The sequence below is a fragment of the Henckelia pumila genome, chromosome 4, assembly GCF_033568475.1.
Source record: "Henckelia pumila isolate YLH828 chromosome 4, ASM3356847v2, whole genome shotgun sequence".
Lineage (NCBI taxonomy): Eukaryota > Viridiplantae > Streptophyta > Magnoliopsida > Lamiales > Gesneriaceae > Henckelia > Henckelia pumila.
This window is the reverse complement of record NC_133123.1, coordinates 29,158,079-29,300,745: the sequence shown is the minus strand read 5'-3', so window position 1 is coordinate 29,300,745 and position 142,667 is coordinate 29,158,079. Positions and strand designations below refer to the sequence as shown.

The 142,667-nt window shown below is 35.2% G+C and overlaps 13 protein-coding genes and 1 pseudogene across 19 annotated transcripts; 7 read left to right on the top strand and 7 right to left on the bottom strand.

Moving 5' to 3' along the window:
• Positions 1-3,475: 3,475 nt before the first annotated feature.
• LOC140866104 (DEAD-box ATP-dependent RNA helicase 35-like) lies at positions 3,476-7,010 on the bottom strand (annotated as a pseudogene).
• A 32,212-nt stretch (positions 7,011-39,222) lies between these two features.
• On the top strand, positions 39,223-42,771 carry LOC140864818 (uncharacterized). The gene is made up of 7 exons (XM_073269205.1): positions 39,223-39,557; positions 39,784-39,878; positions 40,616-40,727; positions 40,833-40,951; positions 41,660-41,846; positions 41,927-42,061; positions 42,204-42,771. Exons 1-7 carry the CDS (start codon positions 39,237-39,239, stop codon positions 42,492-42,494), a joined length of 1,260 nt encoding a protein of 419 aa, XP_073125306.1. The 5' UTR covers positions 39,223-39,236; the 3' UTR covers positions 42,495-42,771.
• A 1,702-nt stretch (positions 42,772-44,473) lies between these two features.
• LOC140863253 (SNF1-related protein kinase catalytic subunit alpha KIN10-like) lies at positions 44,474-48,810 on the top strand. Its single transcript, XM_073266549.1, has 11 exons — positions 44,474-44,614; positions 45,203-45,393; positions 45,615-45,799; positions 45,903-46,085; positions 46,204-46,335; positions 46,487-46,672; positions 46,986-47,075; positions 47,143-47,226; positions 47,465-47,602; positions 47,951-48,166; positions 48,393-48,810. The coding sequence occupies exons 2-11, from the start codon at positions 45,207-45,209 to the stop codon at positions 48,504-48,506; spliced, it is 1,515 nt and encodes a 504-aa protein (XP_073122650.1). The 5' UTR covers positions 44,474-44,614; positions 45,203-45,206; the 3' UTR covers positions 48,507-48,810.
• Positions 48,811-49,084: 274 nt separating this feature from the next.
• LOC140860748 (uncharacterized) lies at positions 49,085-50,245 on the bottom strand. Its single transcript, XM_073263752.1, has one exon. The coding sequence runs from the start codon at positions 50,243-50,245 to the stop codon at positions 49,085-49,087; it is 1,161 nt and encodes a 386-aa protein (XP_073119853.1).
• Positions 50,246-58,907: 8,662 nt separating this feature from the next.
• LOC140861711 (CSC1-like protein HYP1) lies at positions 58,908-66,866 on the bottom strand. 4 transcript variants are annotated; one of them, XM_073264730.1, is made up of 12 exons: positions 66,524-66,760; positions 66,317-66,424; positions 65,857-66,213; positions 65,180-65,332; positions 63,898-63,961; positions 63,574-63,783; positions 63,076-63,261; positions 61,595-61,893; positions 61,086-61,362; positions 60,012-60,290; positions 59,646-59,879; positions 58,908-59,261 (listed from the first exon to the last, which is right to left on the bottom strand). In XM_073264730.1, the coding sequence occupies exons 3-12, from the start codon at positions 66,135-66,137 to the stop codon at positions 59,100-59,102; spliced, it is 2,145 nt and encodes a 714-aa protein (XP_073120831.1). In that variant the 5' UTR covers positions 66,138-66,213; positions 66,317-66,424; positions 66,524-66,760; the 3' UTR covers positions 58,908-59,099. The 4 variants fall into 4 exon arrangements, with proteins under 4 accessions (XP_073120831.1, XP_073120829.1, XP_073120830.1 ...); XM_073264728.1 differs by lacking the exon at positions 66,524-66,760 and adding an exon at positions 66,767-66,866 and having other exon boundaries at positions 59,646-60,290; XM_073264729.1 differs by having other exon boundaries at positions 59,646-60,290; positions 65,857-66,223.
• Positions 66,867-69,453: 2,587 nt separating this feature from the next.
• On the top strand, positions 69,454-75,375 carry LOC140863251 (ARF guanine-nucleotide exchange factor GNOM-like). Of its 2 annotated transcripts, none has more exons than XM_073266547.1 (3): positions 69,454-69,567; positions 70,043-70,903; positions 71,500-75,375. In XM_073266547.1, the coding sequence occupies exons 2-3, from the start codon at positions 70,178-70,180 to the stop codon at positions 75,109-75,111; spliced, it is 4,338 nt and encodes a 1,445-aa protein (XP_073122648.1). In that variant the 5' UTR covers positions 69,454-69,567; positions 70,043-70,177; the 3' UTR covers positions 75,112-75,375. The 2 variants fall into 2 exon arrangements, with proteins under 2 accessions (XP_073122648.1, XP_073122647.1); XM_073266546.1 differs by having other exon boundaries at positions 71,467-75,375.
• Positions 75,376-75,780: 405 nt separating this feature from the next.
• LOC140864607 (vesicle transport v-SNARE 11-like) lies at positions 75,781-77,850 on the top strand. Its single transcript, XM_073268890.1, has 5 exons — positions 75,781-76,015; positions 76,305-76,363; positions 76,447-76,635; positions 77,035-77,205; positions 77,524-77,850. Exons 1-5 carry the CDS (start codon positions 75,922-75,924, stop codon positions 77,674-77,676), a joined length of 666 nt encoding a protein of 221 aa, XP_073124991.1. The 5' UTR covers positions 75,781-75,921; the 3' UTR covers positions 77,677-77,850.
• Positions 77,851-78,286: 436 nt separating this feature from the next.
• On the bottom strand, positions 78,287-80,912 carry LOC140865229 (pectinesterase 31). Its single transcript, XM_073269795.1, has 5 exons — positions 80,402-80,912; positions 79,893-79,970; positions 79,162-79,349; positions 78,911-79,084; positions 78,287-78,609 (listed from the first exon to the last, which is right to left on the bottom strand). Exons 1-5 carry the CDS (start codon positions 80,747-80,749, stop codon positions 78,447-78,449), a joined length of 951 nt encoding a protein of 316 aa, XP_073125896.1. The 5' UTR covers positions 80,750-80,912; the 3' UTR covers positions 78,287-78,446.
• Positions 80,913-81,379: 467 nt separating this feature from the next.
• Positions 81,380-82,923, top strand: LOC140866519 (uncharacterized). The gene is made up of 2 exons (XM_073271518.1): positions 81,380-82,135; positions 82,647-82,923. The coding sequence occupies exons 1-2, from the start codon at positions 81,473-81,475 to the stop codon at positions 82,719-82,721; spliced, it is 738 nt and encodes a 245-aa protein (XP_073127619.1). The 5' UTR covers positions 81,380-81,472; the 3' UTR covers positions 82,722-82,923.
• Positions 82,924-84,039: 1,116 nt separating this feature from the next.
• On the top strand, positions 84,040-88,558 carry LOC140862884 (phosphate transporter PHO1 homolog 9-like). Its single transcript, XM_073265919.1, has 13 exons — positions 84,040-84,703; positions 85,568-85,877; positions 85,966-86,014; positions 86,112-86,183; positions 86,273-86,402; positions 86,526-86,646; positions 86,723-86,981; positions 87,098-87,202; positions 87,275-87,319; positions 87,418-87,567; positions 87,640-87,918; positions 87,997-88,136; positions 88,211-88,558. Exons 1-13 carry the CDS (start codon positions 84,142-84,144, stop codon positions 88,302-88,304), a joined length of 2,316 nt encoding a protein of 771 aa, XP_073122020.1. The 5' UTR covers positions 84,040-84,141; the 3' UTR covers positions 88,305-88,558.
• A 1,527-nt stretch (positions 88,559-90,085) lies between these two features.
• LOC140859923 (phosphate transporter PHO1 homolog 3-like) lies at positions 90,086-93,944 on the top strand. 2 transcript variants are annotated; one of them, XM_073262549.1, is made up of 13 exons: positions 90,088-90,833; positions 90,999-91,293; positions 91,381-91,429; positions 91,516-91,587; positions 91,672-91,801; positions 91,923-92,043; positions 92,120-92,378; positions 92,492-92,596; positions 92,700-92,744; positions 92,824-92,973; positions 93,063-93,341; positions 93,425-93,564; positions 93,662-93,944. In XM_073262549.1, exons 1-13 carry the CDS (start codon positions 90,245-90,247, stop codon positions 93,753-93,755), a joined length of 2,328 nt encoding a protein of 775 aa, XP_073118650.1. In that variant the 5' UTR covers positions 90,088-90,244; the 3' UTR covers positions 93,756-93,944. The 2 variants fall into 2 exon arrangements, with proteins under 2 accessions (XP_073118649.1, XP_073118650.1); XM_073262548.1 differs by having other exon boundaries at positions 90,086-90,833; positions 91,516-91,801.
• Positions 93,945-94,432: 488 nt separating this feature from the next.
• LOC140859925 (SPX domain-containing protein 4) lies at positions 94,433-97,873 on the bottom strand. Its single transcript, XM_073262552.1, has 4 exons — positions 97,827-97,873; positions 96,726-97,086; positions 95,247-95,412; positions 94,433-95,136 (listed from the first exon to the last, which is right to left on the bottom strand). Exons 2-4 carry the CDS (start codon positions 96,987-96,989, stop codon positions 94,661-94,663), a joined length of 906 nt encoding a protein of 301 aa, XP_073118653.1. The 5' UTR covers positions 96,990-97,086; positions 97,827-97,873; the 3' UTR covers positions 94,433-94,660.
• Positions 97,874-98,366: 493 nt separating this feature from the next.
• On the bottom strand, positions 98,367-102,876 carry LOC140859924 (cystathionine gamma-synthase 1, chloroplastic). Of its 2 annotated transcripts, XM_073262551.1 has the most exons (12): positions 102,429-102,876; positions 102,174-102,374; positions 101,737-101,840; positions 101,207-101,280; positions 100,934-101,102; positions 100,520-100,579; positions 100,220-100,423; positions 100,022-100,108; positions 99,707-99,814; positions 99,159-99,254; positions 98,935-99,053; positions 98,367-98,739 (listed from the first exon to the last, which is right to left on the bottom strand). In XM_073262551.1, exons 1-12 carry the CDS (start codon positions 102,769-102,771, stop codon positions 98,616-98,618), a joined length of 1,689 nt encoding a protein of 562 aa, XP_073118652.1. In that variant the 5' UTR covers positions 102,772-102,876; the 3' UTR covers positions 98,367-98,615. The 2 variants fall into 2 exon arrangements, with proteins under 2 accessions (XP_073118652.1, XP_073118651.1); XM_073262550.1 differs by having other exon boundaries at positions 102,174-102,876.
• Positions 102,877-117,813: 14,937 nt separating this feature from the next.
• On the bottom strand, positions 117,814-120,134 carry LOC140859895 (transcription factor MYB16). Its single transcript, XM_073262508.1, has 4 exons — positions 119,868-120,134; positions 119,644-119,773; positions 118,915-119,182; positions 117,814-118,463 (listed from the first exon to the last, which is right to left on the bottom strand). The coding sequence occupies exons 1-4, from the start codon at positions 119,998-120,000 to the stop codon at positions 117,879-117,881; spliced, it is 1,116 nt and encodes a 371-aa protein (XP_073118609.1). The 5' UTR covers positions 120,001-120,134; the 3' UTR covers positions 117,814-117,878.
• Between the last annotated feature and the right edge of the window lie 22,533 nt (positions 120,135-142,667).

Below are 142,667 nucleotides of genomic sequence, written 5' to 3'. Positions count from 1 at the left end.
TTTTGCATTTGAGATGTTCATGTGAACTCTAAAATGCAAAAAAAAAAAAAAAAAAAAAGGCGGGGTTGGGGGCGTTACATGCCCGAATGGGGCAACATAGACAAAACCGACTTCTACATATAAAATTAAAGATAGATAAAAATATGTCATAAACAAATACTAAAATAAAGCCAAGATCATCCCAACAAAATAAGTGCCCGAAATGGGGCAACATAGACAAAAACCAACTTCTACATATAAAATTAAAGATAGATAAAAATATGTCATAAACAAATACTAAAATAAAATCAAGATCAGGGGCGGAGCTAGAAATGTTTAATCTGCTAGGCAAAAAAATTGTTTCAAAATATAAGTATATATGTATGTATATATATATATAGAAATTTTCAGCTGCCCAACCAATGATGCACAACTCGTCCCCGACAACTAATATCCGATACCGTGTTTTAGTTATGCGAAAAAATAAAAACAAAAACCACTAAAACTTGTTGAGATAATTCCCAATTCGATTTCTCATTTTAGAATTCCTGATTTGGTCATCCGTTCTTACATCGACCCAATTTAGTCCCTCGATTTTCGTCGTTTTTTCGCAATTGGTCCATCCGTTTAATTAAACGTCAAAACTAACGGAATGACCTTCTAAGCTCATTCTAGCATTATTTTTGACTTCATCAACCGGTCTTCATCAATTTATATTTTTCCTAAATGCTATAAATAAAAATGTTTTATAAAAATTCAACGCATACCATATTAATATTATTTTTTAAAATTTAAACACATAATAAAAAGTCTCGTTTATATGTAATTAAAATGCGAAAGTTTAATTGTAAAAATTTAAAGTATACTTAGTAAAAATAAATAAATATTTGTTAACAAAAAACAAAATTTTACAAAATAAATATTAATGATGACAATATGTTTTAAATATACACTTTTTTCAAACATAAAATATTTTTCGAATGAACTTATCTAGGTTTGTTAATTAATTAATTAATTACACACATGAAATATTGAAATCATGCTCATTTCAATGCACAGTATCCTATGTTATTTCTATCTCCACAGTAGAGAATTTTTTCCAAGAGAAACCGGTACAAGAAGCAAGATAATTTTGTTATATAATCACGAGGTTGGCTAATATTTTTTAACGGATCAACTAAATTAAAAATTGTGAAAACAAAGCTAATATTTATTTATATATATATAGATATATATAATATATGTATATATATAACCATTGGGAAAAGGTAACATAATTTATTTAACAAATAATTTATTAAATTTGATCATATATGATAATCAAATTGTAAGTGTTAGATATATAATAACAATTGTGATTGAAACTAAATATTCACATTAATAGCCAAAATTCATGTCGAATTAAAAGAAAATAAATAATAGTAAAATATACCTGAATCAATGGATTGATTTAACTTCAGAGTTATGATTTTTCCAAGATAATAGCGAATCGACCACCTTATTCTTGTCTGAGATAAAAACCAGGATAAAAATATAAAATATGTGTGTGTGTGTGTGTGTGTATATATATATATATATAATCTAAGCAGTACTCTTCCAGTCATCATAAAAGACGTAATTGGGCTGAGTTTCTATACATAAGGTGGATCATACCAATTTATTTTAATACTTTAGAAATTAATAATTAATCATCACTTTATTGGGTTATTTATTAGATATCACTCCATGTACAATTAATTAATTTATGTAAGCCGACAAAAATAATTTCAACAGTAAGATCATAAATAAATACAATAAATTCAATAAATCGTGTCTAATATAAAATATGTCACCAAATTGCATAATCAAATAAACACAATAATACATGCATGTCATGTAATAATTATGTTACATAATTTATCATAACTGATCAAGCATAGCGTTTTAAATCATCAAGTGCTAAATCAACTATTATTTTGTCCTACAAAATAATTAAGCGGGACTTCAGCACCGAGATTATTTATTTATTTTAAATCATTGTGATGTGTGTGTGTCTCGATCGCTAGTAAATTATTAAATTTGAACAAAAGCCCAATGTAATTTAATTAATTGTCACCAAATGAGCTGGGCTTAATATGTTTCGTATGTACTATTGGACTCAAGAAATATTTATAAAAAATATTTATATAATAAATAGCCTGGGCTTCTTTAATGGTTTTTATTATTACCACATAAGGTGGATCATATCAATTTATTTTAATATTTTGAAAACTAATAATTAATTCATCACTTTATTGGGTTATTTATTAGAAAGCAGTTCATGTACAATCAATTAATTTAGGTAAGCCGACAAAAATAATTCCAACTGTTGGATCATAAATAAATACAAAAAATTCAAAAAATCGTGTCTAATATAAAATATGTCACCAAATTGCATAATCAAATAAACACAATAATACATGCATGTGATCATGTAATAATTATGTCACATAATTTATCATAACTGATCATGTTCATGCATAGCGTTTTAAATCGTCAAGTGCTAAATCAAATATTATTTGTCCTACAAAATAATTAAGCGGAACTCTAAGCACTGAGATTATTTATTTATTTTAAATCATCACATTAATCAATTTACATAAGTATATTCAACTTGATTAATGAGAGTAAAATATTAAAAGATAATCAATCCAGTAAAAAAAAATTAAATAATTTTTATATTTTTCTTTCGAAAAATTAAGTGTATCGGCCCTTTTGTATTAGACACTAATCAGAATGCACATCGTTAGTTTGGTGAGCGTCTTTCTCCCAAAAACAATCGTCCAAATGCCCGAAATCGTCCCAAACCACATATATACTTTTATATGAAAAAACGCATTAGAAACTATATTTGAAATTGAACCGTACATAGCAATTCGATTTGAATTTTACGAAAATACCATCCAAATCGCACCGTAATCACCCATAGATCTTGCAATGCGTAGATAATCAATATCAAAGAATATATTGATGCCCATTGTATCGGTTACACTGTCATATTCATTATTCCAGAACTTGTTTAATATTTTTTTCTAATTGATTTGAATCAAACATCAATGCTGAAGTGGAATGGATTTCTTGAAAGAATTTGATCCGGTCCAGTTGAATCCGATCTAATAATATTATATTTATGCTTTTTGTTACTTCGTTTCATTAAATAACTTATTTAGTTATATAACTGTAGGAAAAAAAAAAAAATTTTAAAAAAATTGATTCCAGTTATTTTCAATTCTGGCTTATTTAAATTTCGATTTCAGATTGCATTACAGATATCTTATAGGACATGTTTAGTCTGGCTTGAAATTGATATAGCGCAATGGACATCCTAGTTCCTACCACACACTACGACACCATGCAATCTGCAAATAAGCAAGAAAAACACAACCAAACGGGAAATGAAAGAGGCCACATAAGACGTGAATTAAACTAAACAAATCATATTTGATGAATTACTAATGATCATGATTGTGATAATATTTAAAGCAGTCAAGGACAAACTAATTACAAGTTTACAACAATTATGATGTCTCCTAAAATGCAACTGGAAATAGAAATAGAAGTAGATAGATATATGTACTGATACACACCATTCAATGAATCATGCATACCATCAAGTCAAACACACAGTTTCACAAATTTTAAATACATCCATAAGAGTAAATCAGATCTCTCCTAGATAACCGCTTGATCCGGAATAATAACTTCTTAAACTAGCAATTTGCATGCTTCTTTGATTCTCCAGCTTGGGGCAATCACCGATCCGGTGACCCAGCCCACCACAGTAAACACATCCCTTCGCTCCACTCGCCTCCACATCTTCTGTTGGATCCTTGAGCTCGGAAAGAACCGGAGGCACTCTTTGCTTCGCTTCTTCCAATAGAAGCTTCAAATCGAGAAGAGTGGTCTCGCTCTGGCTCTTGTTGATAAAAGTCGTTGCAATTCCTGTTTTGCCACGTCTTCCGGTCCTTCCGATTCGATGTACATAGTTTTCTATTTCTGCAGGCATATCGTAGTTGATGACATGCTGAACGTCCGGAAAATCGAGACCTTTGGAAATCACATCTGTAGCTACTAAAACGTCTTTTTTTCCAGTTTTAAGGCCGTGATGGCGTATTCTCTCTCTTCTTGATCCATCCCTCCATGAACTGCTACTGCATCTACTCCCTTCAGAAGAAGATACTCTTGAATGTCACCTACATCCGCTTTATTCTCACTGAACACCAAAACAGGTGGTGCGGTCTTCTGCAAGCATTCGAGAAGATAAACCATCTTCGCTTCTTGCTTCACGTACTCCACTTCTTGGATCACATCAAGATTAGCTGCTCCGGCCCTTCCAACATTCACGGTTACCGGCTTTACAAGAGCGCTACGAGCAAAATTTTGGATCTTCACGGGCATTGTGGCTGAAAACAGTAGTGTCTGTCTTTGCGTTTTGAAGTGATCGAAAATTTCTCTAATGTCATCTTCAAAGCCCATGTCAACTAGGCGATCTGCCTCATCCAAAGTTAGGTATCTGCAAAATACCGAGCGGCCAGTTCAGATAAAATTCCAATGTTTGTATGATAAACGTAAGGCATTTATAGAAAATAAAATATGTACTTGAAAGCATTCAGACATGGCTACAAGAGTTAAAGAAGCAAAGTAAACACATTATTACACTATCAGTACTCAAATCGGTCTACTTCAAAGATGAAACGCAATTTTCATTCTTGTTGTCACTCGAACAGGTAATGTAATCTAACTTCTTCTCCCTTTTTAAATGTACAACCACAAAGCTATGGCAACCACGTTATATAGTTCTGAAAATAAAAATATCGCTACGAAAACATTTCTTGAAAATGTAGCAAAGTAAGATCCTGATCTCGCTCGTGACAGACCAAAGTGAACGCAACTACGACCAACCGTGTACAACTTAAATGACCAAAATACTCGTGAATTAGACTAATGCTCATAGACTGAAAAGTAATTTCACAAACACACAGATCCCAGAATATCGGCACCCAACCATGATTTAACGTAAATCACAATCAGAATTAACTCCCAAAAATAGAAACTAAAACTACATTCGTAGACTTATGGTTAAAGAAAAAACCAAACAAGAAACGCGTGGATTCGTCTCACATGTTAAGATTTCATCGTCAGAAATCCAAAAGATAACTTTTGGTCCAAATCACTCAAACAATAAACAAATCAAACTGGACAATATTTAAATGGTTCTACTTCAAAACTTGCTCGGGTCCAATTGCCAAGATCAAGGTACACAATTGGATTTGGTACCTGAGGCTGAACATCATAGCATAGGATCAAATTCATGAAAGGGCGCGTTGAATGTATTTTACAATAGGAAAACAGCATAACCAAGGGTTGAACGATTTTATATACTAGAATCAGTCAAGAGATTTAAAAGAATCACAAGATGAATTCGGGAGAAGAAAATATACCTGCACGCGTCAAGTTTCATTTTCTTCTTTGCCAACATATCTTTAAGCCTTCCTGGTGTAGCAACTACAATGTGAACTCCCTCTTTTACTACGTCAAGTTGGGATTTCATATCAACCCCACCAATGCAAAGCAAAGTTCGCAATTTGGGGTAACCAGCCTCTCTCATCGGTTCAAGAAACTGTTCCACAACTTCATAAGTTTGTCTGGCAAGATCTCTGGAAGGACAGATAATCAATCCAAACGGCCCTTCTCCGGAAGCAATTGGCATCATCACTTCCTCTTGCAAAGCCGTCATAACAAGTGGCAACACAAAGACTAACTTCTTCCCAGATCCAGTAGAAGCGATCCCTATCATATCCCTCCCAGACAAAAACAACCGGAAGCCCCTGAACTTGGATAGGAGTTGGTTGCACAATTCCCTTGGACTTTAACTTCTGTAATATTGGTCCTGGAAACCTCATATCTTTGAAATTCTTAATGGTCGGTGGAAGATAATCTCCATCAACAAGAATGTGCCACTGCTTCCTAATGGCATCACAAGCCTTCTTAGGCATCCTCCGAAACCGTAAGGGTGGCTTCCAGCCAGTCAACAAGGGCTCCGTATAAACAATGCCTTTCGCCAGCTCCCAAACAGACATCAAAGTTTTCCTGTCCGGTAGATGTTCGATTATCTCCTTTTCCTGCAGTATAGTTTGTTCCTTTTGTTTAATCTTCAGTGGTTGTTTCTTGCGTAGAGAAGAAACTGTGGCCAGTAAACTTGGTTTGGTAAGTTTCGGCTTCGACTTTCCCACGCATTTGGGAATGGTTAGAGCCACCATTGCACGGCGCTTGGCGACGGGTATGTAGTCGACATAATTGTCATCTCTGCCGCTCTGTCTGAGGCTTCTATTGTAGCTGAGCGGATAGGATTTGAATTGCATGTTTATCAATTACTGGAGTCCTAAAAGTGAAGAAACCCGTCATAACATGAAAAGGCAAATAACTATAACACGTAAGAGGAAGAGACGAATAAAGGCAACTTACAAAAGCACCACTGCAATTGTCAAAGACGCAATGCTTTGGGGTATTGAGGTACTTCAAGTGCTTTTTACAATCCAGTAGAGCCTGCAATTCAATCAAGTAGGGGTGAGGAATGGCTCGCAAAAACCGAACAGACTGATTTTTTTAAGACCGATCGAAACCAAACTTTCTAGGGCATAATTCGATCAACCATAATAATCTAGTACATGTAACTTTCCCAATGTTAATAGAATTTCCAAAAACCGAACAGACTGATTTTTTTCAGACCAATCGAAACCAAAATTTCTAGGGCATAATTCGATCAACAATAATAATCTAGTACATGTAACTTTCCCAATGATTTTAGTAGAAAATTTCCAAATAATTAGCAGAATTATAAATCCATTTTCGCAAATAAACAGAAGAGAAAAACGAGAAACTAAATAATTTTTTTTTTTTACCTGAATCGAATTCTCGCCCGTTTGTGTGAAAAGTTACGCGGCAAGGGAAATCAGAACGATGACAGACGCAAGACAAGACGATAAGATGATGTTGGAGGTTTTTTTATTGGTTTAGGATTTAATTAAGATAAGATTAAGATTGGTAACACGGGCCGTTGTTTTAATAGCACAAATTTGAAATTGAAAATAGGCCCAATAAAATTATATATATATATATATTTTTTAAAAATATTATTATTATTATTGATTTATAAAAATATATGCAGTCTTGACGAATAGTAAAACAAGGATAAATATTCATTATTATCGCATTGAAAAGTTTTATGAATTGATAGATTTACAACTTTAAGAGTTTTAAAAAAATCACTTTTACCTGATTTTTTATCCATCAAATTCATTTTTTTTAACCTATGTTAAGAAAAATTGCTTCAATTTTCTCATTTTTTTATCATCTGATTTTTTTTTTTAATAGAGTTAATGTATCTTGAACACCAACTTCATAAAATTATTTTTGACATATGAATTAGCAAGCAATAAATTCTGTGAGACTGCAGAAATTAGCAACCAATTATATTTGTCTTTTTTTAAAATTTTATTATTATTATTATTATTATTGATTTATAAAAATATACGCACTCTTTACGAATACTAAAACAAGGATAAATATTCACTATTATCGCATTGAAAAGTTTTATGAATTGATAGATTTACAACTTTAAGAGTTAAAAGAAAATCACTTTTACCTGAATCGAGTTCTAGTCTGTTTGTAAATCTAGTGCATGTAGCTTTCCCAATGTGTTGAATCCGATATTTTGGTGATAACAAACAACAACTCATTGTATAGGAATGTGCTGCCAACCATTGTATTTCAGGAATCTACTACAACTTCTACCGGAAGCTTGTCAACCGCCTTTGCTCTCGACCGGCTGAAGTCACAAGCCTATCGACTGGCTATCAAAACCAGCAGAGGATAAATCTATCTACCGGAAGCTTGTCAACCGCCTTTATCTCTCGACCGGTTGAAGTCACAAGCTTATCGACTGGTTATTCAAACCAGCAGAGGACAAATATCTCTACCGGTAGAATGCCAACTGCCTATCTAGATATCTCGAGACAAGTACCTGTGACAAGATGTTCTTTGCAGGATCTTTTATTAAAAGCAGAACCGGCGTTTCAGAAGATTTGTTGACTCCTGCAAATCAAGACAACAGGTTGTACCAAAATGGCAAAAACACAGAATGACTGCAGATAAAGCATTCGACCGTTTATTCCAGTTTTGGACCCTGGAAGTTGTCTGCAGTGTACGATCCTCATGCAGAATCATCAATGCATTTATGAGCATTAAATGTGCATTCAATGCAGCATCAGAACGTTCAAAATAAAGACGTTGATGATTGACCTATATAAAGGGAAGATTGCTCAAAAAGAGAAAAACAACAAGAACAACAACAAGTGATACGAGACAACGAAGAGAGACAAGCAACTCAGAAAAATTTCAATCACTTGACTAATATCAGAAGTCCTCATCTGATATACTTGAGCACACTTACAAGATCATTCATCTGCTGCTCAAATAAACCCTCGCCTACAGCTCACATATCTGATCGTCAAGGATCATCCTAGGGTTTTCAAGCCTCTCGACCGCTCTGCAGTTTGAGAAGCTCAACTCAACTATACTCAGTGTTGAAGAGACTTGAAGCTGCTCTGAAAGCTTCCACCAGTCTGATAAGAACTGAGAATCTTATCTGTGTAAATCTAGGAGTTTCGGATTAGGCATTGGATAAGTCCTAAGTCTGAAGTGGGTGTATTACAAGACGTTGTAATAACCAAAGTCTTCTAGTGAATTCCTTCCTAAGTGGAAGAAGGGGAGACGTAGAAGGATTAAGCCTTCGAACTTCCATAAAATCGTGCTTTAGCATTTACTGCCATTTATCTTACATCCTGCTCATACATTGCATTATAAACTTTGCATCACTAAAACCTCTGAACTATTTCCGCACTATTTAAGTTGTTCAAAACGTTTTAGAAGTTGAGAAAACTGATTAAGTGAACTAAACCTCACTTGATCATTTTAAAGAAGAAGAAGAAAAGTTTCAGAGTGTATTCACCCCCCTCTACCCTCTGAACCGATCCCAACAAGTGGTATCAAAGCGGGTTCTTTTCTCAACTGCTGATCTGAAGTTTTCAAATCATGACTTCTTTCAACAGAATTCCTATGTTTTCTAAAGAAGAGTATGATGATTGGAAAATTCGCATGCAGGCACATCTTGCAGCACAGGATGATGACATGCTATATGTCATAACAGACGGTCCTATCAAAATTATGAAGGTCAACCCAGCTCTAGCCGATGGTGCAGGACAAATGATTGAGAAACCAAGAGCTGAGTGGACCACTGAGGACAAAAAGAAGGCCAATCTTGACAATGTGGCCCGGGACATCCTATACAAAACACTGGACAAGAATATGTTCAGCAAAATCAAGTCATGTTCCACAGCAAAGGAGATTTGGGAGAAGCTCACTCAGCTGTGTGAAGGGAATGACCAGACAAAGGAAAACAAGCTCACTCTGGCCATTCAAAAATATGACAACGCCAAAATGAAGCCAGGGGAAACCATGGCTGAATTTGATGAACGGTTCAGTAGTATCATCTGTGATCTTATTGCTTTAGGTAAAACTTATACTAACCGTGAAATTGCTGTGAAGGTTATGAGAGCTCTGCCCAAAGAATGGGAGATCAAGACAGTGGCCATGAGAGAGTCAAAAGACTTGAGCAAGGTTGAACTGCATGATCTCTTTGCAGATCTCAAAGCCTATGAGTTCGAGCTCAACATGAGAACAGAAGATGAACCATCTACTTCTCAACCAACCAAGGCCTTAACCTCAACCGTGATATGTCCACCGGTCGAGGAAGCTCCAAAGAGATCAGCTGAGCAAATCAGCAATGAAGCCATGACACTCTTTGTCAAAAAATTTGGCCACTTCATTGCAGACTGCACCAAGCCTAAGAACAATGATCAGAAGCAATTCTCCGAAAGAAGAAGGGGTAAGGAGGATAAAAAGACGTTTAGAAAAGGAAGAGACCAAAGGGTTCTAGTAGCAGACGAAAGCAAAAACAAGTGGGCTGAGTCTGACTCTGACAACTCCAATACCGGAAGCTCTTCAGATGACAGCGATGATGAAAAAGTGGAATGCCTTATGGCCGACATCGAAGAAGAAGCTGAGGAGGTATTTGACTTTGGCTCACCTGAATTTACTCACAGTGATTTAGTTACTGCTTTACACGAAATGGCTAATGAATACAAAGCATTATCCAAGGAGTTCGAGGAAGTAAAGGCAGAAAGAGCTGACCTAAAAGATAAGTCAAGCAAATCAAGCTGCATGCAGCAAAAAGAGCTTGATGGTCTTAAGGTCAAGCTAAGTCTGCTGGCTACTGAGAACGACACCTTGAAAAGAGTATTCCAAGCTACCTTGATTGAGAATAAAAAACTACTTGAAACCATTAAGGCTTGGAATAAATCTTCGGTAACCATTGACAAGATTCAAGAAATCCAAAGACCGGTACATGATAAAACCGGTCTAGGGTTTGGAACAAATGAACAGTCTATGGAATCCTGTATTCAGTCAAGCCTGGACAAAGGCAATCTTAACAAAATAAGATTTGTCAGGTCCAGCACGATATATGAACACGATAAGTGCAGCTTTGACAAAAATCAGAAAGTATCGAACGAACGAAGCTCTAAGCATAGAGGGCTGGGATATGTGGATCCCCAGACCTCTAATCAAAGAGGAACTTGGATCAAACCAAAACCTAATGAAAGAAGAAAGGGAAACCAATCTAATTTCAAAAGGCCATGGAATGAGTCTAACTACTCTAAGAAAAGATGGTCAAAGGAGAAGCCTTACCAGTACTTTAATTGCAGGCCAGTTCAAAAGAGGTACAGGCTAACTGATGAAAATAAAAAAGGCAAGCAGCACACAGCAACCTCACAAGCACACACATTTACTGCCTATCGACCGCACAGATTTCTGGACACACACACGGGCAAACCTGTAAGGGTGTTCCAGGTGTGGGTCCCGAAAGGGCTAATCCGACCTGGACCCTACTAGATATGGGTACCAAAAGTTCTTCACTCTTTGCAGGTACTAAAAGTCCAAACGGGTGAGAAAACCACTTCTATCAAGGACACTACCTGGTATTTAGATAGCGGTTGCTCACGACACATGACAGGGAATCCAGAACTTCTAACAGAAGTGGTGTTGTGCAAAGGACCAAAGATCAGCTTTGGAGACAACTCCAAAGGTAAAACCGTGGGTAAGGGTAAGATCATCCATGGTAACATCATTATTAAAGATGTGTTACTTGTTGACAAACTATGCTATAATTTGATAAGTATTAGTCAACTATGTGACAATGATCATTCGGTCGAGTTTCACAAACACACTTGCCTCATAAAAAATGACAAAGGTGAGACTCTTATGACCGGTGTACGAGACCTAAACACCTACAAGGTAAACTGGTCTTGCTCACATATTTCTTCACCTACTTGTCTTACTGCTCATCATGATAAACATTGGTTGTGGCATAAGCGGTTAAATCATCTAAATTTTAAGTCCATTTTTAACTTGAGGAAGCATGATTTGGTTTCTGGTCTGCCCGAAGGAGATTTTATAAAAGACAAAGTTTGTCCTGCTTGTCAACTAGGAAAGCAGGTGAGAGCAACTTTTAAAAATAAAGGGTGTATGTCTTCTTCCAAATGTTTAGACTTACTTCACATGGACCTATTTGGTCCTATACCAGTAAGAAGCATAGGGGGAATGAGATATGCTCTTGTTGTTATAGATGACTTTTCTCGATTTACTTGGGTCATCTTTCTCTCTTCAAAAGATCAAACTGCACCTCACCTGATTAAGCTTTTTAAACGCTTGCAAAATGAACAATCTACTGTGATAGATAGAATCAGGAGTGATAGAGGGACTGAATTTTTAAACACCACTCTTATGACTTATCTAGATGATCAGGGAATCAAGCATGAGTTGTCAGCTGCTAGATCCCCACAGCAAAATAGGGTGGCTGAAAGAAGGAACCGTACTTTAAAAGAAGCAGCCAGAACTATGATTGCTGATTCAAATGTTTCTCAAAGACTTTGGGCAGAAGCAGTTAACACAGCTTGCTATACTCAAAACAGATCTATGATTAATAAACGATTTAACAAAACTCCATATGAGATCTGGAATGGCACAAAACCTGATATTTCTTATTTCAAAATTTTTGGGTGCAAATGCTTTATCCACAACAATGGCAAAAACCATTTGACAGCCTTCGATGCCAAAGCAGACGAAGGAACTTTTATTGGTTACTCAGCCGTTAGCAGAGCTTATCGAGTGTTCAATCAAAGATCACTAACGGTCGAGGAAACCATTCATGTTGTTTTTGATGAATCTACTCTATGTACAGAACAAACTCAAGGGAGCATAAATGATCTGAGTCACAGACTGGAAAACACAAATCTACAGGAAGAGAGTGATAGTGATCTATATCCTCCAAAGAAGGATGATCCAGTTCCCTCTACCGGGTGTGATCAAACAAGGCCAGAAGTGGATCCACCGGTTGATAACAATCCTCCAGCCAATGATGATCCAGTAAACGAGGACGTTCATCAACCAATTGATGACAACCCTTTAGGGAATTATTTTAGGTGGAACAAAGATCATCCACCTGGGTTGGTCATAGGTGACCCTTCTGCTCCTCGAAAAACACGTGGTCAAATGATTAATGAATTCTTGCATGCCGCTTTCATATCTCAGGTAGAGCCCAAGAAAATAGATGAAGCTCTATCAGATGCCAGCTGGATTGAAGCTATGCAAGAAGAGTTGAATCAATTCACCCGCAACAATGTTTGGCATCTAGTTCCTCGACCGAAAAATCAAAATGTGATTGGAACTAGATGGGTGTTTCGTAACAAGCTCGATGAACATGGCACTGTTGTGCGTAACAAAGCTCGACTTGTTGCTCAAGGATTCAGACAAGAAGAAGGCATAGACTTTGAGGAATCTTTCGCGCCAGTTGCAAGACTAGAAGCAATCCGCATCTTTCTTGCTTATGCAGCCTTCAAGAATTTTAAAGTTTATCAAATGGATGTGAAGTCTGCATTCCTCAATGGTCTACTTCAAGAAGAGGTGTACGTTGAACAACCACCAGGTTTTGTCAATCCTACTCATCCTCAATATATCTATAAACTTGACAAAGCTCTCTATGGATTAAAACAAGCACCACGTGCTTGGTATGACACTTTGCTAAAATTTTTACTGGAACATGATTTCCAAATTGGAACGGTCGATAAGACCCTGTTTAAATTTGTAAAAGGTGATCATGTGTTACTAGTACAAATTTATGTTGATGACATTATATTTGGGTCAACTAACCCCAAGTTGTGCTCAAAGTTCTCTAAACTGATGAAGGAGAAGTTTGAAATGAGCATGATGGGCGAGCTAAACTTCTTTCTTGGACTTCAAGTAAAGCAACTTGAAACTGGAATATTCATCAATCAGTCCAAGTATGCCAAGGAATTGGTAAAGAAGTTTGGAATGGAACAATGCTCAACTGTATCTACCCCCATGAGTACATCAATTAAGCTTGATAAAGATGAAGGGGGAATTCCGGTCGAGGTAACCATGTATCGAGGCCTTATTGGTTCACTGCTCTATTTGACTGCCAGTCGACCGGATATCATGTATTCAGTTTGTTTATGTGCTAGATTTCAAGCCGCACCTAAGCAATCTCATTTCATTGCTACCAAACGAATACTTAAATATATTAAAGGAACTACTAATGTGGGTCTTTGGTATCCCAAAGATTCAAATCTTAATCTTATTGGCTATTCAGATGCAGATTATGCAGGTTGTAGAATTGATCGCAAAAGTACAAGTGGCACATGTCAATTCCTTGGAGATAGACTAATTTCGTGGTCAAGTAAGAAGCAGACATCAATTGCTACATCGACCGCCGAAGCAGAATACCTTGCTGCTGGCAGCTGTTGTGCTCAAATACTCTGGATTCAACAGCAGCTTAATGATTATGGGATTCGGTCGAGTGAAGCTCCAATCTACTGTGACAATACAAGTGCCATAGCCATCACTCACAATCCAGTGATGCACTCTCGGACAAAGCACATTGATGTCAGGCATCACTTTATCCGAGATCATGTCTTAAAGAAGGAAATCAGGCTGGAATACATCTCTACCGATCAGCAAGCAGCAGACATATTCACCAAGCCTCTACCGGACGCTAAGTTTTCATATTTTCGAAATATTCTTGGCTTAGTAGATTTAAGTTAGTATGCATGTGTTTAGGGGGAATGATTGTCAATATGACATTAATAGATTAGCTGTTACGTTGCCATTAATATTGGCATATCATCCGCCTTTAACTAGTCTCTGACAGGCTTCGTACTAGCAGCTTGGTGCTTTGAACCAAATGACATTAATTGGGCGCCGTGATTATGCTCTTCAAAACTTTTTGAATTTCAAAAATACTTTTCATGACATCACCCTATGGCCCATAGGTTCCTATATATACTTCTTTACACTCGTATATCAATCTTTCACCTTTGCTAAAAACTTTCATATTGTATTAAACGCTCCATCGAATTACTCTCAAGCTTTTGCTTACTCTTTGCTCGAGTTCTTATCTACAGATATCATGTCGATCCAGAAGACTTGCCTCGCCATCAACTTTGATTCCGTTGTTAAGGCAAACAACGCAGGAATAACTGAGGTCTTCACCATGCTTGAAGCCTCTGGACTGAAGAAATTTCTGGAATGCAGCGCCATCTGCGATTTGCCTGTTTTGAAGGAGTTCTTCGCAACCGCTCAAATCGAGCATGGGACTATCAAATGCTTGATCAAGACAGAGGTCTACTCCTTCAATCAGAAGTTCTTCGCCAGCACATTTGATCTACCCTCCAGGGGTTTGACAAAATGCACGGATCTTCCAGATGGTAACTGCTCTTATTGGTTGAAGGAGTTCTCAACTACTGATGCTCCGATCAAACTGCCGGCCCAGAAGACATCTCTCAAAGCTCCATTCAGGCTACTGACTAATATCGTGGCCAAGAATCTTCTGGCCAAGGCTGGATCTTACGACAAAGTGACGCTGGAGAAATTTCAATACATGGCTTGTATTGCCTCCAAGATCAACATAAACTGGTCAGACATTCTGTTCAATATTCTATGTGAAATGATCAGGGGCAAAGGGCAATCCGAGGGATTTGCTTTGCAAATCTGCCACATCTTGGGCGTCCTTGGAGTGGACTTTTCCAAGACTGAGCCTCTGCATCCCACCAAATGGCTCAACAAGTCTACGATTCTCAAATTTCTGAACAAGAAAGAGACTGCGGTCGACACCTTGCCCTCAACCGCAAAGGTTATTGCTATCCCTCAACCGCTTTCAACGGTTTCGGTCGTGGCCAAACCAGTCCATACCAAAAAGTCTGCCAAGTGTCAACTGATCATCGAATCTGACTCTGAAGATGAATCACGTGAGAATGTTCCACTGATTCAAGCTTTCAGCAGGTCATCCCCTTCGGTCTCCAAAGCAGCTGTGTCATCCACGCCTGCAGGCGAGAAGAAGAGGCAGCACAAGAAGCTAAAGTCTCTTTCTGGACTTGCTCCTACCCTGCCAACGGTCGAGACTACTACCGTTGTTGCTTCTACTGCTCCTCGTCCTACAAAAGGTGTGATAATCCGGGAAGGTGCCTCATCAGCTCCTGAGGTCACTCTAGCTGATCCCAAAGACAAAGGAAAAGGTGTGATGATCTACACACCCAAGGCTCAACCAGCAGCTACGATAGAACTCAATATGATCATCTCTCACGTGCTCCGTACTGTCAAGCGTCATCTACAACGTTTTGACAGATGGCATCACTCCCGCACTCACTTGACACTCGCTCAAATATTTCCTAAATGGAAATCTCTAAACGTCATTGAGCAGAAGATGCTTCTATTTGCTGATACTGAAGACATCGTGGAGGCTCTGGGAAGAAGACATCTCATAGACTTGAAGCTTCGAGGAAGCCTGCTATCACTGCTAATTAATGAGCGTGTCAAGAATTTCAAATCCAAGAGTCCTACCGCTGCCGATGACTTTGTGATTTTGACTGGACTACAGGATAGTCTACGTCAAATCACTCAACTACTTCAGCACTTCCAAGCTCTCAACAATGTCAAAACACCAGCTTCAGCAGCCTGTTTGCAAGCTTATGTGCTGGAAGCACAAGTGATGATGAAAACCTTTCTCACCCAAGATCAGGGTGAAGAAGACGTCTATGCTCTCCCTTCTTCAGATGGGATTCTGACCGATCTCATCACTGCTGACCTCTTTCAATCATATGCTCTAAGATCGAATGTAGCAGCATCTTCATCGGTCGACCCCTCCTCAACCGCAGTCCAAGCAGTTACTCAACCGGAAGCAGTTGTGATTGCTCACTCCTCTCCCGTGACGACCGCTCACACTTCTCCCGGTCATTCACAAGATGTTTTAGAAGTGGTTGCACAAGAGATACCTGTCACCTCTGTGACAGAGGCTCCTTGCAGTAGTGAAGCAACAGTGCCCCCAACGGAGATATCAAGCACTATTGTATCACCTGCATCTCCAGAACAGCAAGTGACTGATGCTGATCCAGCACTTCAACCGTCTCCATCTACTGAAAAGTTTATGGAAGATCTCATTATGGATGAACCAAGTGCTGATCCTGGTACTCCACCAACCATATTGGCTGCAGTCGAAACTATTACATCTCCAACTGTACCATTATTGGAAGGTCCATCGGGTAGCTCTCCAGCAAGTTCACCCGCACCACATCATCGTGAGTCTAGCCCGGTTTCACCAAGAAATGACTCAGAAGGGCAAATGATTCAGACTGATGATTCTTTAATTGAAGCCATGGCCGCAGCTCTAGATCATACCTTGATAAATCGGCTTCATGAGCTCATGCAAACGGTTAGGTCCTTCTCTCAAGACATAACAAACTCATCCTTATCGGTCGATAATTCACGCCAGACGATGATTCGGCATTTCGAGACCGTGTCTCGAGACCTTGCTCGTCTGTCCACAGAGATCACTAATCATCATCGCACTCAAATCAACACGCTCTCTACCGTCTCCGAACAAGTTATCCGATCCGAAAATCGCCTTCATAAGCAGTTGAATGATCGGATGGACACTATGCAAGCCACTCTACTTGCTCAAATCGATGCAAAAATAGACACTATGCAAGCCTGCCTTGGCACTCAACTCACTGAGGTCATCCTTCGGCTCAACCAAGGTGATGCCAAAAAGGGGGAAGAAGAGCAACGTAGAGCAGCAGAGGCAAGAAGACGTGAAGAAGAGTCCAGAAGAAAAGAAGAAGCCGACAGAAGAAGAAGAGAAGGCGATAGGTCAGGAGGAGCCAGTTGGTTCAAAAGATGAACAACTTATCTCTTCTTTACTTATCGCAGCCGCATCTTATTTTTTTCTGTAGGTGTAATAAAAATGCTTATTGTACTTAATGAAATTCATTCTCTCAATGAAGTTCATTTTAATGCTTTCATATTGTTCTTGGAGCACTTAAGTTTTGTCATCACCAAAAAGGGGGAAATTGTTGAATCCGATATTTTGGTGATAACAAACAACAACTCATTGTATAGGAATGTGCTGCCAACCATTGTATTTCAGGAATCTACTACAACTTCTACCGGAAGCTTGTCAACCGCCTTTGCTCTCGACCGGCTGAAGTCACAAGCCTATCGACTGGCTATCAAAACCAGCAGAGGATAAATCTATCTACCGGAAGCTTGTCAACCGCCTTTATCTCTCGACCGGTTGAAGTCACAAGCTTATCGACTGGTTATTCAAACCAGCAGAGGACAAATATCTCTACCGGTAGAATGCCAACTGCCTATCTAGATATCTCGAGACAAGTACCTGTGACAAGATGTTCTTTGCAGGATCTTTTATTAAAAGCAGAACCGGCGTTTCAGAAGATTTGTTGACTCCTGCAAATCAAGACAACAGGTTGTACCAAAATGGCAAAAACACAGAATGACTGCAGATAAAGCATTCGACCGTTTATTCCAGTTTTGGACCCTGGAAGTTGTCTGCAGTGTACGATCCTCATGCAGAATCATCAATGCATTTATGAGCATTAAATGTGCATTCAATGCAGCATCAGAACGTTCAAAATAAAGACGTTGATGATTGACCTATATAAAGGGAAGATTGCTCAAAAAGAGAAAAACAACAAGAACAACAACAAGTGATACGAGACAACGAAGAGAGACAAGCAACTCAGAAAAATTTCAATCACTTGACTAATATCAGAAGTCCTCATCTGATATACTTGAGCACACTTACAAGATCATTCATCTGCTGCTCAAATAAACCCTCGCCTACAGCTCACATATCTGATCGTCAAGGATCATCCTAGGGTTTTCAAGCCTCTCGACCGCTCTGCAGTCTGAGAAGCTCAACTCAACTATACTCAGTGTTGAAGAGACTTGAAGCTGCTCTGAAAGCTTCCACCAGTCTGATAAGAACTGAGAATCTTATCTGTGTAAATCTAGGAGTTTCGGATTAGGCATTGGATAAGTCCTAAGTCTGAAGTGGGTGTATTACAAGACGTTGTAATAACCAAAGTCTTCTAGTGAATTCCTTCCTAAGTGGAAGAAGGGGAGACGTAGAAGGATTAAGCCTTCGAACTTCCATAAAATCGTGCTTTAGCATTTACTGCCATTTATCTTACATCCTGCTCATACATTGCATTATAAACTTTGCATCACTAAAACCTCTGAACTATTTCCGCACTATTTAAGTTGTTCAAAACGTTTTAGAAGTTGAGAAAACTGATTAAGTGAACTAAACCTCACTTGATCATTTTAAAGAAGAAGAAGAAAAGTTTCAGAGTGTATTCACCCCCCCTCTACCCTCTGAACCGATCCCAACACAATGATTTTAGTAGAAACTAAAAACTTAATAAAATTTCCAAATAGCAGAAAACTCGACCAGTTTGTAAATCCATTTTCGCAAATAAACAAAATATAAAGAAACGAGAAACAAAATAAAAAAAATATTTACCTGAATCGAGTTCTAGTCCGTTTGTGCGAAAGTTAAGCGACAAAAAAAATCAGAACGACGACAGACGCAATCACGAAAGAAGATAAGATGATGCATTTATTTGTTTTTAAATAATTATTAAATATTTATTTATTATTTTAATAATTAAATATCAAAACAATTTTTTTATTATTATAATCAATTAATGTAAGCAATAAATGGAATTAGAAATACACAGTTAATCCATTCTACATTAGTTCCTGAATTAACAGTTTCACGAGCAAGAAGTTGAGCTGCCTTATTAGCCGATCTTTTCATATGTCGTAGTGAGATTAAATCCAGAGATTTACCTGAATCGAGTTATAGTCCGTTTGTAAATCTAGTGCATGTAGCTTTCCAAATGATTTTAGTAGAAACTCAAAACTTAATAAAAAAAAGGAAAATTGCATATATCACCCTTGTGAAATTTCGTATTCGCTGATAACCCCCTGTGAAATTTTTTTGAGCTAAAAACCCCCGGTGTTTCCGGATCTGTAGCACGCGCACCCCTCCTGCTGTGTTTTATGGCTCACGCGCCAATAGATGCGAAAATGCAAGGATTTTTTTATAAATTTGGTCCAAAATACCCTTAAATCATACCCATTCAGTTCGGACATTGAACTCATCACCTTCATCTTCTCCGATCACGACTCCGGCCAGCCGTATTTCCGGCATTCCTTGCTTGCTTTAGACTCCTCTTTACCTCCCCTACAAGCCTCGACATTTTTCTCTTCCTTTTTTCCTCTCAATATGTCGAGCTACAACTCCAATCTTACGTTGGCACTCACAACGAAGCCGACTAGTTTTTCTTAATTTCCGACCAACTCCGACCACCAATCTTCCAAAGAAACCCCGATCTGTCACCCTCTTTTTCATACGAACAAAACCCATACATCAATTTCTCCGATTTCATACTTCCTTTGGGAAGATAAGCTATGGGCAATTTCGTCATTTTTATGGTAAAATTCTGAATGGTATGAGTGTGCTATAGATCCGAAAACACAGAGGGTTTTTAGCTCAAAAATATTACACAAGGGATTATAAGCGAATCCGAGATATCACAGGGGTGATATATGCAATTTCCCCTAAAAAAAATCACTTTTACGATGTGAACTCAAATTTGTTGTTATGTATGGAAATTTTTTAGGAAAAATAAGTTTTTTGGTTTATTAACTTTTTAATGTGAGTTTTGATACACTAACTTTGCATTTTTAGTGTTTTTTTGGTCTAACTGCATACGTGTCAGCTTTTGATTGGTCCACGTAATCATTTTGGACCAATCATAAGTTGACAAGTATGCAGTTGGACTAAAAAACACTGAAAATGCAAAGTTAGTTGAAAAATTTAATGGACCAAAACCAAAACATAGATAAGTTAATGGACCAAAAAACTTATTTTTCCAATTTTTTATCCATCAAATTCATTTTTTTTTACCTATGTTAAGAAAAATTGCTTCAATTTTCTCATTTTCATCATCTGATTTTTCTTTAATAGAGTTAATGCATCTTGAACACCAACTTCATAAAATTATTTTTGACATATGAAGTAGGAATGACAACGGGACGGGTCAGGGGAGGGTTTGGCTAAACCCGAGACCCGCCCCGCCTCCCTTTGGACCCGCCCCGCCCCGCCCCGCCCCGCGAACCCAGCGGGTTTAATCCAGGTTAGACACATTGGATCCGCCAGAAATTTAATAATTTTAAAATTATTAAATTTAAAAGTTTAAAAATTAATAAAAACCATTAAATTTAAATATATATTGATAATATTTAAGACAAAAAATATTCTCACAAGTTACAATTTTTTATCAATATGTAATTGATTAATAATTATTAGTCAAAAAAATTATAATAAAAAAAATCTATCATAATAAAATTGATTCATTTCAATCCAATAATATTATACACTTAAATTATGGATAATATATTAATTATTTAGACTTTAGTATAAAAATATAATTTTATATTACTAATATTATATATATATATATATTGTATATATATATACTGTGGCAGGGCGGGTTTGACCAAACCCGAGACCGCCCCGTCGAGGATGGTTTGATGCGAAACCCGACCCATTGTCATCCCTAATATGAAGTGACAATAAATTCGGTGAAACTGCAGAAATTAGCGAGATTACTAAAAACATCAATGATTTCATTTGATGTATTACTTTTGAAGATATATAACATTGTTATTATTCGTTGTAACTGCAACTCTAGAGAGCGTTTTTTGAGTAATAAAAATTATCAAAACATCACTCAGTAATCAATTGGGAGATGATATGTAAATAAATGTTTGGTACCGTATATTGAGTGAGTTGTATTTGATATAGTTTATATTGAAATATTATTCAGTATTTTTCAAAACATGGAATTCGGAGAGTTTTATTATTGTAAAAACATATAAAGTTAATACCTAGCATTTATGGTACATTTTGTGTTGTACTAATTTCTTAAATCTATTGAATTCGCCATCTGATCGAAAATTCTTGGTACGCCACTGCTTCCAAGCATCTAGATCTAACTTGCTAAGTCGCACCATTTTGTGCGAGAACATGTCAGATTTTGAGTTCCAATTTCAGCATATTTCCAACATCGGAAGGGTATAAAACACGAATCTCGATTATATTTTCAATATTTGTTGTATTTAAAAAAAAACCTTTCCAATTTATTTTAATAATCAAATGAATAATCAAACTGATAATTTTTTAAAAAAGATTCAATTGGTCTAAAAAATACAATCGGATTATCGGAACTAAATACTCTTATATTGTTTAAAACATTTTAAGATGAAAATAATGTTTATAAATCAAAAGGAAAGAACATTTAGAAGTGTCTTTTGAAATTCAAGCAAAAGTAAATATATAATATGACAATTGGCACTACTTTGAGAACTCTTGGTATTTTAATTATATTTGGACTCTATAGAATGTAGTATTTTAGTTATATAACAATGAAGATGATGTTGGGATTGGTTTTTTTTTTTTTTTTTTTTGGTAATCCGGGTGTTGTTAAAAGCCCATATTCGAAGTATTTTAGTTATAATTATCAATCTCTAAAATAAGTGATTATGAATTTTTTGTTCACAAATTTGTTTAGCATAAATTCATAATCACTTATTTTTAGAGCTTGCAAACACTTGTACTTGTTTGAAATTAGAGATATGATTAATAATCTAATCTCATGTTTAGTTTCAAATTTATTATTTATCTTACATAAATCAAACAATTAATTATTTATCTCACATCAAACATATCATTATTATAAAATAATAATATTACCCCTCAAATATTCTTTTATTTATATTTATTAATTAAATATTTTTATCAACTTATAATTTTTTTTTATTTTATTGTATTCTTTTTTTTTTTGAGGGTATATTTTATTGTATTCGTAACTCATTTTTTGTTTTACTTGGTGATCATTAATTCTTCTTTTTTAACAAAATCGTCAAACACTCAAACTGCTCGAAATTGTCCCAAACCGCATATCTACTATTATATGAAAAACCGCAATTGAAAACTATGTTTGAAACCGAACCGTGCATAACAATTCGGTTTAAACTTTACGAAAATACCATTTAAACCGCACCGATCACTCGTACGCCTTTCACTTCATAGATAATCAATATCAAAGAATATATTGATGCCCACTGTATCGGTTACACTGTCATATTCAATCTTCCAGAACTTGTTTAATATCTTTTCTAATTGATTTGAATCTGACATCAATGTTGAACTGATTGGATTTCTTGAAAGAATTTGATTCGGTCCAGTTGAATTAATCGATCTAAATAATCTTTTCTACTTCTTTTTTATTTTATTAAGAATGAGCTCTTGGTATGTTTGGTATGACCATAAAATGCTTTTGACTGGATCTAAATGTGTTTTTTTTTTTAACTACAGGGTCTAAACGTGTTAATAAAATAATTTTTTTTTTTTTAAAAAAAATCTTTTTCTTTTTAAATTCTTCCCACTCTACTACATCATTCTAGTTTATAAATCCATTTTTCGCAAATAAATAGAAGAAAAAAACGAGAAACCAAATAAAAAAAAGATTTACCTGAATCGAGTTCTCGTCCGTTTGTGCGAAAGTTACGAGGCATGGAAAATCAGAACGATGACAGACGCAGTCACGCAAGACGATAAGATGATGTATTTATTTGTTTTTTAAATAATAAATAAATATATTTATTTTATTATTTTAATAATTAATATCATAAACAAATTTTTTTATTATAATCAGTTAATGTAATCAATAAAAGGAATTGGAAATACACAGTTAATCCATTCTACATTAGTTCCTGAATTAACAGCTTCACAAGCAAGAAAGTGAGCTGTCTTATTAGCCGATCTTTCCATATGTCGTAGTGAGATTAAATCCGGAGATTCCATACAAGATCGAATTTCAATAACACGGGGCGTTGTTTAATAGCCCAAATTTGAAATTGAAAATAGGCCCAATAATATTTGTTTTAATTTTTTTATCATTGATTAATAAAAATATACACAGTTTTTTACGAATATTAAAACAAAGATAAATATTCACTATTATCACATTGAAAAAGTTTTATGAATTGATAGATTTACAACTTCAAGAGTTTAAAAAAATCACTTTTACGATGTGAACTCAAATTTGTTGTTACGTATGGAAATTTTTTATCCATCAAATTCCCTTTTTTTTTTTACCTATGTTACGAAAAATTTCTTCAATCTTCTCATTTTTATCATCTGATTTTTCTTTAATAGAGATAATGCATCTTGAGCACCAACTTTATAAAATTATTTTTGACATATGAATTAGCAATAAATTTTATGAAACTGCAGAAATTAGCGAGATTACTAAAAACATCAATTATTTCATTTGATGTATTACTTTTGAAGATATATAACATTGTTATTAATATTCGTTGTAACTGCAATTCTAGAGAGCTTTTTTTGAGTAATGAAAATAATCAAAACATCACTTAGTAATCAGTTGGGAGATGATATGTAAATAATTGTTTGGTGACTATTATTGAGTGAGATGTCTTTGATATAGTTCATATTGAAAATATTATTCAGTATTTTTCAAAAAATGAAATTTGGAGATTTTTATTGTAAAAACATATAAAGTTAATATCCGACATTTATGGTGCACTTGATATTGTATTAATTTATTAAATCTATTGAATTTGCCATCTCTAATCTAAAATTTTGGGTCCGCTACTGCTTCCAGGCATCTAGATGACTAGATCTAACTTGCTAAGTCACACCATTTGTGCGAGAACATGTCAAATTTTGATTTTCAATTTCAGCATATTCCCCAACCTCGGAAGGGTATGAAACTCAAACCTCGATTACATTGTCAATATTTGTTGTATTAGAGTAGTTTGCATCACTAAATTGTACAAATTTTTTCAGTGCTTTTTAATTGATTTTTTGGGTGTAGATTCTTATAACTATCATAGGATCATTGTAAAACGAAGCCTTACTATATTAATTATTAGAGTGTTTTGTATTCAAACTGTAACACCCAGTATTTCTAAATACGTAAATCCGCATGCATAATTAGGATATTTAATTATTTAAATTTTTGATTTATGGGTTAAATAATTATGTGAATTATTGGTGCATGATTTAATTTATTTTAAGCCATTTAACCCATAATTAGTGATTTTTATGATTTTTAGTATTTTAATTATTTGATCGCGTAGACGGGACCGTGGACGGACGAGATGACAACTTTCCACCCAAATTATTTTATGAGCCTTTTTAGAGCCCTAAAATATTATTTTGAGTTTTATTATCTCAAAATTTTAAGTATTTAATTTTATATAATTTTAGGAGTCCATTTTATTCAAAATTAGTCAAAATAATGACTTTTAATTATCTTTAAAATTCCCCTAATTTCTAATTTCGGGATTTTATAAATTATAATTTAAGTTTCTGATTTGAACTTTTATTTAGAATGTTTAAATTTTATATTATTTTTTTTAAAACTTTTAATTATTATTAATTAACCTAAAAACCTATTTTCTTAAATATTAAAACCTAATCTACCCAACCCCACACACACCCACACGTCACTTTCCCATCAGCCGCCATCCCACCCCTCCACTCTCCTTCCTCGACCCAGCAGCTCAAGAAGACACCATAGCCAAGATCTTTGAAGCTCCAAAGTTCATTTTTTTGTCGCCCCGTCGTCCCGGAATTGTCCCACGCCCGTGTTTCTCGTCGTTTACGGTGAAAGGCATGAATTCTTCACTACTTTTTGTACATATCAGATGTTATAATATGTATATTGTTATGCATCGAGATTTCAAGTTTTTTTTTTAGAAACGGGTTGGCTTCCTGGGTTGTATGCGCACGGGTTGGATTGTTGTTTTTTTTTTTTCTGAAGCATACTCACGTGGTTCTTAACCATGGTGCATACTACTGCTGGTCTAGGTCCGTAGGGCAAGCCTTGGCCAGGTCTTGGAATGGAGTGGGCTCGGTCGATCGGGAATCCTCAACATGGGGCAGTAGGGGGCGCAGATTAGGTTGGATGGAAGAGGCTGGTTCGGCGTGGGCTCGGGCTGCATGGGGATGGGCCCTTGCTCAGGTCAGTACCGCCCAGACGTGGGTCACGTCTGGGCGGCAGCACTCCGGCCAGAGGCGGCCGGAGCTGGCCGGCAGCAGGCCCCGAGGGCCTGCTGCTCACGGCCGAGAGAGAGGCTGAGAGAGGGCGGGTCGGTTTTAGGGTTGCAAGGTGGTTCCGGGTCGGGTCATGTGGTCCGGGTCGGGTCTAAAATAATATGGGTTAAGTTAGTTGGGTCCGGGTCCGGGTTATTTTAATTGGGCTCGGGTATTTTTATTTTTAAGTTTTTAAGTTAATTAGGAGTTAAATGTGCTAATTAAATTCCCAAAAATTTAATTAGTACCATTTAATCTATTTGGGCTCCATTAAATTATTTTGGGTTAATTTAATTATTTTTGGGCTTTTATTAATTTTTATTTAAATTTTTAAGTTGGCCAGAAATTTTTATGGGCTTGGGAGCCCATGAAAGTTATTGGGCCTGTTATTGGGCTTTTGGGCCCATTGGGCCAGGGACAGTGTTATTGGGCCTAAGTTAGTCTTAATGGGCTTTGGTTGATTTATTGGGCCTAGAAAAGTTGTTAATGGGCTTAAGTACACTAATGGGCCAAGTCTTAAGTTAATGGGCTTGTATGTCTAGGGCCAGCAGTTGAATCAAACCATGAGAAAATTCATGTGTCCTGAGTTTATATTTAATTATTTTATGCATGAAAAGTTATTTGAATATTTATATGATATTAGAAAATAAATTAAATATAAATGAAGGACACACAAGTTATTTAAAGTACATGCATTCATGAAATCAATTTTTTTATGCTATGATTGAAGTTCTATTGTTGAGCAAATAAAATATTTTAGGTGGAAGTTGAAGTAGTGTGGCCATTTATGTATGGGCAGTTTCTGCCATTTATGTATGGGTGGTTCGCCACCAGCCTCGTACGATGGTTTCTTAGACTGATCAGTCGCAATATAAGTATGGGTCACACTTACGGATAGGACCATTCGATGTTAAGAAAATAAGTGCTCAACAACTCAAGTATGTATGATATTATGTATGTTATGTATAATTCAGTGATTTCTTTAAGCAACATTTATGTTATTATTTTTGAAGCATGCTCATGCATTTATAGGTTAAGTATTATGCATGAAAGTGTTTTAAATTATTTTAAACCCTTGTTATGTTAGCATGTTGGGCCTCTAGGCTCACTACACTGGTATGGTGCAGGTGAGTACGTTGAGGATGATGTTGTCCCCACCGGAGGCGAGGATGTATGAGCGGACATGCAGTGACCCCGTGACCGTGATAGATGTCTGAGTCACAGTGCATGTTTTGAGTATTTTTAACATGATACATTATTATTATTTTTCAGTATTTGTGGTTTGAATATTTCATGGGAATATTTTCAGTGCATACAGTTTTAATCATTTTATTTATGCAGTATTTTTAATTAAATATTTGACTCAGATGTTTATTTTATTTTAAAGAAAGCATTTTATTTAAGTTATTTATTTAATTATTTATTTTAAAACTTTTTATTCTGTGCATATATGTATGGGCATATATGTACATATTTTATTTAGTAAGTAAATATAAAAAAAAAAAAAAAAATTTCCGCATATTTATTTATTAATTATAGAGTTAGGGTCGTTTCAGTTGGTATCAGAGCACGGTCCTTGGAGGGGTCATTACTGCTATGCGAGCTCAGAAATCCACGCTACCGGTCTGTAAGTTTTAAGTGTTTATAGCATGATTTAATTTTTAGAATTTAAGTTAGCATTAATTTGAAACAACTTAGTTATGCATGGCGATTTACGTAAATAAATATGTGGTGGTGCAGAATGCCTCTGAGACCAGTTAACAGACGTGGGGGACCTCCACCTCCACCTCCACCTCCGCAGAACCCTATTGCAGCATTGGAGCAGGCCAATGCAAATATGATGGTAGGGATTACTGCTCTGTTAGAGCAGCAGGCTACTCGTCCCAGGTTGTCCCACGAGGAGGACGTTGCTGAGAGGTTCCAGAAGAAGGGACCCAAGGAGTTTGTGGGGACCACCGATCCTTTGGTGGCGGAGGGATGGATTCGCTCTCTGGAGTCCATCTTTGCTTATATGGGGATCACAGACACCGACAGGGTAAACTGTGCGACGTACATGCTGCGGGGTGATGCAGCGCTCTGGTGGGAGGGTGCAGCCAGGGGAGTTCACCTTCCTACACTGACCTGGGCAGAGTTTAGGCGTATCTTCTACGCCAAGTACTTTACTGAGGATGTGCGCAGTCGCATGATCCGTGAGTTTATGAGTCTCCGTTAGGGGGACAAGGCCGTGGTTGAGTATGTGAGGCTGTTCGAGAGGGGCTGTCACTTTGTGCCCTTGATTGCTGATAGTCCGCAGGAGAAGATGAGACAGTTTGTGGAGGGCCTGAAGGCTGATATCAGGCATGATGTTCGTATGGCAGAAATCCTTACTTATGAGTCTGCAGTCAGTAGAGCCTTGCGTTCCGAGGAGGGTCAGAGAGAGATCCAGAGAGAGCAGCAGGGGAAGAGGCAGTTTCAGACGGGGTATCAGCGACCATCTTCGCAGCCTCCTGCGAAGAAACAGTTTACAGGGCCATCTAAGGGCCCGAATCAGCAGAGGCCTCAGGGGAAGCCACAGCAGCAGACTAGGGGCGGGGCCCCTACTCCAGGGAGATATCCAGTATGTCCGAAGTGTCAGAAGATGCATTCCGGGCAGTGTCTTATGGGAGCAGGAGTCTGCTATCGTTGCAAAGAGCCGGGGCATCAGATTGCCAACTGCCCGCAGAGGCAGAATGTCAGTGGGCGAGTATATGTGATGCAGGCAGAGGAGGCTGACCCAGATACCTCCTTGATCACCGGTATACCTAACCCCTAGACCTTTTTCAATTCTTTGCTTTTGTTTATTGCGATTATATTTGAATGCCTGTTACTTGAGTTTAACTATCAGCATGCTAGAATAAGAATTTTGTTTCTTTGTGATTAGAATTAAGGGTTGTAGTGTTTTAACCTTGGGAGCGTAGTGGTATGAATTGTTGGGAATCTTCTGCGTGCAGGGAGAATTCTAGTTGGAGGCAACTCCACGTTTGCGTTGCTAGATTCAGGAGCCACGCATTCGTTTATCTCCCGAGATTTTATCAGACGGATAGGCATTACACCGGAGGTTGTCGACTGTGGTTATGATGTTACCATGCCATCCGGACAGACTATCACTACCACTAGTGTCATCAGGGATCTGGAATTGGAGTTGCAGGGACACTCCATTCGAGCAGATCTAGTGCTTCTTCCATTGACCGGGTTTGACTTGATTTTGGGTATGGACTGGCTATCAGTTAATGGAGCTTCGATTGATTTCCGACGTAGGACAGTGTCAGTAAAGCCAGCGGGAGGTGAGATATTTACTTTCTTTGCATCTCAGTCTAGCAGTATTCCTCAGATGATATCACTTGTTCGTGCGAGGAAATTATTGCGCCATGGATGTCAGGGCTTTCTTGCTAGTGTGGCCACTACCTCAGACGTTTCTAGCAGATCTTTATCAGATATAGAGGTGGTACGTGATTATCCAGATGTTTTTCCTGACGATGTTGCAGGAGTTCCACCAGTGAGAGATGTGGAGTTCAGTATTGAGTTGTTGCCGGATACTGTGCCTATCTCTAAGGCACCGTATCGACTTGCTCCTACAGAGATGAGAGAGTTGAAGGAGCAGATTCAGGAGCTGTTGGAGAAGGGCTTTGTTCGTCCTAGCTTTTCTCCATGGGGAGCTCCAGTGTTGTTTGTGAAGAAGAAGGACGGCAGCATGAGATTGTGCATCGACTACCGAGGGCTCAACAGAGTCACAGTGAAGAATAAGTATCCACTACCGAGGATAGAGGATTTATTCGATCAGTTGCAGGGAGCTTCGGTATTCTCCAAGATCGATTTGCGATCTGGTTACCATCAGCTGAGAGTCAGAGATTCAGACGTGTCTAAGACTGCCTTTAGGACACGATATGGGCACTATGAGTTCTTGGTGATGCCCTTTGGGTTGACCAATGCTCCAGCAGTTTTTATGGATCTCATGCATCGTGTCTTCCAGCCGTATCTAGATCAGTTTGTCATTGTATTCATTGATGACATATTGATCTACTCGAGGAGCATTGAGGAGCATATACAACATTTGCATACAGCCTTGCAGACTTTGAGGGAGCATCGACTGTTTGCAAAGTTCAGTAAGTGTGAGTTTTGGTTGGAGCAGGTGGCGTTTCTAGGCCACATTATTTCTAGGGATGGGATTGCAGTGGATCAGTCCAAGGTGCAGGCAGTGAGGGATTGGGGGATTCCAAAGAATGCTTCGGAGATTCGCAGCTTCTTGGGTTTAGCAGGATACTATAGGAAATTCATCAAGGGTTTTTCCTCTATTGCAGTACCCTTGACTTCCTTAACCAAGAAGAACGCGAAGTATATTTGGAGTCCAGATTGTCAGAGGAGCTTTGATCAACTGAAGGATGCACTTACTTCAGCACCTGTTAGCTATGACAGTGCCACATGAGGAGTTAGTGGTGTACACCGACGCGTCCAAGCTTGGTTTGGGCGCAGTACTTATGCAGAGTGGCAGAGTTATCGCATATGCGTCGCGACAGTTGAAGATTCATGAGCAGAACTATCCGACGCATGATTTGGAGCTTGCAGCAGTGGTATTTGCGTTGAAAATCTGGAGGCACTATCTGTATGGCGAGAAGTGCAAGATTTTCACAGACCACAAGAGTCTCAAGTACTTCTTCACACAGAAGGAGTTGAACATGAGACAGCGCAGATGGTTGGAGTTGGTGAAGGACTATGACTGTGACATTAGCTACCATCCGGGTAAAGCTAATGTAGTGGCCGATGCTTTGAGTCGGAAGTCGTCAGTGGTATCATGTTTGACCGTACAGTTATCACTACAGAGCGAGATTCGGAGTTTTGGCTTGGAGTGTTATCCGAGTGGCCAGGCACCGAGCTTGTCAGTGTTGACGGTGCAGCCAGTTCTGCGAGATCGGATTAGAGAGGGACAGTCTACTGATGAGGAGTTACAGCGATGGAGACAGAGAGATGAGGCTAGAGGGAATCTCTTGTATACAGTGGAGGATGGTATCGTTCAGTACCGTGGTAGGATGTGGGTACCGAACGTCGATCAGTTGAGAGCTGAGATTTTAGCAGAGGCTCATACATCTCCGTACTCCATTCACCCCGGAAGTACGAAGATGTACAAAGACTTGCAGCTATTGTATTGGTGGCCCGGGATGAAGAGTGACATCGGAAGAGTGGTGTCAGAGTGCTTGACTTGTCAGCAAGTCAAGGCAGAGTATCAGCGTCTAGCAGGACTTCTTAGACCTCTTCCTATTCCGGAATGGAAATGGGAGAATATTACGATGGATTTTGTAGTTGGCTTACCGAGGAGTGCCAGAGGTTGTATAGCGATTTGGGTGATTGTGGATAGACTCACCAAGTCAGCTCATTTCTTGCCGGTGTGGACTACTTATACCTTGACACAGTATGCAGAGCTTTACATCAGAGAGATTGTTAGACTGCATGGCATACCAGTGTCTATTGTGTCAGACAGAGATCCGAGATTCACATCTGCGTTTTGGAAGAGTCTGCACACGGCCATGGGGACTAGGCTTCTGTTCAGTACAGCATTTCATCCCCAGACAGATGGTCAGTCTGAGAGAGTGATCCAGGTTCTCGAGGATCTTCTGAGAGCTTGTGTCATTGATTTTCGGGGCTCTTGGGAGACTAGACTTCCATTAGTGGAGTTCACCTATAACAACAGTTTTCAGTCGTCTATAGGTATGGCTCCTTATGCAGCATTGTATGGGAGGAGATGCAGATCCCCTGTGCATTGGGATGAGGTTGGTGAGCGCATTTTACTGGGTCCAGAGATTGTGCAGCAGACAGCTGACATAGTGACTCAGATTCGAGATCGGATGAGGACAGCTCAGAGTCGGCAGAAGAGTTATGCAGATGCCAGACGACGAGATTTGGAGTTCGCTGTAGGTGATCACGTATTCCTGAAGGTATCACCTATGAAGGGAGTAGTGCGTTTTGGCCGGAGAGGCAAGCTTAATCCGAGGTATATAGGGCCATTTGAGATCTTGGAGAGGGTTGGCACGTTGGCCTACCGTTTAGCTCTACCTCCAGGGCTAGCGGCAGTGCACAACGTTTTCCATGTATCTATGCTTCGGAGATATGTCTCCAACCCGTCGCATGTGTTGGATTTCGAGCCCTTGCAGTTGCCACCAGATCTAGTGTATGAGGAGAGGCCAGTGCGGATCTTGGCAAGAGAGGAGCGGAGGCTTAGGACGCGGGTCATACCGATGGTCAGAGTCCAATGGCTGAATCACTCAGAGGAGGAAGCTACTTGGGAGACCGAGGCAGACATGAGGACTCGCTACCCGGAGTTGTTCGGGTAAGTACTTTAATTTCGAGGACGAAATTCAATTTAAGGGGGGGAGAATTGTAACACCCGGTATTTCTAAATACGTAAATCCGCATGCATAATTAGGATATTTAATTATTTAAATTTTTGATTTATGGGTTAAATAATTATGTGAATTATTGGTGCATGATTTAATTTATTTTAAGCCATTTAACCCATAATTAGTGATTTTTATGATTTTTAGTATTTTAATTATTTGATCGCGTGGACGGACGAGATGACAACTTTCCACCCAAATTATTTTATGAGCCTTTTTAGAGCCCTAAAATATTATTTTGAGTTTTATTATCTCAAAATTTTAAGTATTTAATTTTATATAATTTTAGGAGTCCATTTTATTCAAAATTAGTCAAAATAATGACTTTTAATTATCTTTAAAATTCCCCTAATTTCTAATTTCGGGATTTTATAAATTATAATTTAAGTTTCTGATTTGAACTTTTATTTAGAATGTTTAAATTTTATATTATTTTTTTTAAAACTTTTAATTATTATTAATTAACCTAAAAACCTATTTTCTTAAATATTAAAACCTAATCTACCCAACCCCACACACACCCACACGTCACTTTCCCATCAGCCGCCATCCCACCCCTCCACTCTCCTTCCTCGACCCAGCAGCTCAAGAAGACACCATAGCCAAGATCTTTGAAGCTCCAAAGTTCATTTTTTTGTCGCCCCGTCGTCCCGGAATTGTCCCACGCCCGTGTTTCTCGTCGTTTACGGTGAAAGGCATGAATTCTTCACTACTTTTTGTACATATCAGATGTTATAATATGTATATTGTTATGCATCGAGATTTCAAGTTTTTTTTTTAGAAACGGGTTGGCTTCCTGGGTTGTATGCGCACGGGTTGGATTGTTGTTTTTTTTTTTTCTGAAGCATACTCACGTGGTTCTTAACCATGGTGCATACTACTGCTGGTCTAGGTCCGTAGGGCAAGCCTTGGCCAGGTCTTGGAATGGAGTGGGCTCGGTCGATCGGGAATCCTCAACATGGGGCAGTAGGGGGCGCAGATTAGGTTGGATGGAAGAGGCTGGTTCGGCGTGGGCTCGGGCTGCATGGGGATGGGCCCTTGCTCAGGTCAGTACCGCCCAGACGTGGGTCACGTCTGGGCGGCAGCACTCCGGCCAGAGGCGGCCGGAGCTGGCCGGCAGCAGGCCCCGAGGGCCTGCTGCTCACGGCCGAGAGAGAGGCTGAGAGAGGGCGGGTCGGTTTTAGGGTTGCAAGGTGGTTCCGGGTCGGGTCATGTGGTCCGGGTCGGGTCTAAAATAATATGGGTTAAGTTAGTTGGGTCCGGGTCCGGGTTATTTTAATTGGGCTCGGGTATTTTTATTTTTAAGTTTTTAAGTTAATTAGGAGTTAAATGTGCTAATTAAATTCCCAAAAATTTAATTAGTACCATTTAATCTATTTGGGCTCCATTAAATTATTTTGGGTTAATTTAATTATTTTTGGGCTTTTATTAATTTTTATTTAAATTTTTAAGTTGGCCAGAAATTTTTATGGGCTTGGGAGCCCATGAAAGTTATTGGGCCTGTTATTGGGCTTTTGGGCCCATTGGGCCAGGGACAGTGTTATTGGGCCTAAGTTAGTCTTAATGGGCTTTGGTTGATTTATTGGGCCTAGAAAAGTTGTTAATGGGCTTAAGTACACTAATGGGCCAAGTCTTAAGTTAATGGGCTTGTATGTCTAGGGCCAGCAGTTGAATCAAACCATGAGAAAATTCATGTGTCCTGAGTTTATATTTAATTATTTTATGCATGAAAAGTTATTTGAATATTTATATGATATTAGAAAATAAATTAAATATAAATGAAGGACACACAAGTTATTTAAAGTACATGCATTCATGAAATCAATTTTTTTATGCTATGATTGAAGTTCTATGGTTGAGCAAATAAAATATTTTAGGTGAAAATTGAAGTAGTGTGGCCATTTATGTATGGGCAGTTTCTGCCATTTATGTATGGGTGGTTCGCCACCAGCCTCGTACGATGGTTTCTTAGACTGATCAGTCGCAATATAAGTATGGGTCACACTTACGGATAGGACCATTCGATGTTAAGAAAATAAGTGCTCAACAACTCAAGTATGTATGATATTATGTATGTTATGTATAATTCAGTGATTTCTTTAAGCAACATTTATGTTATTATTTTTGAAGCATGCTCATGCATTTATAGGTTAAGTATTATGCATGAAAGTGTTTTAAATTATTTTAAACCCTTGTTATGTTAGCATGTTGGGCCTCTAGGCTCACTACACTGGTATGGTGCAGGTGAGTACGTTGAGGATGATGTTGTCCCCACCGGAGGCAAGGATGTATGAGCGGACATGCAGTGACCCCGTGACCGTGATAGATGTCTGAGTCACAGTGCATGTTTTGAGTATTTTTAACATGATACATTATTATTATTTTTCAGTATTTGTGGTTTGAATATTTCATGGGAATATTTTCAGTGCATACAGTTTTAATAATTTTATTTATGCAGTATTTTTAATTAAATATTTGACTCAGATGTTTATTTTATTTTAAAGAAAGCATTTTATTTAAGTTATTTATTTAATTATTTATTTTAAAACTTTTTATTCTGTGCATATATGTATGGGCATATATGTACATATTTTATTTAGTAAGTAAATATAAAAAAAAAATAAAAAAAAAATTTTCCGCATATTTATTTATTAATTATAGAGTTAGGGTCGTTTCACAAACCCCTGTGAAATATAAAAAATACACCCTTCACCTTTGTGAAAATTAAATAGGCATGATCTTAGCTCTTTTATCTCTTACTATATCTCTTACTATATTATTAAAAGAGAGATGCTCATAAAAACCAACTTGATATGTTTGGTATGACCTTTTTCAAAATACCAAAAATAACCTTCGTATTTTAATTGATAAATAATAGATCAAAAGAGGATAATATTGGTCAATTTCAAAAAATATCTTCTCATCCATTTTTTCTGTGTGCCTTTATTTTATTCTCTCTCCTATATCCCATTTCTTACGCTTCTTATGCTCCCATTCTCACGCTCGTGTTATCTTTCTCTGTGTCCAGGAGAAAAAAAAATGTAGAAAAATATCATGTAGATGGTTAAAAACGTCATATTCAATGTCCTTGGGAAAAATAAGGAGTTTATTGTGTAAGACCCTTGTCCCACATGAGAAAAATGAAAGTTTTAAAATGATTTTAAAATGGGCTACAATTGGCTTTTATATCAACTTGGATTAATCATTTTTGTAAAGCAAGGACGAATACGAAGTAGTTGCTATAGGGGCTCATTGTGCAGTCGCTCTTACGCGGGCCTGGGCCCGGGGCGTGACATAATGGTATCAGAGACGGTCACCAGCCGACAGACCCCGAAAAATAAGTGCTATGCGGGACAAAGTGCTACGTGCGTGGGAGCCACCTCTTGAACCTGCGGGGCAAAGTGCTACATGACGGGAGCCACCTCTTGAACCCGTTGGAGCCACCTCTAGATTTTCGGTGCTGGTGGATCGAGAGTTTAGGTCGCGACGAGGACGTTGCGTTCTGAAGGAGGGGTGATTGTAAGACCCTTGTCCCACATGGGAAAAATGAAAGCTTTAAAATGAGTTTAAAATGGGCTACAATGGACTTCTATAGCAACTTGGATTAATCATTTTCGTAAAGCGAAGACGAATACGAAGTAGTTGCTATAGGGGCCCATTGTGCAGTCGCGCTTGCGCGGGCCTGGGCCCAGGGCGTGACATATTGCACCAAACCCCCATGTGAAATATTAAAAATACACACTTTTCCTCTATGAAATTTTAATATGCACCATAGACCTTAATCTTTTGTAATAGTTGCACGTTTAACCCTTGCCTCAATGTGTTATTGAGCACACATTTGTCTCTCGTGTTGGCAACATCAACCACAACACAATAGTTTTTCAAAAAACATGATTTTTTCACACTTAATTAGCCTTAAGCAGTTCCAAGTATTTCCAGAAGTGGTAGTCTGCACACTAAAAGAACAGTCTTCATTGTATTCAATTAGGTAGCTTTTTCCATTTTTTTCCGGTTCTTTATCAAGTTTTTCAATTATGACATTGGTCATCAAACTTTTCAAAAGAATTAACACTGAATTTGTGAAACCATTTTTCACATGGGACGAGAACATGGTTTAAATCAGTTTTACAAACTAATATTAGTGATTTTTACGAAAAACAGTAAAGTATAAATTCATCAACAAGTTGAGAAACCAAATTGCATCTTAAACACTTATAATAATAAACAAATCAGATGCAACTCATGTATGCCGAAACTGGAGAAACATAAAAGATCTTCGAACAACACTATGTACTAAGTGTTGTCTCCGATGTCTCCCAACACGCACGGAAACACGGGGAAAGCAACGAAGACTACAAAAATTCTTTAGAAATCTTCAAATTCTTTTGCTTGATTTTTTTCTAAGCGTTCTCTTAATTCTATTATGAAGTATTTTATAATTTGTGCACATGAATTCTTTTATAGATACGAGTCCAAGCTTAGAAAAAATTCCTTAGATAGTTCCTGCATAAATAGGGAAATAAGAGTTTATTAGGAACATTACTCTATTAAGCATAATCACTTATATCTTGATAATACTATATTAAGCATAATCACTTACTCTATTAATCATACTTTATTAGAAACATTACTCTATTAAACATAAATAGATGATATTATGAATGATAAAATATTTAATATAAAAATTGACAATATAGATAAAAATACGATTGAATTTAAACAAAATTAAAAGATTATTTTGTGATAAAAAAAATTAATTTTTAATTTTAATAGGATGGTTGTTTTGTGTATTTTCATGTATACATATACGCAACAAATATTTAAGAAGAAGAAGAAGAAGAAGAAAATGATATTAAGAGTGATAGAATCTTTTATCTAAAAATTTTAAAATAAATATAAAAATAATATTGAATTTAAAAAAAGTTTTCGTGATGCAACAAAATTTAATTGTTGATTTTAATAAGCTGGTTGTTTTCATATGTGCATATGTACATATGCGGAGTAAATATTGAAAAAAAATTATATGATGAGTGATAAGTATTTAATTAAGGGAGTTGATATTTACACTTCATTTTTTGTTATTTACACTCCACTTGTGAGTAAATTATACACATATTTTATACATGAAATGGAGTGTAGATAACACAAGGTGGAGTATAAATATCAACTCTCTTTAATTAAATATAGATAAAAATATGATTGATTTTACACAAAATTTAAAAGTCGCTCTTTTTTTTTTTTTTGAAGAATCGGTTTGGCGGTTTACTTAGTGATATCAGTTTGATGCAGCTTCGGTTTGGTTCTTATGCAAAGTATCAGTTTAGCTCGTGAATATGTAAATACTAAAACTTAATTCTCAAAGATTGCATTTGGATTGAGTCATTGGAAATTTATAGATTTCAAATTTATTTTCATTGTTAAATTATTTAAACAGTTGAAACTCAAATCAATATCCTGCTTACTATGTACGGTTTGTGATTAAGCTTATTAAAAACAGTTTATAAGTTTTAAAAGTTTATATAAGTTTTTTATGAGTTTTTAAGCTGTCAAATCTTATTTTAAAAATAAACTGTTAAATTGTTTGAATATACTTATTTCAAACAACTTAAAGATATTAATTAAGCTTCAAAAAAAATGTTAATTAAATATGTTAATGTATTTGGTATTAATAAGATATTTTGTTATCAAAATTACCCAAAATAGTTTTAGAATTTGTACAAAAATATTTTTAGAGTTTTATCATAAATTTACACCTATATTTAAAAAAAATATTTTTTTTAAAAAAATAAAATTACTTTATATTTTATGTTAATTGAAAAATAGGTGGCTGCTATATTTGTAGGTTAATTTGATCAATGAGTGGGGACATGGTGGATATTTCAAAATATACAAAGATAATACGAGTAAGTAAAATATTAAAATACGACATTTTCTAAAAAAATCTGGGTAAACCAACTTTTTTAAATACAATTTATAAGTTGTCAAACCATTTATTTTGACGATTTATAAATTGTTTTTTTTATTTACCAAACAAATTTAAAAAGATTATAAACTCTTCAAAAAAACACTATAACCACGATTAATTTCAAATGATTCCTACTGAAATATATTGTGAGTAGCTCAATTATAAAGAGAGTTGATATTTATACTTTATTTTTGTTTTCTATATCTCAGTTCATGCGTAAAATTAAGTGCAAATTTACAATAGAATACAAATAAGAGGAAATTGAACGCCTTAAATAAATATAAATATGAATTTGAGTTTTTGTGTAAATATCTAAACAAAATAAATTTGATCCATGAATTTCATATACTTTCATCCAAAGGCAACCATAATTTATTTATATTTTAATTATCTATTCAATTACTTATATTTCTTAATTTTTTTACCATTAATTACATATATATATAAAAAAACACACACACACACCCTATGCGAACATAATACAGATAGAATACTAGTTTTACTTAGGGATGTAAATGAGCCGAGCCGAGCCGAGCCGAGCCGAGCCGAGCTTTTGAATGTTCAAGCTCGGTTCATTTATAACCGAGTCGAGCCCGAACTTATTTAACGAATATATTCATGGCTCACGAGCTTATTTGAGCTTTTATCGAGTCTAAACGAGCTTAATATATTTAAAATATAAATTTAAATATTCATTAAATTAATTAAAAACTAAATTATATATTTGAAAAAAAATATAATATTATTATTAAAATTTGTAATTTTATTCTAATAAATTAATTTTTATAGATTTTTTAATATTTTTCATAAGTAAAATGTAAATTTATAAATTAAATATCAATACTATTATTTTTTCGTTTAAGAGATGACTTACGAGCTTGTTAACGAGCCTGTTCACAAGCCTGTTTACGAGCTAACGAGCCAAATATTGTAAAGCTCGAGTTTAATTCGTTTGCCTTAACGAACCTCATTAAACGTGTTTTTAATGAGTCGAGACCCGAACAGTTCGCGAACTGTTCGGCTCATTTACATCCCTAGTTTTACTTTTATTTATAGTTTATAATTTATAATATCCAAAAAGTCTCGAACCGAACTCTAAAGCCTAAGGTTCGAACGTGAATTTTTGAAAAATGGAAGGGTTATTGTGAAAGTATACGGGTGCTTGGTGTAAATATCCCGGGATAAGATGGTTCATCTTCTCCGGAGCCATTTGTTCCCTTCTATGGCAACGGCTCTCTCTTCCATATCATTACCGCCGGCGCAATATTCGTTCGGCCCGTCCAAAGCCCGCAAGAACCCTTCCGCTTACTGGGCCCGAAAACTATTTCTTGAGCCCGTCAGTAACTCTCTTCAAGCTCAGTTACGTTTATCGACCAAACCACAGCTGTGCTCCGCCACCGGGGCCGCGGTTGAAGACGGGCAGCTGAGCGACGAATTATCCATCAGCATCGATGTCCTTCATCGCTTCATTGAGCTCAATTTGGGCAACTGGATTGGCTCTTTTCATGTAAATACCGATCCTTTCTAGTGATGTTTAACTACATATTTAGGGACGTTTCGATTAGGTTTTTAATTCTTCTTTTGCCTAAAAAATTTGTAATTCTGGGAACGAGTGTGCCCTTGTTGAGTTCGATATGTTCATCCTAATTGATGGTAATTAAATTCGAATTGAATGAATACTAAAGATTGCACCAAGAACGCTGGTATAAACATCTCTTATTGACTTCTTGCAGCAATTTGATTTTAATGGGAATTTACTACATAAAATTAGTACAAGGCTTGCCGTGAGTTCTTATGGTGAAGATGAGCTCCGCAGTTTGATCCAATCGTAAGTGCTTTAATTTCAAACTAGAAAGACTTGTGAACTGCTCAATATAATTTGTTGAATCATTGATACATTTTTGGTGTTGAGAATAGATTTTGCATAATTCAATAGTTTCATTCTGTAAAATCATATTTCAAACTCTAGTTGTTTGGTGAACAAAAATCAAACTTCTAAGAAAAACTGATAGGTGGATGTGCTACAAATCCAAATAGTCAGTACATTTTAGTTTGCCTGAAGTTTTTGTAATCTGTAGCAGCATATTCTTTGGTTTCTGGCCATTATATCTCCCCATTTTGCATCTCCTTCCTAGTGTTGAACATAAAAATATATGACATTCTCATCAACTTGAAATTTAGCACTTCTTATCTCTTATGTAGCAGTATTTAAATATATACCATTCTTTCATCGTGCATGATGTTCATGTTCCCTTCACAACATCTGACAATATATTTCTTTCACTGTTCTCAGACCATCTTGTTTGTTTTTTATATCCTAGATTTGTAGATATCTTTTAAACTCCTTGGTCTATGTACCCCAAATCAAAAGGGAAAAGTTATTATTTTATTAATATTTCAAATTGACCTAGTGTTGAATACTATTCTTGTGTTTTTATACTTGGCACTGTCGTGTTTTTTTTCCCTCTTAAGCTTTGTTGGTTCATGTTTTACTGGTGTACTTAATGCAATTATGTTTCCCTCTCGAGTTTTTTTATTGATGGTTTTTTTGGTTTTCAAAATTAGATTGTACATCAAACAACCTCCACTAAGTGCATCAGGCACTGAAGATGAGTCGGAATGGTTCGAGTACAAAATTAAGGAAACCAACATGTTCACGGTGGACAAATATCAGCAGGTGAGTCTTAGCTAGCTGAAAGCTTAGCAGTTGCAAACTAGTGGCTGTTTTCACAGTTGTCTTTTTGGTGGTTTTAGCTTTTCATCTGTTGAATTTAGTGTGCAGATTGGCTTTTTCCCAAAAGAAAAGGCATTTGCTTTGAGATACCAGACAGCTGGAATGTTGGAAACAGTTATACGGCAGGGGGTGCTAGGTGAAGATGATACCGGAGAAGAATCTCCGAGGTTCGTATTTCTTTTGTTGCTGAACAAATCTTTTAGGAGGAGTTATAATTCCAAAAATTTGGGACCAACATTTTTTATTTTGGCAATCAATTCGTGTTGGTTCCCTTTATATCCAAGTATATGTTTTGGGCTGCTGTAAGCTTTGACTCCAGTTATGACAAGTGCAAGTGTGTGCTATAAGAATCCATTTCGGGTAGACATCTACTTTTGTTCTCTTTTTCTTAATATCAATTATTTGTAACTTTAATAGGATCCAGGAACAGATGTACTCAAAACTATTGGATTTGATTCTATAAAGACATCAGGCATCTATGATCCAATATAACTTGCATGGAGTAAATAATGTGTACTTTCAGTTTTCTGTCAAGTAGTGATGGAATTTCATATCGGAAATCATTATTCTTCACAATTTAATATATCTGTATTTTGGGAGTAATTGACAAGATCTTTGATTTCAGAATTCTATTTCAGATAATAGTACCTATGTTTATTGTTTAATCATAAGCGCTATATGTTCTTCTCGCTATCCACAAAATATAAGGTAGATAATATTTGATGTTTACCATATAGCCAACATCAAGAGTTAAAATTGTTTTGCACCCATGTCGCATGATACTGTAGATACTTTATTGTGTGCCTATATTCTCACTCTCATGCTCAATTTCTCAAGGTAATCTCTTTTTTCTCGGTCTTGTGTTTTTCTGGCAGAAACTTGAAACTTCCTTCTCGACAACCCGCAATTGTATGTGAGAACTGCCTTTTTTCATTGGAACGAGATGCAAGAGTTAGAGCTTTCCATATCACGGATCCAAAAGGGATATTGAATATGCTCATTGTCTTCCTGGAGGAAAGAGACAACAAAGTGCCTCTTCATCCTACCTTGGACGATTCGAAGGTACCTTGTTCTTATATCAACAACATTTTCTTCCCACTCATGAACTATGTATAACACAATAGTTAAACTGTTGGTTCTAGGATAGGATTTCTCCACATTTAGGGACATGGAAAGGTCATTCTATAACTAAGCGAAGTGGTGTATATGGGTTTACGATTGCTGAAGCCGATACAATTGCAATGCTTGAAATGAACGATGATGGCCAGCTCATTCAGGTTTATCCAGTGCCTTGCTTTTCTTTTCTTCTCGACTCTATAGATTTGAGTGATCCCGAGTACCTGATTTTCTGCAAAATCGAGAGCTGTAAAAGCATTTTATTCTTGACGTAAATATCCTTGATTTTATAAATGGACGCAGGATGTTAAATCTAAATCAGGTGACAAAGATGCTACCAGTACCGTAAACTGGAAGGGTTCCATCTCCGACAACTCGATCACTTTTGATGGTGGATACCAGATGACTTTATTGCCAGGAGGATTGTACATGGGATTCCCCACTGATGTGTCTAAGAGTGTGCAAGAATCCAAGTCTTTCCATCTGGAATTATGTTGGCTCGAGTCGCCTGGAACGAGACAGAGATTGGTTCGAACTTATGACATGGAAGGCTTAGCCGTCTCCTCAACATACATTCTTGAAACCAGACAATAACAATAGATTTGGACCATGTACTGCGGCTGGACGGGTACATTGCTGCATGTTAACGACCATGCTGCATTGTCAATTGCAGAAGTGAAGCTTGACGGTGAATTCAAATTCTCGAAGGTCAATCAGTCGGGCTTAGAACTAGAGAAGTGTTTCGATACAAAATCCAATTTGTTTAATTATTCTTGGAGGAAACTCGTCGGAAAAAATATTGTCACCGTTTCCATAGAATGTATGCTTCACTTCAAAGGAAATGCCATACTAAGGGTCGCGTTGTTTTCTTTTTTCTTTCCATTATATGCAATTTGGCTTAAAATTAGAATGAAATCTTATGTGTTGCCTTCGTATATATATATATATTTTTGCTTCAATTTCTAATCCAATATCCAAACTAAAAGTTTGCACTTATCCATTTTCTTTGATTTGAAATCTTCCAACAAATCTAAAATCAAACACAACCTGAAAAAATGTTAAAACCTTGAACCTCGAAAATATTGTGTTCCCCAGCAAATGCAGGTCGGAGACCTCATCTGAAAGGCTACCTACCATTAATCTTTCTTCTCTCAATTACCATTAAAAGCAGATAGTATCTCATGTTTCATTCAAGAATCTTCGGAAATGCTGACGTCGCCACCAATTCTACCTTGAAAAAATTTGATCTTGTCAGCTCAAAAATCACAGGCGTCCCAAATTCATCGTTTTTAAGGCATTAATTAAACAAAACAAAACAAAACAAAAATCAATCGATGCAAGCAAAATTCATGCAAAGGGGGGAAAATGAAAAAAAAAAAGGAAGAAACAATATAGGGCAATCCCCTCGCTATTGACTGCAAGACTAGAGCAGCAAAGCGGCCATGGAGTCCCCAATGGATTAATGTGCGCCGATCACACTAACGTGCGCCACGATTAAAACCTCTCCCGTGGAATACCACGCCACCCCATCTCTCGCGGGGGAAGCGCTCGGCCTACGGCGCTTGTCTTCTTGCCCTTCCCACCCAACGGCCGTTATATACTATCCACACGCATTTTGGAAAACCTAATTCCGAAATCGCCCCCAATTTCTCATGGTTTGGGCTGGGCCTAGTCATGTTACCGGACCGGATCTAAATCATATCCATTTTTTAGCCACCCAATTGGATTTGACTTTGGATTCAAATCCACGTCACTTCTCCTGAATATGTCATTGAAAATTAGAAAGGAAGGGATGTATGTATATTCAAATTTTGAAGATGAAGATACATTTGTTTATGATTTGAAAATATTTGGAATTAATAGCCCATTTTTCATGAGATTTTTTTTTTTTTTGCAATCTAGAGATTTTGCATGGGTAGGTATATAATTAACCTAATATATTTTGATAATTAGTAGATAATAAATTTAAATTTTATTTTTATAAAGCCTATAAAAATTAATTAATTAATTAATTAAAGACATCTAAAGCCATCGATTTGAATGAGCATTAAAAAAAATGATATTTTAGGAAAATAAAAAATAAATTTCAAATTACCGATAAGAATAATCAATTATAAATAAGTATCAATTTTTTTTATGTAAAAAAGAAAAATGAGCATTAATATAAATTCATTTTGGTCTTCATCAAATTAATTGAAAGTTTGTTAGTTTAGAGTGCATATTTTTTTATTAAATGTTAAGATATATCTTATTATTATTATTGATTTTTTTAAAAGAATTTTAACTCAATTAATCCTTTTTACTAATATGTTTTAAATAAAATTTCAAAAAAAATATTGAAATGTAACAATATCACAAAAACCATAAATAACGTTCGAACTTTGTTATAAAATAATCCAATATGAAGTTATATAAAAAATGTAAATTTGGATATATGTTAATTTTTTTAATAAAAATATATGCATTTTTAATGGGAAAAAATATAAATTTTAAAACTTTATTTAATTAAAAAGTATATATTTCACGCGAGTTAAAAGCTTCATGCGCTTCCCATTTGCATCAATTTGAGAAAAGTAATCAATCGCATGCATGTCCATCGCTCCGACTCAGATTTCTTCAATAATGTGATTTCCATTTTTAATTTTTACTTATCCATTCTCTCGAATACCCACCCGGAATTTTGCGATAATTTTCCTGTGCTGCACGTTTTCTGTGTAAGTTTCTTCATCAATATTTATGGTATTAAGGGTGTTTCTTGTCATATATTACGTAAAAGAATTTGATTCTACAAATGTAACCTATGGTTTTATGAATTATTTCATCAAGTGATTTTTCCTGATTTGTTATGGGAAAATCGCTGCAAATTGATGGATTATTGGGGAATTTTAGTTTAATTATCAAGACTTGAGCTTTAGGATATCGAGTGTGGGGGTTTTTTTTTTTTTTTTTTTTGGTTATTTGTATGTACGATTTGGGTGTTAAGAATTTGTGTTATCATTTTAAGGTTTTTAGTTTTCTTTGGCACGTATTTCTTTCTTTCACTTTATATTTATCCATGTATTTTAAGTTTTCATATATGGTGCTATTTTCCTGAGGGGGAAATGCATTGACTTTGAGATTAGGAAATCAGTTATATGGACGAAATAATTGAAGTTTTGATATTTCTTATTTGGAGGGAGATTTGGTACTTCCCATCAAATGCTTTTCTTATGTTTTGGCTTGCCAAATTGAAAACTTGTTGCCACAGGAGACTTTATGTTGATATGTATGTTAAATAGTTACATAGATTGAATTTTGTTCAGGAATATGGATGGATCAGTTCTTGATAGCAGGAGCGTGGATTCATTCTTGCGGAACTATAAGCTTGGGAAGACTCTTGGGATCGGTTCATTTGGCAAAGTTAAAATTGCTGACCATGCATTGACAGGGCATAAAGTTGCTGTCAAGATCCTTAACCGTAAGAAGATAAAGAATATGGATATGGATGAAAAAGGTTGATCAACTCATTTTTAAAATATTTTGCAAATGCCATATGTGAATCATGTAGTGGAATGCTATAAATTAGTGACACCGTGTGCAAATTTTAAAGAGGGATGGATTTTCTGTGCATGGTATATTGATCACTTCTATTTTTAGTAAGGCAAAAGTTAGATGAGTCAAGCTTAGCTGTTAAACTCTTCTGAATTTTCCGAAGCTTTGATTTTCTTCTTGCAGTTAGAAGAGAAATCAAAATTTTGAGATTATTTATGCATCCCCATATCATACGTCTCTATGAGGTTGTGGAGACTCACACTGACATATACGTGGTGATGGAGTATGTGAAGTCTGGTGAGTTGTTTGATTATATTGTCGAGAAAGGAAGGTTACATGAGGAGGAAGCTCGCAACTTTTTTCAGCAGGTATGCTGCCTGATTTGAGCTAAACTTCTTGGTTCATTTTTGTTTAATCTAAGATAGGCATATGTTTTCATCCAGAAACTTTAACAATGCGTTGATACTACAGATAATCTCTGGAGTTGAGTACTGCCACAGGAATATGGTTGTTCATAGAGATCTGAAACCTGAGAACTTGCTTTTAGATTCCAAGTTCAATGTAAAAATTGCTGATTTTGGATTGAGCAATATCATGCGTGACGGTCATTTTCTGAAGACGAGCTGTGGAAGCCCAAACTATGCCGCTCCAGAGGTACCACAGTGAAACACAAGCCTTGCAATACCTTAGTGCTTTACGAGAAACTTGGATTAAGGCTCTTTAAAATTTTGAAAAGTGGATGTTAAAGGCTTTGGTCTGCATTTTGTCATAGGTTATCTCTGGTAAATTATATGCGGGGCCTGAAGTTGATGTGTGGAGCTGTGGTGTTATTCTTTATGCACTTCTCTGTGGAACTCTTCCCTTTGATGATGAAAACATTCCCAATCTTTTCAAGAAAATCAAGGTATGTTCAGGTTTACTTTTGTCCTCGCGTTTGTCATTTTTCTATTTACTTCAGATTCTTTTCGTCCTCTGCAGAGTTCAGGGCTAGATGGTAACATTCAGATTGTATTTTGAAATACTTCATTTCTTATTCTTGGAATTTTTATCTACAGGGAGGGATATATACTCTCCCAAGCCATTTATCTGCTGGTGCACGAGATCTAATTCCAAGGATGCTTATTGTTGATCCCATGAAGCGAATTACTATTCCTGAGATTCGTGCACACCCCTGGTTCCTAGCTCATCTACCACGCTATTTGGCTGTGCCACCACCAAATTCCATGCAGCAAGCAAAAAAGGTTTCTCGAAATCACACAGGCATATGCATATGTGAATATTTTTAATGTGAAATATCCATTTCATGTGATCAATCATGGAAATGTTAGAAATTAACTACAAAAGCAGATCATCTATCACAGTTATCCATGCATATTTACCTACCTATACTGCAGTTTTCTCGTGTGAGGCTCTTGTTATTCATACTAATTTGGTAGCCACATGATATTACTTGATCTGATTCTTTTGATGCACATATTCACAGTATACGTTTTATACATTTAAACTGACGAGTAGAACAGTTTTGAATCAATTCACAAATTCTCTGACACGCAGATTGAAGAAGATATTCTCCAGGAAGTGGTTAAGATGGGGTTTGAGAGAAATTCTCTGGTTGATTCGCTTCAGAGCAGGGTTCAAAATGAGGTGAATTTTGTGACTGCCATCTTTACATATTTATGTTGGATTTTCTCATCTCTTTGATGTACTTTAGGGCACCGTTACATACTTTTTGCTGCTCGACAACCGGTTCCGTGTTGCCAGTGGCTACCTTGGAGATGAATTCAAAGAGACCATGGTACGGTTTTTAACATCATGTTAGCGCATTAGCGGTGCTTTCCCTGCATATCTGTAAACAAGGGCAAATTTGATTTAATATTATATCCCCTCGCCTATGTTTTAGCTACCATTCCGAGTTCCGTAGTTTGCCGTTTCCGTTTACTTAACTACTCTTATCGTTTTCATCTTTTTATATTTGCACATATATAATTTTTTTTCCTGGTTTCAGACATCTGAAAGAATTCCTGTTTCTTCAGGAAACTGGATATAATCACATGAGTGGAAGTGATATTGCAGCCCCTTCTGTTGGGCACCGGCTTCCTGGAGCCATTGATTATCAACATTTTGGAGCAAGGCAGTTAGCCATCGATAGAAAATGGGCACTTGGACTGCAGGTTAGTTCTTTTTTTTTTGTTCTTGGTTTATTCCCAAAGGAGTTGAAATTGGTGTGAAGCATTCTTGCCTGCAAAAAAGTATGAGCTCAGGTGGTTCGGGTTAAAGGAGCTGGCTCAGATTCCTCAAGCGTGCTTACTTGGAGATGGGAATTGACAAAACTTGTGCTGTTAAATTTGATCTCTAGTATTCTCTGGAATCTCGTTTGAGAATATTCTGGTCTATTTGTTTCATATTAAAGATCAAAGTTCGTTTGAATTCGACATGCTCTTATATTATTCTTGATGGTGTTCCCCAATTCCAGCAAGTTTGTCATGGATGATCACGATATCTTCTGCCTTTTTTAACAGTCGCGAGCACATCCTCGTGAGATAATGTCCGAAGTTCTCAAAGCTCTGCAAGAGTTAAATGTTTTCTGGAAAAAGATCGGTCAATATAACATGAAATGCAGATGGATTCATGGCATCCCTGGCGAGGATGACTATCCTCAGGCTGGAGATGAGTCTGCTACCAATAGCCATGATGGAAATTGTAGGCCACAAAATGTGGTCAAGTTTGAAATGCAGGTAATGATCTTTATCTTGTTACTTTTTATTTTTTATTTTATCGTGGATTTAAGAGAATTTCCTTCTGCAAAAGTAGAATACAATTTATGAGCTAATGAAACCAGAAGTAAGATTTGCTGATGTCAATGTTATGAAATGCTCAAAAAATTTCACCGCAGTACACAAAAGTAAAGGTCAATAAGAAGAATAAATATATAAAACTTACCATTTAATTTTATGTCTGCAGCTTTATAAAACTCGCGAGGACAAGTACTTGCTTGATCTGCAGAGAGTTCAAGGACCACAGTTCCTGTTTCTTGATCTCTGTGCTGCCTTTCTTGCGCAGCTTCGCGTCCTATGAAGTTGTTATATTTCACCCTCGAACACTGTTAATCTGCGGGCAATCAGAAGTTGATGCTGTATATATTTATGGTCAGATAAGTGCCGACTCTCTTGCTCACAGATGAATGTCGTGCGAGCCAAGCTGATTTTTTGGTCCTTTATAAGGACTTGGATTCACAATGCTTTGAGTTGTTAACTTCTCTTTTCGTGATTTTTAAGTTCCCAGAAGGAATCAGGATTTCTTGAATCTTTGTGTTCAGACAGTTGAAATAAGTCAGATGTGGTATGGAATGTGCAAATAATTCATTCATGGGGCTATCTGATGTAGGCTGTGAATTGTGATATAGATTTCATTGTTCTAAATTTTATCTGTTGAATAAAAGAAGTCTAATTTTAAATTTCGTTCATACTAATGAGTCATCTTTGATATTTCAAAAGTACGAAAGATTTTTCTCTATAATCATCTGCCAGAGAGTACTTGCATATTGTTTCATGGTTAATAGTTAATACCATGAACAGTGTTTGAATCCAAATGTTTTGAGAAAATAACAAACAAACAATATATCATCCTAATTAGAATGTATCAATGAATCAAAGTTAATTAACAAAGCAAATAGGAGCAAGTTCAATCGAGTTCCACAGCAACATTTCCCCATCTTGATCCAAAAATTCCCCAGAAATCTCATCTTCACCATTCACCTTTTCTTGCTCAATTGTGCTATTTTTAATCTCTTCTTGGCTCAGTTTACAGGCATTTCGGAGCCTGGAGAGCTGATCAGACCTGTCCAAAGAATATTTCATTTTCAGCTTCAAGCACTCTGTTATCCCATTAAATGCATAGAGTGAAGCAGAAAATTTCCTCTCATAATTCATTCTCCTCATAGCCTCAGTCAGCATTAAGGTTTCGTCTTCTTGGTCCATTGGTCGTGAAATCTCCTCGGTAATTTCGAAAGGAGAGTATTCGATCGACCCGATTTCGTCCACAAATTTGAAGTCCACGGGTTCAAGACTGGCAGTGCAGTTTTCTTGAATTTCATTTTCCATTTCGAGTTCTTGTAGGAAATCATCAGATTCATGCTCACTGATTCGATGATGGCTGCTGTCGGTTTGTGTCATGTTTGACACGAAACTCAAGCAATTGTGTTCGTCGGTAGTAATCATGTTGCTGTGTTCCAGGGCATAATCTTCATCAGAATCGTTAAGGAAATCTGTGAAATGGGATTCTAAGTTATCAGGTCCTGCTTCATCTGTGTATTCTAATACTTGTTTTTGATGATCAAGAAAAGTCAATGAAGAAGAAGACGACGAAGAAGAAGAAGAAGAATTCGAATTCAAGCCTGGATTCAAGACATTATTGCTTCTTGCTTTAAGCCTGCTAAGAAGAATATTTGTGATTTTTGAAGGCAAAGCAGGAGTGGAGGAAGAATTCGGCGAGCGCGGCCAGAAATTTGTTCTTGTGTTAGCCCCACGTAGCAAACATGCGGCCTCATCATAGGCCCTAGCAGCCTCCTCTGCAGTGTCAAATGTGCCTAACCATACTCTAATCTTTTGTATGGTGTCTTTTATCTCCGCCACCCACCGCCCTGAAGGCCGCTGCCTAACACCTACGAACCGCTTCTTCGCGTGTCTGACTCCACCTAGCTCCGCCTCTGCTCCTGCCTCCTGCACCATGTTGACCCACGAGGCTGCGTTCACTTCGCCGGAGTAGAGCTTTTCTTGATCATCCACCCTTACACAAGCCTTTCTTTTTCTTGCCATTTCTCTTGGTATTGTTGTTGGTATTGGTTTTAGGAGTTAAGGGGTCACTTGTAACTGGTTAACGAGTGTTTCTTGAATCAATATGATATTTGTTAATGTGTTAGTTGGGGTGTGGAATGGTTGAAGTACTTATATATATATATATATCTCAGAAAAATGGGAAGATTTCAAAGGAGAAATGGTCTTCTTTTTGTTCATATTCTTTTGTTTCCAACTATTTTCTACTTATGTAAGACAAATGGAAAACCAATGGATGCTTAACGTAATTACGACTTTATCATATGATATATATAATTAACAAAGCGACGCTTAACTAAAAAATTGCATGAAACTGCAAAAATAATAAAATTCGTAAATTTCATCTCAATATTATAATTTATTATCCGTAATATAGTCCTCATGATATATGTGCATCATGTATGCCGAATCATCGTGTTCAAAAAAATCGTCTCAAGGAAAAGTCAGATTTAGTGGGGAAGGTGAACCTTTGACAACATTATTTTATATCAATATCTTTTTAGACGAACCTGTTACGTAAAACTACTTGCTTCGTGATTTTATGTATAATACGATAAAATATATTAATATGAGTGCTCTGACTTGGCCAAAGAGTTTAGCTTCTTGCTTCGTTGATCCAAGGTCGCAATTCTTGGTGTGAAAAGTGACGCTGATGCTTCACTTTCTTAATTTGTTCTGTTCATATTTTATAAGTAAACAAATTAAAAAAAAACCTTAACAAAAAGAAACTATCAGCTTAATGAAAAGACTTCTACTCTCAAAGTTAAACTAATGTTGTATTATTTGGTGAACAATTAACCTCTCAAGAAACTACTTAGAAGAATATAATGAACAAACTAATACATTATCATTGTTGTCCGGTTTATTAGAATATTATTTAATACGATTTGCCAAATACAAATTGCTCAAAATTTATCTAGTGTTGCTTAAAAATAAAATGATTGTATATAATTGAACCTCTTAATAGTTACACACTATTTGTTTAGTCAAACTTCATGTAGGATATAGACATTAGGCATTTATACAAATGTTGATGTTAATAGACGGAACAATTCTATTAAGGCAATTGGATGCCTTAACTTTTAAAATTTATATATTTTAATGGGTTATGTCACCTTAAAAGTGTAGATGTTGACATTTTTGCACTGTCACGCGGAATATAATTTTAATCATCAGTCATATAATATATATATATAGTGTGTGTGTGTGTGTTTATCAAAGGTAAATTTCAAATTTCAAATTATATAATTTTTTTTCTATAGAATTAATGAAAAATTCCTTGGTCTTCTTCTTCTTGTTGTTTTTTTTTTTTTAAAGTATTCCTTAGTCTTGTTAAATCTTTAAAATGGAAGAAACGAAGGGAAATTTAAGGGTGTGAAAGTTAGCATTGAGAGGCCAATTGGGCTAACAATAGAAAAGACATGCAAGAGTTACAATGTGATCAAAGTAACACTTCTTTTGTTTCTTATGCTGGATTGTTTTAACTCTTTCTTTTTTTTCCCCTTGAAATCGTCGATCAATTATTATAATTGATTTAAGATCGATTAAAGACAATTCTTACTAATTATTCATCGAAAATTAGCAACCTCGGTTCTATCTATATATTTATAAAAGTCTCACATATCATTGTGAATTTCCATATTGGTCAATTTATATTAAATAAATTGCACACCTTTTCCTTAGTTTTCGAGGTTATATAATTAATTACATCGTAGCTCTTAGCTGTTTTACTAAAGTTCACCGCTTATTTCCTATATGTCTGCATTGGAATTTCAATAACTTCTATTAAGTTATATCAGAATCAGAAAAAGGTGTAAAAAACTTAAATGAATATGCCATTAAAGAATGAGTAATAAGCGAGTATGCGGAATTTATAATACAAATAATAATTACCCAAAAAAAAAAAGATATAAACAATTATTATTACTCATAAAAATTTGTCTACGAATGTAATTCATACAAATTTGAATCCATTCTAATCAAAGCAAACTAAATAAACAAAAACAATTTGAAATTAATCGGCGCAAAACGAAAATGGAGAACAAATAGGAAAGACACATAACTAAGAAATAAATTAATCTATTTATCTATAAAAGTTTCACATATCATTGTGAATTTTTATATTGGTCAATTTATATTAAATAAATTGCACACATTTTTCTTAGTTTTCGAGGTTATATAAGTAATTACATCGTGGCTCTTAACTGCTTTACTAAAGTTCACCGCTTATTTCCTATATTTCTGCATTGGAATTCCAATAAGTTCTATTAAGTTATATCAGAATCAGAAAAAGGTGTAAAAAATTTAAATGAATATGCCATTAAAAAATGAGTAATAAGCCATTAAAGAATGAGTAATAAGCGAGTATGCGGAATTTATAATACAAATAATAATTACCACAAAAAAAAGAAAAGATATAAACAGTTATTATTACTCATAAAAATTTGTCTACGAATGTAATTCGTACAAATTTGAATCCATTCTAATCAAAGCAAACTAAATAAACAAAAACAATTTGAAATTAATCGGCGCAAAACAAAAATGGAGAACAAATAGGAAAGACACATAACTAAGAAATAAATTAATTTAAATAAAATCATGAAATAAAATAAACAAAACGAATGTTCAATATGTACATGTAAATAATAATAATTTATTTTTAAAAACAGAAACAAAAAATACGTACTCAAAGAAAACTTTAAATTATTAAAAAAACAAAAGCATTAATATTAAAAATTAAATTAAATTAAATTAAAAAATAAAACGAAAAATAAAACATAATTGGATAAGCGATAGTGCGTTTATCAATCAAATTCTTAAATCAAATTAAATGTAGTAAAAACAAAATACAAAAGACTTTTTGATGTTTTTTATGTCATTCTATAGAGTTATTCAATGTTTATTTAATTTATCACTATTTATTTATTCTAGGTAAAATTAATTGTCAATATTTAATTAATGTCCTAAAATTAAAATTTAGTTGTTAATTTACATTTTTGTCATCGTTTTAATTCATTTAATGGTTAATTTTTGTCATTTCCAAGACTTTTTGAAGTTTTTGAGGTCATTCTGTAGATTTATTCAATGCATATTTAATTTGTCACTATTTATTTATTTTAATTCATCTCCTAAAATTAAAGTTTTATTTTTATTCTCAATTTATTTCATTTAATGGTTAATTTTTGTCATTCCAAATACTTTTTGAAAATTTTTATGTCATTTTGTAGTTTTATTCAATGAGTTTAATTTATGACTATTTATTTTATTATAGATAAAATTAATTGCTAATATTTAATTCATATCCTAAAATTATTTTTTATTAATATCCTCAATTTTATTTCATTTAATGGTTATTTTTTTTAAAATTTTCAAGGTTTTTAGATGTTTTTTTGTCATTTTGTAGTTTTATTTAGTGAGTATTTAATTTGTATCTATTTATTTATTTTAAGTAAACATAATTGCTAATATTTAACGTCCTATGTCCTAAAATTAAAGTTTTATTAATTGAAAGCTATATTAACATTTTTTTTCTCTACATCAAATAAATTTATTATTTTTGTGAAATTATTTTCAACATTTATCTTTAACGCTTTGCTTTTAGTCTTCATTCTTCTAAATTTTTTAACCTAATATTTTGATTATTAAACTTTTAAACAAATAACAAATTAAATCAAATCATTTATTTTAATCATCTGATTCAAGACAAATAGAATCATATCATAATCATAAATCAATATTGTATTCCACTTATATAGGAAATGTATCTCATATTTTATTCAATCAATTCGTTTATTTTTTGGAATTTGGTAATTTAACTAAAATTTTTTGTATTCCTTTTTTTAGGAAGAATAACTATAAAACTAACAGTGATGCCTAACTAAATATTTCAGTGATAAAATAAAAATGTAATCAACAACATTTATACTTTTTATCGAAGGTAAACAAATATATGATTATAAGTAAGTTTTATGTTGATGTTTGAACTACAGTATAATACTTATTAATAATATATATATATATATATGTATATATAACTGACAATTTATCTATATCTATATAAAACTAGCACTTTATTTATGAATTTAATAATTAGTTTTGTCATTTTTAAGGTTTTTGAGATTTTTTATTCATTGTATAGTTTTCTTCAATGAGTATTTACTTTGTATCTATGTATTTATTATAGATAAAATCAATTGCTAATATTTAATTCATGTTCGAAACGAAAGTTTTATCAATTGAAAGTTATATTTTTTTATTTGTCTATAAATCTACAAAATTTATTAATTTTTTAAACTTACTGTCAAGCTTTATCTCAATCGCTATGTTCTTAGTCTTTTAAAATTTTTAACTTAATTTAGTGTTAAATTTTTATAAAACAAAAAATTTCAATCGAGTTATTAACTTTTACCGTCTTGTTCAAAATAAATAAAATCATATCATAAATCAAGATTTTATTTCACTTAAATAAGAAATGTATTACCCTCTTTTATTCAATCAATTAGCTTATTTTTTGTATTTGGTAATCTAACAAAAATCTTTGGTATTCCATTTTTTAAGAAGGGGGACTACAAAAATAATTGTGATAACTAACTATGTAATGCTTTAAAAAATTTTAGGGATTAAAAATATTTTAGTGCTGAACTAAAAGTGTAATCAACACTGATATTTTTTATCCAAATTAAAAAATATATAATTATAACTAACTTTCATGTTGATGTCTGAACTACATAATATAATATTTATCTATATAAAAGTGGTTATTTAGTTATGAATTTACAGTGTTGTATTTATTTTATTTAATTTAATGACAAAATTTTTGTCATTTTCAAGCTTCTTTTATGTCATTTTGTAGTTTTTTCAATGAGTATTTAATTTATGTATATTTATTTATTTATTTATTTATTTATTTATTTATTTATTCATGTGAATTAATTATTAATATTTAATTCATGTTCTAAAGTTAATGTTTTACTAATTGAAAGCTATTTTAATCTAAAAAATATATATTAATTTGACAACTTACTTTCAACATTTATCAGCATCGCTATGTTTTAGTCTTCTAAATTTTTAAACATAATATTTCGGTCATTATAGTTTCGTGAAAAGAAATAAATTGAATCATTAACTTAGTCATCTGGTTCAAATCAAGTAAAATCAGATAATAAATAATTGAGACTATATATCACATATAAATGAAAGATATTCTTCTATTTTATCCAATCAATTCGTTTTAGTTTGTTTTTTTTTTTTGAATTTAGTAATCTAACTAAAATTTTTGGTATTCCAGATTGTAGGAATAATATTATAAAACTAATGGTGATGACTATGTAATCTAACTATGATAGTTTACTGAAAAAAAATATTACATGATTTGAAGAAATAAAAAAATTTACCTTGATTATGGCATATTATATGTATATGAATATTCAGAAAAATTAAAAAAAAAAAGAGAGACATTTACTACATATTAATATTTTAGATTTTAAAATAAGATTATGACAAACTTATGAAACAATTATGTTTATCATTAATTAAATAAATAATTGTATGACTAAATTAATTTTTTGACATAAATTTTTTAATACTTAAACATAAGAGTTTATGTTAGAAAAATTTATTTTTTATTGTTTTTTTGTTAGGACATTAATTATTTTATATACTAAATATTATTGAATGTATATTAAATTTGATTTTCAAAGCTAAAGAAACAAAGTTATTCAATATTCTAGAAAATATACACAAAATTGTGAATGTATTATGCATGAGCAAAAAACTTGAAAATCAAAGCAAGTCATATGGACATCATGTTTTATCAGACGTAAAAAATATATATGATTTAGATACACTTTATTCATAGAAGATCAAATTTTATCTTTAACTAAAACTTTTAAATTAAAAAATTATTATTATTTTTCACTAACTTTTTAAATCTTAGGTTTTGGTCACTAAGTTTTCAAAATTTGTTTTTTTAAGAATAGATTTTATTTTAATCTATTTACACCTAATTGTTGTGGTGACAATGAAAAATGCTTATTTTGCATCGAAAAATACTGACATGGGCATTATAAAAATGATGCAACTTAAAAAATTGTTGACTTATTAGATGTCATGTCAACAATTGAATTAAAAATAGTCAAAATTAAAAGTTAGTGTATCAAAACATAAATTTGACAAATCAATTGACTAAAAATCAAAATGTGATGTGTTAATAGAACAAAAAAATTATTTCCTTTCAAATAAATTAATGTTTTAACTTGCAAATCAATAGAAGTAAATTATTATTTAATAGATATTACTTTTGTTGAAGTACAATAACTATTCATACTGAGAAGAACAATCGAAACATGATATTTGAGATACAACATAATTTAAAATATTAGATTAGTATTGTTACAATGACTATAATTTTTGAAAATGCAATAAGCATTTGACCATACAATATGTATCAAAGTGAAGGTCATGACTTCGATTCACATTGATTGCGAGCATAATTATTGGGAAAGAGATTATTGGGTACAATAATTATATTTTTGCTATGTAAAACAATCAAAATGTAGTGTTTGAATTGTTACACAGATTAAAATATTTTAATTGCACAATTATATATCAACTATATATAGCTTTTAATAAAATGCAAAACGCTCGGTCCTACGGTTTATAAAAAATCAATGTATTTTTTTACATTTCTCGACAGTTATATAACATATGTTATTGTTTTAAAGTCATTAATTAAAAAATAAATTAAAGTCAGTGTATAAAACATAAAAGCATTGATTAGATACCACAAATCGATCGTAAAAAGAAAAAATTAAAGACAAAATGTTCTCACTTCAATAACTAATTAGAGATCAAATGATTATAATCGAAGTTTGAAATTGATAGTACAATATATAACACTTAATTAAAAAAAAAAGCAATCAACTAATAAAATTATTATAACGTGTCACGTGCGTTGCACGTGCAATTTTCTAGTAATAATAAAAATCAGACGTAAAAATGAAAGATAAATAAATAAGTACCTGGTTTTTTTGGAAAAAAAAAAACCTCAAATCTAAAAAATTTCTTTAAAATTAATATTATTTCTTATAGATTTTTTTTTTAAAAAAATTGATGATGATAGAACCTCCTATTTTTTTTGCTTTCGATATGTTTTAGGGTTAAGTCGATGTCATCCATATGAGGTCCACTGATTTTAACCAATCATGATTCGTCATGTCATCCACAGGGTATTGCCCTGTGGGCGGCATGTACAAAACCATGTTTTAGATAAATATTTTGAAAAATACAATGACATACAAATCAAATCAACCAGATAAATCACACCAAACAAATCTTTTGTGACTGAAAATTTTACTTTATTTGCATGTAATATGTGCACTACAGTATTGAAGAAGACATGAAAATGAGGAGAAAATATCATAAATTGAAAAATATATTTTGAACCATACATATATCATCGTCTAATTTTATAATTGAATGATGAACAAAGACAGTAATTTATGGATTGAATATATTATTATAAAATTTAATTAGGTAGTGGGAGGTGATTGCTATGTTATGTTATATTATATATATATTTTTTTAAAAAAACCACACTAATATATAATAATAATAATAATAATAATAATAATAATAATAATAATAATAATAATAATAGTGGTCCGGAATGTAATGTTACTCCAGGTGGAGCCTTAACGAAGAAACTTGGGGTCGTCTCTGGTCTTCTCTCAAGATGGTGCTTTCATTGGATTCCAAGACTTCAAATTTTGGGAAATTTTACACCGTTTACTTTGGGAAATAAAATTTTTTTTTCCACCAATTTTTTTTTTATTTTAGTTCATTTCAAAGTTTAGTTTCTATGTACTAATTAATTTTTTTCTCGATCATATTTCATCTGAGTTTTGACGTATTTGACGTATCACGTGGTACCAAAAAAATTAATGAGAAATCGAAAAGCTGAAATGTCAAAAAATGTCACACAACATTTGAACAAAATAGTTGAATGTGTTGAAGAATTTCGAAAATTTAGAAAGGATTTAATGATGAACTCCAAGGCACGTTTTAAACGCTAGCTTTTAAGAGATGTTTTTGAGATCTCTCTCAGGATACAATTGAAATAATAAACTAATTCCAGACCTTTGAATCTGATGATGCACTTCTATTTATAGAGAATGAAAAAAACGTATTTGAACGGGTGTGACTCTTAGTCAAACAATGCATCCATTCATGAACCAAAGCATCCACCCGTAATTTTCGCAGCGAAAATCTTTATTCGTCATGGACAACAAAATTTCTGAAAATATTCTGAAAAATATTCTAACAAAATGGACCAAACTCAAAATCGAACGAGTAAGTTAGACAAAAAACAGTAATTTTTTCAAAAATAATAACGAATTAATTTAGAAATATTTCATTTGAACGGATTTATGCCCTTTATTTTGTTTCTTTCCCGTCGTATAACAACACTTTTCAGCTACATAGACTAAAATAATATTGGTGAAATTCCACGAGCCCTTAGTTTTTATCATAGGTAAAACTATAAAGTTCATTTTCATCCTTATTTGCAGACGAAGATATGTGCTGATGCAACAATTTTCTCAATATCTTTCACACAACTATCTCCACAAATTTCATACAACCAAGATTTGACTACACAAGAAAACACCAAATTAAGAAACGTGTGTTTTTTTTTTTTTGCTACATATGGAAACATCTCACACAATGAAAAATTCTCACTTTGTACTAGTTCTATATCTAATTCTAGCAACCATCTCCAATATACAGCACCATAACAACAACAATAACCATTACAACAGCCAATCGATCAAATTCAACTTCAAACATTAGAACGGTCGAGCAGGGGAGAGTTACTGCTCTCGCTCTTTCTAGAATCTCTTCTAGACTTCGTTGCAGGATCTCGGTATGCCGTAGCAAGTTCATCATAGAAAGAAGATATTGCCGGGTCATTCTCATCCATTCTATCCTTATTTATCAAGCACTGCATCATAACGACAAATAGTTATCAGGACCTTAACAGGGACTCAAAATTTGTACTGTATACAGGGATGTGTAACTTGAACAGGAAGGGGGGTGGGGTGGGGGGGGCAATAGCTCCTGCTGACCCCTACCAAGCACATCGAAAAGCTTAACCGAATGAAGAAACACAAAGCTATTAGATGCATAAAAACAGGGTGTTGGTGTGTATTGACTTTATCGTCTCTTTACCATCTCCTTCAATTAATTGCACAGAGGTGAATTTAACCCACTAGTGCTTACCACTAAGAATGGGATTAGTACCATCTTTTGAGGAGATGAAAACAAATGGTTGATGCTTAATAATACAGTAATAGATGTTGAGGTAAGGCCTATCATGTATATTCACCTCAGCAGGATAACCCCTGAAAGTAGGTAAGAATCGTCTTCGGCAGTAACTATTGAATATGAGAGTGAGGATTGGAAGAGGAATAGTTGCGCTGGATGCTATTGGAACTTTCTTCAGACCAAATATCCCAATGGCGATAATATGCATCAATACCAAGGCAAATATCGTTGCGTCGTGTACCACAGTCCAAAATTTTCCTCCAGTTTCAAACTTGGGTTTATAAACATTGAATAGCTGTTCCAACAACACCAAGTTAAATGAACAGATACAAACCTTCCCAATTGTCCTAAACAGAAAAGGAAGAGATCCAAAGATCCAGCAAATAGTTAAAATTCTAAGGAACAAGCATGAGCACCATAGACTGACCTGGTTACGGTAGACGATATATCCAAAGCAAAAGTAAACCAAGACAAATGGCAAAATTAGTGGCGCAAGGAAGAAGTATGTGACTCCAAGAAGGATGAAAAACATAATCTTGGGAATTTCACTGTGATAAGGAATGGAAGGGGCCTCATGTTCCTCATCAGAATGACAACAAAGAATTCCTTTCGCATAACTCCAAATGAGGGGCTTCAGCCTAAAAAGTTTTGCAGAAAATATTTTGGTCCATCCAGATGTTACAACATATGCAATGAAGAATGACGCCTACAAAAAAAAGAAAGATCAAATTCATTATTGCATTATTTCAAGGTGTCTACAAATGTACCTGACCAAGACTTAATTTGACCATCTTATGGTAAAAAAAAGAGCCCTTTCATACCATTAAAACGTAAAAAAAATGAATGATGTAATGGAGAATCGAATCAGAATTATATCAACTCCACAGCCATGAATCAAGCTTAAGATCTCTCTCATGTACAAATATAATTAAGATTAAAACACAATTAGGATTCTTCTCAATACACACACACACACACACAGACTAGCGCTCCTTGCACGATACATCCATGTACATATTTTTTTATGCCAAGTAATTTCATATTATTTTCAGGACTGGCATTAATCCTCAAGTCACTACATTTTTTTTATCACATTTTAAATGCATGTACACGCTCTCTCTCTCATTAAATTACACAATCGATCGATGGAGGTTAAAATGGACCCGTGCCTATACATCTATGGATTTACAGGTACACAGAGTGATCGAATCCTATCTACAAAATCTACTCAACCTAAGAAAGCCATTAATGGAAAAGATAAAAGTAAAAAAGAACATGAGCCATGGGATTAGGGGCGAAAATTTGACAGAACTATGAGTAATTTTGTCAAGCCATGGGGTATTAACGCCCTATTCCAAAGACTCATAGTCCTCTATGCATATAAACTCAATTAGATAATTATGAGGCTATCTTTTGACATAGAGAGGCGCACTCGAAGCAAAATAACAGGCATTATCATTTCAAGAGTAGTGTGAGATATTAACATTTATAATTCGTATACCTGTCCAGGAACTGCCGCGGCTAATGTCTCGGGAATGTTTTTGGGTTCAAGAAAGATATCAGCCTTGTAGAGTGCTGTCCCTGACAGTACATTTGCAAAGAAGACGTTCCATATGGTGAACCATAATACTTTAATGCAAGCACTTTTCTCAATTTTGCTGAAGGCAATGTACCCTTGTATGGAGGAAAGCGTTATCATCACTGGGGGCACTAAAGATTGAAACAGCACAAGAATAAGACTTGGAAGGTATCCAGTAACCACTTGGCTGACAACTTTTCTGCACGAGCAAGAAAAAGCTTTGTTATATACGTTACAAATAACTAATTATTGTCATTCCAAGACAACCATGTACAAAGAGATTACATTGTAATTATATGTCTGAGGTCAATGTAAGGAAATACATAAGATTTTTAGGCAGTAGAAATCCAATTTATTGCATATTATTCAGAGATCACACACCTAAAAATAAATTAAAATAAGAAATAAAGATTGGGAAAAAAACCACTTACTTTTCTAACAGACCTTTCAAAAAGGGGAACCAGGTCTCCAGCTGATCCAAATTAGTGAGACCTTGCACAAAGACAACAGGTATAACAAACAGAAGAGTGATACAAATGCACGCCACGATAACAGCAATGTTGCACATCCATTTCTTGAAAAATGATGCAGAAAAGAAGGGCCAATGTACATCCTGCGGATCCGGAGCTTGCTCAGTAACCCATTCTGTAGGTTTCAGCCGTTGTTGAACATGTACAACTATAGCAGCAGTAAGCCGAGACTTGAACGACACAAAAGCTGCCGCAACTTCCTAACAGGGGAAAATTGAATAGTGGAGAATCACATGGTATCCGGAATCATAAGTTGAATGTCTGAGCACATAAGAATACATGGTATCTCAACAGAGATGATAATACAGATTTACACATTTTTCAATGTAGTTAAAATATCACCTCAGTAACTTCTTTTAGTAACTTTAATCCACTGACTTGCCAAGGATCCGTTGACCTAGTGGCAAGGGTGAGTCCCCAAAACCCCAGAGGTTTTGGGTTCGTATCCCATTAGTTAGAAATATCCCCCAGCCCCATCGTACAAAAAAAAAAACTTTAATCTACAGACAATTCGTCCCGATGAGTTTGGAATAGTAGTAAAAATATAAAGAAAAGAATACGCAATGCAAGATATGATTTACATGGTTCACCATAAATAATTACATCCATAACCTAATATTTGGAGGCTTAAAACTCTATCAAACTCTTTTAATAATATCAAATCTGATGGTAGAGTGTATTCTTTGATTTTACGTATTCAGAAGAGGTATATTGCTAGCAAAGTTGCCCTGCAATGTCATTACTCATTAACAACCTCTGATGCACTAAAAATTGATATTGGGATGCTTTGATTGGTACAAATTGGTTTAAAATGCATTTCTGTAATGACAACGCTAGGGTCTCAACACTTGATCCAAATCCATACAGCATATGTCAGGCTCATTCTTGAACTAATGCATTCTACCATCGTGCACACCAATCATGTTCTATTACATTAAGTCACATACCAAGTCAAGTCAATTCTTGATTCTGATATGTTTTGTGGCACTAGCTTCAATCGTATTGTGCCATAAGTGAGAGTAATTGAGATGCAATAAACCACATCAGCTAATAAAAAGCTTTGAACAACCATGTAGTTGTCATTGAGCTATTACGCTAAAAATAAATTGATCTGAATATTGAACACGAGCTATATCATTTCAGAGAAAACTTGACAGTGTCCACGATAAGTTGACTAGTGTGTCATGCCTCGGAAGAGAGAAAGCACATATCAAAGTTGACACACGTGGACTATATGTAAAATTATTGATTCGTAACAGAAACGTCGTGAATTCATGTGTAATGACAAAAATACAACCAAGTGGCACATTTAGTTTTAGCTATATCCATTGTGTATAATAGTATATTACACATAACTATAATTTGTAAGCAGAGCGTGTTACCTTTCCAACAATATTAGATCGTTCTGTCATCACATCATGTTCCATATCTTCTAGTGACTTTTCATATTCATCTAGGTCCATTCTTCGTCCAAAAAGCCCAAGACAACCTGATCGTGTGTATCTTTGTTGCGAATCATTTTTTGATTTCAGGTGCACAAGTTTTTTATATGCCTTGTCTGCCTTATTCTAGAAAATAAAAAAAAATAAAAAAAATTGGAACAGTAACGAACCCCACCAAAAAAAGAAGGCAAACAAGAGTTGAGTGTTGTGCATCTAAGAACCACACTAGCAAGTAGCATCTGCTCAAATATAAAAATCCAAAGCAACTTCTTCATCTCAAAGTTTAGATGGTGCAATTATCCTACCTTTCAAGTTTCAACATATCATAGTTTGACTTGTGCATCTAAGACATAAGATGCAAAAACGTGATACAATGAATAAATGTGTCAAAAGAACCAGGCAGAGTTGTTTAAAATAATAGTTTCGAGAAATGCTTACAACGAGGCCTCTGAGTTTGCTTGTTCGACGAACCATAGAATGGGATAGATAGGAAGAGGGATAATATTCACTGAAATAGCTCTCAACACTTTCACTGAAGCTTCTTCCAGGGGTGACAGGAATACTTCGTACTAAAACAGTATACTGGTTTGGCCGAGGTTTTGATGAGTAGAAAAAAGCAATCCTCTTTGATGCAATATAGTCAAATTCCTGTATAAGATACGATCCGTTAATTTTTCTATCTACGAGCATCTCAAATTCACTAGGACAAAACTCTGGCACTAACGTTTATGGGGGAAAAAACTATGGCATTGAAATACTTACAATGTACAGAAGATAGCAGACAACGGCTGTGAAAATATAAATAGCACAGAAGTGTATCCACAACCTTAGAGAAACCAAAAGGAATTGTGTTACTTTAAAGCTAAATATAAAGTTAATATTTACTAAATTCAAACAAATTTTGAAATAATTCTTGAATATAAAATTACAGCAAAATGGTTGAGCAACTCAAGTTGGTAGCTTGCATAGTTAGTAAGGGTGAAAGGAGCACCAAGACACTGAGAGATCTTATGGCTTGAGCCCAAGGTGCCAAAGGAGGTGTGCTCTTTCAAAGTTATAGTGCACTCAGAGGAAAAATGGCATGTATTAAACATTTCTCAATCAAATTCAAGACAACCACTTGAAGACTCAATTTATGCAAACGAAACATTTTTACTAACAAATAAAACAGTGTGCAATAAGTATTTGCCCATAAAATCAAAATTTCAGCCGAAACAACCAAATGAATTTGTAAAAATTATAAGAAAATAATAAAGTAAGAAATTTCATTTAATATAACAATAAGAGATTCAGATTTAAATATCTATCCAAAATTATAAAAAGAAAGAAAAGAGGAAAGACCCTAAAGATGCCTATGAAAATGCAAAATAAAACTTGATGGAACCTACCCCTCGCCTGCCATTGTTGCAGGAGAATAGATTCTGAATGGATGGTAGTAATTTACTGTGAGGGTGCTATGGGGCTCTTTCAAACCCGAAAAAGACAAATTCTAATTTTTACGAGGAGAAAAAGTTACTAGGAAAATCAAGGTGTTCGCCTCAGCTGAGAAGCATGCCTCGTCGTGTAGGTGTGCATCTCTTCCGCGTGCCTGTTGTTTCTTCAGGCACACTAACTTGCACCTTTGGCTTGAGGCACCCCTTTGGATGACACGGGTAATTTTTGCATCATATTAGTCTAAAATACACAAATTGAGCATGCCCACAGGGTACCCTGCTGTGCAGCACTTGCCTCTCAGTCTTGTACTAGAAAATTGCAAGACAACATTGGAAAATCCAGAAAGGATAGCAGGAAGAAAATGTTCATTAATATTGCATTGCAAATGATGACAAATGGCCTTGTAAAATTTTGGTTTGTGGTCCACCACCCCATTGTGCATAGTAAAGGCGTATTGACTTGAAAAAACCACAGAAAAGCTGATATTGTGCATAGTAAAGGTCAATTGACTTGAAAGAACAGCAGAAAAGCTTATCTCCGCCACAAAATCCAACTCATTGCAAGTGTTCATAACACTTTTGATAGAATATGTAAAACCAAATTGAGTTACCTGTTTGATCCATCATCAACATTGGAAATGCTAAATGAATCCAGAGATTTGTTAGGTAGGTCAGTGAAGTCAATATTTAATTGATTTCCCGCATAATTGAATGGAAGAAGAATCAAAATCCCAACAATCACGGCAAACCTGAACACTCTCAAACTGCAAATCAAGAAAGTGAAATGCATAACATCAGGCAGATGTAGAAAACAAAATTAGAAATCACATAAACTAACTGAAGCTCTTGATTGATAATCTACACGCACCAGAGGGTTCAACCACAGAACTATATATATCTCAAAATCAACTCGCTCTTTTCTAGTTACCCACACGTATTTTCAGAAGTTTGCAATCACAGTTAAACTAGCCACATATGTGGTAAAACATCATCCAACACAGGCAATATCAAAGTTTAAAGAATTTTCATTATGTTACAAAAACAATGAGACATCTTCGTTTTTATTTACTCGAGAGCGTGTATTTAGAGCAAGCCTCTATTTGCCTGCAAGTGGAACAATTTAATCCCCTTCATCTATATTGATGAGCTCCAACACCTTTTGCCAACAATTCAAACTATGACTATATAAATATTTACTCAGTCTTAGGTCAAAGAAAAATACCAATAAGCAGATATTCCATAAATCCATTAACTTAGATCAGATTTTCTTCTCTTTGTTCTCACTTACCCGAAAGTGAAAATGCGCATGAATACTACAGCATCCAGCCCCGAGTGTGACAAAATCTCATCTTCTGAGGGCTTCCAAGCCTTTATCACCCATTTGAAAGAAGGCAGCAACCTTCCGACACTGAATTCCTCTTCATGTTGAACTTTCCCTTCAGCAACCAAGCGCGGTGTGTAAAGGTCGGCATTTCTTGGCTGGTTTCTCAGAATAGAGTAGAGGATCACGAAAAGTAAACAAAGTGCAACGTTTATCCCAACTGAAGTCAAAAGCGCTGAAAGAATCATCCCTTAAAACTCTTAAATTCACTTGCTCAAATCTTTCACTTCCCCAAACTAACTCTGTCAATAATAAGCTGCAAGACTGCAAAAATTTCCAAAACAGAAATAGAATGAATCAGATACGAGCGGAAAAGGCAATAAAATTACACATCCATCGAGAATATAGGTGAATAGCTTATGCTTACATCAGAAGGCCATAGAAACGATCTCTCTTACTCCTCAGCTGAGACACAGAGGTTTGAGCTTGTAATATATAGTCAAAGATTTTAATCAATCATCACCCAACTGGCCAACTACACAATCAAAGAAAACACGTATGAATTCAGCAAACTAATTTATTATCTTCTTCGATGTTCTACAGACTAAGGTGGCACGCCCATCATTAAAAATACCTTGAAATAAACCTCAATTTCTAAGTAGAATAAGCATATAATACACGCCAACCTCGGGTTCTTTGAAAATTAAGAAAAAATTATTAAATTAATTAAAGATGCAACACGCGTCTCGATAACTGTGAGCGTGACCATCGATAATGCTCAAACGGGAATGGCAGGAAAAGAAAAACCCTAAATGGAAACTACAAAAAGTTGATAGAAGCACGGTGTTGAGAGGAAAAAATGATGTAAAAATCAAACCTTTCTCAGTATAGTTGATTGGAAGATAGAGAATATGAAGTTTTGGTCACTTTGAGGAGCTTGGAACGCGAAAACAGTTGGCTTTTTCCCCATGTTTTTGTTGCGTGAGCTTATTGTCTATTTATTTACATTATATTTTTTTTGGTAAATTTACGTTAAGAAACTTAACTTTGCATTGTCAATATAGCATTGTTTGGTTTGATATATTATTAATTTATATATATCATTAATTTATGTATAACTTATTCCAATCAATTTCATCTTATTTTCGTTATATTATTTATCTATTTTTTAATTAATAATTTTACATCAATTAAATCAAATAAATTATAATCTATCCATCAAATCAAATAATGTATTATAATTTTTCTTATTTATTTTTAATTTACATTATATTACTTATCCATGGATTATTTATCTTATCACTTAAACCAAACGGTGCCTTACAACACTCTTTGACCCACACATTTGTTCTTGGATAAAATTCAGTATAAAATATTAAAAATATGATATTGATATGTGATATTTGAACACCAAATATTTCAAATCTGATACTGATATATGATTTTTGAATAATTAAACATTTGTGTTATTGGATGAAAATACAAAACATTGAAAATATATGATATTTGTGTACCAACTATTTTATATCTGATATTAATATATGATTTTTAAGTACTTAAACATGTGTTGCAAGTGTTGATATTAATAAATTTGTACTCAAAATCATATCTTTTGCACGAGATCTAGAGCAGTTGGTGTTCGAATATCATATATTAGTATGATATTTAAAATTTTTTTTTTCGATGTTTACATTTTTTGTGGATCGGGAAGCGCAAACACTTATTTTTCTACATTGATTGAATGCAAGTTTTAGTTTTAGTTTATGGATTCAAAGCAAATACATTTGCCCATATTTTATATAAATGTTAGGTGATTTTCGAAATCTATATAATTTTTATTATATTAACTATTATATTTGATTTCTAAAAAAAACTATTAAATTTGAAAAAATAATCATATGTTTTTCATGATAATTGAAAGTTTTTATTATTTAATAAATATATTATTTCACATACATCTCATGTTTTTAGTACGTACAAAATTAATTTAATTATAATAATTGGTTCCAAACAATTTGGGAGAATAATTTGGTCGGTTCATTTGATAAACTGATAAATAGCTTTTAAAAATTTTGATTTTATGTGGCTGAAATTTTGATTTTATAAAAAAAAAATGTGTGTCTTGCAAAATTAAAATGTGAGACTGTCTCATAAGTTTCTTATGAGACAGTCTCCCAGATCTATATCTACGGTCGATCTAACGCAGATCCACAATGAAAAATAATAGTTTTAAAATAAAGAAATAACTTTTTTCATAAAATATTTTGGCTGAGCCGTGTCTTGCTGACTTGTGAGACCATTCATATTTTGTAATTGAGTCACATCTAATATAAGATATTTAGTTCTTAAATTTATATATGCCGATTTGTTTTAAAAAAATACACGAATCGAATGTTTTATTAATAATTAATTTTATTTTGTTTATACCTGGTGTTTAGTGCGTTTAATTTTTAATAATTTGTGTAAACATGACTTGTTTGAGCAAAGTATAGCGCAATTTAAAACACCAAATATAAAATCTTATGATGAAATCCTTTTCGACACACTCTATCATTAAATTATATTTTTGATAGATTTCACCCTTAAAAGTCAAATCATATTAAAACAATCATCTGCACCCTTTCCTATTTTCACTTACCTAAATATTAAAATTAAAGTGGCAATTTTATCAATTAGGAAAAAGAGTTATCGAACATAATTAATCATTTTTACATGACATCTTCAGGCGTATATCAATCAATATATTTCATTTGCAACACGTTTCAATTGTTTTGGTTTTTGATTAAAAAATATATATATATATTGAGAGAGGAATTAAGTATCACTTGGATAATATTAAAGCAAACCAAATAATGCGTTGATTATTACTATTAAAGTTATTTTCAAACATTAAAATATAATTTATTTGTGATTGTTTTTTAAAAAAAATTTGAAAAGGATAATAATTAAGTTGAATAGAATATTCATTCAAACAATGTGGAACAAACATTTGAGAACATAAATATGATGATCTGCATTAATACAAAAGATTTTTCATTACCGTTCCAAACAAAAAATGTTAATCAATAAAAATTAGCAAGAATATCTACGATGCACTAGAATGATGCAATTTAATGCTAAAAAACCTTAAATCCTCTGAAAAATTTAAAATAATGAATTATTCTAAAATATAACCAATAATGAAAATCCTCTCTAAATTTCAAATAAAAACCAAACCATTTCAAACAAGTTTCAACTTTCAAGTGCACAATATTCAATAAGAGACACCTAAAATTGTTGTGTAAAAATGATTAAGTAGGTTAAATAACTCTTATCCTAATTAACAAAATTACCCTTTAATTTTAATATTTTGGAAATATTATAATTGAAAATAATAAGGGTACAAACTGATAATTTTAAGATAATTTGAGAGTAAAATTAAAATCTGGGGAAAAAAAACAATTTTTTAAAAAAATGCACATAAAACGTTAAATCAACATTTATTAGCGAAACCAGAAACGTGTTTTGACGCCTACGACTAAAAGATTATTTTGACCAAACATAAAATTTCGAATTGCCAAAACTGTCCCCGTCTCTGACCGCAGGCAGTAGCAGCGATGGAGAATTGGAGATGACTTCCTGCGGAGAAACAAAATCAAACACTTATTAAACTCCTCGCTGTGATCTTCAATTGATCTGGTACTTGTCTCTTCTTTTCTTCTTGATCTGTTCCTACAATTCCGGTGATGAATCATTCGTCCGTGAGCTCACGGTTGTTCAATCGTATTGCATTTTTTTTTTTTTTTGCATTTCACTTTGTGGATTTGTGATGCAATAGATCTTGCCGTGAGTTCATTTTAATTTTGGATTTCGGTTCCAGTTGGTGTAGATCTGCCAGTCGATACTGTACACAACACACATCTTGTTTCTGTTTTGTTTTGTTTTCGTTCTAGAAATGCAGTCAAAGTGTGATTGATTTTCATTTTGAAAAATTGTTTTTGGCTCTTGCTAGCTGATTTATGGGGTTTTTAATTTTTTTTCTTTAAATTTCAGACACCCGCTGATCAACACAAAGTCGTTATTGCACTTGTTACACAATCCATCGGTAGAATTATATCAAACTAGTTAAGCTGTATCAATCTAACATGCAATCTTGTTTAACCTGCTTTTATAGGTATGACTGCCATATCTCACTGTAAGTCAATTGTACTGATCTCTCTGTAAAATTAGAAAGTGTTTAACCTGGCTGGGCTTTCTTAATGCAAGCATTGAGCAGAAGTTTCTGAGAGTTTAAATAAGCAGGATCAGTATGAATTCTCTTAATGGGCAGCAGGAAGTTGATGGGTTAGTTGAGAAATTGAACGGTTTTTCCAATCCTTCTGGTGGTACCTTAGCATGTATGCTGAATTCAGAAATTGGAGCTGTTTTGGCCGTGATGAGGAGAAACGTGAGATGGGGTGTTCATTATGCTTCTGATGAGGAGCAGATGGAGCATTCTCTCATTATATCCTTTAAGGAACTCAGGAAAAAGATCTTTTCTTGGCAAAACCAGTGGCATCGTGTTGATCCAGTTCTGTACCTTCAGCCATTTTTGGATGTCATTAAATCAGATGAAACCGGTGCACCAATTACTGGTGTCGCATTATCATCTGTTTACAAAATCTTAAATTTGGATATAATTGATTCGCAAACTGTTAACATAGATAATGCTCTACATCTAATTGTTGATGCTGTGACAAGCTGCCGTTTCGAGGTGACTGATCCTGCCTCTGAGGAAGTTGCACTGATGAAGATTCTTCAAGTTCTTTTGGCATGCATGAAAACTAAAGCATCAGTTAGCTTGAACAACAATCATGTATGTGGGATTGTGACTACTTGCTTTCGGATAGTTCATCAGGCAAGTTCTAAAAGTGAACTACTGCAAAGGATATCTCGTCACACGATGCATGAACTCATCCGGTGCATTTTCTTACACCTTCCTTCTATAGATGGAAATCGTCACAGATTGGTTCATGGAAGTCAATCTAACACAGAGGTAACAAAGGAGTTCTTCTCATTTAATTAGACGTCGTATATCAGATCTACACCTGCTGGATGTGTTTGCCACTGATAAATATTGGTCCCATATCAAATTTATATTGTTAGTTGTATCATAAATTGGAAATTGGAATGCTGCTCTTCGATATTGGATAGATGAAATTGTGCAATAGAATATAATTGTTTGCTTGGATACCGGTATAGGTGCAGGAATCTTGGCTTTTCAAAGGTAGCTTTAGCAGTTAAAATCAAAGTATTTTTTTAAAGTTGTGTGAGCCTCTTCAGGTTTGATGAAACCTTTACTTGCCAAAAGATTATTATTCAAGACTCTCAACTATTGACTGTAAGATTCAGATTATTAGATCAACTCTATACATGGTTGAACGGTGTTAGTACACTTACTCTTGATCCTGTGTTCTTTTAAATTTGAGACCCTGATCCACTTTCTTATTTCTCCATTCACTTGTGAAAGTGTTACTGCAGTGCTGCTCAATTTCGAAATTCCTTGAAAAATGTGTCTTCGTCTCTTATTTCTCCATTTGTTTGCAATTCTACTTGCAGGATGCTGTGTTTGCTTATACTCAGTCTCTGCAGGGTAATAAACATGTCAATGGTTACCGTAGTGCCGAATCAGGCAATGAGCTTCTTGCAGTTTCTTCAGACGTTCCAATGGATACAGTAGCAGTACAAACGAATGATAAAACAACAGAGATTGTTCATGGAAAAAATAGCTCCACGAGTTCTGATTCTTCTATGGCAGATCCATATGGGATTCCAGCAATGGTTGAAATATTCCATTTCTTGTGCTCTCTTTTAAATGTGATGGAGAATATAGATATTGGTCCCAGATCAAATCCTATAGCATATGATGAAGATGTTCCTCTGTTTGCTCTAGGTTTGATTAATTCCGCTATAGAGTTAGGTGGGGCTTCTTTTGGAAATCATCCTAAATTATTGACATTGATACAGGAGGAATTGCTATACAACCTGATGCATTTTGGTTTGTCAATGAGTCCACTAATTCTTTCGACAGTATGTAGCATTGTTCTCAATCTTTATCATCATCTTAGAACCAAGATAAGACTGCAGCTTGCAGAATTTATTTCTGGTGTGTTGTTGAGAATTTCACAAAGCAAGTATGGAGCTTCTTACCAACAACAGGAGGTTGCTATGGAGGCTCTTGTTGACTTTTGCAGGCAACCTATGTTTGTCACTGAATTGTATGTCAACTATGATTGTGACATATCCTGCAGCAACGTGTTCGAAGACCTTGCCAACCTATTATCAAAGAGTGCCTTTCCAGTGAACAGCCCTTTATCTGCGATGAACACCCTTGCGCTAGATGGTCTGATTGCCTTGGTTCAGGGTATGGCCGAAAGAATTGGTCATGATTCATCAGGTTTTGGGGAAGCCTCCCCCTCCCTAGAACTTAAGGCCTATGAGCCGTTTTGGACAGCTAAATGTAATGACTATGTTCGACCTCATCACTGGGTTCCATTTGCACATAGCAGGAAGCACATAAAGAGGAAGTTAATGATTGGTGTTGATCACTTCAACAGGGATCCCAAAAAAGGCCTGGAATATCTTCAAGAATTACATTTGTTGCCTAGCAAACTAGATCCGATCAGTGTAGCATATTTCTTCAGATATACAACCGGATTGGATAAAAATATCACCGGGGATTTTCTGGGGAGTCATGATGAATTTTGCATACAAGTGCTGCATGAATTCGCGAGAACATTTGAATTTGGGGACATGAATTTGGACACTGCTTTGCGCATTTTCTTGGAAGCTTTCAGATTACCTGGTGAGTCTCAGAAGATACAGAGAGTGCTAGAAGCATTTTCCGAGAGCTATTTTGAGCAATCACCCCATATTTTGGCCAACAAAGATGCAGCTCTCCTGTTGTCATATTCCTTAATAATGCTTAATACGGATCAACACAACGCACAGGTCAAGAAGAAGATGAGTGAAGATGATTTTATTCGCAACAACCGGAAAATCAACGGGGGAGATGATCTTCCTCGAGATTTTTTATCTGATCTTTATCACTCTATATGTGAAAACGAAATCCGTATGCTTCCAGATCAAGGAGGTGTTGCAGTTTTCACAAGAAGTCATTGGATTGGCTTAATGCACAAAGCAAAGCACGCAGCACCTTTTATTGTCTGTGATCCTGGATCCTACCTTGACTATGACATGTTTGCTATTTTGTCTGGCCCTTCAGTTGCCGCTATATCTGTGGTATTTGATCACGCAGAGCAGGAAGGTGTTTTGCAGTCGTGTATTGATGGATTTTTGGCCATTGCTAAACTTTCTGCCGCTTACAGTTTTGGTAAAGTATTGGATGATTTGGTTGTGTCCCTTTGCAAATTTACAACCTTGTTGAATCCCTTCTTTAATGAAAAATCAATTCTTAGTTTTGGGAATGATATAAAAGCTAGGATGGCAACTGTGGGAGTTTTTACCATTGCTAACTGTTACGGTGACCACATTCGCTCAGGCTGGAGAAACATGTTAGATTGCATTTTGAGTTTGCAGAAGATGGGCCTTCTTCCTGCTCGTCTTGCCAGGGATGCGGCTGATGATTTGGAGGCTTATCCTGATAATGATCGTGTGAAACGTTCAGAATCACCTGCATCTCAGGTGCCAGCAACTATTCCTTCCAGGAAATCATCCGGTATTATGGGCCGGTTTAGCCTACTCCTATCTCTTGATGCAGAAGAACCTGCACCCCAGCCCTCGGAAGAACAAGTTGCTGCTCGTCAGGTTGCCCTCCAGACAGTCAAAAATTGTCACATCGATAACATTTTTGCTGAGAGTAAGTTCCTGCAAGCAGATTCTCTATCACAGCTTGTTCGCGCCCTTGTTGTGGCAGCAGGACGTCCTCTCAAAGGTAATAGCTCATTGGAAGATGAAGTCACAGCTGTTTTTTGTCTGGATTTGCTGATTGCAATCACTCTAAACAACCGGGACAGAATCACGCTTCTTTGGCAAAACGTGTATGAGCACATAGCCAATGTCGTTCAGTCATCTGTAATGCCTGGTACTCTTGTAGAGAAGGCTGTCTTTGGGCTCCTTCGTATCTGCCAGCGATTGCTTCCTTACAAAGAAAACCTTACCGACGAGCTTCTCAAGTCTCTGCAACTAGTATTGAAACTTGATGCTCGGGTTGCTGATGCTTACTGTGAACAAATTACACAGGAAGTGATGCATCTCGTGAAAGCCAATGCCATGCAGATAAGATCTCATATCGGTTGGCGGACAATCATATCTTTACTTTCCATCACAGCTCGGCATCCAGAAGCATCCGAAACCGGGTTTGAGACCCTATCATATGTCATGTCTGAGGGGGCTCACTTGTTGCCTACAAATTACGTGCTTTGCTTGAATGCTGCCAGGCAGTTTGCTGAGTCCCGTGTAGGTCAAGTTGATCGCTCAGTGAGATCTTTAGACCTGATGGCTGGTTCAGTTGTTTGTCTGGTGAGATGGTTTAACCAAAGCAAGGAAGCTGTGAATGAGGAGACGGCTATAAAGATATCTCAGGATATACTCGAAATGTGGATGAGGCTTGTTCAGGGGCTGAGAAAAGTATGTTTGGATCCGAGAGAAGAGGTCAGGAATCATGCTATTTTGCTGTTACAAAGATGCTTGGCCACAGATGGTATCCGTTTAACAACTGATCTGTGGCTACAATGTTTTGATCCGGTGATCTTCACCTTGCTCGATGAACTACTGGAAACGGCCCAACAAAGTTCTCCAAAGGACTATCGAAGCATAGAAGGATCAATTATTCTTTCGCTCAAGGTCTTAGCGAAGGCATTTCTACAATCCCTGCCAGATATCTCACAGTCAACATCATTCTGCCAGCTGTGGTTGAAGGTTCTTAGCTGCATGGAAAGACACATGAAGCTGCGATTCAGAGGAAAACGAAGCGAGAAGATTCATGAATTAGTTCCCGAGCTTCTCAAGAACGTACTCCTAGTCATGAAGACTAGTGGAATTCTTGTGCCGAGCGATCCTGTGGGAGGAGACAGCTTTTGGCAACTTACTTGGCTGCACGTTAAAAATATCACCCCAGATTTGCAATCTGAAGTTTTCCCCAGAGAAGAAATGGAAAAGTTGCAAGAAAAACAACCCAAAGGTGGGTGCAGTCCTCTCCCCGACGGAAATGTAGTTGTTTCACCGAATGAAACCACAGCCTGAGGATAGTTATTTTTCCATCCAAAGGTGGTAACCCTTTCTGTTGAAAGGGAGGTCCAAGATTCCTGCGTCTTTTTTCTTTTTCTTTTTCTTTTTTGGGTTTTTTCGCTTCATTTACAGTATTGATGCTGATATAGGATTTTATAGCTTCGCACAATATCATTTGTATATTAACACTTTTCAAGTGTTGAGTATAGCATAGCATCGTAGTTGGGAATTGATTAACTGATGATCATATTTTTCAAAGCATTATTGATATGGTCAATATATTTTTTCCTTGTTTTTATTTATTGCTTTTTGTGAACAATTTGTAAATGAACAGATGAAACGTAATATTTTTTATATAAAAAAATATAATATTTTTATGGACAGGAGAATTATCGTAGTTGATACATTTGAGTTTTTGTGTTGCGATTTCGTGGGATTTAAGTAAGTTTTATTATTTTTATTAAAAATTTTACCCATTTAAATTTATACAAAATAAAAAAAGTCCCTCTTTATCATCAAGGATGGGATCAACATTCGTATATATTGGTTTCAAAAAAACATTCGTATATATAGCACAAATTTATATAATTTATTCATGAGAAAAGGAATATTCTACCATACCAAGCGATGTCGTTTTGAAAATTCTAAGCACGTTTACTTATGAATTATAAAATAAATTAAATTATGAGAATTGATAGAACGGATCTCTCGCCAGTCCGTTGGGCTCCCTCTCTCTGTTGAATGCATAATCGTCGGACCTTTTGATCGGAGATTGGATTTCATTTTCTCTCTGTTTAATCGGAAACGGAAACGGCAACGGAAACGATGAGTGATGCGTTTGACGGTTACGAGCGTCAATACTGCGAGCTTTCCGCGAATTTATCGAAGAAATGCTCGTCGGCCAGCGTACTCGATGGAGGTTAGCTCATGTTAATTGTTGTTGTTTAATTGAATTCATGGCATCGCGATTCGATGTATGCTTTGGACAAGAAGTTATCTTTTCCCCCCATTAGATTAGAAATGAAGAGGAGAGGGGATAGAATCGACGCTATCGATTTATTTTATTTAGGTTTAAATTAAATTATATGTCGACGATAAAAGGCGGTTGATTAATCGGGGATAAGGCCTGATCATTTGTATTTTTACGTGTGATTATGTTAGCTGCTGAAATTGATTGCTTAAGCTATCAAAATATGGTATCTTCGCAGAACGAAAGAAGCAAAAGATTTCTGAAATAAAAGCGGGACTTGACGATGCAGATTCTTTGGTATGAATCGATTAATTTCCCAAATTATTTATTTTCTTGTGCTTCTCTTGGAGTTATCTCCCAAATGGCTGATTATCTTACAGATTCGGAAGATGGATCTTGAGGCCCGTGGTTTACAACCAAACGTTAAGGCGGTGCTTCTTGCCAAGCTGAGAGAATTTAAATCTGACCTGAACAATTTGAAAACTGCAGCAAAGCGTATTGAATCGACTAACTTAAACCAGGCTGCTCGAGATGAGTTGCTGGAGGCAGGAATGGCCGATTCGACAACAGTATGTATATACATCATAGGATGAAAGCTCAATTTTTTTCAGTTCATTTCCCAGTACAGTTTATTTTCCTTTATTGTTTTGGTTCTGTGTCTTTTGCTGCATAATTTGTTGAACCAAAACATGTCAGCAAAGCGTCCCTTACGTCACCTTGGTGGCTGATGTCTCACAAAATTTTCAAGCTTGAGCTCAACTAAGCTACTTAACCTTTACATTACCATTTCGATGTGTTCTGGAAACTCTGATAACCAACACATTTTTTCTCCCATATTGGAGCTCTGTTTAATGACCTTACATGGTCTTACTCTAGCCCTAACTGAACGTCCCTCGGAAATGGTAGTGTAAAAAAAAACCAATCCTTGATTTTAACAAGTTTAACAGGTTCAAGCTGTTCTCTTGCAGGCATCAGCGAATCAAAGGGAGAGATTGATAATGTCAACTGGAAAATTGAACACCTCTAGCAACAGAATCAGAGAAAGTAGAAAGGTCATGCTGGAGACGGAGGAGCTTGGTGTCTCACTCCTTCAAGATTTGCACCAGCAGCGACAGTCTCTCCTACGTGCTAATGACACGGTACTAGCCATTAATCATCAAATGCTAGATTGCAGGTTTTTTTATGTATCCAGTCTAAAGGAACCACATTTTTTTATGGGAGAAAATATGTCAAAACGTTGAGAAATTTTAAAAATGGTTAAAACTGAAAAATAACCAAGTTATCCTTTCTATGATTAAGGATTCTCACACGCAGTGTGTATTTTTTGTTTTCTAAAAAGTCACCAAATGAACCCTTGGAGTAAAAGTGATGAAACCGTTGAGAGTTAAATATGATGTTGGATTTGTTTTAAGCAGTCCTGTTTGTAGCATTGCTGATCATGCATCTTTCTGTTCCAGTTGTATGGCGTGGATGACAACATAAGCAGGAGCAAGAAAATTATGAGTTCCATATCCAAGAGGATGGACCGCAACAAGTGGATTATCGGCTCAATAGTCACAATACTTGTTATTGCTATCGCTGTGATTTTGTATTTCAAACTTTCCAAGTAACCAAAAATATTTAATTTCAAGGTTTGGAAGTTATATAAGAGTGTCCTGTTTTGTATCTTGTTATAATTCGAGTAATCCAGGTTTCATTTAATGGATAAATACGAGCCTGCTTGGATCATTGTTGTACGGTTGCTATTAAATTTACGAAGTTTTTGATGCCCTTGTAAACTTGTGAGGTTTCACGGGGAAATTAAATCGTAGTCTTGGGTAATACCTAAGATTGAATTTGAATATAAAAGTGGACATTTTTCTTTCCACAAAAAAAATGTAAACCTCGTGTGTACTATAAATATTTATTCTTAGATACACTTTTAAGGCCACATCTCATTTTCCGATTTGTGGGTACTCTTTGAAGTTACAAGTTTTATCAACTTTAAATCGGTAGTTCCCACTTCCCACGGACCAAATGCAAGGAAAGATCGAGTAACTCACGAACTATTGGGTGGAAAACACGAGTATCCAATGTTTTTTTCTAGTGAAGTATGTAATTGAATGTTTCAATTTTCAATCGTAATTTACATAGTTGAAATTCCAGGTTCATGTCCAGTGGACTCGAGTGATAAATCCTCTACCGAAAGAGTAGTATACAAAAAGAGCGCGGATGCACAAATTGAACAAGCTAAACCAAAACCATGAAATTCAACTGATGATTCTACATTGGCAAGAAGTACAACATATACAAGAAATTCTAGGAAACCCTCAATCCATGAAATGCTGGATCACAGATACATAAAGATGCTTAATTAATCTCATCTCACACAAACTAATACCTAAGCGGAATATGGAATCCTTACAGCCATCCTCTGAGCCAGCCAAGGTCTCTGCGGATCAGGGTCAATAAAATTATGCGCAAGAAACTGCTCAGCTTCCTCATCTATCAATTCTCTCGCCCAAGTTACACGCTTAGAGGGACAACTACCTGGACCAAAGCACCTGAAACAGACCCAATTTTACACCTTTGTCGTGTAAACGACGCCAAACAAGATAACATAGCTCGAAAAGGCCGCTCTCAAAATATCAAGGCAGCACAACATTTCATACTTAAAACTTAAAAACCGCATGCATTCGGTCATGGAGAAAAGTTTGTCTCCATAAACAACAGAAGGAACTACGATTTGAAACAATCAAGTTAAGTCTTGCCACTGGTTTGGTCCTGTACGTAGTCTACAAAAAGATCGATTTTTAAATTTTCTTACATAGTCCTTTGTAGTAGGTTGAATTCTGGGGAACTTACTTGTACTCATAGAAGCAAGCACTTCTTTCATTCTCAATCTTCCCCCAATTATGCCAGCCGACGTGTTTAACACAATCATCCATGTGCGTATACGCAAAGACCACCCTACCAAATGGTCCCCAAGGCCGTCCAAGATAGGTGTACTGCACTCCTCCATTACTAGTAATCACACATCTGCATTTATGAAGGAAATAGGTACTTTGAGTTCATTTTAAGTCGAAACACAGACTTAAAGTTAAGTGGCTACAAACCTTAAAAATATGTAGCCAGTCGTCTCTAGGGACGATTTTCTGCTTTGAGCGGTTATAAAACCAGGAGACTTGCAATGGATGTGACAGTGCTCCAAAAGAGCAGTGCTATTACCAAAAATAAAGTCTACACTTCCTTCGATATAGCAATTACTCAAATACTGCTTACCATAGTGCAAATAGAGAGTATCCTGCATGCATTTGAAATCTTGTCAAATTTGAAAAGCTATGATCTCATCAATTCAGATATGATATGTTCCTCCACACTTCTTTACTTGTTACTCTATCTAATAATAATACTAAATTTAGTTGTGCAATTAATTATGGCAAAATTTGAAGGTGGAGCAGTCACTTTAGAGAACTGTCACTCGACATAAAAGAATAGTGCTAGTCTCACAAAACTACAAGTTGAAACGAGGCCAGTGGATAATAGCGGATGCAATATTACAAAAAATAAATATTTTAGTTCATTATTAATCACATTTTAAAGTTAATTTAGAGCAATCTACTCTAATTCTAGTCCAACTTCCTTAGTTCATCACTAATCAAATTTTAAAGTTGTTAAATGCCAGATCCCGTGAAAAGATCTAGACTTTGGCCATTAAACCATTTAAAAAAGATTGTGGAAACATGATTTTTGAAGGGGAGCTGGCGCAATTTGGTGGTCGATACTGATAGTTATAACGAACATTTTCAATTTCACATTGTCATCTAATAAGGGAAGCAACGCGCACCTGCCAGCCTAGAAATTTGCAATTGTAAAAGGCACATCGATCTGCTGTCACTCGAATGGCCACAGCCTGCCCTGAACCCTTGACAATTGATACAACAGATGAATAGAATGCAAGATTTCAGATCATCGCTAAATAACTAGGTAAGAACATGTATGATCTATCCGTTAATCACTTGTCTGCATATTTGTCACCCCTCGCCCTTGTGCTGGGTGTTTGCGTAAGAGAAACTAGGCTTTGCCAACAAGTAGCTTGTTGAAAACAAACTATCAATACGTTGCTAAAAGACTCCAAGAATAAAGTTTTATATACCCATTCGTATTGGGCAATATTCAGTCATTACAGCAATTGGTAAGAATCATTACAGCAATTGAACGATGAAAAATGAAATCTTTGAACACAAATGGCATTATTATTTATTACAAGCAAGGTTCAAAATCATTCAAGTGTTGGGTTTACGCAGAATTCAGAAAACAAATCCGCAAAACAGAAAAAGGGAAATCTCATCTCACCTCGGGAGCAGAATTTTCGAAAGTAATGTTCTCAGCCATAAAATCCTCCCCCTCAACAATCGTGCTCCCGCACCCGAACGTCCCGGTCCCAATCACACGCGCCGACTGATGGTGGTCGATTCTCGCGGCAGTGTTGTTCCAAGTCAGCACCGTATCCTCCGGACGCATCCCGGCCAGCGTGATGAAATTCTTGGTCTTGGGCACGTATATGGGTTGCTTGTAAACGCCGGGCGCCACACGAATCACCGTCCGGCACGTGTTGCTCAGCGGCACCACGTCTATGGCTTCCTGCACAGTGCGGTAATCGGCGGAGCCATCTTGCGACACAGTAATTATCCTGGAACCCATTTACGGCGGCGAGCGGCTGCAGCTATCGTTGACTTTTTCGCCGCCAACTTTGCCAAGAATGAAGTTAACTGAAGAAGAATCAGTGGGGAACAAGAAAGATGGAAGTTTGTGTGTTGGAATATGATGAGATCTAAGGAAAGTCGAGGAGATGGATATGCCCCGCTTCTTTGACACATATGTATGACTTCATAATTAATTGACATAATAATATTACGTCCCCACTCCAATTTAATATATATTTTTTCCTTTAAATTTCTTTCAAGAAAAATTATCTATTTTTTGTAAGTTGTATTTATTCTTTTGGTTATCTCAAATATTTATGAATTTTCGATTATGTTAAAGAAGTAAAAGAAAGTATAACACTTCATCATTAAAGTAGTGAAAATTAAACCATGGGTCATTAATTTAAAGTATACGTGTTTTTTTTCTTTTTAAACTCTAAAGTATACGTGTTTACAAAACATTTTGCACAAGTGTAGTTCTCAAATGTGTTTTACGTATATTTTAGAAAAAAAAAAAATTTCTCCATCACAATGTTGTCCAGATTGCAAGCATATAGTCATATTAAATCATATTTCTAAAACAAATAGAAATATATTTTTATTATAATATATATATATATTTGTTATTATTACTCAATCACCAAAGATCACGTGTCAAGTTATTATTGTAAATTGTGCATTTACCCAAACAAAGAATTCAACCCTAAATCCACCGACCACCATGTCTTACTTCCCCGTCGGCCACCGCGTCACCGGTGGCGAGATCGACGACTTCGACGACTGCGATCACGCCCACTACGCTGGCGGATACGACATCGACTTGACCTACGGCCGCAGCCTCCCTCCCTCCTACGAAACCTGTTACCCTTACAGATCCTCAGCTTCCGACCATCCGCAGTTCGCCTCCCACTCCAAGCCTTCCGATTATGCTGTTGAAGCTCTGGGTAGCCAATACAATAGCTTTTCCGGGCCGAAATACCGACCCGATCATCCATCGTTTGCGGGAGGTAGTGCCTACAGTGGACCAAGGCCCAGCTACGGGTTTCAACCTGGTGGCGGGAGGAACGACTACGCTAGACCGGAGCCTGGGTACGGTCCTGGCGTGAGGAAGCCTGAATCCGGTTTTGGTGGATCCAGACACGAGTCCGGCTACGGTGGCTGGCCTGAGAGACCCAGTTACCCGAGGCCCAGCTATCCGCAGCCCAGTTACCCCAGGCCCAGCTATCCGGAACCAAGTTACCCGAGGCCTAGCTATCCGGAGCCCAGTTACCCGAACCCAAGCTATCCGGAGCCCAGTTACCCGATACCTAGCTATCCGGAGCCAACTTACCCGATGCCAAGCTATCCGGAGCCAAGTTATCCGACACCCGGCTATGGAATACATGTTAGTGTTTCGTAACGATCCTGGTTGATTATTTTAATTTAAATCTTATGTCTTGTTTTATATATATATATCTTATAAAATATAATTTTTATTTTCTCAAATTCGATGTTGTTGCGAAGTTTGTGAATCTCCCACGACTTATTATGATAAACTGATAGATGTTTGGGGTTTTGTCTATGCTACCCCATTTGGATAGTGTCTGAATGGGATCCAACGGTCCATTTTTTTTGTACTTGATATGATCTAATTTAAAATGACATCAAATCAAATCCAAAAAAATATGGGTCATAGCATAGACAAAGCCGATGTTTGGATGGAAAAAAAAAAAAAGGATCCGTAGGAGGATTTCAAATTATAGGAATTGAAATGCATGAAGTTAAAATGATTAAGTTGGATAATGAATTTGAAATTGGAGAAAAGAAATATATACATGATGAAAACATGAGTAGTTTGGATGCATGAGAGACGCATCTATTTCATCCAAATACAACCTAAATGCGATATGTTTCAGGAACATGATGATTCCGAGCATGATTGGAGAAAGCATTACCACCAGCAGCCGCACCGCCATGGCCACGGCCAGTAGCACCACCGCAAGCACTATGTTGTACCATTGAAGCATATTTTAGCTAAGCTCTCACACTTTATATGTCTGAATAAAATACTTGCCATTCTAAGCTTGATCATTCATAAACTTCATTATGTGTTGGCTAACATTTGTTAAAGTGATATTTGAATCTTATTTCTTGATTGGAATATATCCATATATACATGAAATGCAGTCTCTTTTTTATTTTGTTTATAATTATATTATCGAATCTTGAAATAAAATTGAGTGAAAATGCTTTATGGTCTCAACTCTCAACATGTGTAGAGTTACTATAAATTTGTGCCGGGGCTGCAATTAATGTTCGAATTTGACCCTACTCTTTATCTTAGCAACTTGATTTGCTTTGAGATGAAATAAAATAATACATGCTTTCTTTCACATAAGATAATTTAATATCAAAAAATTATACCATACATTAAAAGTAGATCTGATTATATTAATATTGGCAAGTTCGGAAGTGCGACCAAAACGAATGACGTGTTTATGCTCGAAATGATAGAGAAGTGCGTAAAAACTAAAATTTAAATTTCTCAATCAAGTTGCTCAGAAGGTGAAACATTTTAATTATAAAAAAAATAATAAATTTGGTTGACTCGAAGGTTACCCTTTCCAAGTTCTACATTTCACATTCTCCCAATCATACATTCATATTTCTATCAAAGCATATATATAATAAACAAAGAACGAAAATAAAAACAAACAACAGGACTATCATATCTACAATATTTGGTTTTAAAAATAATAATGATGAAATCGATCTATTTCAATTTGGAATCGAATTACAGACAAACTACATGGTGTAGAAATAGGCACATATATCACATTATTAGTAATATATATCTAAGTATTGATAAGAAGACTCATTAACATTGGTCAAATGTGTGGGACGTTCCAATATTTAAATGGAGTCAATGGAGAAAGTCTTATTATTTTGGCAAATTAAAGGACATTTTTACACTTGATAATCTCCAGCAATTATTGCCATACAGGAGATAAATTATCGATGCAAAAGGTCACCTACCTTTATATTAAAAGCACTGAAATTTTTGTAGCTGTCGATGATATTATTATTCCATTGTCAACTTGTTGAGACTTGGCAGTAGCCAAATTTTTTTATTAAAAAAAAAAAATAGAAACCAGTACACAAGTCGTACAGATTTGTAAATTAAAACCTCTTCAATTTTTTATTATTATTTTTAAATAGAAGTCTTTTTTTAATCTATGAATGTATTTTTCAAATATATATATACACACACACAAGTTTGACATTTGCAAAAGATCAATACCAATACCATGAGGGGAAAAAAATGATTGTAGCAAAGGGATTCCAAGAAAGATTCTGACTTAAAAAAAAAAAAACTAGAGCAAAGAATTGTTTCTGTTTCAGGTTGGCAAGATGAAATTTGGGAAGGAATTAGCTTCCCAAATGGTGCAAGAATGGCAGGCAGCATACATGGATTACAACGGTCTCAAGAAGCTGCTCAAGGACATCTTGAGATTCAGACAGCAGAATGCAGTGCCATCATCGGGCCCTGTGGCCCGATCAGGCTCCCTGAAGAGGAGGCTAACCATGTACAGAGCTTTCAGCGGGCTGACAAACAGATACAACAACCTCAGAGCTGGCTCTCCGCGTAAGAATGATGATGAAGCTATCTTGGTCGGCTCAGTGCAGCAAGAGGGCTCTGTAGATTGTTACCAGACAATGTTTTTAAGGTCGTCCGATGCGGGCGGTGAATATGAGCTCCTGTTCTTCAAAGCATTGGATGATGAATTCAACAAAGTGGTGAAATTTTACAAGGATAAGGTTCAAGAACTGAAGGGGGAGGCCGAGGAGCTGAGCAAACAGATGGAGGCGCTTATCGCATTGAGGATCAAGGTGGATGAGCCCAATGTGGAGCAGAAATTTGCTTACGAATATTCCAGTTCTGGGTATTCAGGGCCTGCAACATCGAAGCCAGGTGAGGGATATTCTGTTTGTTTATTTAGTTTAATGTTTTCTTGTATAGCATTTAGGCAGTGTTTGCAATGTTTAAAAATAAGAGATTTTGAGGATTCTCTTAACAAATTTATAAGAACAAGCGATTATGGAGATTTTTAGAGGTTGCAAACACTGCCTTTAACCTTGTTAATGAAAAAAATTGTAGTACAACTGATCCTTGTGGTGGATTGAAATATTCTTGTCGTGTGTACAATTAAACCTGCTTGTGGCTTTTCTTTCATGTTTAAGACTTGAACTATCCCCTGATCGAATCAGTGGCCGCTACGTGCTACGCATGCTGCTTGGCCGATATATAGCTCCTATGGATCCATGGACCATGGCAAAGTCTTTTTCTTGAAAATTTCCAGTTGCTTACTATGACCATCTGTGTGACTAAGGTGTCTGTGCGTCGGCTTCGTGTTGTGTAGCCAGTGGTTAATACAAACTTGTCATGCTTCCATGTATCAAACTTTCAACATTTGTGCTTGTTTTTGAAGTTCTTTCCTCATGTTCATGGGTTCTCCTGTAGTTGGATCCAAATTATTGATTTTTCTGTCATTTCCATGCTCCTAGTCAACAAAACAAATATAAGGTAAATCGTCAATTATCGCAAAATCCGACTTGATATAACAAGATAGATACGAATATGTAATGAATTTGCTTAAAAACGATTATCCAATACGTGATTCAGTGGTTTTTCAAACATAAAATCTTAGATTTCAAGTTCAAAGATTGAGAATATGCTTAATCTCATCCCCGGCCGGCTAAGAAAGGGAATGTGAAGTCTTGGTTCTTGGAAAATGTTCCCGTTTAGCCTTAGATTATTGTTTATTGAAATATGAAGGGCGAGGGCGACATATGGAGGTGATTCACGAAGTGGAGATGAGCAGTGAGGGAACTTCAGGAGAGCAACAGATAAGAACCGAGAATCCGAAAATGAATACAGGCCGATTTAGGCCCCCTTCTTTAGATGTCTTAGGACATGTTACATTAAATGTTGATCCTGAAACTCCAGTCTCGACTTTGAGAAATGTTATCATGAGTTCAAAATCAGACCTATCATTCAGTGCGGAGGAGCTCAGAAAAGTAGAAGAGCAATTGAGACAAGCCTTTGCCGAATTTTATCAGCAGCTTCGATTCTTGAAAAGTTACTGGTAACAATTCTTTCTCAGTTGTAAATTTTCGGGCAGTTTTAATTTCCACCACCAAAGTATGGTTAACATGGTCTTAAATTATATGCAGTTTCGTGAATACGCTTGCATTTTCCAAGATCATGAAGAAATATGACAAGGTACTGTAGTTTTCACTGCCCATTTGATCTATGAATGAATGTTATTTGCTATGAATTTGGATCCCGGTTTTCAACCTTTTTTTTTTTTTTTTTGCAGATCACTTCAAGAAATGCTTCAAGATCTTACTTAGATATGGTTGATAAGTCATATCTAGGCAGCTCCGAAGAGGTTTGAATCTGTTCCATGTCTTTAGAAGGCTTCATTGTATATAGCTTCACATTCGGTCCTTAATTTTTCCATCTTTAATTGGCGTTCAGGTAAACAAGCTCATAGAAAGACTAGAGACCACATTCATCAAGCACTTCGCAAATGGAAATCGTAGAAACGGGATGAAATCTTTGAGACCTAAACATAAAAAGGAAAGGCATAGAACGACGTTTTTCCTCGGTAAACTTGTTCCCATGGACCGAGCTAGCAGCCTGTCGTTATTAATGATTTTCCTTATTTTCAATTTCAAAAGTCTTTCTTGAATACTTAATTCACTTTGAATATATATACCTCTGCCTTTAGGTCTATTCACTGGTTGCTCAATAGCACTTGTTATTACTATTATTGTCACCATACATGCGAGGAAACTTCTAAATAATCCGGGACGAGAACAGTATATGAATGCTATATTCCCATTGTACAGGTACTTTAAGAAACTTTGTCTTCATAATATTTAATTTCATGAGAGATACATCCATATATAACTGTCATCAATGCAGTTTGTTTGGGTACATTTTTCTACACATGCTAATGTATGGAGCAAACACTTACTTCTGGAAGCGATACTCTGTCAATTACCCCTTCATCTTCGGATTCAAACCTGGAACCGAATTGGGATTTCGAGAAATCTTTCTTCTTGCTTCCGGTCTTTCAGTACTTGCATTGGCCGCCACAGTCTCGAATCTGGACATGGAAATGGATCGAAGAACGGCAAGGTTCCAGACGCTAACCGAGTTGGTTCCACTAGGCCTTGTTGCTGTAAGTTTAGAAGAGCCTTGTTTTCTTCTTGGCCACACGAACTTTTTAGCATGATTTCATTGAATACTAGATGACCATAATCTTTGATGCTGTACTTTTGCGAATGTGATATGTAGCTTGTGCTTCTTATTACCTTCTGTCCCTTCAACATCATATACCGTTCAAGTCGTTTCTTTCTCATTCGATGCGCATGGCACTGCTTCCTTGCCCCACTCTATAAGGTATGCAGATAAAAAGATCAGAAAATACATGTCAAAATAAAAGGATCAGCTCTTCTTGGATTTCTTTTGCAGGTTACTCTACCTGATTTCTTCTTGGCAGATCAGCTGACGAGCCAGGTTCGAAAATTTTACCTCGTTATAATCGAATATCAATGAAAACCACAGACCATATAAAAAAAAACTAGCATGAAGATTTAATTTTTCATGTATCTCAGGTTCAGGCTATCCGGTGCATTCAATTCTACATTTGCTATTATACATTGGGTGATTTCACAAAGAGATCAGATACATTTGTTAAGAACAGTACCTACAAGATTTTCCTCATTGTTGTTGCAATTATTCCTTACATGTCACGTGTTCTTCAGGTAAGATTGACCCTGAATCATCTGCTTAATCATTCATATTTTTCTAACTTCTGGTTTCATGAATAAACTCAGTGCTTGCGCCGTTTCTTTGAGGAAAAAGATACATCACAAGGCTATAATAGCCTCAAATACTTTTCCACAGTCGTTGCACTGGTTTCAAGGACAATAGATGAACAGAGACCTGGAGCGTTTTGGAAAATATTTGCTTCTTCAAGCTCTGGTTTAACCACGATCTTTAACACGTACTGGGATGTCGTTATCGACTGGGGTCTTTTGCAAAGAAACTCCAAGAATCCATGGTTGAGAGACAAGCTTTTGGTGTCAAACAAGGCTGTGTACTTCGTCGCGATAGTGAGTCTCAGTCATATATAGTTGCATTTCCATGTTTTCATGTCAGTAAATTCGCCGTAATTAACGAAGTGCTTGCAGGTTGTGAACATCCTCCTGAGACTTGTGTGGATGCAGTTAGTTCTGGATATCAAAGACGGGCCGTTTCTTCACAGGAACGGCATGGTTGCGCTTGTTGCTAGCTTGGAGATATTTCGTCGTGGAATTTGGAACTTCTTCAGGTTTGATGAATGTTTGCATATAATGTCTTTGATTATCTGAGGATAAATATTGGATTGTTGTTTGATTGTGGCAGACTGGAGAATGAACACTTGAACAACGTCGGAAAGTATCGCGCTTTCAAGCATGTTCCGTTGCCATTTCACTATGCAGATGAAAAGATTATGTGACAAAACACAACGCTAGCTGAACCTCTTATTTCTTTCAAAGATTTTATCAGAGGATATTCATGTATCTATCACAGACTAGAGGAGATCGGGCTTGTAGCGCAATTGGTCGAGTTCGAGTCCTCCCCACCCTCCCCATTGTTTGCTGTCAATTTTTTTTTTATTTTTTTTTGCATATTTGGTCCACTTCTTTTATTATTATTATATATATTTTTTAAAATTTTTATCGTTTAGGATTTGGTCGATTCATGCATGGAACCACAAAATACACTAGGGGATCGATCTTTTGATTTAGTGACAAAGATGAGGTTCCATATTAAACATGAGATGTCGGGTTCAGCCCTACTTCGGTTTTGTTTAGATATAAAAAATTTTGTGTCAAAACGAGAAATTTATGATCGAAATTACTCAATAAAAAAAGATTTTATATGTTATATGAGAAGAAAAAGTCTATCATTTTTTTTTAAAGATATTCACGCGAATATTTTGTTAAAAAAAATACAGATAAGATCAACATATTTCTTTTTTAGTACCAACATCTTGAACAAAAATATTTAAAAAAATTAATATTTCTCGCGTAATAACATAGAATGTGGATTTTGTACCGGTGACCATGGTCGAATGGTTCCAACCAATATTTTAATTGGGACGAAGTCCAAATTGCGAAAGGACATTGGTCATTGGACGATATTTGTCCTCTTTGATAATTTCCTGCAATGATTTTGGAGCAAATAAAAGTTTATTGAAATTGTCAACTGCCGCGATTATGCTATTAATTTACTATTAGTTAAAATGCACACGCTGGGGTAATTATAATATATAATAACGTATTTTGATGCTTTTAGAAATAGTTTTTATATTAAACTCATTTTTTATATAATAGAATAAATAATACTCCATACTAGATTAATCTTATAATATTTTTTTCTTTATATAATATTTTATTATTTACTTAAAAAACTAAAATAAAATATAATAACTTTTTATGTCATTAATATTTTCTTTAAAAATGTCGCAATATTTTATCATTTATAAATATAAGTATTTTACAATTTAAGATCAAAAATAAGATTTTATTACCTTTTTATTTTTATATTATAAAGATGGATATATGCTAAATATCAAAATTAATTTATGTCATTTTTTAATTTGAAATGTTAATACACAACTATATGTTAACTATGAATTTGATAAACGATATTTTCTTCAAATAAAAAAAATTATAAATTATAAATAAGTTATAATTAAAAAATTAAGAATGTATACACTGTAGAAAATTTAAAACATAGGAACAATATATCACTCATTTTTATTATATATATACTAGAAAAAAATCACTTGAAAAATTTATAATTAAATATATATTTATCAATATCTAATACATAATAGAAAAAAGATATTTGATTGATAATATTACTTGAGGCAAAAAATAATTAATTACTATTGAAGTAATAAAGTAGAAAATGAATGGTACCAAAATAATATATACCATTCAAAGTTATATGCAAATGTTAGATATGTACGATTCACAAAACTTGTAAATTGTAATATCCAATTTATGTGGGGAAAATTATTATTTTCTGTATTAAAATAATATATTTGATAAATTGACATATTCTGTATTAAAAGCATGGAAATGGTAGCTGTCAAATATAAATATTCCAGTGTCAGTTAGTTGAGACTTGGCAGCAGCCAACTTTGATTGAAAAACGAGTACAGAAATTGTACAGATTTATGAACTAAAACTTCTTCAAAGTCTTCTTTAATCTCTGTATATATATAAACAAATTTTTTGACATTCACACAATCATCACCAAAACCAGAGAGAAAACAATTGTCAAAAAGGATTTCCAAAAAGAATATAATTTTCTCTTTAGGGAAAAAAAAAATAAAAACAAAAACCAAGAACAGAGAAATCTTGTTTCATTTTCAGACTGGTGAAGATGAAATTTGGGAAGGAATTAGCTTCCCAGATGGTGCCAGAATGGCAGGGAGCATACATGGATTACAACAGTCTCAAGAAACTGCTCAAAGACATCCTGAGATTCAGACAGCAGAATGCAGTGTCGTCATCGGGCCCTATGGCCCGAACAGGCTCCCTGAAGAGGAGGCTGTCAATGTACAGAGCGTTCAGCGGGCTCACCAGCAGGTACAACAACCTTAAAGGTGGCTCCCCGAGGAAGAACGAAGAAGAAGTTATCTTAGTGGGTTCAGTGCAGCTAGAAGGCTCTGAAAATTACCAGACAATGTTTCTGCGGTCGGCGGATGCTGGCGGCGAATACGAGCTCCTGTACTTCAAAGCATTGGATGATGAATTCAATAAAGTGCTGAAATTTTACAAGGAAAAGGTTCAAGAAGTGAAGGGGGAGGCCGAGGAGCTGAGCAAACAGATGAATGCTCTTATTGCTTTGAGGATCGCCGTGGATAAGCCCGATGGGATGCAGAAATTTGCTTCTCAAGTTAGGACTGAATCCAGTTCGATGAATTCAGGGCCCGCCACAGTTGTTGCATCCGTCAGTGGAGTCGGGCCAGGTAAGCAAGGCAATCCCTTTTTGTTTTCTGTTGTGGAGTATAAAGAAAATCTTCTCTTTTTTGGTAGTTTTTCAAGCATGAAAGGGAATTTTGGCCTCATGGTTCTTGGAAACTGTTCCACTTTAGCCTAAGATTTGTTTGTTTACTTTTTGTTTGAGAATGAAGGGCAAAATATGGAGGTGATTCAGGAAGTTGAGATGAGCAGTGAGGGAACTTCAGGAGATCAAAGGATAAGCCGAAAAAGGGAAAATGATCGATATGAGCCGGCTTCCTTAGATGTCCTGGGACAGGTCATGATAAACATTGATCCTGATACTCCGGTCTCCACTTTGAGAAATTGTATCATGAGTTCAAAAGCAGACGTATCATTCCACAAGGAGGAGCTTAGAAAAGTGGAAGAGAAACTGAGACAAGCCTTTGTCGAATTTTATCAGCAGCTTCGACTCTTGAAAAGTTTTTGGTAACAATTCTTTTTTCCAGTTGTATATTTTCTGGCACTTTACCTGCGATTGAACTATGGTTAACATGGTCTCACATTATATGGCAGTTTCTTGAATATGCTTGCATTTTCCAAGATTATGAAGAAATATGACAAGGTAACACTAGTTTGCACTGCCCATTTAGTCCAAGGATGTTATTTTCTATGACTATAGATCCTCATCTTCGACTTTTTTTCTTGCAGATTACTTCAAGAAATGCTTCAAAATCTTACTTGGAGATGGTTGATAAGTCGTATTTAGGCAGCTCCGAAGAGGTTAGAACCTGCTGTACGTGTGGCTCTAGGCTTCGTAGTGTATGTCGTGGCCTTTTGGTCCTTAATTTCACCTTATTTGTTCAGGTTAACAAACTCATTGAAAGACTAGAGGCCACATTCATTAAGCATTTCGCAAATGGAAATCATAGAAAAGGGATGAAATCTTTGAAGCCCAAACATAAAAAAGAAAGGCATAGAACGACATTTTTCCTCGGTAAGCTAGCTTGTTCATAAGGACTAAGGAGCCTATTTGTACTGATATTCCAAATTATTCATGCTGAAAAGATAACACTTTGTCGCGTATTTAAGTCGTTTGAATATACCTTCACCTATAGGTCTATTCACCGGTTGCTCGATAGCACTTTTTGCTGGTATTACTGTCTCCATGCATGCTCGCAAACTTCTAGATCATCCGGGACGAGGACAGTATATGGACGCTGTATTCCCACTGTACAGGTACCTTTAGAAATTCTTTTTCCTTCACTAATTCATAGCAAGAGTTCAACATACCTAATAATTCTCGTTAATGCAGTTTGTTTGGATACATTTTTCTACACATGCTCATGTATGGAGCAAATACGTACTTCTGGAAACGATTCTCAGTTAATTATCCTTTCATCTTCGGATTCAAACCTGGAACTGAATTGGGATTTCGAGAAATCTTTCTTGTTGCTTCTGGGCTTTCAGTACTGGCATTGGCTGCCACACTCGCTAATCTGGACATGGAAATGGATCAAAGAACGGAAAGGTTCCAGACGCTGACCGAGTTGGTTCCACTAGGCCTTGTTGCTGTAAGTTCAGAAGAGCCTTGTTTTCGTCTTCTACACAAATTTGTCACAGCATGATTTTATTAATTAGTAAATTGCCATAATCTTTGATGATGTACTTTTGATGACTGTAATAGGTTCTGCTTCTTATTACCTTCTGTCCCTTCAACATCATATACCGTTCAAGTCGTTTCTTTCTTGTTCGATGTGCATGGCGCTGCATCCTTGCTCCACTCTATAAGGTATATATGCTGATAAAATATCAGAAAATACATGTAAAATAAGAAATAACTACTCTATGATGATCTATGATGATGATTGTCTCGTCTTGTATGCCTTTTACAGGTTACTATGTCTGATTTCTTCTTAGCAGATCAGCTAACTAGCCAGGTTCGAAATTTTCCTCGTTATAACCAAATATCCATTAATACGAGACACCGTTGAATAAACTAGCATTCATGTACTTCAGGTTCAGGCCATTCGGTGTATTCAATTCTACATCTACTATTATATATGGGGTGACTTCACTACGAGATCAACTACATTCGTTGCTAGCAACACCTTTGAGATTCTCTACATTATTGTTGCAATAATTCCATTCTGGTCGCGTGTTCTTCAGGTAAGATCGACCCAAATCTTCTGTTCAATCCATTTCGATAGTAATAATAATAATAATATCCTAACATCTGGTTTCATGAACAAACTCAGTGCCTACGCCGTTTAATTGAGGAAAAAGATATATCACAAGGCTTTAATAGCCTCAAATACTTTTCCACGGTCGCTGCACTCGTATTGAGGACAATCTATGATCTCAGACGAGGACCGTTTTGGAGAATCTTGGCTGCTTCAAGCTCTGGTTTTACCACGATATATAACACGTACTGGGATATTGTTATCGATTGGGGTCTTTTGCAAAGAAACTCCAAGAACCGATGGTTGAGAGACAAGCTTTTGGTGTCAAACAAGGCTGTGTACTTCGTTGCTATAGTGAGTCTAAGTATAAGCTACATTATTCATGTTTTTTTCTTATAGTCAGTAAAAGAAAAACTTACCGTAACGAGTGCTTGCAGGTTGTGAACATCCTCCTGAGACTGGTGTGGATGCAGTTAGTTCTCGACATCCAAGAAGCGCCATTTCTGCACAGGAAAGCCATGGTTGCTCTTGTTGCTTGCTTGGAGATACTTCGTCGTGGAATTTGGAACTTTTTCAGGTTTGATGAATGCTTGCGTTAACATCCTTCATTATCCTTAATTTAATGTTGTTTTGATCTGAGAATAAATGTTGGATTTGTCGTTCGTTTGTGGCAGATTGGAAAACGAGCATTTGAACAACGTCGGAAAGTATCGAGCTTTCAAGCACGTTCCTTTGCCATTTCACTATGCAGATGAAAAGATCATGTGAGAAAACACAACACAGAACATCAGATTTGTTTTAAGAATTCTTTTGTAAATGTATATGTCCAAAACATGGATGATTCTTTGCTACTTTGGCATCTGTGATTGCTGTTAACAGTGTGCGGATATATATAGAAAAACACACTGCAAACTGAATGTCAAATTTTCAATAATACATTCATACAATATTTCATAATCATTTCATTTTATACTAAAAAATAAAAATAAAGTTTGGATTCGATCATGTTAATGAAATAATTCAAACAATATAAATTAAGTTGTGATGTATTATTTTTTAAACTTGAAATAGATATACGCTTTCCAGTTATCGTTTATCATTCATGCTAGTCATCTGGCACACGCTTTGCATGTGTAACACACGTATCTTTAAATTTTATTTTTAAATATTTGAATTTTTAAAATATATATATATATATAAAAAATAAATGAGACATAAAAGTTTAAAAATTAAGAAGCAAACATAACGTGTAATGGGGGGATTAAGGGGAAGAAAATGGGTGAAAGTGGTTTAGGGATAATTCAGTCCTAACACATAAAAGACCAAACAGTTATTTTAAGGCATGAAGCTATTATAATATAGAAAAATATTGACAAATATTTGATAAAAAAAAATAATAAGAAACTAAAATAAAATAAATCAGCTTATGAAACTAAACAGTAAGCAATCCGAACACTGCAAAACACCTTCCCAAAACATAAACTACAACAAAAGAAAACAGTACAAGCTTGTCGTATCACTCTATACAACAAAAACTGTTATTGAGACGTAGTCAACGAATTACATTCAGTTGACAGATTATTACACAAGCTTTATTTTGTGATTCTGCTGCAAGACAAAACTAGAAATGTTACATTGAGACAAAGTACCAACAAAATTCAAAAGGTCCGCGTTCATTTAGGGGAACCAACGTCTTTATTTTCGTCTTCCCCGTCATTTAAGGTTACAAAAGATTCACAAGGCGAGTTTTCTGTCGTTACGTCACCCATACCAGCATGATCCTGGTTTCCGAATAGATATGACAATGAAAGAGGATTATAGGTAGAGCTCTCCTTTTTAAGCCCCTGCAGCGCTCTCCTGGCAGCACTGATGCTCCGAGATATATCTCCCATTTCTTCCCCGAGCGGCAATGTCGTTTCCAAACGAGCATTTGAAATATAACCTGGCATCGGTTCTTGTGCTATGACGGTGGATTCAACAACCTCGGCTTCCAGTGGGAACAGGACCTCTAGATTTTCCTCACATTCGCGTACTAATCTTGTCAGAGGTTCTGTTGTGAAGAAGGGCTGATGAACAGCAAGCTGAGTGAAAGGCAGACTCAGCAATTCCCCAGTTCTTTTATCGTATTTCTTCAAAATTTTGATTAAACCTGTTGTGCAAGACATTTCCATGGAAGGAGCTATATCTCCGGTACTAGGAACAAAAGGACTTGGAACCCGATAATAAGGAAAAAACAAAAACAAGAATTGGCTCCTTTACCTGCAAGATTAAGGGAGCTGTAGTTCTTGAGAAGAACCATTTCCCCATGAATCACGACAAAATCCCTGCGTATCTCCATCATCTCTTCACCAAACTCGGTCTCTATGGGAAAGACTCCATCTCTGCTTCCTTTCTCTTTTACTCTCTCAATAGTTTCCTTAAGTGCCTGAGAAAACAGCATCAGAAGACAATCACACGCTTCAATGTACCATTCTGGCATAAGCAGGGGGTAGTCTCAACGGAATTCGAACCACAAAAATTGAATTTTTTGAAGATGTGTGCTGAATTCCAGGTTTCAGCCTTAATTGCAAGTTTATGAATCTCATCATTCATCATTCACGAGTGCAAGCCCAATGAAGTTAAACAAGGCCGTAAATTTGAAAAGACCATCTGAGAGTTATTAACCGACTCAATTCCCCAAACAAGCAGCTGATTCATAAGATACAAAAGACCACACAACTTTCAAGCAATTGCGCATGTCACCATGATGCTGCTTGCATTCCATTCTAACAATTTCCAATGGTCATTACCAATTTTAACATTGTATCCACAAAGTCTCATATTCTATCAGAATGGTACACATTGCCGTCTAATCTGATGCACTCGAAAATTCCCTCGACAAATTAGTTAATTGTGAGTCTCTCTCTGTTCTAATTCAAGTCAAAATAATCGCATATTCGCATATTCGCATTTACCAAAAAGTGAACAAAAGCCTCCGCAGTTGGCGCGAAACAGATTTCAAGATAGCATCTCTCTTTCCATTGATATAATATGTATTCTCAAAAGCATGCCACTCAGAGAGATTAAACAAATCCAATGAAATTGGAATATACCAAATAGATTCTTTTAAACCATTCAACTTCATAGATATTAATATCCACTCACCAATGCAACATCTTCGACATTTTACAAGCGAAATACCTCGAAAAATTCTTGATTTCTCACATTGAATCTAAATAGATCTCACCCCATCTTTATCTTCCATTTTCAACTAGCTTTTTCTTTTTGTTTTCCAATTCATGAACCTAAGAAGGCATTTCGCATACGGTATATGTTGGGAATTAAAAGTCCTTGGTACGAAAAGTTCGACGATTTCTATGTTGATAAGCAAGATAGAGCCAACTGAGTTTCAGAATCAGAGGAACAATGTCTGAGTATGTCAAAAGGGATAACTTTTTTTTTTCTTTTTTTTATGCAACATAAGTTTTCTATTTTCATTTCACCCACAAAATTCACAGGCCATGATCAATTTCATATTAAATTATATCAAACCGGATCAGATTCAAGCATACAAACTAAAAATACTTCACTGATGAAATAGGGGCAGCACAAAGGTTTTCCCACAAAACATAAACTTCCCAACTTTATTCTGTATATAAAAAAAATTCCTTATAACGCGTATTTGTAAAAAAATCGAAATGTTCAAAATTAGAAAGCAACCACAACGCTCAAATACAGAACATAATCAAAAACAAAAACCTGGAATCTGATGATGAAATCCTCCTCCTTATCGACGTAGAAATCGTTGAACTTTTCGAGTTCCTCGTTGAGAATCCCAACAAACCATTCCTGAAGCTTCGGCAGCGGCGGCGCCCCATCAGCTCCGGTGGGCGGGAGAGTCACGGCGGCGGGTTCCGGGATATTCTTGAGGAGCTTTTTCAACAACTTGTAGCATAGGTACTTGTCCCTCCATTCCGGTAGGGTTTCTTCCAAGTGAATCCTGAATTCTTTCCCGAATTTCATATGTTTTTCGGTGAATCCAACGTTCGATCGTTAGACGCAGAAGTTGATGTTGATACTTTGTTGCAGTTGCAGGCACGGCTATTATTAGAGGATTATTCTGTCAATTTAGATGAAAGAATATTTTATTTACAATGTTCAAATAAATAGTTTGATATTAAATGATAATTTTGTAAAGTATGTGGATATTAAATTTTGGAATTTAAAATTTTTTTAGATAGTTTTTTTTATAATTTTAAAGTTAAATCTAGTGTCAAAAAAATCATGTACTAGTATAAATTACTTTAAATTGAATTTCTTAAATGAAATAAATTTATTTTAAATTTCAAGTTGAAATGCCGAAAAAGGAAAATAGAATTTGTGCAACTTTTGCAATTTTTAGGTAATATTTTAAAAAACGCACATATTTATATGTAGAACAAATTGTATATTGTTAGGAATTATTTTCTCGAGTGTTGACTTTATTAATTTTTCTTAATAACACGTATTATGATTTAAAATTACTATCATTAGAATAAATATTGAGAGTGTCGAATTAGCCTGCAATTAGTTGTTTATGTCATGTAACTGCGTAACTTTTTAGTGTTACGAATAAATACTTTTTTAGAACAAACATCTATTATTTCTAAAAGTCAGGAGTTTTATAATGTGTTTGTTGACAATAAATTTTTTTTAAAAATAGAATATAAAAAAAATTATGTCAATTATACACACACGCCACCATCCTTTAGGCTGAAATCACATAAACCTCTTTCTTTTGAGGAAGAGACGCGTGAGTATGTTATATAAAAAAAATGACACAAGCTGAAATATATTAAAATTGACAACTTATTCAATTACCTATAGTACTTGCGAAGAGTTTGCTGTGGCACCTCTATGCCTCAAGATTGGTTGTTGAAGTATGAAACTAATTGAGTCAAACTCCTTGATTAATAAAGATGGGGAAGACCGAAAAACGACGAAGAAAGTGACAGAAACCAGGAAATTATAAAGAATATCCTTGATGGGATAAAGGATAAGAGGGAATATTATTAGGTAAGAATTCGAATTTATTGTCTGTAGGCTGAAATTACGATTTTTGTTCTGGTTTTTAGTGTTTCAAACAATTGCAAATTGCAGGGAGGAGTTGGTATAATATAGAATAAGACGAACAAAAGACCATGTCAAAAATGAGCTGTATTAAACAAATGCAACTAGACTGGACAAAGAGAGCTGTACCAATTACACGGAGATTTTATTTTCTTAATGGTTAATGCGTGAAACGACTGAAGATTATATTTCTTGGAGACATTTTAAGTGTCAACTTTAAAAACTGTAATCGTAAAAGCTTATACGATTTTTTTAGCTTTTTTGAATGTTCTTTAAAAAGCTTATACGATCCAAGAATAATTGGCCTCGTTTCAACGATCTTAAATTTTTGGCATTGAGACTCGAACTCGATATCGTTTCGACAATCTTAAATGTCACCTCCAACTTCTGATCTTGCTCGTGGCATTAACTCAGCCACGTTTCATGATCAACATGAAACAACAGCGAACGAATACCAATGATTCAGATTATTACATTGAAGTGCTAAAAAGTAAAGCAGCAGAAAAGAAAAGCAGTTAAACAGCGGGTCAGATGCGGGTATTATATGGTCTCCAGGGCCTGAAGAATGTCAGCCTTCAAGTCTTCAAAGTCTTCAACTCCAAAACTGAAGCGGACCAAGTTGTCCAAGATGCCATACTTGGCCCTCTCGACCTGAGGAAGATCCCTGTCCATGGAATTCACAGCGTTACCGTCCCATTCGTACTAATTTGAGTTGCATATTCAAAAAGTTTCCATCACAAATACGAACACTAACGAGTGATATTATATTATAAGACTATAGAGCATGGTTGCAATAGTGAATGACCAGAAGGATTTATCATTCTTGAAGCTAAGTTGTAAAAATGCTTAAAAAACGCACCAGTAAGACATTATGGCAGGTTGATCAACGATGCTTTCACAGCCTCCAAAAGATGGAGCTATGTAAGGGATTTGCAGCGAGTCCACAAATTTTGCAGTGGTGTGCAGGTCTCCATCAACCTAACCAATGGTACAATGATGAATCATCACAGGAACTGATCATGCATAAACATATATAAACTTCTAAAGATAAACAGCTTGCTGTGACTCTGTACAATTATTCACCTCAAAACTGACGACGCCACCAAAACCAGTCATTTGTTTCTTAGCAAGCTGATGTTCTGGATGACTAACCAAGCCTGGATAATAGACGCGCCTAACCTGCAATACATTTTTGGTATCACCATCTGAGCAGGTGCACACAAAACAGTAGTGGACAATGCAAAGAAGATGATGGATATTCCCTAAGAAACATGCCCCAAAAGTGTTAATTTGGGAATCCAGCTCAAAATCTACTTGTTCCAAAGAATATGAATCACTGATGATAATCATTCAACAAATCTAGGTATGTAAAGAATCAACTACATCATGATCAAGATATCAAAGCCTGACAAAACCCAGCCAGAGAAACAAGAAAACAAAGAGAAAAGGTCAGCTTAGTCAAACTAATACTATAGAGTGCTTATAGTGAATACGACCTCTGCGAGAAGGAAAATCCGACTAAAAGAAACCATTAGTAAAAAGAACAGCCGCAAATAAAATTACCAAGATTCCTACTCACAAAAAAGTTTACATAAGCTTCATCAGGTGTCGAATTTATTATGCCTCAATACCTTAGGATGTGCCTCTAAAATCTCGGCCATCTTCTGTGCTGTTGAGTTTTGTCGCTGTACACGAAGATGCAGCGTCTTCATGCCTCTGATGATCAGGTAAGCGGCATTCTGACGAAAAGGGGCACAGTAGCTTTTCTTAATTATAATAAAAGATGAGGTTGCAAAAGGTCAAAAGTGTTCGACCTCACAGTAACCACGCCCAATGCTTCAAGATTTATTAGCACGGAAAACAGTAAGTGTAAAAAATGCAAGAATATTACAGAGACAGAGACAAAATTATCGAGCCAACAAATTTTTTTTATCTCGACAACTCACAGGATTGAGAACACCCCCCAGTATATGATGCAAGTTGCGAACAGCTGAAACCAACTTCTCAGGACCACTAATGGACCCAGCAAGAACCTACATGCAAATATGACAGCTCAAGCCTCAACATTAAGAGTGTAACTCTAAAAACGTTAATGATACCAATAAGTTTCAAATCAAAGTGCCAAAATATCAGAGTCAACATACATCGTTATGACCCCCAATATATTTTGTTGCAGAGTGTATAACAATATCAGCACCAAAAGCCAGCGCCTTCTGGTTAAAGGGTGTAGCAAACGTCCCATCTATGCACACCAAGGCTCCTTTATCGTGGCAAAGTTTCGAAACCAACTCAATATCAACGCATCTCAAAAATGGATTGGTTGGAGACTCTGTAAAATAGAGAGACACCTGCATGAAGGTAATACAGCTTCTTTTCAATACACAGTCAAAGAAGAAAACATAATGAGTGCATAAAAGTAGAAGGCAAGATCTACTAATACTAACATTGTTCTTCTCCAATGCAGATTTCAGACCTCCAACATCTGCAGGATCGATCACTGTAGCCTGCATTTGATTATTAGCATAAAAAAAAACGTCAGATCTCTTAGGTCCCAATGAGAGACAAACTATTTGTTGTGCCGTGCACACAAAAATAATATGTTCAAAATACTAACCTAATTTACCTCATGGTTTCCTCTTTTTTTCCTTTCTTTTATCTCAACATAATCAATAATTTGTTCAATTGCTTACGCAAGCATGTAACAGTTACGAATTTACAACATTTCATCCGCGAATATTATGAAGTAAGAATGTCTTGCTCTTTTTTTCGGTCAAGGAGAAGTTAAAACTCAAAAGTTGACCGCATTTTTTTCCCATTTAAATTAAAAATAATTAAATGATTGAACTAGATAGACATACAGTGATCCCCATTTTGGGAAGAATAGTCTCAATGAATATTCGAGTCTTCCTATAGCAGTCAGTGGTTGTCACCAAATGCCCTCCAGCAGGAACCAAAGCCATCAACAGGGCAGTGCTAGCACACATTCCAGATGCCATCAGAAGGGTTGATTCAGCTCCTTCCAGTGCACTGTTACAAATTTTTGATAGACGGAATGCAGATGATGTGATCCACCAGACAATTGTTTCAAATTGAATGCTCTAATGAAAATTAAACAGGAGAATCAGTTTCACCTTATCTTCTCCTCAGCAACAATAGTAGTGTAATTTCCATATCGTCCATATTCAAAACTTGCACGTCTTTTCTCCTGCAAACCGAACAAAGACGGCTAATTTTGTCAAATCCATCTCAATCTCTATGGTCAAATTTTGGTAAACAGTTGAAACCCATCACTTCAAATACATCAATCCAAGCATAAACTAAGGGTAAACCACTAAACTGGCACAAATTTCCTCAGATATATGTGTATGTATAAAAGGCAATGGCATATAATTTCTAATCCTGTTCAACAAACTAAATTAGGCAAGAAATTTAGAGCAAGCCGGTCTCACTTAATTCTAACTCCTAGCAAACCTGGACCATTTCTTTTCCTTCCAAACCAACTCAACACATCTTGGCTAGACTTCGAGAAGTAATATTAGTTTTGTCGACTAATCACAGTCATCTTAATAATTGACCAACAATTTTCCAAGCAAAGCAAATCCTCTCAATGAGGTGACAAATTGGGAACTTCGGTCAATCTCCAGAAAGTAATTGAACATACCTTAAAATCAATGAGATCAGCTGTTTTCTTGAAGAAATAGGCAGATGTATTAACTACTGGGGTAGTAATTGCATCAGTCACAATACCGCGGCCCAATCTTTCACCTGGACAAATTAATGTAAACATAAAGAGAAAGTACAATCCACGACAAAAAAGAAAATCGATCATCCTAATCCAAGATGGACGTTCAAACAAATAATGCAAGAGACCTCTTACAATGCATGTAGATTTTCATGAATAATCATTACACCAAGAATTTCTTATAAATGATTAGGTATTGCAAAAAAAATGATTTTCTTCCAAAGCTTTTTCCCGATAATCAAGAAAATAAGAATATGCTAGAAGAAACACACAAATGAGACCTCGCAAGGGATGAAAATGAATTAAGTTAAGAGAACAGAAAAATCAAAGAATATTTGAATTAATTAAAAATATACCAGCATGAATCGCGACGCTGCCATCGGAATTCAAAAAGGAAGCGTATTTGAAAGGAGGCGAAGCCTCAGACTGTACATTTTCCGGATCAGAAGCAGGATTTTCAGCCACAACCGCCTCATCAACGCCGGTCTCAACCGGTGAGGAGGCGGCGGCAACCGGATGAGAAGTAGTATTTTCAGCCACAACTACCTCATCAACACCTGCCTCAACCGGCGCGGAGGCGGCCTTTTCAGCCACAACTACCTCATCAACACCGGCCTCAACCGGCGCGGAGGCGGAGGCCGCGGCCGCGGCCGCAGCATCGGCAGCCTTAGCCGCCGGCTTGAAACCCGGCGCGTCGTGGTCGTTGGACCACGAAGCCGCCACGACCTGCGCCACACCAATGTTGCTACAGTTCCGTCGCGCCTTGTTGCTCAGCTGCCTCACAAAATTTGGTGGGAATTTGAAAATCAACGAGGAAAGGCCGTAGGCCGACACCGCGCCTTGGAGCATCGGAGGCTTGATCTTCCTGGCGGACGGCGCATCCGTCCGCGAGAAATCGGGATCTGAACGGCACTCGAAGGCCGAAAACGTCATTGCGCTGCTGGAAACGGCCATTAGGGCTAGAAACGTAAGGTTAGCGGATTATTATTGAATAAATGGAAGGAAAGACAACAATCTCGCTCTTTGTTATATATTGCGGTTCCTGGGGGTTTCTTCGGCCTTGCTGCGCTTCGCTTTTATATAAAAACAAACAATAATACAAAAATTTTATATTAATTAATTAGTATTTTAATTAGTATTTTTAGTTTTTTTTTTAAGGAATATTTTTAGTTTTTGTTACAAAGTGAGAGAATCGAGGTAAATTAAGACTTTATCGTGTTTCCTCGTGACATAGAATCGGTAGTTTAAGTTATTTAAAAAAAAAATGATTCCAAAAAAAAAAATGATAGACATTGTTTGGTGGGAAGGATAGCACATTGGTTTATTAATCATTCTTGTTTTGTTTAATGTTTGGCTCAAGTTCTTCCAAAAAATATTGTCATGTACCATTATCTAATCCAAGTTATATTGATTTAAAATCATTATATTATTAATTCATCATCGTTCATTCAATGAACGAGTGAATTTTTGCGCTAATCACGTATGTAAACTACTTTAATATTGAAATAATTTGGAAATATTTACCCTCTTTTCCTACTTTTTTTACTAAAAATTTAAGGAAATATTTTTCTGTCATTTTTTGTTTTACACTATGTTAATAATTAATAATAATTAAACAAACGTCGGATGATATTCTTTTTGATCCAAACATCTGCCTAACTTTGAACTTCTTTTTCTTTTGTTATTTAATTTTAAAAAACATATGTTGAATATTTTATTTAAGATTGTGATATTTTGGTTTCGTGCATGAACTTCATTTAATGGCTTATACCTTGTGTTAGGTTACGTCCGTGTTCAGATTTGTAAAATTATTGACGGCGTTGTGTGTCGTTTTCATTTCAACCCAATTCACAAATTTATGATTTTTTTTAAAAAAAAACAAAATAAAACAAAAGAGTTCAGTGCTTAACATAAATTTGAGTCATTCAAATGATTTGTGGAGATCAGAAGATGAAAAAAATGAAGATAAAAAGAAACAAGTACGAGTTCGATGATTATAACTTATTTGATACAAAAGTATTTAAATGAGATCTCGAGTTTGATATTTAATCATAATAAATTTTTAACGATTCTAAAACATAATCGTCCGATAATTATAATATAGATCAGGGGCGGATCTACATGAAGACGCAGGTTGAAAATTTTAAAAGGTTTTAGCATTATATATTAATTTTTTATCAAGTATGTATATCTATTTTAATGAACTATCTAAGATAACAGTTGGGTCTTTATCCTAGCTGTCATGAACATTTCTATTTGGGCAAAATGGGCAATAGGATCTCCCTGAACTCATTCCCATTTTTTTTAAAAAAAATACTTTTATTTATTTGTCTTGAGTAAAGGTGTTCATTCGAATCGAATTTCACGGTTCGGTTCGGTTAAAAACCTAAAGATTTTGGGTTTTTCGTTTGTTTTTCGGTTTAACCGAATTTTTATTTATTTTATTTATTTAATTTATATTTATTTGTTAATAAAAATAAAAATGAATTAAAATATTAAAAAACAATTTAAAATTTTAAAAACTTAAAAAAACCATTTTCGGTTCGGTTCGGTGAACCAAGAGAAAAAAACGAACGGAATCGAAAATCGAAAAACCAAAAATCGCTGTTCGATTTTTGGTTCAAACCAAATTTTCGGTTTCGTCTAAGCGGTTAACCAAACTGGGAACACTCCTAGTCTTGGGCTCATAGATTAATTGACACATTTTCAATCTTTTTTAATTGAGTCAATTTTAATGTCTATTATCAAGTCTTTATTAAATTGAATTATTATTTTCCATGTATAGACGTTAATCGTGAGTATTTCCTATAAAGATAAAACTTTACTTTTAAAATTTTATTTTAACTCATTTTTTTCCATATTGAAAAAAATCTAAAAAACTAGTCTAAAAAAAATTCTGAACTTTAAATTAAAATTTTTATTTCGTTAATAATAGTGACAGATCTGTGACCCTCGAACATAAAATTATAGAAAAATAACGCATAAACCATAAGACAAAAGAACGAAACTATAATCCGCCCCTAATTTGGATAATTGATTAGAAAATATATATAAATAGGTTGAGTTGTACTTGATAAGTTTGTGATATAATATAATATAATATAAATGATAAAAAATAAAGTTGATAAAATTTTATATTGAAAGTTGAAGGATGTACTTAGGGATGGCAATGGGTCGGGTCTAATTCCGATCCCGCATGAAACCCGCTCCGACGGAGCGGGTTCACAAACGGGTTCGGAACGGTCCCGAGTTTGGCCAAATAAAGTGTTTATATATATATATAAATATAAAATATATATGTAATATTAATAATATATAATTCTATTCTTATACTAAATAATTAATATTTTATCCATAATTTGAGTATATAATATTATTGAATAGAAATGAATTTATTTTATCATGATAAGTTTAATATAAAAATGTATCATTATAATATTTTTTTGGCTAATAATTATTAATTAATTACAAATTGATAAATTTTAACTGAGAATATTTTTTATCTTAAATATTATCTATATATATTTGAAATTAAATTTAATGATTTTTGTTAATTTTTAAAATTTTAAATTTTTAAATTTAATAAATTTAAAATTATTTAATTCTGATGGGTCCAACGGGTCTAACCCGAATTGGACCTGCAGGGTTCGCGGGCGGGGCATGTCTAAATGGTGGGGGGCGAGTATCGGGTTTAGCCAAATACGCACCAGACCCGCTTCGTTGTCATCCCTAGATGTACTTCATGATAGGGCTAAAATGACATAGAACCCATCATTAGGGATGACAATGGGTCGGATCTAAACTCGACCCCGCATTGAACCCGACCCGGCGGGCGGATTTAGACCTGGCCAAGCGGGTCTACATGCGGGTTCGGGGTGGGTTTCGGGTTTAGCCGGACTCGTCCCGAACCCGTCCCGCCAAAAAAAAAAATATTAAAAATATTTTAATATAAATATAAAATTGCATGTATATATATTAATAACATATAATTATATTATTTATATTACATAATCAATATTTTATCTCTAATTTGAGTTTATAATATTTTTGAAATTAAATAATTTTAATATATTATGATATTTTTAACTTGATAATATATTATTATGATTTTTCTTTTGTTATAAATTATTAATTAAATAAAAAATGATATATTTTAAATTGTAGAAATATTTTTTTTCCTAAATATTATTAGTATAAATTTAAAAAATAAATTTAATGATGATTTGTTAATTTTTTAACTTATTTATTTTTTTATTTAATAAAATTTAAATTATATTTAATTTGTCCAAACCCGCCCGTTTCCATCCCTACCCATCATAGGTAGAATCTAAACTTATTTGGAATAAAATTAAATACATATACATTTATTGTGTCGATAAAATACTAGCATAACTAGTAACTCACACTACATTTAAGGGTTCAATTTTAATTTAGTTACGTTATGAACAACACACTTGAATTTAGCATTAGGTATTATCGTTGTATTAGCATGAATGCCATCAATTTTCTGTTAGTTTTAAAATTGAAGATTTAACTCTGATAAGATTAAAAAAAATTATAAAATTTATGAATAGAGATATAGTTTAGAATAATATTATAAATAAACGAGAGAGGCAAAAATGTTTTCAGGCATAAAAGGATTATCCTTTAATCTAACTTCAAACATGATTATATTAGTATAATTATTTTCATTAGTAGAGTACGCATGGTGCACTTGTTAAGCAAGATAATGATGGTTGATTATGAAAGTAAATATTGTTTTGTAGTGCTATTTTTGTGGGTGTATGCATAATTAAACCGATGTTGAATTTATTAATATTAGGATGACAAGGATTGTACATGTACAAATGTTATTTTATTTCCTGGATGCGATAAGCATCGTTAATTAATATTGTAATAATATAATAACGACAAATTATCTGTCAACTTATTGAAGATAAGTTTTACGTGGAAATATGTATCATTAGTCATTACACATATTCAATTGTCGTCTCCCCCGTAAATTAGTAGCACAAGGATCGTGACTCTCTCTATATATCTTAGATGTCAAATTCTTATATAATTAATTTGAGAGGAATACATAATAATAAGCAAGTAGATGCCATCAAAGAAGGGTATATGTATGTTGAGTGTGTGTATTATATCAGTTGAGTTGGTTAAATGTGTAAAATCTATAGTCGAAATTTCAAGGTTGAATTTTACAAAAACGTTCTCTTTTTTAGCATACATTTAGTCTTATGTACGTTCATTTGGTGTATATATACAGTTTGCAAACTATCACATATATATCAAGCATTTATTCGATGGACATGGTATGGTAGTTGGCTTTGAGTTCATTGTCATTATAATTGTTATTTTTAGCATAATTGTCATTATATAATTGTAATAATAAAGAAGGAAGGGGCCTATATAGCACAATACCCTACTTACAAGTTGCAAGTGGACGTATGAAGGATAGTTGAGCGGTTTCAAGTTCGAATTCGCAAAGACAACATTTGTTTAAGCATGCATAATGTAGTCTTATGTATGAATTTTGATTACTTCATGTGTGTATTGTGTAATTTGTACACTATTAATCTCGTTGTCGTTATAATAAAAAAGAATAAGATCGAATGAGATTTGGCCATGGATTTCTTGTCACTGTAATAATGGAGAAGGGGGCATGTTACAGCACACTTAACACTACTTGCAAGTTGCAAGTTGCAAGTTGCCATATGAGGGGTCTTTGGTAGCCACAAAAGGTGGGAAGATGAGAAGGAACGATCATTTAATTTATATTAAATAATATATAAAATCATGTAGGAAAACAAAACAGAGAAAAGAAAAGGAAGTAGGCATTTAATTTGTCTTCATTTATAAAAGTACATGTTCACTTTTGATCTTTGTAAGGGACCACAATATATGTGCGAATAATCAACTGGCTAGTTTATGGCCATGCGTTTGCCTCTTTTACTTTATTTACGATCAATTAAAAATCTCTATATTTTTGAAATAATTTTTCATATAAATTTTTTAAATATTATTTTAAAATATAATTTACATTTTTTGAACGAACTATCGTAAATAGACAAATATCAATTATGAGATACAAATCTTGTAAGTTTAATTTGGGCTGAATGTTTGTCAGTTTGCGATTTCGGTCATCTATATTTTCAGATTCCAGTTTTAATCTGCTATCTTATTTTTTTTTGGAATTTTAGTTTTTTTTTTCCGATGTGGCGCTGATGTGACACCAATGCAGTGCTGATATGGAGCTGACGTGCATATACATGTCACGTAAGAATTTTCGAAAAAAATGACTGAAATTGCCAAAAATCAGAACATGCTGGACTAAAATATGAAAGCATAAAAGATCAAAATCACAAAGTGACAAATATACAAAATCAAAATTAAAATTTTACCTTTAATTTGAGGTTAAAAGATAAAGGTTAAAACTCCGTGGGTTACAACTTACAAGTTAACCTCCTAAATTAATGGACAAAATTTTGGGGCCCATAAAATGAGTTGGGTATAAATACTTGTAAGCCCAAAATTTATAAAAGTAATATTGAAATGGGCTAAATTTTTAGAATGGTTAATGTTTTATAAGGCATTGTAAAACGTAGTCCAATGGGCTTTAATGTTGTAAAGTAAAGGCCGATCGTGTAAGTTGTGAACAATTAGGGCTTTGGTCGTATATATAGGATAAATCTCACAATGAACCTCATTCTTTTCATCAGAGACTACTGAATCAGATCCTCTCCCAGCTCCGCCGCCTCTGTTCCTCCGCGGCTGCTCTCCGCCTCCACCGCTGCCGCCGTCGCATCAACTCAGGATTTAGCATTGCGATACATATATGTATAATTGAATCATGAATATGTATAATTGAAAGGGATTTGGTCGCACAGTACTGAGGCGCTGCGCAGATTAAATTTCGCAGAAGCCTATTGTTAATGTGCAGAAATTGACGGTGACAGGATCCGCTTTGCAGCTTTAATTATCAATGCCATTTGAAATATTTCTGCTGCCTGTAATGCCCGAATATTTTTCTTCTCTCGGAATATTATTTTTTAAAAAAATTAATAATTATAATTAATTATACCTGTGTCAAATGAAATACAAGCACAACACAATGTAAGATCAGAAATCATTTTATTTACTATTTATAAATTTAAAGGAATAAAATAAAATTATTTTTGATTTTTATAACTTAGTTCAATCTTATTTATTCTCATATCTACATTTTCCGAGAGACGAGATAAATATAAATGACGTCTAATTTGTCCCGTTTGGTTTTTTGTCAAGATGTTTTACTTTTGTTAGATGGAGTTCCGAATCATTTTTTGAATTAGTTTTTGAATTGAGTTAAGTTTTTTTTAAAAAAAAAAAAAATAGTTCATGATACTACAATCATATGTTTTGTGGATGTAATAATCAATACTAAAAAATACAAAGCAAAAGAATTGGTTGGGTTTTATTAGGTAAGTATGCCATCTCTACGTTTTTGGTGAACAAAACGGGTGTAGCTATTCTAAACTTTCTTTGGTACAGCCTGGCTTGTAAAATCCCGTGTTTGTACAAAATAACTCGATCCCCACAAACGAAAAATTGTCCAATATTGAACTTAACTGAAAAATAAATCTTTCATTTTTTTAACCAAAGCAACGTAACTCACTATTGAATCAAAATGGAGTTATTACAATGGTGGAGCATGATATCAGAAATAAAAATAGGAGCATCGTAAAATACACAAAAACTATCATAAGAAATGGTCGCTCTAATGAGTTTATGAAAATCAAACTTTCAAGTAATTATTTGTGAAAAAATGGTGCAACATCGTGCAATAATTGTTCCAGATCTGAGATCTAATAATTTCCCAACATTTTGATAGATAGTTTTGCCAATGAGAATCATATATCGTTTCAAATTAAAATATTAATGATCGATTCCCGAAACTAACAAAGCAAAAGAAATGTATAATAAAATATGACAATATGTTGATATTGAACACATTTAATCCTCAAAGGTACCTACCTAATCATAAGATAAGATTTTTCCCTTTTTTTTTGGAAGGGATCATATGATAAGAATTTAATACATAATTAAAACGAAATAAAGGGTCACATATTAAATGCAATTTGCGACGGGAAAAACAGATCGCATGTGCAATGAATCATCACATTTTTTGACCTTCTTTTCTAGAAACTTACTCTATTATAAAGATAGAGAATGTGACGTAATTAATTTCTTTGCCCGAGATTGTGACTACTCACGATGTGGTGTTACAACTTACATGATTCAGATGTGAAAAATAATTCTGACTATTACATGACGTCGACTACATATTAATTTATATATATATATATATATATATATAGTCATAATCCACTGCACACCAGTGTGCAGGGATTTTGTATGCACCGCGGGATGTTCGCGCGAACATCTAAAAAAAAATCAGATGTTCACGTGAATATCATAAGGTGCACACAAAATTCCTGCACACTGGTGTGCAGGGAAACAAGATTATATATATTTATATATATATATATATATATATATATATATATATAATTTTTCTATCCTGCCCACTTATAGTGTCCACCTAATGTGCCCACCATGAGGTGACACTCAACTATTGAATGTGATGAATTGCGTGTTCAATAGTTGAGTGTCACCTCATGGTGGGCACATTATGTGTGCACGGTGAGTGGGCAAGATAGCAAAACTCTATATATATTTATATATATATATTAATTTGATATTCTGAGCGTATGTTATTTACACCTCATAGATACCACAAGATGTTCATGTAACATCTGAAAGTATTTAATTTATTTTAAAAGATGTTCGTGTGAACATTTTACAGTGTCTTACTATATTGTTTTATAACTTAATATACACATATTTTAAAAGATGTTCGTGTGAACATTTTACAGTGTCCGTGAAGTACCAAAAATAGAATCAGCATATCACAAATATGTGTATATTAAGTTATAAAACAATATAGTAAGTAGAGATTATTATTTTTTAATCATACTAAATGTTCATTGCTAAAGTTTTCGTTCTCCACAGTACTTAACCTTACAAGGAAGGTAACAAGAAAAATGCAAGCACAAATTTACATAAGGAAAATTAATGCTTCGTAATTAAATATTGAGTTATTTGTATTCATTTTTTCTATATTTTATGTATTTAACATTCACCTCTCTTATAATCAACTGCAAACATTATAATATGTCAACGAAGGTGAATGTTAATTACATAAAATGTTGGATAGGTAAATCAATATATAAAAATCTTTCTACATCTATATGTTTTAATTTTTATGTATGCATCGAAGACCAAATACTCCAACTATATTTAGCACACGAACTAGTTTTGTTCGGTTTATACACCTATATAGCTATGAGAAAAGTGGAGTGACAATTTTATTTATTTTTGGGTTATCTCAATTTTTGCTTTTTTTTTTTTTTTTTTTTTGGAATTTCGTTTGCCTACAACAGTTAAATCAAAATTGAAACGACCCTAACTCTCTAAATAATAAATAAATAAATATGCGGAAATTTTTTTTTATACTTACTAAGTAAAAATATGTACATACATGCTCATACATATATGCACAGAATAAGTAGATTTAAAAATAAATAACTTGAATAAAAATAATTCAACAAATCGAAAACTTAATATTTCATAAATTCAATATCTGAGTCATGCGTTTTAATAAAATACTGACAAAATAAAATAAATTAAAGTTTTGCATGCACTGAAAATATTTAAATAAAATATCCCATACTATCAACCACTGAAAATAAATAAAATGTATAATATGCTAAAATGTTCGAAACATTCAAAACAGACTCAGACGTCTATCACGGTCACGGGGTCACTGCAAGTCCGCTCATATGTCCTCGCCGCCGGTGGGTACCACATCCTCCTCTACGTACTCACCTGCACCATACCAGTGTAGTGAGCCTAGAGGCCCAACATGCTAACATAACAAGGGTTTAAAATAATTTAAATCACTTTAATACTAATACATAACATATACATGAATGAGCATGCTTAAAAATATCATGACATAACATAACTTAAATTAAACTTAAATATCATAATCATACATAATACATAAACATTGTTGAGAAAATTATTTTCTAACATCGCATGGTTGTATCCATAGTGTAACCTTAAATCATACATTAAATACTGATCAGCGTGGAAACCAACGTACGTGGCGGTGACGAATCACCTCTTAAATTGGCAGTAAACTGCCCTTCAATAGTTCACATATGGGGACGAATCCCCCTCAAATTGTCACACTACTTCAACTTCCAACATAAAAATTATTTTCTTTTGCTCAACCTTAAACATTAAATCATGCATAAAAATTATTTCATGAATGCATGTACTTAAATAAAATGTGTGTCCTTCATATATATTTTTAATTTAAATTTCATACTAACATATAATTATTAAAATAACTTCCATGCATAAAAATAATTAAATATATATTCAGGACACATGCAAATTTCTCATGGATTGTACTGGCTGCTGGCCCTAACACTCAAGCCCAATTACTTAAATCTGGCCCATTAACACTGAGACTGGCCCATTAACATACTTAAGCCCAACATTACATTTTTAAGCCCAATTAATTAATTAAAGCCATTAAAACATTCCTGGCCCAATAACAACCTGTTCAGACCCAATGAGCCCAAAAGCCCAAAGACTGGCCCAATAACTTCCATGAGCCCTAAAGCCCATAAAAATTAGTGGACTAACTTAAATTAATTTAATTAAGCCCAAATAATTAAATTCAATCCCAAAATATTTAAATGGAGCCCAAATAAATTTTGAGATTTAATTAGGCCCATTAAACCTTTAATTAAACTAAAAATTTAAAAATAAAAATACCCGAGCCCAACTAACTTAACCCGGACCCGGACCCAACTAACTTAACCCATGGCTTTCCAGACCCGACCCGGACCCAATCACCCGACCCGGATCCTTTCTAACCCTAAAACCCGATCCCCCCCTTCTCCATTCCTCTCGGCCGCGAGCAGCATCCTTTCTAGGGCTGCTGCCGCCCTGCTCCGGCCGCCCCTGGCCGGAGCTCCGCCGCCCAGACGTAGCCCACGTCTGGGCGGTTCGAACCCAGCACCTGGTCTGACCCCATGCACCCTGGACTTTAAAAGCCGAAGCCCCTTACTCGAGAACCCTAGCCTGCGCATCCTAAGGGCCGATCGCACCTTGACCTCTTCCTAGGCTCGTTTGGCTCGAACCACTTGAGCCATTTGAGTCTAGACCACCCTCCCACATCCTCGGGACCCTGGCCAGCAGTTTGCACGATCCATGCCAAACAAAAACGTGTGAACAAGATCAAACAAACGCATGAACATGACTCAAACATCCAACCAAATCGTTTTTCTGAAAATTCTTTGAAAGAACCCTATTGTTCACGCACACACACGCATAAACATTAATATGGCACATTAAAATTGAAAAGAAACATGCCTTGCACCGAAATTGAAGAGAAAAATACGTAGGCGACGAGTCCGGGACGACGGAACGACTATGATTCAACTTGAAAACCTCAAGAACCGTGGCTATGGAGGTCCGAGATCCTGCTGATCGATGAAGAAGGTGATGGAGGATGGGTGTGTCAGCTGAGTGAGGGTAATCGGGTGAGGGGTTGGGTAGATTAGGTTAAGTTTTTGTTTTTAAAATAATTAAAATTAGTTAGATCGATAATATAATTTAATTAGATTAGTAATATACATAAAATGTAAAATTTTAAACTCTTAAAAAATACAAAATAATCTACTATCAAACATAAATCCCGAAATTAAAAATTAAGGGAATTTTAAAAATACTAAAAAGTCAATATTTTGGCTTATTTTGAATAAAAATGGACTCCTAAAATTATATAAAATTAAATAATGATAATTTTGAGGAAATAAAACTCAAAATAATATTTTTGGGCTCTTAAAAGGCTCATGAAATAAATTGGATAGAAAGTTGTCATCTCGTCCGTCCACGGTCCCGTCTACGCGATAAAATAATTCAAATACCAATAATTCATAAAAATCACTAATTATGGGTTAAATGCTTGAAAATAATTTAAATCATGCACAAATAATTCACATAATAATTTAACCCATAATCTAAAATTTTAAATAAATAAATTTCCTAATTATGCATGCGAATTTACGTATTTAAAATACCGGGTGTTACAAAAATAGTTTCTCCCACCTTAAAATTTTCAAATTTATAAATATTTTATTTTAGGAAAATTTGTTTTCTTCTTCTTTCATGTTTTGGATTATTGTGATTTTGATATGCCATGTTATTGAAATTGAATTTGTCATGACGTGTCTTTTATCATTTGACAATTTTGGTTATTTGTTTTGAAATTTAATCATTTTTCTAAGAAAAATATTGATGTATCGTGACACTGTACACATCAATATCAACCCTAAATAAAAATTTCAAAATAGTTAGAATAGTCAACTTGACTATCATATAAAATAGTTGAGTTCAGCCAAAAATTTCTCGCCCCTTCAATCGGTGGGCCGAGTCACCCTAACCCACCAACCTACACATAAAATTGGATAAGCCCATAAGACATTCAGTCTCGCCATCTAACATAGGTAATTTATAAACCTATCAAAAAGGTGTGTCGGCGGATCCCATTAACTAATTTTGACATGTCTGGCTATCAACGCTACACACAACAAATTAGTAAATTTCCACAAAAATGAAAATTTATGTATTTTATTTACACATGTCTATCGATGTTTGCACACGTTTTATCATAATGATTAAAGTTGTCAAACGGGCCAACCCATAACGGGACGGTCCGGCCCAAAAAAAATTTCGAGGGTAGGCCGGCCACCATCTCGGCGGGCTGGAAATCCTCAACCCAATTCAATTCAAGGTGGGTTGCGGGTTAGGGGGCCGATCCGCGAGTTGGCTCACTATAAACAAAAATAAATCAAAATCATTATAATTAATTATAAATTTTATTTCATAAATAAATATTAATAAAAAATTTTAATTATTGATTGCATACATGTAAATTTTATATAAAGTAATTAATAAAAAAAATTCACAACTTTCATTAAAAAATATATATTTCACAATAAAATAAAAATAAATAATAATTCTCCAGACCCGCGACGAGCCAACACGAATGGGTCGTGGTCCTAGGTGGGTTGGCACACTAGGTCCACATTTAGTTTGATTGAAATTTTTTTAACCCAACTCATTTAAATTGTGAGGCGGGGCAAGCCGACCCAGTGAACCTAACCCAAATTGACGGCTCAATACTGATACGTATTTATGGATATCGACATTTATTTATTTAGAATACAAAATGAAATTATTTTTTCAAGAATTAACAATGAATTAATCGATGGATGAAGTTGAAAAGTCATAGGAGGAGGCAGAGGTCAGGGGACCTCATACGAATTTTGTCACGATACACGTCATTTGAAAAGGCAAAAATTAAACGCAATTGGTCCTCACTCTCAATTATTCCCGATGCTACCCAAGTCGTTTACTATTTAATGGTTCATATTTAACCACACATACATCTACTAAATACTCACTTTATCGCCAATTAATATATTATATATTTTATCTGCAAAAGTACAATTTATTATTGTTGTTGTTATTATTATTATTGTTATTTGAAAAGATTCGCTAGTGTAAGACAGTGTTTGGAATAGCTTTTAGGAAGCATTTTTTTAGCTTTTTTTCACAAAATTTTCAAAATTTTGTGAAGTTTTGTGAAGAAAAAGATGAGAAATACTTTCTAAAAGTTCTTCCAAACACTACTTAAATATGCAGGGCGTCAAAATATGTTTTATTTTTGTTATACGATTCATATTAATATAGGAGAACCGAGAACATCAACGTCATATTTAAATGATTTGGTAGCTTCGAGCGAAAAAATGACAAAAAAAACAATAAGAAAATCCAAGTTATTGAATACCATTTTTAAGTTACAAAACATGCCTACTTATGATAATTCCTATAAATTAATTATCACGTTTAATCAAATATCGGATTACTTATGAATATCCCAACTTAATAAATTTGATTAAGACGTCTAAGGGATGATAGGGTTAGTAGAGTCGTGACAAAATATGGACATAATGTGATGTTTTATGTATTTATTGTTGCAAAAAACTTTTAATATTAATCACGTACGAATCAATAAAATGACACTCGTGAGTTTTATGTACGTATATATATGGACACAATACGAAGATATTTTATAGTAGGGTTCTTGTTTGATTTTATTGGTATATATAATTTTTTATTAAAATCCATTAATATTCAAAGTTCTAATTCAGAACTTTATCTTTCGGTTGTTAGAGTTCAAACTTCAACCTACCCTAAAAGTATTATGCTAAATGTTTGTCTATATATATAATGACTCATAATTTATCATGTCAATTGCAAGTGCCACTATAACATTTTAATTATACTCGTGTTTTGAGATATCAACAGTCGGATTAGTGCTTTATCTTAGATACACTCTAATGATCATTTGTTTATAACATAAAGCGTATAAATTAAAATAATTAGAATATAAATAACATTAGTTTCATTGCACACATATATACATCTGTTATCTGAAAAAAATAAGACTTTGTTTTATTCTCTAAGCGAGATATTCTTGAAATATTCACGATAGTTTTATTTACAATAAAAATTTTTATCGTGTCAATACCTATTTATATATGATATATAATTTTATCGTGTCAAATAAATAAAAAAATATTAATAAACCCACATATTATTTTTACATTCATTTTAATTGAATTAATCGAATCAAATAAAGTATCATAACATATTAAATTTTAGATCGATAAAAAAATATTTAGAATGCTACTTCAAGTTATGTTTTATGTATTTCTCACATTTATTCGAAATGTCATTAGTTATTCTATTTTTGGCAAGCCTGTATCTCATTATATCAATCAAATTAACTCACATATATATTAATTTTAAAATGTAATATTATTACATTACACTTATTTAAAACTAGCAACTAAGCACACACGTTGTGTGTGAAACATAATATGTTTGTACATTTTTTTTTTGAAAATTTCAATTTAATTACCATATTGTACAAAAATAAATATGATATAAGATTTAGTAAGATATTTTTTTATATAAAATATGAGAAATTAAGCATCTCTACAAAATTAAATATGTTTAAAAGTTAATATATGAAAGGATAGGTTTGGAATTAAAAAAAAAAAAAAACTTCACCATAAAAACAGTTATTATTCACTCCTTTTGTTTTACTAATGATTAATGATATAGATATATATTAAAATTAATTTTAAGACAATTATAATTTATATATGACAGGACATGTGAGTTAATTATGCTGATATATGCCATTATATAATACATATACTGTATATATAATAATGATACACATATAATTAATAAGGGTAATGCTACATGTACAATGAGGGTTACACGTTGAGTTACACATTACTCTTGAAATTACATGATTATTCTATATGTATTTTTGAAAGATTTTTTCCAAATAAAGTGCATGAATAATCATGTAATTTCAAGTACAATGTGTAAGCCAACGTGTAACCCTCAGTGTACATGTAGCATTACCGATTTAATAATTAATGAAATTGCAACAGAGACGAAGGTCTTTAATGGGTATGGTCATATTTTTATTCATATTATAATTTTAATATAATTATAATTATAATAATTAAATATTATTATTATCATTAATGTTATTATGATTATTTTTTTTGATGTGGGAACCCGCAATCGCTATTTTCGATGTGTATTGGGTAAACCTTCGGACTAACGCAATAGCCTGCAAACTACGTTCTCCTAACCTCTGATCAAGAGTTCACCTACTCCACCAACTTGGACACAGCTATTATTATTATTATTATTATTATTATTATTATTATTGAGAAAGGAGAATAAATAAATAAAAAAAATAGATACAGAAATTGGGGAATTAAATGAAGATTCATGTAGAAGGTGGAAATGGAATATGTGTACTGTTCCACATTAATTACTGTAAACTCTCAAAACATGGGTGAAACAGAAGGCGATGAATTCACCAAATGGAGAATGCTGTTCCAGTAATTCTTGTTCTCTTCACCGTAATCTCCGCCGCCGTTCATGTCCGAATCTCCGCCGTCATCGGAGAAGCGTCTGTCGGAAGATGTGCTCAGCAAAAGGTTCGTGAAGTTCTCCACGAAACTCCCACGAGGTACTCGCTGATCTGCGGAGTGATCCATCCCTGGAAATGGCGGATCCTGCAATTCAGACGACGGGAACTGAGCCGGATTCAGTTTCCACTCCTCTCCGGTTTCTTCTTTCATGATTCCGGCGGCGTAATACGACTCCGAGCAGTTTCTTAGAGACTCCATGAAGGCGGCGGAGTGTTGCTGCCCAGTCCCGGCGGAGGAGCTGAGCGTTGAAGTTGGGGATTCCAGCTGATCTCTGCCGCCTATCCCCGTCGTGGAATTGCCGCCGCTGCCTCCTCCTACTTCTCTATCTTTACCCCAGAAGTCGCCTTTCCATGCTTTCAACACGTCGAGACATCGGAGCGTGCCTCCCGGATTCTGGTTCTGGCTCGACGTGGAGGCGAATTCCGAGTTCCTCGCCTGTGTTTTCAGTCAATCACAACCATAATTAACATGTTGCAAATTGTTAGAAACAAGATCACATTTTGAATTTATAACATTTTGTGTTGAGCATTACTAGACAACAATTTTTGATGTCACATCAACGAGTTTTTTATAGATGAGTCGTCTTTACAAAAAAGAAATAGGAGTTAGCTGTGATACGTTCACTAAAAAAAAATCCTTTTGTAGTCATGGGCGAACGACGGGAATTGAACCCGCGCATGGTGGATTCACAATCCACTGCCTTGATCCACTTGGCTACATCCGCCCCTCTACTATGATTTAGAATTAGGTGAAGCGAAAAAAAAAAATTTACTGTGTTGTGAACAAATTTGACTGTTTTGGTTACCAAAACATAATTAAAATGGACAACATATATATAGTACGTACGTACTACTTGTTATAAAAACTAATTAATTAAAAACAGTACCTGAAACGAAATGGCTGAGCGGAGTTTGGATTGGCGGGCAAGTCTTGATTCGGCTTCGAGACGGGCGCTCTCCCACTGAGCCATGTGGCTGAGATTGGCCGTATTCTTGGACTGGCCACCATCGCTGGACAACAAAGCATCGTTCTTGGTCTTATGGGTCACGGGGTCGATACCCATTTTAACCAATCTTTTCTTCAGATGAGTGTTCCAGTAATTCTTTATCTCGTTGTCTGTTCTTTTAGGCAAATGAGTGGCTATGGCAGACCACCTGATAGATCATCACAACAAGACAACAATCAAACACAAAAACGACACACTCTAATCAATCATCACTTTGATCAGAAGAAGACACAAATGGTTATAAATTCACCTAAATATGACAAACCAAACAGTTTAATTCTGCTATATATTCCACAAAGTTTGAGTTCAACTCCAAAGATTTATACACAAAATCGACCCATTCTTGCATGGCATATATATTAATAGAGTAAATGCTGCTGCAGGGGGCACATAGAAATTAAATTAAAATTAAAAAACCCATCACAACTGGGCAATAATTCGTCAGAAAATGGAAGTCGTAGCTTCTTTATTACAACAAATTTGGAAACATTTCTCACCAACATCTTAACTGGAAAGCTTGAATTATACTAACTGACAGTTCGGGAGTTGGAAAAAATTTCAAAAAGTTGAATTAATTATACATAACTAAACTTAATATTTAATTTCTACCTGTTTCCTAAAAGGGCATGGAGCTGAATGATACTTTGCTCTTCCTGTAAACTGAACTTGCCTCTTTTAATATCAGGCCTTAAATAATTCGTCCACCTCAATCTGCAACTCTTCCCGCATCTCTGCAACCCTGTTCATTAACATAAAAAAAAGGGACCCAATTCAAAAAACCCACATATATATTTACATGCAAAGTACTTCATTTGAATATATAGCTTAATTACCAGCTTTTGTGGGCAAAGCTCGCCAGCTTCCATGGCCATGTTGGTCGATATAAGCCAAGAGCTTCTGATCTTCTTCGGGAGTCCACGGCCCTTTCTTCAACCCGATTTTATCGCAGCACGGGGAGCGGCCCATTGCCGGAGTTTAATTTGTACCAGAGATCGATCAAGATTCAAGAAACAGCTAGCGGTGTATTTGTTTCTCGATGGTTACTGATTCTTGAAGTGAAGTGGATACATGGACATGAGAGAGCTACGAGTGTAGCAGTAAATAAGGGAGGGAGATGGGGTTGGGGTCAGCGACAAAGATGGGATGAAGGTATTTAATGATTTGATTATGACAACTTATCTATATATATATATATATACATCTATATGTTATATTATATTATATTTTTTTAAAAAAAATTAATTTAATTTGTTTAAGGAAAAATTTAAGAAAGCATTTTACACTCACTCACCGGCCGTATAGCATAAATAACATAATAATTTATTAACCCGTTTCGACTTCATTTATGGAACATGCATGTTTTTAATATATGCTGATTTCAAGGGTTTAATTTAATGCCTCAATTTTTATTTATTTATTTTATTATATATAAATATATTGGTGGTCCTTTTAAAAATTAAAATTATTAATTAATTTGACGTACTTTTTGTGTGTACTGTTAATTAATTAATATTAATATATATGGATACGCAAAATACGCTTCTACCTACTATTTCTATAAACTTTTTTCTATCTTGATCTGGTAGTTAGCTAGGTTACTTTCCTCGTTTTCGGACATATATGAACTCATGCATGAAATATAATTAAGTCTTCATATTTATTAATATAGGGCTTATTATATATTTGGAAGCTATAACAAGTTGAGTTTGTATTTTTTTAGAAAAATATAATCCATATGTGTTCACATGATTATTCGAATACATTTTTTTTTGTCAAATTAAGAAATTTTATCGACATGATTACGTTTATAGCATGCATGAACAATGATGAGTCAATCTCGATTCATCTTGATATTTATTCCTGAATGATGAATATTATTATAGTTGCATATATCAAGAAGCTACGAAATATATAGTCGATGGATATGATCACAAAGAAATCGAGCAGCTGTTTGGTATGTTTAGCATTTACTCTATCTCTAGTAAGGGTGGATCGTAAATTAGGTAAAATTACAATTTTGGAAATTAATTTGTATATATGTTTTTATTTCCTATTCGCATAAGTGGATCAATTTACAGTTTTAGAACATTAATTAATTTGCACTCTTTCCAACTTTTGTATTTATTTTAATGGAAAAGTTTACATGCATGACACTAAAAATTGATGACGTGACATTTCGATAAAAAAGAACTAAAATAGGAAAAATCATTGCAAATTAAGGATGCATTTTTCTAACATAACTGATCAATGATTATATAATATGAATCAGATACGTTAACAATACAAAAAACTTGTTTTATTCATGAAATAAAAGCATTGATGTCCCAATTAACAATTGCACCGATTCTGTATGTTTTGATTAGCAAATTACTTTTCTAACTAACCAAAGCCATAAAACTTGAGAAGATTGTAATTTTGATCCGAGATTTTTTTTAGTTTAGGTTTGTTTTCTTTTATTTTGTTTTCTATAGTATCAAATCTCAGTTAATCTGATATATTAAGGTATTTTTGATAATTTTAATTATTTTTTTATAATATTGACGTAACATTAGATATGTCAGTGTCACGCCGAGAAACGGACTCGGTCATACTAACAAAAAACCAAAAACAAATGATAGCGGAGTAAGACTTCAAACATAAAATAGCAAAATTATATAGAGACAACTACATGAGTACGAACGTATGCAGCCACACAATAAATAAATACACATAGATAGACAGTACACACTGATTAGTTAATTGATCAAGTAAAAAGATACGTTGCGCAACAACAGCGCCATCAATGATACATGCGTACTATTTAGTTCATCAATAATAGCCAATAAATCCATAGACCCATATTGTCTGTTTTTATAATGGGAAAAAACTATATATTATATTATATTCCGGGGATCCAACGCCCAATTTTAAAACACCTTTTTTCTTTTTGACCTTTTTCAATTTCACAATGTTGTATCAAACATTTTACCAAGTTGTCTATTAATGGAAAATTGTTTAAGCAATTAAGAATAATTATGATTTGGAACTACTCTATTTTATTTTTATTTTTTTAACACCGGGCCTAACATATTTTTTTATACAATTTTAATTTTGATGCGGAAGTGGTAAATCATAAACCAAGAATTAATTTGAAACAAAAGTTTATTATTTTTTAAAAATTTTGAACATTTTTTTAACTGGGTTTTTTTGGATCGATGAATTAATATGACTTTCTATTTTGTGAGGACATTCCAGAATGTAAATATAGATGTTTTGTAATTGAGTAGATACCGAACTTTCACCTTGGAGGAAACCCTTTTTAGTTTTCATAGTTTCACCTTGTGCGCCATCAAATTATAGTTTATATTTTATTAGGGTCTCTTTAAACAAATATTTATAAAAAGTTTTTATAAATATTCGTTTTAATAAAAATATTTGTTTGGATAACTCTTAAATGAAAATGTTTTTAAGATAAAAAATAATATATTTTGATTTTCATCATTGCCTTCAATTCTATAAACATAAAAAATACATCTCAAATATTTTTTAAAAACTATAATTGAAAAAAAATTAATAATTTTAAAAACCATTTGACAAAAATCTTGTTCAAACATATAATTAAGTTTACTTATAAAAACACTAAAAATATTTTTAAAGTACTTGTCCAATGAAACCCTAGAGTTTATAAGCAGATTTAAGAGTTCATAAGCTATATATAACTATTTTTAAAAAAGAGGTTATAAGCTATAAGGTCTTATGGTTTAAGAATAGGTTGTTTTGATTGTTTGGATAAAATAAGATAAAGAATCTAAAGATATTGATGTGTTTGGTTTAATAAGATCTTTTAATAATTAAGACAATTACTAAAAAAGATTAATACAATAATTTTATCATATTAGATTAAATAATAATTATAACTACAACTATAATAATCATAATTAATAATATTACCACTACTTATTACATTTATAATATTTCAATGATAAGTATATATTTATTATAATTATTTAATTTGTGTGTGTATTTATATACACACATACACGTAGGGCTGGAAAAAAATATCGAAATGCCGTCATACCGCCTATATCATACCGAAAAAAACCGTATATATCGAAAATGTCGGTATACGCGGTATCATACGATATCGTACCGAATTTTGGTATACCGAAATTTTTTGGTAAGAACGGTATGGATTTATGTCATGCCAAAATTTAGGTATCGAAAATTTCGGTACCGAAAACTTCGGTACGATATGTGGTATTCGTTGAATACCGCGATATACATACCGAACCACCCCTACATACACGGACCATTACGTATGATAATTGTAAGTACAATTATACTTGTATTGATAATAAATAACTAGTGACGCAGCACACGCATTGCATGTACAACATAACATATATATACATAATTTTTTTAAAGGTGGTTGAGTTTTTTTAGTGTGAAAGTTCTGTATAAATTTACATCAGAGAATGGCTAAATAAAAAAGAAATTTTGATGTGTTCATGCCACACCAAAAAAATAATTTTTCTAATGCTCTCAACTTTTATATTATAACATAGATTATTATAACTAAATATTAATAATGTTATTAATTTGATACTAATAACAATAATAAGTAAATAAAGTTATCAAATAAGTTGGGATAAGCGAATGTTTATCAGAACAACTTATAATTTTGATTGTTTAACCAAATTATTACGAAACATATTTATTCAAAGTTCGATTATTGCCGTCCCCATTTACCAAATTTGCCCACGTACACGCACACACACTAGGGTCCCAACACTCATTTCGCTTTGAGAGATAAAAATGCGGCCGATATAACTTTTTTCAAATTATTAATCTTCAATTTGGGGGGTCGTTTTCTATACTTTGTGTCAAAAGGTGAGTTCATTTCATTTTTTTTAATTTATTTTTTAATTTTGAAATGATCATTTTTAACGACTCGGAAACAAGAAATCACTATCAATAGACGGAGCCCTTTGGGACATAACTAAGGCATACAGTTTTGGTATGACTAGCTAGCTTGATGTAGTTTAAAAAGGTTTTTCGATATACTTTCCATATTTTTTTGATTACGTATTTTATAATGTACTTCATATTGGAGGTACTTCGAATATCACCATAGCTCATCAATTTGATGGCTTGTTTGCCTACGTGTTTTAAGTTTTTTGTTCTGTTGTCTTTCTTCGATTGTATACTATGATGACTAATTTATGTAGTATTTAAGATTGTTTCTAGAAAACAATTTTCAAATTTTCATTTGTTAATGTCGAATATCGGCAAAATGAAGTTACATATTCTTCAACTACTCGTGACTCGTGGTTTTTATCTTCAACAATCTCACGAATTTAAGGATTTTTGTCTTTCGATTTGAGTTCAGTTGTAAACTATGACTTGGGTTTTAATCTATAAAATTCTATTTATGGACAAATTAAAAAAAATACCATGCCTTAACGGAGGGCATTTTCGGAAGTTCGACCCGGCAAAGGGACCATTTAATTTTGTGGGCCTCGCAACTTATGTGCGTCATGATTGATATGGTGTTAGATAAGACAAAATAGGCCCACAAGATAAAAAAATAAAAAATATTGATGGGAGGGGGGTAAAATATTGGGCTTGAAGCCCAAATGGTTTATTAGCAGCCGACAAATGGGCCCTCATTAATAAATTGCATGGCAATGATGCCAGCTTCCACCCATTCGTATGGTCCAACTTAAACTCAATAAATTACTGACACCACGTGAAAACTATTCATTCCTAATTTAACGATATGATTCCCTTGTGGAGTTTGAATAAATGAGTTTGATGCACAATTTTTTTTTTTTTTAAATACATCATATCCGTGTATAAAAAATTAAAAATCAGATACATTTATGATTCACCGTCATTTACAAGGAGTTTTACATTTAAAAATTAGTGAAAAAAATTAAAATATAGTTTTTAGAAAAATAATGAAATAATATTCATAACATGGGATGTACACTGGTTCCCATAAAATTTTGAACTCCATTGTTATCTTTGCAGTTTTGTTTTTCTTTTTTCTTTTATCATATGGAAACTTGCGAGCACTAATAATTACATGGATTAATGTGATAGTTTGTAAATTATATACGTTAGTTAAATAAATTGTATTGGATAAATTGTGTACAACAAACTCATTTGAAAAATTGTCATTATGGAAAATCGAACTGTTGATAATCTACCAAAACTCACCTTTTTCACTAACTCGAAAAAAAAAATCCATTTTTGTTCATCGGATTCGAATTAAGTGGGATGACGTACACCGTTGTGGGAATTCAAGCGTATACGTATATATAATATAAATATTTGTGCATACAATGGCTTACGGTGACTTAATTGCATTTAAGTGCCCATTATTGAAATGTCTCTGGCACGTGGAATGCTTCAAGTAACATCTTAAAGCACAGTGGAATCGACTTCACATTAACGATGTTGTCTCTTTATTTGTTTATTTATTTATTTTATTTCGTCTCATTGTTTTCTTATTTTTCTTTAGCATTTTTGGTAACGTTTTTACACGTATTCATATTGTTTTTAATTACAATTTTTTAAAAATTACAAATTTCAATTTTAATTCTTCGGATAAAACCTTTTTATAAGACCAGCGCTTAGAAAGGTTGATGTTTTTCTCCTGAAAAAAGTTACAGACAAAATTTCAAAAACAAAAGAAATATGAAATAAAATAAAACATATATATAGGTGATTATTCATAAATATTCATTTTTTTCATTTAAAAAAGGTACTTTATTATACAAAATATATATGCATCTAAATTACTCCTCAATTATTTTGAAATATGGTTTCGACCCATATTGCTCTTTACTTCTTTTGAGAGGACATCAGAGCAAGTGTTGATTGCAGAGTAGACCCAATAATTCAAGATTATTAACCTTCATAAAATAAAAATAAAAATAAAATAAAAATAAAAATTTACATAATTATAATTTTGCATATAATAATATATATCAGCGTCTATGCACACGTAAGACATGATATAAATTACAAATTTTAAAGATATTATTGTTTGTATTTTAAAACATTGTATTTTGTAATTGTATTGATTAGAGAAGATCATGAGCTTGCTAGATGGAAAATTGATTGAATTTACAATTTTTTTGTGACTAAAATTCAGGGTATTTTGAATTGTTATGAGGTGCGAAAATCCCATGTTTACAGGGAAGCGAATTCAGCGACGTGTGATAGAAAGCTTGTTCGAGAAGCTACTCTCCTAAGAACATGCACGATAGAATAGAGGAAGGAATTCAGAGAAAATGGGAGAATTGAGAATTTTATTTATGATCAAAACTAACTCCTTTGTACACGATTTATGTATTTATATACCTTGCTATGTCCACACGTTTATGCCTACTTCTCTATTGCTTTTACTTTCTCTATTGACTTATTTATTTATTTATTTTGACTATTTTGAATTGATAGTCTAATAACTTTCGAGGAATACTTGTCAACCTTGTGCTCTTAGTCTTCTCTTCCCCATCCGTAATCGTATCATTACCTTCCCCTCCGAAGCACCTTGCCCTCAAGGTGAATTTGAAAAAAAAAACTTTCGGAAACAACCAGTCCGTCCCAAGAAGTTTCGGCCCGAACGATGCCCCCAAATCAAATGGATTTATTGCTTTCTGGCCACTATACCGATTAATTAACTCCATGTTAAACCGTCGCAAACTCACATCAGAAACTTTCTGTCTAGTTTCAGCATGTTGGCCGGCCCTTGGTAGCCATCTCCTTGAGGTTGTATCCTCCCACACCGGTGGATCCATGTGACTAGCATAATTCTTCTTTGCAAGCATTATTGAATATACCCCGAAACCCTCTTCGTCTTTCCCGATTTCACTTAGTAATTCACTTGCTAGTAATCTGTCACCATTATCGACTACATCCATATACAAGTCAAGCAAGGGAGAAAGCCCCTCCATGTTAGGAACAACCTGAGTCATTGGTTTTGGAAAAGCTGCAACAAAGAGCAATTGAAAGCATGCTGAAATACCATCAACCGTGACCAACTTACGAGCTTGATGTAGTTGAACTTGATCACACTGTGATAAAGGCTCACCCTGTAGCCGAACCAATCTATGCTCCCACATAAATTCCATATAAAGTTGCTGGTAATCAACAAGGATGCGACCCAACAACTTCAACCATTGCACTCCGAGAACGATATCAGCTCCTTGAATATTTAGGACATAAAAATCGATACGAAAGAACTCGGAACCCAATTGAATGCTCACTTGCGGACAGTAGCCGTCACAATTCAAAGCTTGACCATTACCAACCAAAACTTGAAAATGTGGTGAAGGACAAATCGAAGCCTCAAAAAATTTGCAACACGTTCCTAGATGAAATTATGGGTACTTCCACTATCAATCAAAGTCTGAAGTTTGACCCCAGCAATAATCGCTTGAATTCTCAAAGTTTGAGGTGATACGTGCCCTTCCATTGCATGAAGACTAATTTCTCGAACATTGAATACATCCCTCGGACTCTCTAATAGAGGCAGGGGCTCCGCTTACGAAATGTCTTCCTCCTCCATGACGAAGAACGAAAGGCGTCCTTTGCATTTGTGACCCATCGAAAACTTTTCGTCACAGTTATAACAAAGACCTTTCCCCCGTCGTGCGGCCATTTCCATGGGAGACAATTTCCTGATGATACCAGGGAAGGTTTGAAACGACCCTAACTCTATAATAAATAAATATGCGGAAATTTTTTTTTTTTTTTTTATACTACTAAATAAAATATGTACATATATGCCCATACATATATGCACAGAATAAAATATTTAAAATAAATACATGACTAAATAAATAAATAATTAAATACTTAAGAAAAATGCAATCCTTAAAATAATTAAACATTTGAGTCAACCCTAGAATTAAAAATATACTGCATAAATAAAATAATAAAATGTGTCATGCACTAAAAATATTTAATAAAATATTCCAATAAACCTCAACCAATAAAAATATTAAAATGTATCATGACACTCAAACATGGTGACTCAGAAGCTGTCACGGTCACGGGGCTACTGCAGCGCTGCTCATACGTCCTCACCACCGGTAGGAGTAACCTGTTCCTCTACGTACTCAGCTGCACCATATCAGTGTAGTGAGCCTAGAGGCCCAACATGCATACTAACAAGGGTTTAAAATAATTTAAATCAATTTAATACTAATACATACATATACATGAATGAGCATGCTTAAAAATTACATAACATAAATTACATAAATAAACATACATAACATACATAATATCATACATACATAAGTTGTTGAGCATTTATTTTCTGAACATCGAATGGTCCTATCCGTAAGTGTGACCCATAGTGCGACTGATCAGTCTAAGAAACCATCGTACGAGGCTGGTGGCGAACCACCCATACATAAATGGCAGAAAACTGCCCATACATAAATGGCAGAAACTGCCCATACATAAATGGCCACACTACTTCAATTTCCACCTAAAATATTTTATTTGCTCAAACATAGAAATTAAATCATATCATAAAAATTGATTTCATGAATGCATGTACTTAAATAAATTGTGTGTCCTTCATATATATTTAATTTAATTTTTCTTACTAACATATAAATATTAAAATAACTTAAATGCATAAAAATAATTAAATATATAATCAGGACACATGCAATTTTTCTCATGGATGGTTCTGGACTGCTGGCCCTACACTCAAGCCCATTAACGTAAATCTGGCCCGTTAACATACTTAAGCCCAATAACTTAAACTTTAAGCCCAATTAATTAATCTAAGCCCAATTACATTAATTAAGCCCATTAAATTAATTAAGCCCATTAAAATACCCGAAGCCCCATAACACTTAAACTGGCCCATTGGGCCCAAAAACCCAAAGACTGACCCATTAACTTTTATGGGCCCAAAAGCCCATAAAATTAATGGACTAACTTAATTAAAATTTTAAAAGTCCAAATAAAATTATTTGGGAGTCCAAATAATTTTATTTCAATTAAATTGCCTTAAAAACCCATTAATTCATAAAATATTTTAAAAATAAAAAGACTCGAGCCCGGCCCACCAACCCGGACTTGAACCCACCCGACTTGACCCACTACTTCCTAGACCCGACCCAGGCCCTTGACCCGACCCGGATAAGCCCCCCAAAGCCCCAACTCGATCACCCTCTTCCCTGCACTGCTGCGGCCACGAGCAGTTGCAAAGAACGCCGGCGGCCGCCATGCTCCGGCCACCCACCGGCCGGAGAACCACCCCTAGGACCTAGCCCACATCTAGACCTTTCTAACAAGCCAAGAATCAGCCCAAACCGTCGACTATGGAGTGAGAACGAAGCCCTGCAACCCGGCCCTTCTGCACTGTCGCGCAGACCCGAGCAGCTGCGGGAAAACCCTTCGTCCTCGAAGCTCCGACCACGAAAGCCCATGCAACCTTCTGCAAAAACTTAGAAGACTCAAATGGGGTTCTAACCCAACCGACCTTACCCTAAATAGTGGCCTGAGGAAAAAGATCTCAGCCTTCTCCCCCAGAACCCTAAACTGCTCGACAGAAGCTTCAGAAAGGAAAGGCTTCGTTTCCTTTCTTCCTTAGCCTCCAGCCCCAACCTGACTCGACCCAAGGGACCTCAAGAGACCCCTCTAACCGTGGACCAGCAGCCCACCTAGCCATGGACATGAAAACGTGAGCATGCAAACACCAAAGTCCAAACCAAGAGCAATTTAGGAGGAAAAATCGAAAAGCTTGTTGTCAAATATATCGATTCTGATGTTACACACCCACACGCATACATATACTGATATAGGTTTGAAAAGTGGAGAAAAACATGCCTTAACACCGTAGGTAAGGATTTAACACGCGTAGGACGAACTTCGGGACGCCGGGACGACGATGGCTTGTTTGGAACCTTCGAAAATGGCTATGGAGTCTCCCTTGGAGGTTGGTTCGGTCGAAGAAGAAGGTGATGGGGGTGAATGACGGCTGATAGGAGGAAACAAATGATCGGCTAGTTTGGTTTGGTAGATTAGGTTTAAATTTTAGGTTAATTAGAATATAGGTTAAATAATTAAATAAAAAGGTTTTAAATAATTAATATACAACTTAAACTCTTAATTAAACTTTAGAAATCTGTTAATATAAAATAAATCTCGAAATAATAATTTAGGGGAATTTTAAAAATACTAAAAAGTCAATATTTTGACTAATTTTGGATAAAAATGACCCCTAAAATTAAATAAAATTAAATACTTAAAATTTTGAGATAATAAAACTCAAAATAATATATATATATTTTTTGGGCTCTAAAAAGGCTCATAAAATAATTTGAGTGGAAAGTCGTCATCTCGTCCGTCCACGGTCCCGTCTACGCGATTAAAAAATAAAAATACTACAAATCATAAAAATCACTAATTATGGGTTAAATGCTTAAAAAAAAAAATAAATTAAATCATGCATAACTAATTCACATAATTATTTAACCCATAAATCATAAATTTAAATAATTAAATATCCTAATTATGCAGGCGGCTTTATGTAATTAAAAATAACGGGTGTTACAATTCTCCCCCCCTTAAATTGAATTTCGTCCTCGAAATTAAAGTACTTACCCGAACAACTCCGGGTAGCGAGTCCTCATATCCTCCTCGGTCTCCCAAGTAGCTTCCTCCTCCGAGTGATTCAGCCACTGGACTCTGACCATCGGTATGACCCGCGTCCTAAGCCTCCGCTCCTCTCTAGCCAAGATCCGCACTGGTCTCTCCTCGTAAACAAGATCTGGTGGCAACTGTAAGGGCTCAAAATCCAATACATGCGACGGGTTGGAGACATATCTCCGAAGCATGGATACATGGAACACGTTGTGCACTGCCGCTAGCCCTGGAGGTAGAGCTAAACGATAGGCCAACGTGCCAACTCGCTCCAAGATCTCGAATGGCCCTATATATCTCGGATTAAGCTTGCCTCTCCGTCCAAAACGCGCTACTCCCTTCATAGGTGACACCTTCAAGAATACATGATCACCTACCGCGAACTCCAAATCGCGTCGTCTGGCATCCGCATAACTCTTCTGCCGACTCTGCGCTGTCCTCATCCGATCTCGAATCTGAGTCACTATGTCAGCTGTCTGCTGCACAATCTCAGGACCCAGCAAAATCCGCTCACCAACCTCATCCCAATGCACAGGAGATCTACATCTCCTCCCATACAATGCTGCATAAGGAGCCATACCTATAGACGACTGAAAACTGTTGTTATAGGTAAACTCCACTAATGACAGTCTAGTCTCCCAAGAGCCCCGAAAATCAATGACACAAGCTCTCAGAAGATCCTCGAGCACCTGGATCACTCTCTCAGACTGACCATCTGTCTGGGGATGAAATGCTGTACTGAACAGTAGCCTAGTCCCCATAGCCGTGTGCAGACTCTTCCAAAACGCAGATGTGAATCTCGGATCTCTGTCTGACACGATAGACACTGGTATGCCATGCAGTCTAACAATCTCTCTGATGTAAAGCTCTGCATACTGTGTCAAAGTGTAAGTAGTCCTTACCGGCAAGAAATGAGCTGACTTGGTGAGTCTATCCACAATCACCCAAATCGCTGTACACCCTCTGGTACTTCTCGGTAAGCCAACCACAAAGTCCATCGTAATATTCTCCCACTTCCATTCCAGAATAGGGAGAGGTCTAAGAAGTCCTGCTGGACGCTGATGCTCTGCTTTGACTTGCTGACAAGTCAAGCACTCTGACACCACTCTCCCGATGTCACTCTTCATCCCAGGCCACCAATACAATAACTGCAAGTCTCGGTACATCTTCGTACTTCCGGGGTGAATGGAGTACGGAGATGCATGAGCCTCTGCTAGAATCTCGGCTCTCAACTGATCAACGTTCGGTACCCACATCCTCCCACGGTACTGAACGATGCCATCCTCCACTGTATATAAGAGATTACCTCTGGCCTCATCTCTCTGTCTCCATCGCTGTAGCTCCTCATCAGTGGACTGTCCCTCTCTAATCCGATCTCGCAGAACTGGCTGCACCGTCAACACTGACAAGCTCGGTGCATAGCCTCTCGGATAGCACTCCAAACCAAACCTCTGAATCTCGGTCTGTAGTGGTAACTGTACAGTCAAACATGATACCACTGACGACTTTCGACTCAAAGCATCTGCTACTACATTATCCTTACCCGGATGGTAGCTAATGTCACAATCATAGTCCTTCACAAGCTCAAGCCATCTGCGCTGCCTCATGTTCAACTCCTTCTGGGTGAAGAAGTACTTGAGGCTCTTGTGATCGGTGAAAATCTTGCACTTCTCGCCGTAAAGATAGTGCCTCCAGATTTTCAACGCAAATACCACTGCTGCAAGCTCCAAATCATGCGTCGGATAGTTCTGCTCATGAATCTTCAACTGTCGCGACGCATATGCGATAACTCTGCCACCCTGCATAAGTACTGCGCCCAACCCAAGCTTGGACGCGTCGGTGTACACCACTAACTCCTCATGTGGCACTGTCATAGCTAACACCGGTGCTGAAGTAAGTGCATCCTTCAGCTGATCAAAGCTCCTCTGACAATCTGGACTCCAACTATACTTCACGTTCTTCTTGGTCAAGGAAGTCAAGGGTACTGCAATAGAGGAAAAACCCTTGATGAACTTCCTATAGTATCCTGCTAAACCCAAGAAGCTACGAATCTCCGAATCATTCTTTGGAATCCCCCAATCCCTCACTGCCTGCACCTTGGACTGATCCACTGCAATCCCGTCTCTAGAAATAATGTGGCCTAGAAACGCCACCTGCTCCAACCAGAACTCACACTTACTGAACTTTGCAAACAGTCGATGCTTCCTCAAAGTCTGCAAGGCTGTATGCAAATGCTGTGTATGCTCCTCAATGCTCCTCGAGTAGATCAATATGTCATCAATAAATACAATGACAAACTGATCTAGATACGGCTGGAAGACACGATGCATAAGGTCCATAAACACTGCTGGAGCATTGGTTAACCCAAAGGGCATCACCAAGAACTCATAGTGTCCATATCGTGTCCTAAAGGCAGTCTTAGACACGTCTGAATCTCTGACCCTCAGCTGATGGTAACCAGATCGCAGATCGATCTTGGAGAATACCGAAGCTCCCTGCAACTGATCGAATAAATCCTCTATCCTCGGTAGCGGATACTTATTCTTCACTGTGACTCTGTTGAGCTCTCGGTAGTCAATGCACAATCTCATGCTGCCGTCCTTCTTCTTCACAAACAACACTGGAGCTCCCCATGGAGAAAAGCTAGGGCGAACAAAGCCCTTCTCCAACAGCTCCTGTATCTGCTCTTTCAACTCTCTCATCTCTGTAGGAGCAAGTCGATACGGTGCCTTAGAGATAGGCACAGTATCCGGCAACAACTCAATACTAAACTCCACCTCCCTCACTGGTGGAACTCCTGCAACATCGTCAGGAAAAACATCTGGATAGTCACGTACCACTTCTATATCTGATAAAGATCTGCTAGAAACATCTGAGGTAGTGACCACACTAGCCAGAAAACCCTGACATCCACTGCGCAACAGTTTCCTCGCACGAACAAGTGATATCATCTGAGGAATACTGCTAGACTGAGATGCAAAGAAAGTAAACATCTCACCTCCTGCTGGCTTCACTGATACTGTCCTACGTCGGAAATCAATCGAAGCTCCATTAACTGATAGCCAGTCCATACCCAAAATCAAGTCAAACCCAGTCAATGGAAGAACCACTAGATCTGCTCGAATGGAGTGTCCCTGCAACTCCAATGCCAGATCCCTGATGACACTAGTGGTAGTGATAATCTGTCCGGATGGCATGGTAACATCGTAACCACTGTCTACAACCTCTGGTGTAATGCCTATCCATCTGATAAAATCTCGGGAGATAAACGAATGCGTGGCTCCTGAATCTAGCAACGCAAACGTGGAGTTGCCTCCAACTAGAATTCTCCCTGCACGCAGAAGATTCCCAACAATTCATACCACTATGCTCCCAAGGTTAAAACACTACAATACCTTAATTCTCATCACAAAGAAACAAAATTCTTATTCTAGCATGCTGATAATTAAACTCATGCAACAGGCATTCAGATATAATCGTAATAACCAAAAGCAAAGTATTGAAAAAGTTCTAGGGGTTAGGTATACCGGTGATCAAGGAGGTATCTGGATCTGCCTCCTCAGCCTGCATCACATATACTCGCCCACTGACATTCTGCCTCTGCGGGCAGTTGGCAATCTGATGCCCTGGCTCCCTGCAGCGATAACAGACTCCTGCTCCCAAAAGACACTGCCCGGAATGCATCTTCTGGCACTTCGGACACACTGGATATCTCCCTGGAGTAGGGGCCCCGCCCCTAGTCTGCTACTGTGGCTTCCCCTGAGACCTCTGCTGATTCGGGCCCTTAGATGGCCCTGTAGACTGCTTCTTCGCAGGTGGCTGCGAAGCTGGTCGCTGATACCCTGTCTGCGGAAACTGCCTCTTACCCTGCTGCTCTTTCTGTATCTCTCTCCGACCCTCCTCGGAACGCAAGGCCCTGCTGACTGCAGACTCATATGTAAAGACGTCTGCCATACGCACGTCATGCCTGATCTCAGCCTTCAGGCCCTCCACAAACTGTCGCAGCTTCTCCTGCGGACTATCAGCAATCATGGGCACAAAATGACAGCCCCTCTCAAACTGGCTCACATACTCCACAACCGACCTGTCCCCCTGACGGAGACTCATGAACTCACGGATCATGCGACTGCGCACGTCCTCAGTGAAATACTTGGCGTAGAAGATACGCCTGAACTCAGCCCATGTCAGTGTAGGTAGATGGACTCCTCTGACTGCACCCTCCCACCATAGGGCTGCATCGCCTCGCATCATGTAAGTAGCACAGCTCACCCTGTCGGCGTCTGTGATCCCCATATAGTCGAAGATGGACTCCAAAGAGCGAATCCATCCCTCCGCCACCAACGGATCGGTGGTCCCCAAGAACTCCTTAGGCCCCTTCTTCTGGAACCTCTCTGCGACGTCCTCCTCGTGGGACAGTCTGGGACGGGCTGCTTGCTGCTCCAGCAAGGCAGTAATACCCGCCATCATCGTGGCACTGGCCTGCTCCAGTGCTGTCATGGGGTGCTGCTGAGGTGGCGGTGGAGGTGGATGTGGAGGTCTCCCACGTCGATTCACCTGTCTGGGAGGCATTCTGCACCACCACATATTTATTTACGTAAATCGCCTTGCATAACTAAGTGTTTAAAATTTAAGGCTAACTTAAATTATAGAAATTAAATCATACTATAAACATTTAAAACTTACAGACCGGTAGCGTGGATTTCTGAGCTCGCAAAGCAGTAGTGACCCCTCCAAGGACCGTGCTCTGATACCAACTGAAACGACCCTAACTCTATAATAAATAAATATGCGGAAATTTTTTTTTTTTTTTTATACTACTAAATAAAATATGTACATATATGCCCATACATATATGCACAGAATAAAATATTTAAAATAAATACATGACTAAATAAATAAATAATTAAATACTTAAGAAAAATGCAATCCTTAAAATAATTAAACATTTGAGTCAACCCTAGAATTAAAAATATACTGCATAAATAAAATAATAAAATGTGTCATGCACTAAAAATATTTAATAAAATATTCCAATAAACCTCAACCAATAAAAATATTAAAATGTATCATGACACTCAAACATGGTGACTCAGAAGCTGTCACGGTCACGGGGCTACTGCAGCGCTGCTCATACGTCCTCACCACCGGTAGGAGTAACCTGTTCCTCTACGTACTCACCTGCACCATATCAGTGTAGTGAGCCTAGAGGCCCAACATGCATACTAACAAGGGTTTAAAATAATTTAAATCAATTTAATACTAATACATACATATACATGAATGAGCATGCTTAAAAATTACATAACATAAATTACATAAATAAACATACATAACATACATAATATCATACATACATAAGTTGTTGAGCATTTATTTTCTGAACATCGAATGGTCCTATCCGTAAGTGTGACCCATAGTGCGACTGATCAGTCTAAGAAACCATCGTACGAGGCTGGTGGCGAACCACCCATACATAAATGGCAGAAAACTGCCCATACATAAATGGCAGAAACTGCCCATACATAAATGGCCACACTACTTCAATTTCCACCTAAAATATTTTATTTGCTCAAACATAGAAATTAAATCATATCATAAAAATTGATTTCATGAATGCATGTACTTAAATAAATTGTGTGTCCTTCATATATATTTAATTTAATTTTTCTTACTAACATATAAATATTAAAATAACTTAAATGCATAAAAATAATTAAATATATAATCAGGACACATGCAATTTTTCTCATGGATGGTTCTGGACTGCTGGCCCTACACTCAAGCCCATTAACGTAAATCTGGCCCGTTAACATACTTAAGCCCAATAACTTAAACTTTAAGCCCAATTAATTAATCTAAGCCCAATTACATTAATTAAGCCCATTAAATTAATTAAGCCCATTAAAATACCCGAAGCCCCATAACACTTAAACTGGCCCATTGGGCCCAAAAACCCAAAGACTAGCCCAATAACTTTTATTGGCCCAAAAGCCCATAAAATTAATGGACTAACTTAATTAAAATTTTAAAAGTTCAAATAAAATTATTTGGGAGTCCAAATAATTTTATTTCAATTAAATTGCCTTAAAAACCCATTAATTCATAAAATATTTTAAAAATAAAAAGACTCGAGCCCGGCCCACCAACCCGGACTTGAACCCACCCGACTTGACCCACTACTTCCTAGACCCGACCCAGGCCCTTGACCCGACCCGGATAAGCCCCCCAAAGCCCCAACTCGATCACCCTCTTCCCTGCACTGCTGCGGCCACGAGCAGTTGCAAAGAATGCCGGCGGCCGCCATGCTCCGGCCACCCACCGGCCGGAGAACCACCCCTAGGACCTAGCCCACATCTAGACCTTTCTAACAAGCCAAGAATCAGCCCAAACCGTCGACTATGGAGTGAGAACGAAGCCCTGCAACCCGGCCCTTCTGCACTGTCGCGCAGACCCGAGCAGCTGCGGGAAAACCCTTCGTCCTCGAAGCTCCGACCACGAAAGCCCATGCAACCTTCTGCAAAAACTTAGAAGACTCAAATGGGGTTCTAACCCAACCGACCTTACCCTAAATAGTGGCCTGAGGAAAAAGATCTCAGCCTTCTCCCCCAGAACCCTAAACTGCTCGACAGAAGCTTCAGAAAGGAAAGGCTTCGTTTCCTTTCTTCCTTAGCCTCCAGCCCCGACCTGACTCGACCCAAGGGACCTCAAGGGACCCCTCTAACCGTGGACCAGCAGCCCACCTAGCCATGGACATGAAAACGTGAGCATGCAAACACCAAAGTCCAAACCAAGAGCAATTTAGGAGGAAAAATCGAAAAGCTTGTTGTCAAATATATCGATTCTGATGTTACACACCCACACGCATACATATACTGATATAGGTTTGAAAAGTGGAGAAAAACATGCCTTAACACCGTAGGTAAGGATTTAACACGCGTAGGACGAACTTCGGGACGCCGGGACGACGATGGCTTGTTTGGAACCTTCGAAAATGGCTATGGAGTCTCCCTTGGAGGTTGGTTCGGTCGAAGAAGAAGGTGATGGGGGTGAATGACGGCTGATAGGAGGAAACAAATGATCGGCTAGTTTGGTTTGGTAGATTAGGTTTAAATTTTAGGTTAATTAGAATATAGGTTAAATAATTAAATAAAAAGGTTTTAAATAATTAATATACAACTTAAACTCTTAATTAAACTTTAGAAATCTGTTAATATAAAATAAATCTCGAAATAATAATTTAGGGGAATTTTAAAAATACTAAAAAGTCAATATTTTGACTAATTTTGGATAAAAATGACCCCTAAAATTAAATAAAATTAAATACTTAAAATTTTGAGATAATAAAACTCAAAATAATATATATATATTTTTTGGGCTCTAAAAAGGCTCATAAAATAATTTGAGTGGAAAGTCGTCATCTCGTCCGTCCACGGTCCCGTCTACGCGATTAAAAAATAAAAATACTACAAATCATAAAAATCACTAATTATGGGTTAAATGCTTAAAAAAAAAAAATAAATTAAATCATGCATAACTAATTCACATAATTATTTAACCCATAAATCATAAATTTAAATAATTAAATATCCTAATTATGCAGGCGGCTTTATGTAATTAAAAATACCGGGTGTTACAAGGTTGGTTTCGGAGCTGAAGGTAATAGTGAAGAACTCGGAGTCGGTAATAATGGTGGTAGAGGTGGAACCCGAGAAAACCCAGTGGAAGGATCCGATCTAGCCATCTCGCCCCACAGGTTGGGACTCCATTTCATATCCAAGGACTTATCGTCAAACAGTTTAGCAAGTCCCATAGCCTGAACAAGTGATTGAGGTTTATAAACCTGGATTTCTTTCCGTAACTCGGTTCGAAGCCCGGACACAAAACAACTAACCAACGCATGCTCTGGAACTCCTGGAATCTTATTGGCAAGTTGTTCGAACAGATGTTGATACGTTGCTAATGTTCCTGTTTGCACCAATTTAGTCAATTTGCCGAATGAATCCTCATACTCCGATGGACCAAAATGCTTTTCAACCGCAATCAAAAAATCGCTCCAACTATCGCACAACTTATTTTTACTCATCCAATCGAACCAATCCAAGGCTGCGCCATCGAGATGAAAGGATGCAATCAATAGACGCTGCGGATCCAGTGTGTTATAAAAATCAAAGTACCTCTGTATCCTGGAGATCCATGCTAATACATTTTCACCCGAGAATCGAGGAACCTCCAATCGCATTGTGCGGAGTTGATTGCCGCTGTCGATAATTGTGTTGTTGCCCGGTGATCTCAGATTTGAGTTATCAGATCCGAAATTGACTAGATCATCAGATACTGTCGCCGATTTGCGAAGATGTTGCTCTACCTTCGCATCCAAAGTCTGTAAGCCGATCGCGAGATCCTTCAATGAATTCGAAAGAATTTCCATATTGTTGTTTTGTTTATCCTGGGTTGCTGTAATTTTGGACAAAATTTCTTCAAATTTAGCAAGTCTCGTGCCTTCGGCCATCGAAGAATCGACGAGAACGAGAGCACCAAAATTATAGAAAGCTTGTTCGAGAAGCTACTCTCCTAAGAACACGATAGAATAGAGGAAGGAATTCAGAGAAAATGGGAGAATTGAGAATTTTATTTATGATCAAAACTAACTCCTTTGTGCACGATTTATGTATTTATATACCTTGCTATGTCCACACGTTTATGCCTACTTCTCTATTGCTTCTACTTTCTCTATTGACTTATTTATTTATTTATTTTGACTATTTTGAATTGATAGTCTAATAACTTCCGAGGAATACTTGTCAACCTTGTGCTCTTAGTCTTCTCTTCCCCATCCGTAATCGTATCAACGTGTGAGTTAGCTAATCTTGGTTGTGCTTTGGGTTCAGATTTATTAAAATCTCACGGCATCACAGGAAAACTTAAAGGGATTTGTATATTAGATAAGTCTGGTCTTCCTTATATTAGAGTTAAGACAGTTATTTTATAATTTTGATGGTTATTGCTTGAATCTTGTAATTTCTTGAGAGGTCTTGGTATGGTCTCCATCTCTTGTATTTATTGTTCTTTTAGTCTTATAAACAGGTATAGGGGTCTGTCAAACCCCCGCCACAACGGGAGGTGTTTTTTTTTTTTAAAAAAATGATTTGAATTTGAAAAAAAGGATTTTGGAATGGATTTCGAACACCATTTTGTGGGAATTTGAAATCTCTTGCATTAATTATAAATAAACAATTTAAAAAATGTAAAGGGATAAATGTCAAGAGCACCCATAAGATGCATCTTTGTTATTGTTATTGTTGTTATCATCGTCATCTATAACTATATTATATATCTCTTACTATTTATTAAACTTAAGAACCATATAAAAATTGTTTGGTGTCATTGTTTATTTTTCTATTTGTCGGAAATAACCCTCTATCACTTCCTTTTAATTTTTCTCACATTCCTATATATCTTTGCAAACATACAAGTTTCTCGATAAGAAAATGTTTCTTCTTCTTCAACCTTCAAAATAAACAAATATAATAAATATTAATTAGAACAAACGTGTTACGTGTACCAGGTTGCTAGTTATATATAAAGGTCGAGATCCTTTGTGGTACGACTTTGTTACATCCATTGATTTTTGTGACGCCCGGGGCTGAAGCGGCAGGGAGTGATCGTCGGTGCCAAGAGGTTTCACGGACAATGAGCGGCTCCTGGTAGGCTTCTAGGCGGAGGGAGACATGAATGAACCGATCCCGTGCCGGAATGGGAGGGATTTTGAGACTGTGTAAGTATGGAACTACATGGTTGAGGAGGGCTTAAAAGATTTGATATGTACTATTCATATCAAGAAGGTGCATCTTCTTTTCGGGAGCTCATCACATAAGAACTCCAAAGTTAAGCATGCTTGAATTGAGGCAATTATAGGATGGGTGACCCCCTGGAAAGTTTTCCAGGGTGCATGTGAGTGAGGACATAAGCACGCTAAAAAGATACGTCTTGATACAGTGGGGTGTCACAAATGGTATCAGAGACGACCTCCCTTAGTACTGTATGGTTCGGGGACGAACCAAGCGGAAGCTGGTGGGCATGTGACGCCCGGGGCTGAAGAGGCAGGGAGTGATCGCCGGTGCCAAGAGGTTGTACGGACAATGAGCGGCTCCTGGTAGGCTTCTAGGCGGAGGGAGACATGGATGAACCGATCCCGTTCCGAAATGAGAGGGATTCTGAGACTGTATAGGTATGCAACTACATGGTTGAGGAGGGCTTAAAATATTTCATATGTACTATTCATATCAAGAAGGTGCATCTTCTTTTCGGTAGATCATCACATACGAACTGAAACATCCTAATCTTATAAATTTCTAAAATGCGGAAAATTTAAAAATTTTTCTTTTTATTTTAATTTTAAAATAAATACTAAGAAAAATATTTATATATATATATATACATATATGCCCATACATATATGTACAACCATAAAAAAAAATTTAAAATTTAATAAATAATTATGCAACATAAAAATAATTACTAAAACGTCTGAATCATGCGATACTTAAAATAATTCAAAACAATTTAATCAACAGTGCATACACTAAAAAGTTGCGTGAAAATAATACTTAAATCTCAACTCTGGAATAAAATCTTCAAATAAAATAGTGTTTAAAATATTCATGCATAGAACACTAGCACGATGCAGACTACGGTCACGGGGCCACTGCAGCTCCGCTCATACGTCCTCACCACCGGTAGGGGTAACCTGCTCCTCTACGTACTCACCTGCACCATATCAGTGTAGTGAGCCTAGAGGCCCAACATGCATACTAACAAGGGTTTAAAATAATTTAATACACTTTCATACATAATACTTAACCTATAAATGCATGAGCATGCTTCAAAAATAATAATAACATAAATGTTGCTTAAAGAAATCACTGAATTGAACATAACATACATAATAACATACATACTTGAGTTGTTGAGCACTTATTTTCTTAACATCGAATGGTCCTATCCGTAAGTGTGACCCATACTTATAGTGCGACTGATCAGTCTAAAGAAACCATCGTACGAGCCTGGTGGCGAACCACCCGTACATAAATGGCAGAAACTGCCCATACATAAATGGTCACACTACTTCAATTTCCACCTAAAATATTTTATTTGCTCAACCATAGAACTTCAATCATAGCATAAAAATTGATTTCATGAATGCATGTACTTTAAATAAATTGTGTGTCCTTCATTTATATTTAATTTATTTTCTAATATCATATAAATATTCAAATAACTTTTCATGCATAAAATAATTAAATATAAACTCAGGACACATGAATTTTCTCATGGTTTGATTCAACTGCTGACCCTAGACATACAAGCCCATTAACTTAAGACTTGGCCCATTAGTGTACTTAAGCCCATTAACACTTTTCTAGGCCCAATAAATCAACCAAAGCCCATTAAGACTAACTTAGGCCCAATAACACTGTCCCTGGCCCAATGGGCCCAAAAGCCCAATAACAGGCCCAATAACTTTCATGGGCTCCCAAGCCCATAAAAATTTCTGGCCAACTTAAAAATTTAAATAAAAATTAATAAAAGCCCAAAAATAATTATATTAACCCAAAATAATTTAATGGAGCCCAAATAGATTAAATGGTACTAATTAAATTTTTGGGAATTTAATTAGCCCATTTAACTAAATTTTTTTTTATGGTTGTACATATATGTATGGGCATATATGTATATATATATATATATATATAAATATTTTTCTTAGTATTTATTTTAAAATTAAAAGAAAAAGAAATTTTTTTAAATTTTCCGCATTTTAGAAATTTATAAGATTAGGATGTTTCAGTTGGTATCAAAGCACGGTCCTTGGAGGGGTCATTACTGCTATGCTAACTCAGAAATCCACGCTACCGGTCTGTAAGTTTTAAGTGTTTATAGCATGATTTAATTCTTTGAATTTAAGTTAGCATTAC

What these genes read in the sequence shown, in the direction of transcription:
- LOC140864818 (XM_073269205.1), top strand. Translation starts at nt 39,237, where the DNA reads ATGGTTCATCTTCTCCGGAGCCATTTGTTCCCTTCTATGGCAACGGCT. An exon ending in CGGTGGACAAATATCAGCAG is followed by an intron (nt 40,728 to 40,832) that starts GTGAGTCTTAGC and finishes TTTAGTGTGCAG; the next exon opens with ATTGGCTTTTTCCCAAAAGA. An exon ending in ACCGGAGAAGAATCTCCGAG is followed by an intron (nt 40,952 to 41,659) that starts GTTCGTATTTCT and finishes TTTTTCTGGCAG; the next exon opens with AAACTTGAAACTTCCTTCTC.
- LOC140863253 (XM_073266549.1), top strand. Translation starts at nt 45,207, where the DNA reads ATGGATGGATCAGTTCTTGATAGCAGGAGCGTGGATTCATTCTTGCGG. An exon ending in CTCGCAACTTTTTTCAGCAG is followed by an intron (nt 45,800 to 45,902) that starts GTATGCTGCCTG and finishes TTGATACTACAG; the next exon opens with ATAATCTCTGGAGTTGAGTA. An exon ending in CAAACTATGCCGCTCCAGAG is followed by an intron (nt 46,086 to 46,203) that starts GTACCACAGTGA and finishes ATTTTGTCATAG; the next exon opens with GTTATCTCTGGTAAATTATA.
- LOC140860748 (XM_073263752.1), bottom strand. Translation starts at nt 50,245, where the DNA reads ATGGCAAGAAAAAGAAAGGCTTGTGTAAGGGTGGATGATCAAGAAAAG.
- LOC140861711 (XM_073264728.1), bottom strand. Translation starts at nt 66,137, where the DNA reads ATGATTCTTTCAGCGCTTTTGACTTCAGTTGGGATAAACGTTGCACTT. An exon ending in GCAAACTCAGAGGCCTCGTT is followed by an intron (nt 63,262 to 63,573) that starts GTAAGCATTTCT and finishes TTTATTTTCTAG; the next exon opens with AATAAGGCAGACAAGGCATA. An exon ending in TTGAAAGGTCTGTTAGAAAA is followed by an intron (nt 61,363 to 61,594) that starts GTAAGTGGTTTT and finishes TTGCTCGTGCAG; the next exon opens with AAAAGTTGTCAGCCAAGTGG.
- LOC140863251 (XM_073266546.1), top strand. Translation starts at nt 70,178, where the DNA reads ATGAATTCTCTTAATGGGCAGCAGGAAGTTGATGGGTTAGTTGAGAAA. An exon ending in GAAGTCAATCTAACACAGAG is followed by an intron (nt 70,904 to 71,466) that starts GTAACAAAGGAG and finishes TTCTACTTGCAG; the next exon opens with GATGCTGTGTTTGCTTATAC.
- LOC140864607 (XM_073268890.1), top strand. Translation starts at nt 75,922, where the DNA reads ATGAGTGATGCGTTTGACGGTTACGAGCGTCAATACTGCGAGCTTTCC. An exon ending in GGCCAGCGTACTCGATGGAG is followed by an intron (nt 76,016 to 76,304) that starts GTTAGCTCATGT and finishes GTATCTTCGCAG; the next exon opens with AACGAAAGAAGCAAAAGATT. An exon ending in GAATGGCCGATTCGACAACA is followed by an intron (nt 76,636 to 77,034) that starts GTATGTATATAC and finishes GTTCTCTTGCAG; the next exon opens with GCATCAGCGAATCAAAGGGA.
- LOC140865229 (XM_073269795.1), bottom strand. Translation starts at nt 80,749, where the DNA reads ATGGGTTCCAGGATAATTACTGTGTCGCAAGATGGCTCCGCCGATTAC. An exon ending in GCAAATTTCTAGGCTGGCAG is followed by an intron (nt 79,350 to 79,892) that starts GTGCGCGTTGCT and finishes AAATGCATGCAG; the next exon opens with GATACTCTCTATTTGCACTA. An exon ending in ACTGGCTACATATTTTTAAG is followed by an intron (nt 79,085 to 79,161) that starts GTTTGTAGCCAC and finishes TCATAAATGCAG; the next exon opens with ATGTGTGATTACTAGTAATG.
- LOC140866519 (XM_073271518.1), top strand. Translation starts at nt 81,473, where the DNA reads ATGTCTTACTTCCCCGTCGGCCACCGCGTCACCGGTGGCGAGATCGAC. An exon ending in CACCCGGCTATGGAATACAT is followed by an intron (nt 82,136 to 82,646) that starts GTTAGTGTTTCG and finishes GATATGTTTCAG; the next exon opens with GAACATGATGATTCCGAGCA.
- LOC140862884 (XM_073265919.1), top strand. Translation starts at nt 84,142, where the DNA reads ATGAAATTTGGGAAGGAATTAGCTTCCCAAATGGTGCAAGAATGGCAG. An exon ending in GCTATATTCCCATTGTACAG is followed by an intron (nt 86,647 to 86,722) that starts GTACTTTAAGAA and finishes TCATCAATGCAG; the next exon opens with TTTGTTTGGGTACATTTTTC. An exon ending in CTGTGTACTTCGTCGCGATA is followed by an intron (nt 87,919 to 87,996) that starts GTGAGTCTCAGT and finishes AAGTGCTTGCAG; the next exon opens with GTTGTGAACATCCTCCTGAG.
- LOC140859923 (XM_073262548.1), top strand. Translation starts at nt 90,245, where the DNA reads ATGAAATTTGGGAAGGAATTAGCTTCCCAGATGGTGCCAGAATGGCAG. An exon ending in CGTCAGTGGAGTCGGGCCAG is followed by an intron (nt 90,834 to 90,998) that starts GTAAGCAAGGCA and finishes TTGAGAATGAAG; the next exon opens with GGCAAAATATGGAGGTGATT. An exon ending in TTCCACTAGGCCTTGTTGCT is followed by an intron (nt 92,379 to 92,491) that starts GTAAGTTCAGAA and finishes TGACTGTAATAG; the next exon opens with GTTCTGCTTCTTATTACCTT.
- LOC140859925 (XM_073262552.1), bottom strand. Translation starts at nt 96,989, where the DNA reads ATGAAATTCGGGAAAGAATTCAGGATTCACTTGGAAGAAACCCTACCG. An exon ending in ATTTCATCATCAGATTCCAG is followed by an intron (nt 95,413 to 96,725) that starts GTTTTTGTTTTT and finishes CTGTTTTCTCAG; the next exon opens with GCACTTAAGGAAACTATTGA. An exon ending in CAGCTCCCTTAATCTTGCAG is followed by an intron (nt 95,137 to 95,246) that starts GTAAAGGAGCCA and finishes CTTGCACAACAG; the next exon opens with GTTTAATCAAAATTTTGAAG.
- LOC140859924 (XM_073262550.1), bottom strand. Translation starts at nt 102,771, where the DNA reads ATGGCCGTTTCCAGCAGCGCAATGACGTTTTCGGCCTTCGAGTGCCGT. An exon ending in CAGCGTCGCGATTCATGCTG is followed by an intron (nt 101,841 to 102,173) that starts GTATATTTTTAA and finishes TAATTTGTCCAG; the next exon opens with GTGAAAGATTGGGCCGCGGT. An exon ending in GTTGCTGAGGAGAAGATAAG is followed by an intron (nt 101,103 to 101,206) that starts GTGAAACTGATT and finishes AATTTGTAACAG; the next exon opens with TGCACTGGAAGGAGCTGAAT.
- LOC140859895 (XM_073262508.1), bottom strand. Translation starts at nt 120,000, where the DNA reads ATGGGCCGCTCCCCGTGCTGCGATAAAATCGGGTTGAAGAAAGGGCCG. An exon ending in CATGCCCTTTTAGGAAACAG is followed by an intron (nt 119,183 to 119,643) that starts GTAGAAATTAAA and finishes ATGATCTATCAG; the next exon opens with GTGGTCTGCCATAGCCACTC. An exon ending in GCTCAGCCATTTCGTTTCAG is followed by an intron (nt 118,464 to 118,914) that starts GTACTGTTTTTA and finishes CTGAAAACACAG; the next exon opens with GCGAGGAACTCGGAATTCGC.